At 53.1% G+C, this 120,025-nt stretch overlaps 4 protein-coding genes across 8 annotated transcripts; 2 read left to right on the forward strand and 2 right to left on the reverse strand.

Moving 5' to 3' along the window:
- Positions 1-8,512: 8,512 nt before the first annotated feature.
- On the forward strand, positions 8,513-47,806 carry TNRC18 (trinucleotide repeat containing 18). Its single transcript, XM_086472822.1, has 29 exons — positions 8,513-8,638; positions 9,864-9,945; positions 10,437-10,562; positions 10,997-12,799; positions 16,018-16,120; positions 16,547-16,752; positions 16,962-17,108; positions 17,610-17,794; positions 18,574-18,997; positions 19,494-20,441; positions 21,082-21,257; positions 22,018-22,154; positions 22,619-22,747; positions 24,634-24,808; positions 25,864-26,230; positions 28,867-29,142; positions 36,154-36,393; positions 38,741-39,183; positions 40,018-40,182; positions 41,038-41,179; positions 41,645-41,762; positions 42,033-42,108; positions 42,500-42,608; positions 43,536-43,652; positions 43,933-44,097; positions 44,649-45,943; positions 46,264-46,500; positions 46,952-47,026; positions 47,600-47,806. The coding sequence occupies exons 1-29, from the start codon at positions 8,513-8,515 to the stop codon at positions 47,804-47,806; spliced, it is 8,799 nt and encodes a 2,932-aa protein (XP_086328948.1).
- A 3,814-nt stretch (positions 47,807-51,620) lies between these two features.
- Positions 51,621-55,635, reverse strand: SLC29A4 (solute carrier family 29 member 4). Of its 3 annotated transcripts, none has more exons than XM_009957851.2 (10): positions 55,476-55,635; positions 54,673-54,804; positions 54,439-54,552; positions 54,228-54,356; positions 53,662-53,736; positions 53,002-53,267; positions 52,776-52,911; positions 52,348-52,535; positions 51,838-52,078; positions 51,621-51,763 (listed from the first exon to the last, which is right to left on the reverse strand). In XM_009957851.2, the coding sequence occupies exons 1-10, from the start codon at positions 55,633-55,635 to the stop codon at positions 51,621-51,623; spliced, it is 1,584 nt and encodes a 527-aa protein (XP_009956153.2). The 3 variants fall into 3 exon arrangements, with proteins under 3 accessions (XP_009956153.2, XP_086329261.1, XP_086329260.1); XM_086473135.1 differs by having other exon boundaries at positions 55,425-55,635; XM_086473134.1 differs by having other exon boundaries at positions 52,776-53,267.
- A 17,335-nt stretch (positions 55,636-72,970) lies between these two features.
- WIPI2 (WD repeat domain, phosphoinositide interacting 2) lies at positions 72,971-96,102 on the reverse strand. Of its 3 annotated transcripts, none has more exons than XM_086472964.1 (12): positions 95,961-96,102; positions 87,078-87,160; positions 82,346-82,515; positions 81,013-81,109; positions 80,323-80,420; positions 79,789-79,881; positions 78,916-78,986; positions 77,867-77,974; positions 76,924-77,088; positions 75,827-75,934; positions 74,542-74,639; positions 72,971-73,691 (listed from the first exon to the last, which is right to left on the reverse strand). In XM_086472964.1, the coding sequence occupies exons 1-12, from the start codon at positions 96,032-96,034 to the stop codon at positions 73,579-73,581; spliced, it is 1,278 nt and encodes a 425-aa protein (XP_086329090.1). In that variant the 5' UTR covers positions 96,035-96,102; the 3' UTR covers positions 72,971-73,578. The 3 variants fall into 3 exon arrangements, with proteins under 3 accessions (XP_086329090.1, XP_086329089.1, XP_086329092.1); XM_086472963.1 differs by having other exon boundaries at positions 74,509-74,639; XM_086472966.1 differs by lacking the exon at positions 87,078-87,160 and having other exon boundaries at positions 74,509-74,639; positions 95,961-96,015.
- A 3,889-nt stretch (positions 96,103-99,991) lies between these two features.
- On the forward strand, positions 99,992-115,197 carry MMD2 (monocyte to macrophage differentiation associated 2). The gene is made up of 7 exons (XM_086472823.1): positions 99,992-100,038; positions 112,460-112,541; positions 113,204-113,364; positions 113,461-113,535; positions 113,843-113,944; positions 114,518-114,587; positions 114,994-115,197. The coding sequence occupies exons 1-7, from the start codon at positions 99,992-99,994 to the stop codon at positions 115,195-115,197; spliced, it is 741 nt and encodes a 246-aa protein (XP_086328949.1).
- The last annotated feature ends 4,828 nt before the right edge of the window (positions 115,198-120,025 follow it).

Genomic DNA, 120,025 nt, shown 5'->3' on the forward strand with positions numbered 1-120,025 from the left:
AATTTAAAAAAAAAAAAAAAAAAAAAATTTGAAATGGCCAGCGTGCTGGGGAGGAAGGGTTTTGAAGGGATTCAGCTCTTTGCTGCTTGCAGGCAGTGCCGGTAGCGGTGTGTGAATGAAATAGCCCCGGTGTTATCGCCGCGCAGTGTGTGTTAATTGTGGTGTTTTGAGTCCTGATCTGCTGGGTGGGGAGGCATCCCGCATGCCATGTCACACACGAGCCAAGCAGATAATACTCCAGTGAGTAAAGATCTAGGCAGGTGAGTAAAGATGGGTGCTGGCAGCTTCCCGGGGTGCCGGTGAAAGCCCGGCGCACCTTTCCGCTGGCTCTGCTGCCGGGCAGGCACGCTGCACCGCGCCGGGCTCCCGGTGTGCGCAGCGTGCCGGGGTTTCCCTTTGCAATCCTAGCGCTACAGCGGGGCTTTCTCCCTAATGAGATTAGTGACACAAAGCAGCGATTCTTCTGCTGCTTTTAATGGATGTTCGGGGTTTGTGTGGGATCGGAAATTCCTACTTTCATCAGATGAGCCCTCTCTGTGACTATTTTGTGGACAGATCTTCCTTTCCTTGGCTTCAGGGATGACATTCATATTGGCACAAAGCGTTTCAGGCTTTCCCCTCCCACCCCCCTCTTTGCCTTCCCTCCTTCCCAACCCCAGCCATGGTGAATTTTATCTTCTTTCCTGCTTCGAATCTCAGCGTCAACCCAAGCCGCTTCCATCTTGTGGAGGACACGAAAGCTTGGTGGCCTTCCCCGGCCAGGCTAAACGGAGCTGGGAGGAAGGAGGAACACACAAAACACTCTTGGATTGTTTTTGCAGGTGCTCTTTGGTATCACTAGTTGAGATGTGCAAACACAGGTGTGTGTGTGTATATGTACATATATAGGGCATCCATCTAGTGCTTCACCTGACGAAGGGGTGGCTGTCCCTGCCTGGTGACATCATGGCCAGGTTGGCAATTTGTCAAGAGCCCAAGAGATGTGCTTCAATTTGAATATGGATTTGCATAATTCATCAGGAATTAAACCGCACCGCCATAATATTTGCTTCTGCGTTTATCTCCTGTTATCAGCAGCGGGGAGGTACGTGGTGTTGGGTGTCTGCCCTCCGCAGAGACCCCTTTGCTTTGTGTTTAGGTGTTTTTTCAGTGCAGAGAAGGTGGTGTGGGCCAATGTCCAGGAGGATGTGGGGAGGGCAGGAGCCTCTGGAAGGAAAAAGGGCCGAACATGGTGTCAGGAGGAGAGGCTGGGCACAGGCTGAGCTTTTGAGCCCGGTTTGCTGTTGGAAAGAGGCTTACAGGATCGTGCTCTGTCTGCGGATCTTAATTCTTCCACTCCCAGATGTCTGCAGCCTGTTGCCAAATTTCTCCTGCGGTGGTTTTGGTCCCACAGATGCTGTGGAGGTCAGCGCTAGGCTCTGGGAGACGGATGTGTTTGCCCCCGTGGCACGCAGAGCAGTACATGTGGGTGCCTCCGGCTTCACCTCATGCTTACCCCATCCTGGCCATGCCGTATCCAAGTGGGAGTCATGAAGCTGGAGCCAGTCGAAACGCAGTTGGGTCATCAGCGATGTCCGCACTCCAGCCTTGGGGTGTTTCTTGGAGCCAGTCCCCTCTCACTGCCGGGACCCCCATGTCTTGTGGGTGGTTGCTGGCTGTTTGCTGAGCGTGCACGCATTGGCGTTGCGGTGTTCAGGTCTGATTGGGGTGCTGTGCTGCTCTGTGCCTCAGTTTCCCCTTGCAGTGCCACTCCCTTTTGCAAGGCGCTCCGAGAGGCGCTGAGCCACGGCAGCTGCTTTGCAAACAGGAGGGTTTAAAATAAGCAGCGATGGAGGCCGCATCTCCCGGGGCTTTGAGTCATCCCGGCTCGTGCTGACTGCGCCTGGCAGGGGCCTGGGAGGCAAAACAAACCCACGTCCAGCTGCCGCCTCCCAGCCAGATGTTAGTGGTGGGGTGACCGGTTGGGTTTCAGTGGTGGACCTGCCGGCAGAGCAGACTGGGGAGATGCCGCCTCTCTGGTGGCCCTGGTGCAACCGATGGCTTGGGACAGTCCCCAGCTTGGGGACTTGCAGTCGGGCCACCTGATTTCTGGAGGAAGGGGCAAGATGAGCAGCCCTGGTCTGGCACCATGTGGGCTTGACTTTGCGGAATGGGGCATGCTGAGGTTTCTTCCAGGGCTTGGGCATGGTAGGGACCGTCCTAGCTGCCGCTCCTCACCGTGCTGGACAGGAGGACAGGCAGGGACAAACCTGGGGGTGATCCCCCAGTGGCTCCTTACCCACCATGCCACGCAGAGGGGAGGCAGCCAGGGCAGCGGGTGGCCACGCCTGGCTATGGGAGGCTGAGGAGAGGAGAGGACAGGTGGCATTTACCTTTCGGTGGCGCCCCGGCGTGCGTCGGTCGGGCTGGCTGCTGCCCATCGCGCAGCGGTGTTTAATTTCTCAATGGGAGGGCAGGGAGATAATGCTGCACAGTCCCATTTAACCTGCTGGTGACCTGGTCTTAAGTCATTGTGGCTGAAAATAGACTGTGTTCCCTCCAGGGCATGGCTAATGGCGCTGGGAAAGCTGGGATCTCTCTTTGAAGGCTGATTTAATTGCTGCTGGCAGGCATTCGGTGCAGGTGATGTGGGGACCAGCACCCGTGCCATCCCACAATAACCTCCCCCCACCGAGCCTGTAGCTCTCCCGGCTCTGGCAGCGAAGGGTAACGAGCTCTTTTCTAACGAAGGCACGGGAGAGTGGCTCAGAGCTGGCGCATGGGTGTTGCTGGGTTAATTGCACAGGCAGGGCTCAGCCTACAGGGAGCGGGGGCTCGATTGTTTGCGTTGCATCTTCTGCACCGAGTTTGGGTGATATTTGAAACAAAAAAAGGGTGTGGGTTAAATTCTGTGCTTAGGAAGGAGGGGAAGTACCTGCAGCGAAGGTGTATACCCAGTGCTGGGAGCAGAGTCAGCCTGAGTGCCCCTGTGCCAGCTGCCTGCCTGGAGGGTCTTCACCGTGATGAAGCATGGACCAGCAGAAAGACATTTTGGTACTGTCCTAGAAAATCATGAGAGGGAGGTGAGACTACAATCTAGCAACCAGGTTCTGCGTTCCTGGGGATTCTGCTAATCAGTTTGAGAGTGAAAATTACTATTTTTTCATTTCCGTACAGCATCTTAGTAAATGTGGAGCTGAAGACCCCACCGCGTTGCTCCTTGCTGTTCGAAGAAAGGTGTGTGGTTGTGTGGTGAGAGCCTGGAGGTTTTGGTGGACCCCAGTTGGGGTGTCAGCTGTAATTACACCAGTGGGAAAGGAGACACATCCAGCATGGTGGGGGATTTCAGGCTGGACACAGAGAGGAGAAGCTTCTGCTGTAGCAGCCGACAGTGACCCAGGAGCATTGACACTGGTTTGAGTGTTTGTGTGTCAGGATTAATGTGGGACTGGGTCGGTGCTTCCCAGACTGTGTGTTTCATGCTGTGCAGACCGGCTGCGTATCATGTCAAGGGTCCCACTGGGGTGATTTCCATCCTGGCCCCTTCAGTGGGGGGAAAAGCCACCTTCCCTCTGCCAGACAGATTTGTGTCCTCATCTGGATGGCTTCTGGCCACCCCCCCCCCCATGAAGACGCTGTCAGGAGGGAGCTGGTGGGTGACCTTGCAGGAGATCTTCAGGGCACCTCATCGGTGTCCTTCTCCTGTGGCCCCAAGCCCTGAAGCGTTGATACACCTTGGATTGCGTTTGCTTTGCTGCACAGTAGAAACTGAGCCTGCAGGACGCCGGGGGCAGAGCTGGGGCGTGCGTGCTGATCCCTTGGGCCCTTGCAGCCACTTCTTCCCATTTTCTCCTCCTCCGCCATCTCCAGGGCGCTGGGGCTGTTCCAGCTCCCGGGTGAGGAGGAGGTGAGCGGTAGAGCTCAGCCTGGTGATACTTATTTCCATGGAGGCAGGGAACCCCCCCATGCCGCGTGCGTGCACCGTGCCCTTTGGTGTGCCTTGGCTACGGGAGGCCCAGCACCACGGTGATTCCCGGTGAGGGTAGCACGGCAGTAGAATCATGGCACGGCATCGGCACGGGGTAATGGCTGCGGGAGGGCTCGTCGGAAACCCGGCGGGAGTGCGCGGCGTTCCTGTGCTGACGCAGCTGCGAGCAATAGTAAATATTGAGCAAGAGCCACTTAAAAATAAAGCAGCCTGGACACAGATTCCCATGTGGAATAAAATAAAATAAAATTAAAAGAAACAATAGAGAGCTGTGCTGAGCTGGGGGGGGAGCTCGCCTTGGCTTTTTAAGGTAGTGATTTTTGCAGCTGAAGGAAAGCGGTGTGGCAGTGTTCGCGTTGGCAAGGGCTGTGAGTGCAGATCCCCCCGCCGGAGGATGCTGTCTCTGAGCTCACCGGGGCCCTTAGAAGATTAAATGGGGAGTTAAATTGATCTGACTGGTCTGGATCTGGGGGATGAGATCGAAGGCCTTCAGGGGACACGGAGAATCGAGGCTGTAAATTAAGGCTTTGAAGCAACTGCCAGCCCAGTGGCACGGGGTGTAAATACAGCAGGGCTGGGGTGGTGGGTGGTGGGTTGGCGACAGCAGCAGCAGCTTGGAGCTGCAGGGGTAGGGACGGGGACCGTCTGCCGCTGCGGCCCAGACACGTCTGAGCCGGGGGCTTTGGGTTCAGGCTGGTGTGTTTGGGGGCTCACATCGCTGGTCTCACGTGCGTGGCACGGAGTCGGGGCAGCTCCGGTGCCTCGGGTGTCCCTAGAGCTGCCCTGGCAGACAAGGGAGGAGGCAGCAAAGATTTACACTGTCAGCACTCCTGGCTCTCAGCTGTTTGCAGCATAAATGTGTGCATGAGAAATAGCTGCCGCCCTGCCTCACTGTGCTGCATGCCCGTGCCACGGGGCAGAGATGGGGAGGTGTGTGCTGGAGGGGGGGGAGGGGGGGGGCTAAAAAAAAAAGGCCCAGGAGGCTGCTGCTTCTGTAGGGAGAGGATCAGGGATGCATTGATGATGGCGAGCATGGGCAGCTGGTGCTGGTACGGTGGCTGTCCCGCCGGCAGTGGGAGGGGGCCCCACGGGTGCTGGCGTCCGGCGGGTACTCGCTGTGCTTGGACTTCTCCTGGTTCCCCTCCCTCCCCTGCCGGGGAAAGGGGACTCACGAGAATGTAAGCGTTTATCCATCTGTTTGTGGCGTGGACTGGTGTCCCAGTTGGCTGCCTGCGAGGCAGTGCGAGCTGGACTGGGGAAGAGGTGACTGTGCTCCTGGCCAAGGGCGGCTGCGGCTCCTGCTCCGTGCCAGAGCCCCAGCAGCCAGCTAAGAGCCCGGCTGCAACAGGGCTGCAGATCTCCCTCGAGTGCCCAGAGTTGAAAACATCCCATGGAAATAAACCCAAAGCTTCGCCACTGTGTTTCCCAGCCTCTCTGGGCTCGGACTGGAGGGACCATGGGCCAGGCTTTTTGCCTGAGACCCCTCTGTGGCCACAGCCCCTTGCACAGTGCTGCGTGGTGCCAGCCTGCTTCCTGGCAGTGTGTCCGTCCATCACAGCCCCGGGGAGGATGGGGCGAGATGCTGGCGGTTGGAAATATTTCATAAGTGGCAGAAACCTGTAACAGGCAGATGGGGCCGATGGGGGAGAGTTACTTCACTTCTCCCAGGGCGCCAGAGGCTGCCAGTCTTCCAGTAACGGTGCTGTGTGGCTTCTCCGACAAAGATGGCTTGTGCCCGGGGCTCGGCTTCGGGGGGTGCTTTGCAGCTGGCATCGCACGTGGCTGCCTACTTGCCCATCCAGGCCACCAGGGCTGTCACGCAGCTGCGTCCTGTTGTGTGATTCCCTTTGAGGTGACGGCAGGGACCGGAGAGCCATCCCGGGGCATGAGCAGAGGCTTTGTGGATGCTCCTTCTCCCTGGTGCATCGGTGCTGCCGGCTGGTTTGGGAAACACAGAGCCGGACCAGGAGAGTGAATTCCCCATTGAGCGGTGTCTCTGTGTCGCTCCCGCTTGCTGTCCTTGACCCTTCCTGGGTGCCCAGGTGAGCTGTCACCTCTGTGCCGGGTCGGCAGCCAGCATGGGGATGCTGTGAAGGTGCCAGCCGGTCGCCTGCAGCCGGGCTGGGGCGGAGCAGCTTCCCCAGTGCTGGCACACACACACATCAGGCGTGTAGGCTGGCTCATCGGCCGGAGCCGTGTCCGCGGGGGAGATGGCGATCAGCTCCAGCGTGTCCCCTCGAGCATGTCCCCCTCCCGCCTGGCTCTTTCACAACCCAGGCTTGGCCAACTCATCCAGCTGAGGCTGAATTTCAGGCCTGGGGGCCGAGATGGAGAGAGCCCGCAGGTTAAAAACTGGGTGACCAGCGGCATGCAGCAGCCCACTTTGCTGCGGGCACGTCCACACGCCTTTGCCACCTCGGCCAGGTGATGTTTTCTGGTGGCTCCCTCCTCCCGGGGAGCTTTGGGCAAACCCCGAGCGGGCTGAGCACGTGGGGCCCGTTTCCCTCCTGCTTCCCCCAGCGCGACCTCCGGCCTCCAGACGTTTGGTGTGCGGTTTATGCGGTTGCTGGTATCTCATCTCCCCATCAGTCACATCCCCTCTCGGTGGTGAGTCACCCGGCCATACCTCTTCCCCTGCCCCGCCCCATGCCATTTTGGAGGGCTGAGCGAAGATGAAGATGTTTTCAACTGGGTTGACACATCTGCAGCCGCCAAGTTCCTCTAATAACAGCCCTTAGTGATTTATGTCTCAATCGTGCAGAGCAGGTACGTTTTATCATCTTGGAGCTGGGAAGGAGGGGGATGGGTGTGCATCCCCCCTCCATGCCCATCCACTACACCCGCTGGAGCATCACAGGGGGAGCTGAGCAGGGATGCGCATTTTGGCTGCTGGCTGTCATCTTCCTGCAGGGCTGCAGGGTTAAGGTGGCTTGAGGGACGATCCCTGTGCCCCTTAAACCCTTTTACCCTCCGAGTCGGGCTGCTTTGCATTGTGCCCATGCTGGCCAAGCGCTCCCGTGAGATTCCTGTTGGTGGTACTTTTCCCAGGCGGCCAGAGGCCGTAGCGATGGGCACGCGCGTTTGGCGTGGTGTGGTGGGGAAGGGAAGGTGCGGCAGAGCTGGCCTGGTGCTGGCAGCGCTGCCAACTCGCACCTCCCTGCCTACGCAGTGGTGCCAGCCCGCCTCTGGGCCAGCAGTCGGCTGGAGGAGCGTGGCTCAGCCTGCTGAGACCTGTCGGCGTGTCCCTGGGCGAAGCGGATCTTGCGCTGGTTCAGCAAACGCTCTGGCCCCGGGCAGATGGAGATGGTTGTGGTTTCCCCCTTTCCCCTCCCTTTCTCCTGGCAGAAGCCCATGGTTGGGGTGAGCTGTGCGTTGCTCACTGCGGTAGAGTTTCTCCCCTTGGCATCGCTTTCTGGCACGCAGATCCAAGGAAGGGAGCGACTTGCCCGCGGCTGCCTCCTGCAAATGCAGCTACTTAGTGCACGGAGGAGCAGCTTCACCTCCAGGTCCTGCCTGGGGGAGCAGGGCAGGAAGTTTTGGACTGCCTGTGAGTCCTACACCAGCCCGTCGGCGTTGCTGCTGGAGGGCTGTACGGAGGACGGAATGCTCTGGCAGTGCCTTGAGGTTGGGTTTGCATCGGGTTCATACCCAGGAAGGCTGTGGCTCGGATCCCTCCTCCCTGCCCTGGCTGTAGTTCCTGGCAGGGAACAGACCAGGTAAATACAGGCTGGGCAGCTTCTCTGGGCACTTGGCAAGGGAAATCAGTGTCGCTGGTAAACCTGAGGCTGGGGTTCAGGCGACTCTCTGGTTTTGCTGCTGGTCAGCTGGGTGACGCAGGCAAGTCTTTGCATCTGCCCGTGCCTCAGTTTCTCTACCTGCAAAGTGTTGGGATGTGCCTTGAGCCCCCGTGCTGGACTTATGCCTCTCTCAGGAGCAGTGCTGCTGCCGTGGCTCACGGGAGGCACTGGGGAGGGTTGCCCGGTGCGAGGTGGCTTTGGGGCCTCGCTGATGGCATCAGCCAGGTGACACTGCCCTGCAGCGTCCTGAACCTGTCCCCACCTCGGACTGGAGTGAGGCCACTTGTTGCCACTCTGCTTCAGCACAGTGCCTAGAAAACCTCTGTGACGGCTTGTCTTATATGCTGGGCGGTTGGAGGGGATTTCATCTGCCCTTCGGCCACCGTCATCCCACAGTTCCTCATCCTGTCGTTCTTTCGGCCGACCTTCCCACTCCTCCTCCTGCAGCCCCAGGCTGAGGCTGGATCCCTGTGGCGGGGTGTGATGATGCTGATTGCAGAGGAAGCCCCAGAGCATGTAGGGCTGGAGCTGACCCTGTGTTATCGTTGGGTAGGATAAGACATGGCAGGCAGGGAGCTGCCCCAGTAGGACCAGGAATGTAACTGGTACCAATATGCCTCTTTGAGTACCAGTAGCTTAAGCTGTGTGCAGGTGTCCCTGTGCTGGATGGCAGGGCTGGATCGTATCCCCTTTCTGGAGCTCTGCAGGTGGCTTCATGTCTTTGCACCACGTGCAAGTGGGACTTGCCATGGGCATCTTCACATGGCAGCGTCTGCAGCGTGGGATGTGTGTCGCTGTGAACTCCATGCTGGTACTCTCGCCTGCTGGAGCGGCTGCAGTGGGGATCGAGGTCTGGCTGGAAGGAGGGGCTCACGTGGGGATGTGTGGGGCTGGGGCTGCCAGGCTGGTGTGTCAGGGGGTGCTCCAGGGGGTTTGCCGTGCTGCAACCATATGCTCTGCCAGATGGGACTCTCGTTCCCTCGGAAAGGTGTCGCTCCTGCTCCCGACGCTGGCTCGTCACCAGCCAAGCCCGTCACCAGCCCAGCCGTGCCGGAGCAGCGCAGTGGAGGTGGCATGGCTGAGGCAACCATGCTGTGGAGTGGAGCTGCTCACAGCTAAGCCAGGGTTGGTGCTGCTGGGTGCTACCCAGCGCTCTCCAGCCCTGGAATAAGAAAATATGTTTGGAAATGCTCTAATGTGAAGGTTTTGGGGTTCCCAGGGAGAGGTGTGAATGTATGTGTGTGCTCAGTGCCTTTACAGCACCCTGCACAGGATTAAATAGCAAGGTTTACCTGCTGGGAATGGGCTCTGCGTTGAACTTCATGGGCACAGCAGCTCCCCTGGTCCTGCCGCTGGAAGGTTGGCGTGTGCGGGTGATGCCGCTGGGAGCTGTCGGGTGATGGACCTGGGCCAGGAGCTGTGCGGAGCACCGCGTCGGTGAAGCACATATGCCGGGATGCAAACATGTATGCGAAAGAGATCCTGGCTGTCTAAATAATGTGAAATATTGACTAGCTCTCGCAGATGGTGCTCCACGTGCAGCTCCGGGGACTGAACCTCTCTGGCTCCTCTTGGGTGTTGCTGTGATGTTGTTTTGATCCACTTGGATGCTGGACTTTAGACAAACTTGTTGCTTGGTTGCTTTCAGTGGGATCGTTGGAATTTTGGGGAAGTTGGTGGCTAGCGGGGTCTGAGGGGAAGGGAGGAGGGTTGCAGAGGGCTTGACTGGCTCCTTCAGACTCTCCCGATGGCTTTTACTCATTTTTTTAAACGATGGCACCAACGGGGATGCTGGTTCTCGCAGAGCGTTGGGGTTTGTAGTATTGCACGGGTGCCGTTTGGTGGCAGTGTTGTAGAGGAATTGCCGCCTGTAGCTGAGAGCTTGTGTCACTACCACTGTTATGGTGATCATATTCACTGGTGAAACGCTGATGATGATTATTTACATGAGGACATTGCTGGGGGGCCCACTCCTGGAGGAAGCCCCAGCGTCCAGGACATAATCCAGACCGCTGGCAGCGGGGCCTTGGGGCCACATTGCTTTTGTATCAGCTCGTGGATGGGTGGCAGGTTTTCTGCTCCGTTTTGCCTTCCTCCAGGATAAGGTGCTGGTTTTGGATACGTGGAACTATGCTTTGTGTAAGCTGCCGTGGAAGGTGCTCTCACGTTTTCCCAAAGCCCGTACCTGGTGCTGAGCAGCTGCAGCGGGGACGGGCTGTGTTGGCAAAGCTGTGCTGGCAAAGAGGGCCTTATCGCTGCTCGGGAAGCGTTTTGGGGAGTGCCCTCACCCACAGGTCACCGTACTTGTGATAAAACAGCTTATCGGCCAGGTGGTTTGGTTGTTTAGCTTGCAGATGGAAGGCTCTGCTCAGAAGGCAGCACGCTCCCTTTGCGGCCCGCCGGCTGCGAAGTCGGAGCCCCACAGAGGTGCAAGGAGCCAGCTGGGGGGACCCGCAGTGGGGGGACAGTACCCGAAGCGGGGGCCCCGAGCAGCGCTCCCCACCGTGGGCTGTATGTGGTGTGTGTTGCCGCGTGCGTCCTCGCAAGCCGCCGCTCTTGGCGCGTGAAGGACCGACAGCCACAACAGTCTGTGCTCCTGCGGGGCTCATTCCAAGGCGGCGTGCCGCTTGGGCTGAAACATGTTTCCCTCTTCTGTTTCCCATTTTCTGCAGGCTTTTCCCATCTGCCTAACGGCCTCTACCCGTCGTACATTCCCCTGAGCCACCTCGAGCCACCCAGCGCCGGCAGTCCCCTCCTGGCCCAGCTGGGTCAGCACAGCCTCTTTGAGTCACAGAAAGGTGAGTCTGGCTCCCCGCGCACCCTTCCCCTTGGTCACCCCTGGGTGCTCGTCCTGTCTTTGGGGTTTGCTTGGCTGCTGGATGCTGAGATGTGGAGGGTGAAGAGCAGGAAATCCCTGGGGTTATTATCCAGGGACGTTTCCTAGTCTTAGCAGTACCAAGGTCTTGGATGTGGCTGTGCTGTAGGGAGCCTGGCCAGGTCCCTCCTTGAAGCCCCCATGCGCTGCCGCATCGCCAGGCTCAGTGTGCTGTCCTGCATCCCGCCTGGGCCACGTGGAGGTACCTGCCTGGTCTCCTCTGCCCCAGTTCTTCCTGGCCGTGTCTGAGACACCCTTGCAACCTGTTCCCTCCCGGTTTGCCACCTCTTGCTTGTCTCTGTGTAGGACTGAAGGGATTGGAGGCCCAAGGTAATTTTGTTTGCTTTTGCTCTGCAGATGGGTTCTACCTGTCCGGCCATGCAGGCCAGTCCGCTTTGCACCCACAGCCTCCCCTCTCGAGGACCGCAGGCAACCACACGTCGAGCACTTTGCTCCGGGAGAAGGACCTTGGGCAGCTGCACAAGAGCTCGAAAGAAGGCCTGAAAGACCCCAGCGGGAAGGAGAGGGCATGCCGGAGCGATCTGTCCCTGCCCTTTGCCAAGAAGGAGGGCAAACCGAAGGAGGAGCCCCGGCCCCGCAGCGTGGTAGACCTCACGCAGGACACCAAGCCCGACAGCGACCGGAAAGTGAGCGTGGTGGAGAAGGCGGTGAAGGTCGGCGAGCGTCTCTCGCCGTTCCTGGCTGAGCACATGCCAAATCGGGGCACGAGCAGCGGGGAACCCAAGTCCAAGAACCCCCTGCAGAGCTCTTCGCTCAGCAACTGCAACGGTGGCGGGGACCCGATGCTGAAGGTCCTGGGTGCTGAGCAGGACCGTTGTGCCAAGGATCCCGCTCGGCACGATGAGAACATGAGGCCTTCTGCGCACGCCCACGCCGAGCGGCTGAAGCGGGGGGAGCCCCTCCTGCCCTCTGTGGGTGCTTTGCACGTCTCCTGCAGCTGCCCGTCCCCGCATCCCTCGCAGCCGGGGAAGATGGCGCCGGCCACGACATTCCCTCCGCAGCCCGTCCATTCCAGCATGTACACCATCTTCCCACCGGCCAAGGAGCTGGGGAGGGAGCACAAAGTCATCGCCCCCACCTTCGTGCCTTCGGTCGAAGCCTACGACGAGAGGAGCGGGCCCATCCAAATCGCCTCGCAGGCCCGCGACAACAAGGTGAAGGACAAGGACCTCGGCAAGGTGGGGGTGCTGCAGTCGCCCACGGAACGGTGCCTCACGGACACCTCCCGCACGCTCTTGTCCCAGGACTTTTCTTGCCACAGCGATGCCAAAAGGATGGAGGCTCTGAGGGAGAAAGGCTCGGTGATCAGGGCCAACTCCATGGCGCTGAAGAGACAGGTCACTTCGGAGCCCTTCCTCAACAGGCCGGGGCTGGGCTCTCCGGAGAGCAGGGAGTTCCTGGCCTCCAAAGACTTGCTGAAGCCGAGTCCGGAGGCAGAGCATCGCCCCTGTGAGCGGGAACGCTTCCAGCGATCCAGCTCCAAAGAAGCGGCGAAGGTCTATGGCACTTTGGACTCCTCCCGGCAGCACCTGGACCATGGTCAGCTGAAACCACCTGAGCAGAAGTGGAAACCCTTTGAGATGGGCAACTTTGCCACCACGCAGATGGCGGTGCTGGCTGCGCAGCACAACCACGTCACCCGGGTGGAGGAGGAAGCCAAGAAGGTCTATCTTGACCCCAGTGGCTTGCCACGGTCCTCGGTGGTGGGCTCGCGGGGCGCTGCGGACGTCCTCCACCCCGCCTCCCACGGCGAAGGGTCGGCCATGCAGAGCCTCATCAAGTACAGCGGCAGCTTTGCCAAGGAGACCACGTCCCGGCAGAGCTGCGGCAAGAAGAGCCCCTTCGGTGGCTTGGGCAACGTGAAGTTGGACTCTTCGCAGCTGGGTGCCTCCAAAGTGCAGCAGCTGCTGTTGCAGCAGCCAGCGAAGCAGCTGAAGAGGGACCCCGAGAGACCTGAGAGTGCCAAATCCTTTGGCCGTGAGAGCATCGGCTCCCAAGGCGAGGTGGAGGTGAGGCACTTGCCCGTCGGCATTGCTGTGGCTGTGGCCCGGCAGAAGGACAACAGCAGCAGCAGCAGCAGCAAACTGGGGCCCAGCTTGGCAGACCGGGATCGCTCGCTGTCTCTCAGCAGCATCAAAGGTAGGTTCTCCAGACCTGTCTCAGGAGATCCCTGCAGGATCTGTTCCCTGGGAAGAGCAGCCACCCAGTGTAGGCTATGTGGCGTGAGCTAAGTTTGGCATCCTCAGCTCCCCTTGCCCCTCCTTCCCAGCCAAGGGCACATTGGAAACCACAGTGGGGAGCAAGAGGGAGTCCCCTTTCCCTCCTACGGTCCCCTCTTTCCAACTCTGAGGACAACTCCTCTCCGTGTGTTTGATCCCCGTTAGCAAAGGGAGTGACAGAGAAACCCCTTAATCCACCTTTGTGCTGGTGTTTTTATCTCATGGTTTTGATGTAAGCCATGGTGCTGGCAGGAGGGGGATGGCTCCAGCGGATTTTTTGGTGCTCTGCTTGGCGTGCGTAGCAAGATAACGCCTGCGGGCTGCTCAGCACAGCGAGAGCTTGGCTCTGGCATGCCAAGGAGCGATGCCAAAGCAAGCGGCCAGCGAGGAATGGTTGCCTTTCCATTTTTAGCCTTCGCCTTTCCCATTTTTCTGCCTTTGCCCCCCTCTTCCAGACCTCAGCAGCGAGGGGCAGTTTCTCTCAACCAGCAGCCCTTCTCCCTGTTCCCATCACCTCCCATCGCCCTCCCCACGGCCGGGCGGGAGCCGACCAAGGACCTCGTGGGCAGCACAGGGAGCTGTTTGTTCAGCCGTTCAGTCGTCCCAGACCCTCCCAGCTTGCGTTAAATGTAATTTACTGAGCCGAACTAAAAGGATGCAAACAAGGGTTGAATTCTGGCAGGCCTCCGGGCTCGTTGCTAAGTGATGCAGTTGGCTTTCAGACAGAAAACAAGACTGCTTTTCTCCTCCTCACGCCCCCCAAATGCTGCCCCCCCTTTGTGTGCCAGGAGATATTCGTCTAATAACATTAGCTTGCTTGCGCTGAGTGGACGGTGCTTGAATGTTTAGACCTTTTAAGAAGGAGAAAGCAGGCTTTAGTTGGCTAATCTGTAGTATTTGGCAAGTAAAATGCAAGTATTTAGTGCTGGGCATTGGTTGTCAAGGAAACGGACCTAAGCCTTTCCTCCATGCATAACTGATTGAATTTTTCTATGCGGTCCGTGCGTCATGTTCATATATATAGACAAAATGATCATTCACTGTCTGGACAATCATCGGTCTGTACAGAAAAGGGACCGTCCTGTCGGCAGGGTGGGGGCTAGGCAGGAGTTAGAGGAATAAGAAAGTGCGTGTGTTTGGGTGAGGGATGAGAAGAAGATGATAAGCCCATCTATAAATAGCGAAGCGCAAGTAACGTAGATGGGAGAGGGAGGAGCAGAGATAAAATAACAAAATAATATGTTTCTAATAAAAGGCTGGGGGTGGGTGTCAGCTCACCTTGTGCCAAGGAAGGGAGGCAGGTTGCAAGTTAACCCAGGGCTTGCTCCGAATTGCTGACACCAAAGAGGCAGTTAGGCATTGATTGGGGAAAATAAAGAGGAAAAGGGACTCCAAGGGGGGGAAAACCTGGGCTAGGGGGTGGAAGGGGATTTGTGGGCGAGTGGGGATGCTGGTGGAGAGGCAGGGAGGGGTGCTGGGACTCTGGAGGGATTCGTGAGCCCCTGTGCCTCGTGCCGTGGAGGCTGGGTAGTAAAACTGAGCAATGGAGGCTGCGGGGGGCATCGTTCAGTGAGTCGAGGAGGGGCCGACTGGGGACAGCCACTGCACGTGGTGTCCTGGCGGGCTGCAAGGGCAATGTGGTGACCCTGGGAAGTCCTCCGGGAGGGAGAGGTATGTGCCTGGTTTTAAAGCATCTTTGCTTTCTGCCTGAAGCCCATGGAAGGAGCCTTGGGAGCCAGGAGAGATGTTGTCTTGTTCCTGGATTCCTTCTGACAGTAAAAGCTGAGGGAACTGGAGACTTGACAGCAAAAAACCCATGGGCTGTCCAGGTTTGTGGAAATACACAGTGGAGCCCTCCTTGAAGAGACTGCCTGTCAGCAGAATAGACTTGATGTTCCGAGATGCTTGCCTGTGTGCCAAACCTTATCGAGACGGAGAGGGAGGACCTTGGGAAGGGCTGCTGGGGAGCCAGGGTGCAGCCATGCGAGGCCGTGCTGCGCCGCTGAGCCCTGTGGGGTGCAGAGCATCGCCCAGGCACGGGATGTGCTGGCAGGGGGCACTAAGAGCTGGGGGGGGGGGGGGGGGAAGCAAACACCTTCTTCTTGGCCCTGTTAGACCGTCCAGCTGCTCGCTGCAAGCAGGGCTGGGATATGGGAGCGGATCATATCGCCAAAGCTTAACATGGAGAGAGGCAACAGGGAGTTGGGGAAAAAGTGCATATGCAAGAAAGAAGCTAGGGAAAAAAACAGGGAAAAGCAAGCTTAAAATCAGGCAGCTGGGGTGGAGGCCTTGGATAAAGTAAGGGAAGGTGTCCCCAGTACCTGGTTCTGGCAGGGCCTAGTGAGGCGCTGCCGTTCGCTCCCTAACCTCTCGCAGACGTGGCTGCTACCGTGCCAGGCTGTATTTGCGAGATCTGTTCTGATTTTGGACAAGCTGTTTCTCCAGCCAAACATCCAGCCCCTCTTTTTGGACTCTTGCCCTCATCTACCATATGTGTCCCTGCCTTGCCAGCCCCTTTCATGTTGCATGGCTCGGGTGGGGGGATGCCGGTTCCCGCTAATGGGTTGAATTGCAGAGCGGAGCATGCTGGTTTTGTGAGGGTCCGTAGTGTTGGTTCAGCCTGTTGCAGAAGGGCAGGGATTCGGAGCACACCTAGTGCTCCCAGCTTGGTTTACAAGAGCAGAAGGTGCAGAGATAAAATCCCCCACCTGCAAGATGTGCTAAGCAGGACTGTGTGGTTTGATGCAAGGATTTAGCTGGGCCTCATCTCCTTTTGAGATGGGAAATCTGCCACTGTTCTTCAGCAAAAATGGCCCTGTTGGTCCTGTTCCTCCCAGGCTGGTGGCTGTCCTGTCCTGGGAGACTGGCCTGGCCTGGCGAGTGGGTCCCTTGATGGCTTGGAGACACGAGCCTCAAACCACGTACACCTGAGTGCTACTAAGAGTTGCCTTAGTGAGACTATCTTCATCTCATTGACAGTCTTGCCCAAACTTTTAGGACTTGAACCTGATACAGTCTTGGGGACAGTGGCCTTTGGGTGTGCTGGCTCCCAGGGTACTGCCTCTCCACACCCACCAGAGAGGGGACAGCTTTCCCCAAAGTGTTTCTCGTGTCTGATGGTGCTGGGTTGTCTCTTAGGGCACGGACGGTCAGAAGATGATTGTGGGGACGAGAGGAGCCGCCACCGGGACAGCCACCTCCTGGCAGGGCGCTTGGAACGGGATCAGGAGAAGCTGCTCAGGTGAGGGTTGGAGGGAGATGGGGTCTCTTGCCACAGTGCCACAGGCTGTGCTTGGGGACAGCCTGTCCAGAGAGGGGACAGGGTTGCATTCATCCAGCTGTAGCTGCTGGCACCAGCCTTGCTGGTGTGGTGAGGAGCGCTGGGTGGGGTACCGTGGGGTTATAGACAGATCCTGAATCTGCAGCAGAGCAATCCTGATAGACTGCTGCCAACCCATGCCTGCTCCAAAGGGGTGGGGAGGCGGGATGTTTTGTTCTGGACTTGATGTTAACTACACCCATCACAGCTCTACCTGGGTGTCTGACCCTGGTTGGCGAACACACTCGTTCTGCAGACTAGTCCCTACCCCTGGGCTCCTCCAGCTGCGCAGTAACCTGCAGCACTCAGACCCTCTCTCACTCTCTCTCTTGCTTCCTCCATCACCAGAGAGAGCAAGGAGCTGGCAGATTTTGCCCGGATACACCCGTCCGGCTGTGCCACGAACGGTTTGAACTCCAACCTCATGGTGACGGGAGGCCCAGCCTTGACGGGCTCCGGGCGCTGGTCTGCAGACCCGGCTTCGCACTTGGCTGCCCACCCCTGGCTCCCCAGGACGGGGAGCCCCTCCATGTGGCTGGCTGGCCACCCCTATGGTGAGTGCCCCGGGAGGGAGCAATGTCCGTGGGGTGTCCACACCAATGCAGTCCAGGGAGAGGCGTCGCTCAGTGCCGGCGAGGCTGCTGTCTGATCACAGGGGAAAAGGAAGGTGGTATTTTGGAGCAGTCAAAGGGTAGATGACTTCTCACGTGGGTAGGAGCTGCTTGAATAGTCTGAGTTGTGACTGTGGTATTTCTTCTTCCAGGACTTGGTCACCCTTCCCTGCACCAAGGCATGACTCCAGGCTTCCCCCCTGCCATGGGGGGAGCTCTCCCTTCCGCCTACCAGTTTGCCAGAGACCCACAGTCGGGGCAGCTTGTGGTGATCCCCAGCGAGCACTTGCCACACTTCGGTAAGGATGTGAGCAGGTCCCTGAGGAGCGTGCTTTGACAGCTGTGGAGGAAGCAGGCTTTGGAGAGAGCTAGATAGGAGTGTACACACCCGTGGGGACCAGCAGCCCCAGCTCTAGGGTGGGCCTGAGCTGGCCTCTTGTTAGGTGTGTTTCGGAGATGGAAACGTGTAATCTTTAGCAGTGGCTCTTCATCCCCTGCAGGAGCCCACAGTCCTTGGTTAGGAGAATCTACTCGTGGGCTCAGCCAGGAACAGTCAAACCAAGAGTGTCTAGAGAGCAAAGCAAGTCAGACAGCCCCAGGACTCCTGGGGCGGTGGGAGTGGGGCTGACGAGGGGAAGACGGCATGCCTTCCCCTCTGCATTTCTGGTTGTGTTTCTGCATAGCCCGGTGTTTGGCATCCCCCAGGCTCTGGGACTGAGGCACTTGCCCTGAGCAATCCTGAATCCTCTAGCCATTCCCATCCTCCTGCCTCCCTGACTGCATCTCTGCTCGTTCCCCAGCGGAGTTAATGGACCGGGCACCCCCACTGTGGCCTGCCATGTACCCCCCGACCAGGAGCTCCCTCCAGCACGCTCACCAGCTCCAGCTCCTCTCTCATCAGCAGCTGCTACGGCAGCACGAGCTGTACATCCTGCAGCAGCAAGCGGCCCACGCCATGGAGCTACAGAGGAGTGCCCAGCTTGTGGTATGTTTTCAAGAGCTTCTTGCTTGCTTGGGTGTGAAGTGAGCCTGAAGTTGCAATGTCTGCGGGAAAAAAGCAGCTGTGCCTGTGCTGCAAGTGTGTCTCAAAGGTATGGATGCATTGAGTGATCCTGCCCTGGTCCCTGGGATATGAGGCGTTCAGTGCACCCTGCACAGTTAGGGTGGGTTTTGGAGGGGTTTGGTGTAGAGCCGTTGAGCAGTGCTGTCAGCAGAGCTGCCCAGCAGCAGCGCGACCTTGATTCCTTCCCTAGGGATGTCTCTCCTTAGTTGGGTGGTTTCACCTCTGATTACCACCAAACAGACCTCCTGAGTGGCTCAGAGAAGCAGCTGCAGTATTGGCAGCAGTCACACTGGGTCCTGGAGCCAGCTCCCATTCACCAAACATTTTGGAAGTCGTGAGCTTTCATTTGGGTGTTTTACATCCATTTAATTTTTACAGTGGTCATCTGGTTTTCAGCCTTTGCTTTACATGTGTGCTTGCTAGGCTAGAGGCTTAGAAGTAGGAATGGTTTGCTTTGGTTGCAAGTGGAAGCTGAAAAACCCTTCACGTGACTCCTGGAGCTGGGAATTTGTAAAGAAAGCTGTCACAGATCAGTGTCACCGTACATCAAACTGGTCTTAAAATGGTGTTGCACTGGGTGTGTTTTTTTCCAGTGCATATTGCATAAGACCATGTTTTGGTCTTTCCTAGTGGTAGGTCTGTGCTGCTTTCCAGGAGCAGGTAGAGATGTTGTGCTGAGTTTTGCTCTGTTCTTGGTGCAGGAGAGGTTGAAGGCGAACGAGCAGCGTGCGGATATGGAAGAGAAGGTGACGAAACGGAGCTTGGACAGTGCCAAATCAGGCCTTTCCTCCTCTGCCTCAGGACTGGTGCACCGAAAACCACCTGTGCTGTCTCCCAGCGCCTCCACGTCCTACAGCAAGGCTGTGAGTCCACCTCCCCTCTCTCCCAGGGCCTCACCCGTGTCTGTGCTCAAAGCTGAGGTGATCCAAAAGATGGAGGAGCCACCTTCGCAGCCAGCCTACTCCTACCCCGCCACCCCCAGCTCCCATCCTTCCAGCCCGCCCCCTGCCTCTCCACCCCCTGCCCCTGCCATCCCTCCAAAGGAAGAGGCGCCCGAGACTGTGGAGAAGAAAGAGCTGGAGCTGGAAAAAGAGGCTGCCGGTCCCTACCAGGCCTTGTTCCCAGGTAAGAGAGCCCTGCTTTGGCAGAGTCCCGTTGTGTTTGTGCCTGCCTCCCTTTTTCTCCTTGGCTCTTTCCTGCTTTCATCCCTTCCCCTGGAGAAAACCACGTAGCTCCTCTAAAAGTCAGGGGAGAGGCAAGGACCAGGGGTGGTGTGATGGACTGGGATCGATACCTGGGTCATAGGGGTACCTGGGGCTATAGGCTGTCTTCTTCCCTTGGGTCAAGCCTGGGTTGGTTCCTCCACGGCTGAAGTCTTGGTGGCAGAAGGGTGCAAGAGGTAGATCTCTCTCCAGTTGCAGGAGAGTGCCTCAGGGGTGCAGAAGGGACCTCTGGGGTGCAGCTTGACCGGGAGAGAGGTGCCCAAAGGAGCTACTGCTTAAGAGTAAGAAGAGATGAGAGATGATGGAAGCAAAGGGAACCCATCTCTGTGCCTTAGTGAGAAAGAAGGTGCTTTGGAGGCCCAGCTATTACACAGCCTGTCTCCTCTGATATCTTGCAGAGATCCCCCCAGGATATCCGTTCCAGTCCCTCCCTCCCTCCTTTGGAAGACACTATCCCTACCTCCTCCAGCCCACTGCAGCATCTGATGCAGATGGCCTGGCTCCTGACGTCCCGCTGCCTGCTGAAGGCTCTGAGCACATGGAGCTTTCCCCAGAGGTCAAGCCCATCCACCTGTCTCCGTCCAAAATGCTAGAGCCCATCCAAGCAACAGCAGAAGAGGAGTCCTTGGAAGAGAGGGTGAAGTCAGAGGTGCAGATGGAGGAAAGCCAAGAAGGCATCTGTGAGCAGGACATGGGGGCTCTGAACATCACCACCTCTGCAGCCGTCCCAGTGCAGAACGTGGACAGTTGCAATCTCCTTCTGCATCAAGGCGAAGCCCTGGGTGCTATGGAGCAGGACCAGGAAGACCTCCAGAGCTGCCCACCTCCTTACCAGGTTGTGGCCTGCCCTGCAGAAGCAGAGGCTCCAGCAGAGACTGGGAGTGGAGCGGAAACCTGCTCCATGCACATGGACTATGACGGTTCGCTTGTGCACGCGGAGAACGAGCCGCCTGAGATGGACTTGACGCCCCAGCGGGAGGAGGCCTCTGTAGCCATGGATCTGCAGAGTGCCGATGTGCCCCGGGGGAGGGAGTTTCCCAACCTGCCACCTGAGGAGGGGGAGCAGGGGCCAGAGGTCCCTTCCTACACGGAAGAGGCAATCTCTTGCCAAATCCCAGCTCTGGACATCAAGCCAGGCGACCCGCTGGCTGGGATGAATGCTTTGGTGGCTGCCACAGAAATGCCTCAAGCTTGTTCCTTGTTGACTACGACCAGTGTCACTCCATCCCAGATGAAGGTGGAGGTGTTACCTGACCAGGCCTTGGAGCACTCCTTCCTGCAAGGGATCACTTTGCTGAGCGAAATTGCAGAGATGGAGCTGGAGAAACGGAAGCAAGAAATGCAAAGTAAGTCGTGAATGTGGAGCCTGGCCAGCCTTGGGGCAGGTTGGGTCTCCCTGCGTGTGGTTCCTGCACTCTCTGTGCAGGCAGGGGAGCAGAGGCACAGGTGGGATCTCTTGCAATCTCAGCCAGGCAGCAAGGAGAGCATTGCCCTGGGTTGCAGGAGCGGCTGGTACTTTGGATGGGGTTGGAGCAGGGTTTTTCTTGCAGTAGGCTGAGCTACGTGTGGCTTTTGTACTGGCTCCCCTTCCAAAGGCCCTTGCCATGTCTAGACGGTTCGTGGTATGAGTAGCGGAAACAGAGCCCCACTTGCTGAGGGCTGCCAGGGTAACACCCTTCTGGCAGGCACTGAGTCTACAGTCTGTCGGGGTTTGGCACAAGAGGCCCCAGTAGCTCCAGATGATGCTTTCCAAGAGCTTGGCAGGTCCTGAAAAGATCTCACCTTCCAGTAACTTCCTAAGGCGAGACGTGATGGGAACTGCCAGTTGCACCATGGCTGGGTACAACAGGAGATCTCAAGAGGGTGGCTGGGCGGCTCCTTGAGCTGTCATGGGCCAGAAAGGGACATCAGCCTCTCCTTGTGCCTGCTGGAGGAGCAGGCTTGGAATGTGAACCTCTGTAGCTTTTTTTTTTCTGTCCTTCCCAGCAGGTCCAGAGAGTTTCCCTGTTCGGCCAACGCTGGAGAGTTTGCTGGCTGCCAGCACCCACATGCTCATGGAAGTACTTTCCACCCCCTTTATGGAAAGTCTGAAAACCATCCGGCTGCCTCGAGAGCTGAATCCCAACAAAAAGTACAGCTGGATGCAGAAGAAAGATGAACCCGTAAGTAGCTCTTAGCGTGCCTGAGCCCAAAAAGCCGCAGCGCATCCCCTCACCGCAGCTTGCTCTTCCAGCCCCAGTTTCCACCCGGCTTGTGCTGCCCTTCTGCGTTCCGCAGAGCGAGCCAGTGCTTCCCTCACGTCGCGTACGTAGCTGGGCAGGAGTCAGTGTGGTGCGATTTGGCTCCCTCCCTTGTTGGTGAATCAACACCGTTGAATTGAGCAGGACCCTCGGCAGCCCTAGAAGTGCTGTTCGTAATACAAAGCCAGTAGGAACTCGTATGTTCCTGCTTTGGTGGGGGGGTTTAAATAAATAAAGATATTGGCAGGAGGGTTTTTCTTCGTTCTTTTTTCTTTGCTGGCTCTTCCCCGTGGGAGAGACTGACAAATTATTTTGTACCTAGCAAGTTAAGTGTTCCAAGACAGGGAATATTTTGATCTGTCTGTTTAAATAATGGAAAAGAGACTCCATAGGTGTATTTTATCCTGCAGGTTCTTTCCTGGGGTTGCTCTCCCTCAAAGCTAGTACCATCCCATGCATGAGCCACAGAACATCTTTGCTTGGCTGGTTTGGCTTGGGAACCGCTCCAGAGCTGTGCATGTTGTGGGCAAGGGTGCTCTGCTCCGCTGTAAGCATGGAGGGCTTCCGTGCCAGGCTGCAGATCTTGGCCATTGCAAGGGCACCCCAGTGTGCAGCACCCCAGCCTAGGTGAGGGCCTGGACATGTCCTGACCTTCTTGCCCCCTCTTGCCTCCCCACCCTAGATGTACTCCATCAAGTCGGCCATCGAGAACATGGATGCGATGGAGCTGGACTACAGGATGAGGCTGGCGGAGCTGCAGCGGCGATACAAGGAGAAGCAGCGGGAGCTGGTGAAGCTGCAGCGCCGCAGGGACTCCGAGTAAGTTGCAGGCTGCTCACTCGGTCTTTTTTTTTTTTTCCAGCTGGGCACTTTCACTGCCTCTCGGTCTGGGAGAGAAAACAGCCCTCCATCCCTCCCTGTCCTCTCCTCCTGGTACGGCCCGCCAGAGCTTTGCACAGAGCACTCCTAGGCTATGTGACATGACAACCTGATCACTGGTGAATGCAGCTGGGAGACCGTATTAGAGACAACCTTGGCTTCAGCAGCTCAGTTTAGCAGTTTGGTGACAGGCGAAGGTTCTGGGTTGGCTCCCGTTCTTGCTTGCTTTCTTTTAATTTTTTCCCCTTTTTCTTCTTTTTGGATTTATTTGCTTTATTTTTTTTTTTCCTGTTTGTTTTGCTTTTTGGTTGCAAAATTTGCTTTTGCTTTTTTTTTTTTTCTTTGCCTTTTTTTTTTTTTTTTTGTTGCCTTGGTTAACAGTGAAGCGTGTGGTTTTTTTAAAGGGAAAAGCATGACGAGAAAAGTAGAAGCTTGGCGAGAAGAGGCCCTGGAAGGCCCAGGAAGAGGAAACTTGGATCAAGCGCTCTGTCACCCATTAAGGAGAGAGGGAAGAGTGACAGCAAGAGTGGAAAGTAAGGCTGGAATTTGGGGAAGACGGGAAAATGGCAGGGTCGCTACACCAGGGTCTTACTTGGGGAGAGCATCTCGGATGCAGCGGGGGCTCGCCGTGGCGTTGTGTCGGCAGGCCGGTCCCTGGCAGCAGTGGTGTTGCGGAAGCGTGTGCATTTAACGTGAGTGTGTCCTTACAGTGGGAATACGGTGCCAGGGTCCTCCCTCCCCACTGGTAGAGCACGGGTCTGTAGTGTTGGGTGCAAGCAGGACAGGCTGAGTTGAGCCGTGGTGAGGTGATACGGAGCAGCCAGCTGGGCAGGGACCTGTAGGTGAGCTCTTGGCGTCGGGGAGCGCGTCCTCGTGCGTTTTCAGGAGAGCGGACGGTGCAAGCTGGTGCTGTAGAGCTAGTTGGAGGGATGTTGATGGCAAAAACTGGAAGGACAGGGCTACTCCAGGTTATCTACTTTGCAGGGCCTTTCTGCTGTGTTTCTGCTGTCTTCATCTCTGTTCCCTTAATCAGTGGGAGTTGGTTTCACCTGACCTCTCTCTTTCAAGTGTCTGGATCATCCTCTCTTCTACTTTTTTCTCTTTGGCAAGTCCAGCTGCTCTTGTTTGGATGGCTGGATCTCACCACCGTTGGCCATCTAACCATGCATGGATGGCCAAGTCTCTCCGATGGGAAGGCACCTCCCAGCTGCCTCCCTACGTGCTATGTATTTTTGCAAATATCCTTTCAAGACTACAAATTAGATGCAGGTGCCCAGCTCCCACTGACCATGCGCTTCTGAAAATCTGTCCTCTTGGTGGCTCTGGTTTTGATTGTCACGTTTGGATGGCTGGACAGGCTGGAGGTATCCAGAGGTGGCTGGAGATGCGCATGTGTGCATGCATGGTCGTGTTGCATGTCCCCGCATTACAGGAATGCTTGAGCAGCCCGGTGTGGGAGATGGAGATGCACCCTGAGCCAACGTCCAGGGCTTGAGGTGGTGGTTTAGCTGTGTGTGGAGGTCAGCAGAGAGGATGGAGGGGAGGGGAAATGCCTAAGCTGAAGAGGGTGCCCCGGGTCGGTGGCTTTGTGGTGGTGGTACGACCTGGGCCAGCAGGCTTAGCGTGAAGGAGGCGGCATATTAGAGCTTTTAGTGGAGGCTTGGTGGAGGTCTTGAGGTGTTGACTGATTATCCATCAGGTAGTTACTGGAGACAGCTGGGGAGCAGTGAAAGATGGGCTTATAGTCTCACCTACTTTTTTTTTATTTATTTATTATTACTTATTTAACCTTTCCTTTCCCCCCAAATCCCAAAGCGAGACTGAAGACGTAGATCACAAATGCCTCTCGCAGAGGGGCCAGGCTTGTAAAGCAGATTGCCTGACCTTTGAGCGAGCCAGTCCCTGCAGTGCCCTCGTCGCTGTGTGTCACCTTGTGTGGCGGTTCCTTACCACCTCCTTGCTCATAACCCGAGCAAGTGTCTGAGCAGTGAGGCACCTCCCTGGGTCTCAGGAATCTCTCTCCGCACCTACAGAGTCCATGAAAAGTAGAGGTGGGAAAAGACCTACAGGGCCAGGTCTGCTGTCTGTCCTTTCCTCTGCTGCTCTGTACCAAATCAGGCACTTTTCGGTGGCTGTTACTTGAGACACCAAATACTTTCTTTCAGAGACCACCTTGCAGGTCTTTGATTCACCCACCCTCATCTGTGCTGGTGGCCAGGAGTGTGCAAGAAGGGCTCCTTGGCTCTCCTGTTTGGTGGAAAAACTTGCCCAAACCGCTGTCACTTCCCAGTGGACTTGACTCCTCCTCCAGCTGAGGATCCCCACTGTCCTAGGAGGCATTTAACCTTACTTTTGAGCTTGGTGTGGATCACAGGGAGGAAAGCGCCCCACCTTGACGCGTCCTGTGCTTGGCTTGCAGACTGAGCAAGTCCTTGCTGCTCTCCGAAGACTCTGAGACTGGCGAGGGCATGAAGAAGAGGCACAAAGGGGCCCTCCCGGAGGAGGACGAGGATGTGGAGAGCGGCAGTGGCAAGATGAAAGGGAGGAACCAGAGCTGGGAAGAGCACGATGTGGCTCCCAGCTTCTCAAATGAGGTCAGTGCCCTCATGGGGAACATGGAGCCATGGGCCAAAAGCACATCTCTTTCCTGCTTTGCTAGTGTTGGCTTGCACTGGATGACTCCTGATCTTAGAGGGTCTGCTCTCAGTTCACGTGGGTTTAGAGGCTCTTGATGAGAGGACTCTCTGTGCAGCAGAGGGGTGTTCCCAAAGGCTAACGTTGGCTGAGGAGGTTGGACCTCTCTGGTCGGCAGCAGAGAGGCAAGTGCCTTCAAGCCAGCCGGAGCGTTGCAGCGTTGCACTAGCTCTGAATCCAGAGCGGTGCTTGTCTGCACTTTTTGCTTGTCGAGACAGTGGAGTGGAATGGACTTCCCAAAGCGAGGGAGGAAAGGGAGCGCAACCTCGCTATTTTAAATGCTCCTGTTGAGGCAATGAGATATTTACTGGAGCTTTAAGCTGCTGATGAAATCCAAAATACATCCAGGCAGAGGACTGAGTTACAGCTGCTGTTATCTAGCTGTAGCACATGTAAAGTATATTTACTTATTTCAAGAAGCAAGGAAGTGCTGAAAAGGATGTAACAGTGCTGGCTGTAATGCAGTGGTGCTGATGCGCTTGCTGAGAGGTATTTGGGTCTTTTTGGCATCCCAGCCGCTGGGGCTGGTTGATATGTGGAAATCCGTATTTATTTGGCTGGGGTTTTGGGTAAAGAAGATTTTTAATCCTTGTGATTTAGAGAAAAGCTTGTAAAACCAACCCAAACATATCCAAAAAACCAGAAGGTGTTGAGAAAAAAGAAGTCCAAAACATGTTCTGTGAACAGATTTCTTTTGGAAGAAAATTCAATATTTCTAAGTTAATCTTGCGATTTTGTAGCGCTCGATAAGGGTAAAGCTGTGCTGTTTGCTGACATCTTCCTCTTCTTCCTCCCTAGCAGCATGGTGGGTTATGGCAACTGGACCTTAAGACCGTGATTTTGAGGCCTTATTAACTAGTGTGTATGAGAGACTGTTAACAAGGGCTAGTAAAATCCCTCAGGTCTGGCATGATACCTGCTCTGTATTCACCTGTGTCTCTTCCTTTCACCTTAGCAGTTAAAGCTCAAAAAGAAGAAGGTGCCATCGGATCAGGAGCAGCTGGCCAGCAAGCTTGACAAGGCCCTGTCGCTCACCAAACAAGACAAGCTCAAATCCCCCTTCAAGTTTGCCGACAGCTCTGGGGGAAAGCCGAAAACTAGTGGAGGTGGCAGCAGGTACCTCCCACCCCACGAGGCTCTGCCAAGCAAGGAGGAGAAGAAGAGCCTGGCTAAGAACCTGGGACTGTCACTGAAAAACACCAAGGAAGGTAAAAACAAAGTGGCTGCCAAAGTGAAGAAGATGGAGGTGGGGTTAAAAGTCAAAAATCAGCTCAAGGTTTCCCATTCACCAGCAATATCTGAAGTTAGCAGCTACTCCTATAGTAAGTAACCCCTCATTTATCTCTTCTTACAGTGTAAATCTCTCGTGGGGGCTTGTGGTGGGGGTTTCTGGCTTCTTGGAAGGGGTCTTGGAGATGGGTCTGGTTTTGCTCATGACTGAAAGGTGAGATCCTCCTTGGCTCATCAATGCTGCTGCATCTTTGGGGTCAGCATGAGTTGTCTGCCCAACGTGCTGTCCAAGAGGTAGCCGATATCAGTGCGTCTCTTCCTGGCCTCTGTTGCACCGATTATCAATGGGGAAAAATGCTTTAAAAAAGAAGTTGACCCACATTCTTGCTTTCGGTGGGAGTAGACACTCTCCTGTCAGATGAGTACTCACAGCCTCTGCTCCAGGAGGTGGTTAACGGTTGACTTTTGGAGTCCTTTTTGGGTTGGGTGGGATTGACTTTAGGATTATGCCATCAGGTTAGTTGGAGAAGGCAAAGCCTGCCAGGGGGCAGTGATGTTTGTGAGCATCCTCGTGCCCTTCTGTGTCATGGCTTGGTTCCTGGCTGACTGTGCTCAGCCTTCCCATCTGTCTCATTAGTATGCAAGTCCACCCCGGCATCCTGTGTGCCGATTGCCATTTCTGAACCCAAAGTGCATCTGAGGCAAAGGTTCCTGCACCCAGGCAGAGCTAGGGACCCCTGTTCCAGGAGGAAAAATGTGAATTGCAGATAGTGTTGGGAAGACAGTAGAACCAGAGGTAAGAGTCTTTAACAGTTCAGGCAGACAATGGGGCGGAGAGCATGTGAGGGCCTTGGAGTTTATGGTCTGAGGCCTGGTTTTGTAATTGTCTTAGCTCGCTTGCAGACACGTCTTTTCCTTTGCTTGCAGCTATTTAAGTCGCATGTTAAAACCCTTATGGGGTGTTTGTATGCATAACAAATACATCTCTCGGTGCAACACCGGTTTAGAAATTTCGCTAATGGGGAAGATGATGAGCTAGTGATTCTCCAACGGAACAAATGTTTGGCATGGAATTAGCCATTTACATGGCAAAATAGGAGCCATTGTGTCCACTGGACTCGAACACAGCCTTTTGGCTGATTGTGCTGTACACACAACCCAGCAGTTCTATTCTTGAATGTGCTTCGCTCCCAAGGACAGACACATGGCTTTTAAACTGGGAACTCTGGAGCTAATGGGGAGAGGAGGCATGGGCTGTTGCTGGCGCTGAAAGCCTTGGCTCGTGACAGAGGGAACTTTTGCAGTGCCCTTGCGCTTGGTACTGTGATTTCATGAACAAAAACTCCCTCCCAGACCTAAGGGAAGCTTCTACCTGACCCAGCAGGTCTCCTGGTGTAGGAACGTGCCCCTTTACCACACAAATCTCAGCTCAGGAGGACTGTTGTCACTGAGGAACCGATTCTGAAGTGGCTCAGCTTTGGTGCGTGGTTGTTCAGCTGTGTGCAGGTTCAAGGAAAGGGCTTTAGCCTGTCATCACTCAAGCGTAATGGATTCGGGAAGGCAGGTCGAGCATATGGCAGCACCTCCCAGGACTGGTGGGCTGCTCGTGTGGAGGAGGAGAAGCAGGACCCGTGCCGAGTCCTTCTGCCTCCTAACCTCCTGATTTTCTAGCTGGAGTCCTGAAAACCTTGGGCATAGATCCAAAGGGCGAGTTGAGCATCCTGTTCCCACAGATTTTAACAGAAGTCAGATGCGCAGAATCATTTGGGTGTTTGGGCTTTGGGCCCTCCTAAACTTGCTAGCCCTTGTTTCTTCCTCTCCACAACCAGTGCAATGGAGGTGGGGAGTGATGCCCGACCTGGGCTGACGCTGGAGAGCATCTGCTGCTACTCACAGGCTGGAACGGTCCCCACCGCAATGTCTGTAGTGTTGTGGAGCTGATGGTGTGTTCATAAGCAGGGAGGTGACAGTTCATACCCGCTTTTATCGTGTCCAGGAGTACCGTATGCTTTATGTTCCACTCATCAGATGTCAGAGGGGACCGCTGGGTAACTTCTCACCACTTGCAGGGCTTGGCAGCTTTGTAAAGCCGTGGTTCACAGACTGAGGAGCAGCTTGGTCCCTGCTCTGTTCTGGTGTGCTTCATATTGCACGCCACAGAGTGTTTGGAGTTGGACATTGGGAGTTAGATGTGTTGCCCGCTTGGCAGCTGGACTTGCTCTGGCTGCCCATGTTGAAAACCCTCGGGGAGACTTGGTTCATGTAGAAAAGGAGATTTAGATCAGAGTGTCGAACATAGCCGTGGTTAAGACTAATTCAGGTCGATGGCCAAGTTGTTGGCATTGCTGCACCTTCTGTGAACATCTTCATAGCAGAAATGTCTACCTCAGTTCTCTGCTCCTGAGCTAGAAACACTCCTTGAATGTTGTCTTAAGGGAGGACGGGATTTGTTTGGCCGAGGTGGAGAGTGTCTATTTCTGACCGAAAGAAGGAAATACATATTTCTGTGTTTATTCAGCTCCCACTTGCTGAGCCTGAGACTTGGGATGGAGGGACCTGGCAGGGCTGCAAAATGGTGGCACACAGCCCCTCCTGCAGCCACTTTTCCCTCCTGGTTTACATCCTCTTCACAAAGAAACACAGCAAAGCATCCCCCTGAAAAACCACCCGAAAACCCCCAAACCCCCATTCTCTGATGTAACGCTCTTCCCACCCGCTTTGACCACAGATACGGACTCGGAGGAGGAGGAATCCCTGAGGGATGAGTGGCCGGCACAGCCCCCGTCGGCCCCCAAGCCGCGGCCGCCCGGTCTCTACAGTGTGGCGGCCAGGAAAGGTGGCCGGGTGGCCGGTGGCCCCAAGGTGGCTCCCCGCAGCACGGCGGCCGGGCGGCCGCTGAAGCCAAAGGCGGCGGCGGGCCAGAAGCAGCCCTTCTGCCTGCTGCTGCGGGAGGCCGAGGCGGGATCTTCCTTCAGTGACTCCTCGGAGGACTCGTTCGATCAAGGTTACTAGCTTATAGCAAACGCGACCCCAAACGCACCCCTCTGCCATGTCTGTGTGGGAGCGGGCGGGGCAGGGGGCGAGGGCAAGCGAGGGGCCTGGCGGGCTGGGGTCAGCCATTTTGATGGTCGGAGCCGGGGTGGCCATCTTTGTTCTTGGCAGCGTAGCCTGCTTTATCAGCCTGACGTTTATTTTTTATCCTTTTTGTACCTGTATCATTGTGATATTATTACTGGCTGGCTCTTTTAGAGCTTTTCTATCAACTGGGTTTTAGTGTCCACCTCTCCCTGCTTTCCTGTTCCCTTCCTCCCTTCAGTTTTTCCCTCACTTTCTTCCTTGCTGCCACCACCACCATTATATTATTATTATATTATTATTATTTTATTTCTTATTCTTTTATTTTGGCATGAGCCTTGTAGAGGTTTGGAAGGAGCTTTTTTTTTTTTTAATTACTTTCCTTTTTTTCCTTTTCTCTTTTCTTTTTCTTTTTTTTTTTTTTTTTTTTTAATACCGGGATACTGTTGTGTGGCCGTGTGACTTGATGTTTGTACTGCGATTTGGTATACCAAGCTTTATTAAACATATCGAGTTCATTTTTAACTAAACCTGTGTACCTTGTCTCTCTTGCTGTGTCTCTTAGCAGGCGATTAGGTTGCCGCTTCACTTCATCCTGCTCTGCATCCCCCTCCTGCTCCCACTCCCCATGAGTAGAACTGGAATTAACCTAGTCTGGGGTACTCTCTATTATTCAAATATCCCTGCTGCCTTTGTCCAGATAAAGCCTAGGCCTTTCCGCCCCCAACCCCTTTTAATTTAATTTTTTTTTTCCACCCAGTTTTGTTTTTTTCTTTTTCAGTTTGTTTCCTCTGTTGATAGGCTTTCTCGAGGCGGGCAGGTAAAACATGGAGGCACTTGGTCCATGTTGCCGCTGCAGGAGTGTGCCGGGTGTAAGGTCCCCGTTATTTAACAGCCAGAAATTTTTCTTTTTCGCTTTTTAAAATGTGTACAGCAAGTTTTTGCATCTCTTTTTGGGTGGTAATTTTTTTCAGATGCCCAGACGTAACCCACGGTGTTCAAGGATGTGGCAATTACCGCATTAAATTTGGCTCTGCAGTTTCCCTCCCTCACCCTCAACCCCAGATTTTTTCTTGCAGCTTTTTTTTGTCAGCCTGTCATTAGTACTTCAGTGGGAAAAGAGATTACTTGAGACTTCGCCTCCAGAGACACAAGGGGTTTCTGTTTTAGAGCGCACTCATTAAATAATAATCATGGGGAAAGGTCATTTTAATGAGCCCTCAGCTCTCAAAAGAAAGTAGCTCGTCTGGGCTGAATGCTAAGCGAGAGCATCCCCAGTTGTTATCATCTAAGTTACAAGGCAGATCTGGATGTAGCACAGCAAAAGCTTTTTAGTATTTCACACTGCTCAGACGGCTGTTAATTGAAAACGGGGCTGGGTAGTTTTGCATTTGTTTTGTTTTTTCTTAGTTTTTTGATGTTAATTTCCTCCATGCACCTGTTTGTTTTTTCTTCCCTTCAAACCCAACCTCCAAAGATACATCATTTAAGCTAAAAGAAATTTACCAAACACAGCAGGAAGATACAGAATGCTGATTTGGTTTGATGTGGCTTTGGGCTGGACCCACCAATCCATTTCAAAGAAAACCCAAAAGAGAGAAATACATGCTTCAAAAAAAAAAAAAAAATCTTTATAGAGAACCCATAAAGTTCTGGGGATAGTGGATTTTATGTAAGGGTGAGATCGCCACATTTCCATGAAGAGTCTGCGTTAACTTCCATTCTTCCTGTATCCTCCCTGTTCCTTCCTGCATCTTTTCTGTGTTTATTTTGCTGCTGTTGGAAATTTTGAGGATATCAATCCCTTTTAGGTGCTAAGTTCTTGGGGTTTTTTTGGGTTTGGTTTTTGGTTTTGCTCCAGGTAAGCAGATAGGTAACTTGTCCCTAATTGGCTTTGTCTATTTTTCAAGTAACCTGTCTGCTTCAAAAAAAAAAAAGAAAAAAACCCCCAGTTTTATGGGATAAAGTCTGGAGAGGGGAGGGGATACGGGAGGAGGTTGGGGAATCTGGAACAAATGGGGAAATGCATTGTAAATCCCTCTGGTTCGTTTAATGGTGGGAAAACCAAAGATGCAAAACCTCCTGGGGTGGGAGGTGGGCATGGAGGGGGAGGAGGGGAGGGATTATTTGTTACAGTTTTGGTTTTTTTCCGCAAATGATTTTTTTCTTTCGGTTGTTCTTTCTCAGAAGCATTACTTGAAGGGATATTTGGGTAATAGGGTTTCTAATGGCTTTCCCTGATACTAAACCGATTAATAACCTCAGCTTTTCTAGAAGTGCTCGCTTTCTCCTTGCAGCTGCTTGACCAACCCTTTCACCCCTGCCCCTATCCATGATGCTTTGAATGTCTGTGTCGGTCTCTTGCATTTGCTCTCACGCTGCACTAAAGAAGCAAAGTGGTTGGCTGGTTGTAGGGCAGACACTTCTCAGCGAGGGTCACTAGCCATGAACCTGAACCTTGACCATTGTTATGTAGGTAGGCAAAATAACTTTTCTTTATGTCATCTGTCAGCCTCAGATGTTTCGATGTTACCTCCGTGAATAATGACACGTAGCTCTTTGCATTCTCTTGGTTATTTTAATTTTGAAGATGATTGCTGTCCACTTTTGACTTTCCTCTGTCCATGAAGAGTCTTGCATGGAAGGTTTGCTTGTGTGTATGTGTTTGAGGACTCCAGAAATGCTTTACTTCTTTTGGAGAACCCCTTAACCCAGCAAAGGGAAGGATTTGCAGATGGGTCCAAGATGAGAAGCTACGGCACTGCCTGCAAAAAGGCTCTGCCGCCGTCCTTAAGGGTTTCTGGGCCACGATGCAGACTGTGCTACTATCAGGGTAATTGCCTGGCCATGGCCCTGCCAATATCATGTCAGAGGTAGGAGTAGCTGCAGGAAGACCTGTTTTCATCTGGTTTGAGGTAGAAGAGGTACGGACCTGCTGCTTTCTTACAAACCAAACACCACGTTGCCATTCTGATAACAGGCAAAGCTGGTAGTCTTTCATCCAGTGGCCGTGGAGGGGAAACTGCTAACGTGGGCTAAAGCCACGTGGGACTTTGGAAAACTATCAGATAGGTAGTACCTTGAGCTTTCTGAGACCAAAGACCCATACTTCCTCCTCCTCTACACTCTGTTTTCCTTAAGAAATTAGAACCTTCTTCCCTGCTCTCCTTTCCCTGACTTAGAGGATGATTTTACCCCAGTGAAATAAAAAAAAAACAACTAGAGAGGGATAACCGGTTCCCTACACAGTCACTCCCACATGGCAGTTGTAGTATTTTTAATTTTTTATAAGTACTTCTGGAGTCAGCAGCACAGCACATATGGGGGGAAAAAAATATTCCAATGATGTAAATTGGCTTGTTGGGTAAAAAAAAAAAGGTATAATCTTAAATTAAGCGTTCAAAAAATAAGTGACCTCCAGAATTTGGACAGATCACGCAGATCAGATGTCAATGACCCAGTAGCTGTCTAAAGTCTGCCTGTACTTAGCCTGCTTTGTATGCTGTAGGCCTGCTTGGTGTTATGAGAAAATCATGCTGTTTTTTTTACAATGTGAAATGACTCTTTTTAAGTGTGTGTTTTTACTCCCCCCCTTCCCCAGCCTTTCCTCTCACACCCCCCTCAATCTGTCTTGTTACATCAGTCTTTAAAAAAACAAATTGCTTAACCAATTTCTGTTCATCATTAACAAATCTTCATTTACTGCTCTCCTACAGTAAAATACCACGGCAGCTTAGCTGTTAAAAGCAATGAGAATATTTAGTATTTTAAATTTGGTTTGGTTTTTAATTTAATGCAGGTAAAAATTTTAGGAAAAAAAATTATCTTCTTTGGCTGCAGTTTATCTGGCATCAGTAGCATTTAAATATGAATTTGTTGTTTGTTTTGGCTGTAGAGTTGTATGTACACGTGTGGTTGCGTGTGTGGGTATATACACACATATACATGCTCTTAGAAATGTCAAATAGAAAAGATATTTTAAACTTGGACTATTTTTTCCCTCAGCCGTGCTCAGTGTTAACAGAGCTGCTGTTGAAGAAGAAAAAAGATTTTTAAAAGTCTCTTTTTTTCCCATTATTAACTAAAAGCCTCCCTTTTGGGAGAAAGAATTGAGGCTTCAGTTGTGTGAAGGCATCTGTGCATGCTTCATTTTAAGCCCACACATAGTTTGGGTACAGTAGGAGTAAAACTCCTGCTGCACATTAAATACAGGCACCATGAGTCTCTCCAAGAAGCCGTGCAGATGGCCATAGAGCACCAGCAGCTTGTTTGCCACCGTGACCGTAAATTTGGGGACTTAGTTTAGAAGCATGTGGGTTTGGAGCAGAGCCCGAAATGTGTTCTTTTTGTTTCGTTTGTTAGTTTTTGTCCCTTGGAAAAACCAGGAGGAAGAGGAGCAGGGATTGTGCTATGCGTGTGGAGTGGAGTTAGCAAGATCTGCCCTCACCATGAGAGGTGGAGGAGGAGAGATCTGTGCTGTGAATGTGTTAAAATGTGTTTATTTCCAGGCTGAAAATCTTGTGCGGATAAAAATACAAGTGTTTTGGTAAAAATGCTGACAAGAGACTATCTTCAGTTGTCTTTCCATAGTGTGACACCATATATTTGAAAGAGGTTAGAATAACTGCCAGGTACGTTACTGTGTCGTACGTTTTCTGTAGTGTGAGTAATAGCCGCTGTCAGCCCGGCTTTTAAATCTGTTTTACCTTGCTGCACTTGAAGCACTGTAGCTGCTGGGCACCCTTCTGCCCTCGCACGTGCCGGGTCTGTAAGTGCCGAAGGAGCGGTGCCGCCCGTGCTCGGCGCAGCCCCCGGGCGGTCGATGCGGCTGAGCCAAGGGTGCTGTGCGCGGGATTCACGCAAGACGGGTCGTGGCGGGATTTTCCTGCAGACTTTCCCCTGGTTTTGCCTGTTTTCCCCCCCCCCCGGCTTGCTCAGCGAGCCACTCTCGGCTCGGCCGACTCTCTAGGTCTGGCGTGAGGGGCTGTACGGGTTGATTTTTTTCAATTTTTTTTTTCTGGTTTTGCTGAGAATGGTTGAATTTCGGAGCCAAATGGGATGTGTGGAGGCGGTCTCCGTACCCCGTGGTGTGTCATTAAACTCGGGCATGGTTTTGCTGCTTTTCAGGCAGGTGGTTTCCACGTCTCAGAATAGCCGAGTTCATCTGGGTTTGTTTTCTTTTTGGCAAAATCTGGTAGGAAAACAGCAGTTGTGCCCCCTTTTCTGGTAAAGGAAGGAAACTGATCCTAATTTGCTGCGGATATTTTTTTTTTTGCATGTGCTTTTTATGCAAGGAGTGAGCAGAGCTGTGGATTTCTTGGTATTTACTGCAGGATTGTAGGTTTAGCAGCAGTTGTACATCACAAGGAGCCAGCCTGAGCAACTGAAATGGGGAAGGGATTTTTATGCAGTTAAAAATTAGTATTCTGTGACTGTCTGATGTATGCTACAGAGATAAGTTCTCCTTGTTAAAGAAAAACCCAACTGTCTATTTAGTTGATAAAATGCGAGGACAAGAACACTGTTTTCTCATATTCCTATTATTTCTAATGTCATGGAAAAATAATCCAAAGTGGAAAAATAACACTTGTGTTATTGTATTTTTTTTTTTTTTTTAACAACCAAGTGTTGAGGACGTTTTTATCTATCCCAGAGGGCATACGTGAAAAGAAAAGGATTTTCATGTTCATTCCAGCTCATTTTGAAGGGATCTGGTTTCTCATTTGGCTGGCTTTCAGACGCAGGGATAGCGGCTGGCGGGGAGCTGGCGAGTGAGCTCAGGCGGGGAGAGGCAGGGCTCCTGCTAGCGGTGGAAATCTTCCAGCAACCTTGATGATCCTACTTAAGCCCTCAATTTCGAGAGAAATGAAATATCTTCTCCAGACCCACTTTTTGCAGTTCAATATATATATATTTATAGGTACATATGCTCATATATGTGTGTGTATATGTATGTGTGTGGTATACGTGCATTTGTGTAGTGACTCTTGCTCACCAGCACTAACTGGATGAGATGCTGTTAAATTAATTGCCTCTGAGCTGTTGACAGACTCTTGGGAAGTGCTGTAGAAAGGGGGAAGTGCCACTCTCAGAGCATCTACCCCCAAAATACCTGCTGTGTATATACACCGTAAGGGAAAACCCCAGCCCACTGCTCTCTGCGGGTGTCAGCCGAGGCAGGCAGCAGGGCTGATTTCTTTGCCAGATTTAGATTTTGGCTGTGGGCAGCTCTTCCTGCCTGTGCTGAGCTGGGCTTCCCTAGCCTGAGCTGTAGAGAAGGAAATCAAAGGCACGGAGAGTTTCGAGGCAGAGCGTTTAACTTGTCTCCCACACTACCTACACTTTCCCCCCTTACGCATTCCAAATCCATTACTTTCAAATTATTACTTCCCTCCCCGCCTTTGCATTTTTGCCTCCTGCCCCTTCTCCTCCCTGTGTCCTCCTTGCCTCCCGCCATGGCGCAGGCTGATCTCTGGTATTCCCCTTCCATGCTGATCTCTGATTCTGACTACGCTAACGGATTTTGTTATGGAGGAAGAGATGGTGGGCGGGAGGGGAATCCCACAGCTCTGGGGTTGGGATTTTCAAAGGAACTGAGCTTTTAATTCCTCCTGAAAGCTGCGGGGAAGGGGTGCATGGCATCCTTTTCAGATCTCTGCCAACACCCTGCTCTTCCCTCCCTCGCCTTGAGTGGGTCCTCTTTGCTGTACCCTGTACTGCTGTGTCCTTCAAGGGTGGTGGCAGGCAGGGTGATACCGGCTATATGGCTGCAAGGACACGTGTGTGTCCTTGGCCAACATCTTCTGGCTCAGCTCATGGGTGGCTCAGTGCTACTTAGGTGAGCACAGAGCGGCAGGAGAGTTACCGGTTTGGGGTGGAAATGTGGCTGATAAACAACTCGATGAGATCTGTAATGGGCTCCCTCTTTTCTGCGTGCTAGATTCTAGCTCAGAGGAGGAGGAAGAGGAGGAGGAAGAGGAAGAGGAGGAAGCAGAGGACTATGGGACGGACGGCACCGACAGGCTTTCGTCACCTGCCCTTGACGAGAGCGGCCTGGGCCTTCTAGCAAGGTTTGCTGCCAGCGCGATGCCCAGCCCCATCGTTCCCCCTCCGCTTTCCATCATCCAGCTGGAGGCCAAGCAGAAGGCGAAGAAGAAGGAGGAGCGTCAGAGCCTGATGGGTGAGTTTCATGGTTAGGGTTGGTGCCATGGGGGGCGAGGTGGAAGGTCCAGGAGGTCCCAGCTGTGCTGCAAGAGAGCAGGATGTTACCCAGGCACTGTCTTGCCCTTGCTTTGCTTGTGGGTGCTTGGTCCTGATGCTGAGGGCAGGGGGAATCGTCTGGCAAGAAGACGAGAGCCGGTCACGGGTATGGTGGGTTTAGCAGCTACAGCCATGGCTTCCCCAGGGGCACTTGCCTGTGGCTTTCTCAAAGTTTCCTCTTTTCCTACCTGGCGAATCCTTAGCAGTCATGCTACAAAAGCAAGCCATGGGATACTGCGTCCCCTTGGACAGGGTGCTGAAGGCAGTGAAGTGCTGTCACATTTTAGGGAAGGAAGCATGTGCTAGATACCCAAGAGAAGCAGCGACACCCAAGCAGAAGACAACACCCTTCCATCAGCCCATCCCATTGGCTTCCTCACAGAAACCACCCAGTGAGACCTGAAACAAGCATTCCTTCCTCTGCTTGTTTTTGCAGTGCCAGACCCTGTGTTTCTGTCCCCGTCTCCGTCTCAGTTTCAGTGCATTGCCCATAATTGGGAGTTTAATTTGTTCCCCTCCCCGTGCCCGGCTGCACAAGGGCCCATTGGTGACATTGTTCCCTGTCAGACAGATCTATATGGGCTTCATTTATAAATTCTCTATTAATATTTATTAAGTGATAATGGAATTTATAGCGTGCTTCAGAATGGAAAATGATGTCTTCCTTGGGAGCTTGGATTGTTTTAGCACTGTTTCCATGCTATATTAGGCTTTTGCCAACTTGTTCCAATAGCCTCCGTTAAGAATTTATCGCCTTGTAACCTGCCCTCCTTGAAACTGGAAGCAGCTAGAAATTGCCTCATGCAGCAGTGAGAGTGGAGAAGGAGCGTTGTCGTTTCCAGTGGGTTTTGCGTTCTGAGCCTTTCCAGCTTTGATTTTGACAGGCTTGCTCTTTCCCTGCTCGTGCTGGGGCTGTCTCAGGGGGAAGAGGTTTGGGTAGAAGATGAGAGCAGGTTCCTTCAGACTGCGTTTACTCAGGAAAGCGAGCGTATTTGAGAGAGAAGAACTGAGAGAAGATGCTTTCCATGCTCGTGTCTTGTATGTTTTCATTTTCCCACGTGAATGTTGTTCGGTCCCTCGTGTCCTTTCTCAAGGGTCTCCTGCACACAGTGGTTGTCACAGCAGGGGCCGTTCACTGTTGGGCTTGAGAAGAGTTTCTGCCAACCTCCATGGCCAGAAGCGAGGCCTGATTTCAGACCTTGCTGGTTTGAAGGCAGAGTCATGCGGGTGTGTATGCAGAGAGGGCAGATCCACACCAGGTTGGAGGAGGATACAAGAAAGCGCTTCGACTGATGCTCTGTCTTTGGACAGGGAGAGCCAGGTTCTGCTGATGTTTGTGCCACCCCATGAGGTCCAGTGCCCTGGGAAATCAATGAATTTAGAAAGTCTGGGCTCAGTCCCTTGTTCCAACGTAGAGTTACTGCATGACCTTGGGCAATTTTCTTCCAGTCTGGCTGTATCCCTTTAATGGCACGGCGCCTGTGCAGCCATAGTGCCTTGCCTGTGTTACTGGGTTTCTCAGTGCTGCCTCAGTTTCCCTTCTGCCCCTGGAAATGTGTAGTCTTGCTCTCCTTTGTCAGGTTCTGGGGAACACACAGAAGGTGGTGAACATCTTGGCATGACTACCGTATTTCAGGCCTCTGGGTACTGCTGTGCCCGTGATGCTGAGCAAGGGCCAATGTGAGGGGATTTCCATTTGCCACAGACAAAGATCGTTTACCTCTCTTGACTTTAAGGTGATTACCTAAGCCAATGAAAAGATCTGTGGTGTCTCTTGGCCAATGGGAAAAAATAAGCTTGAAATATGGGTTTATTCAGTTCGGTAAAGAGATTGTTCTTCTGAAACGAAAGTGAGACTGGAGAGGACTCTCACTGGGAGGAAGGCTCAGCTTGTGGGGTTTGTGCTTTGCTTCAGCTGAGCAACAACTTCTTGTGGAGGGGCAAATGTTAAGAGTATCTTTTCTCTTAAGAGCTTCCCTGGAGGGTTTTGGCTGTGGGAGAAGGGAGGAAATGGAGGCAGGGAACATACTGAATCACACTGACTGAATGGGTGGGCTCTGGTTTGGGGCAGAGGAGGCTTATTTTCAGGGAAATCAGTGTTTTATGGGGCGGAAATGCAGATCTGAGGGATGTGGGGATTGGAAAGGCGGACAAGTAAGGGGTCTGTTGAACAGGCATCTCCCATGGAGCCCAAAAGCCTCCAGTGGGATGTGGCCCCTCGTGGCTCAGCCAGGGCTTTGACTGATGGTTAAATCCTTTGCACCTAGGGACAGAGTTTGAATACACTGACTCGGAGAGTGAGATCAAGATCAGGAAGAAGTCTCCTTCAGCGCTGCTGCGGGGAAAGAAGGGGCCGCTGGAGGCTAGCAGCATCCCGCCAAGCCAGGCCCCCAGCAGCCTTGACTCCGGATCTGGAAGCACTGACAAGGCCAAGCTTGGGTCTGAGAAAGGCCGCAAGCTGAAGAAATTCAAGTCCCCCAAGGACCTGAGCTTTGAGTTTGGGCTGGAGGCCAGCGATGATGACCTGTGGAACCGGCGCCGGAGCGAGCGGATCTTCCTCCACGACGCCACCACGTCCTCGGCCATGCTGACCCCCGCGGCGCCTGCCAGCTCCACTCCTGTCTCCAAGCCTGGGCGCTGTGGCAAGGGGGCACCCATGAGCCCCAAAAAGGAGGGCAGTAAGGGGAAGGAGAGGAAGGAGCTAAGCAAGGTGAGGAATGCACTGGTAGAATTGGTGTGGGACCCTTGGGAGCTGAGGGTGAGGGGAGGGCGATTAACTCCACCAGGGCAGAGGGGAGTTGAGTCCTATCTTGGCAGTTGCTCCGATGCTGTTTGGATGCCCTGTGTCACCCCTGCCTGCCCCATGTACGCCCGGAGGAGCTGCCAGGCTTGGATCTGACTCACAAGGAGTAAAAGCCTATTGTGTTTGACCAGGGCAGGTTACTTGTGTCACCCTCCCTGTCCCAAATCCATCCTGTTTGGATTGGCCAGAGAGGACAATCCTGCCTTAAAACATCTGTGAAATCTCTCTCCCGCTCCCTGCACAACCTTATCCTCTTGCTGAGCTCTGTCCCCTACACCAGCCTTTAAGGCTGTTCACCTTTTATATGGTGTCTTCTCAGGGCTGTCCCTGGCTGGTGGTGGCAGTGATCTCTGGCTTGCTGGCTCTTCATCTTGGTGAAAGTTCAGCTCCCTCCAGCTTAGGTTCAGTTCATGGCAGTGTTATGGAGGAGCATTGATTGTGGGGTGAATTAGACAAGTTAGTTGTGACTGAGGCCAGCTGGGGTCTTCTTGGAGCCATTTGGGGGAAGATTTGATGGGCAGGAGTTGCTCTCTAGGGTAGTGAAAAGCTCTTCCCAAAATGTGTGAAACCTGAAAGCAGAGCTGGGAGATAGAGGACGTGGTGCGGTCAGTGAACTAACCGCTGGCTGAGCATCACGCTAACTGTGCACAGCCTGCTTTGCTCCACCTTTCCCCTCTCCCTGGGCCCAGATCTTTACCAATCTTCTCTTTACTGATGGGAGTGTTTTCTTTTTATTTTTAGCAGCGGAAGAAGGGTAAGGAAACACCCTGCTGCTCCTCCTCCTCGTCCATGTCTCCTCCTGGCATCCCCAGCTCCCCATCTGATGTTCGTGTCAGCCTGGCGAATGCCCTGAGCTCCACCAAGAAGAGCAAAACCAAGGTGAAAGCCAAGGAGGTGAAAAAAGAGGTGAGGGGGCTTGTTCTAGTCCGGGTGAACTGGAGGGTGGCTGGCAGAGCCCTACTGTTTTACTGGGCTGTTGCAGTGCAAGGGAGGGAAGACAGACAGGCAGGTTTTGCTGGGTGTGTTACAGGCAAAATGCTGGTTTGAGCTTTCAAAGCCCAAAATCCAAGGAATACTGTCAGGTAGTACCTGCTGCTACCATCTGGTGTTCGTTTGCTTTCATCCCCCAAATGAATAAGCAGGTAGGATTTTCGATTAAGGTCACCATGGGGTGGAGGGGAGAGCCTTCATGGATAGCAAGGACCAAGGAGATGGTGATGGGAGTTGCCTTGCTCAGCACTGGATGAGCCAGGTCCCAGCTGGTTTCTGCTCCATTGCTGTAGCCTGTCTTCTCTCATAAAATACATTACTGCATCTTCTCACATGATTTCACATGGTCTGTGTGTAACAGCAAGAAACGGATCATGGGGCTTTGAGAAGAAATAGGAACAGAGCCTCCTGCCTGTTTAGTCAAGACAGGCGCTCAGGAACAATGTGCAGAGAGGTGGTGAGTGCAGAGCAACGCTACAGCTGTCTGCTCCACGGCATCTCTTCTAACCTCCAGGAGTGAGACGTGGCTAGGATGTGTGAAACACCTTTTGGTGATTTGGCTGTCAGTGATAAACCCAGGAAAACAAAGGTCTTTGTTCAATCAAAAAGCAAGTTTGGGTACACGCACTTAACTCCGTGTGATTAATGTTGCTGAGGATGAAGACAAGTTTGTCCCAGTATCCTCAGGTTATTTGTTGCTGGAGGATGGTGAAATGGGATCAGACTGTGGCCTGTTGTCATCTGTCTGACGTGCTGCTTGCTCTCCTGCAGAACCGAGGGAAAGGAGGAGCTGTCAGCAAGCTCATGGAGAGCATGGCAGCAGAGGAGGATTTTGAACCCAATCAAGACAGCAGCTTCTCAGAGGATGAGAACATCCCACTGAGCATGCTGGTGGAGCGACCGCCCACACCAGGTGAGGGCAGGAGTGGCCAGGGGGCTAATTGTACTGGTAGAGGAGCTGGGCAAGTTTCCCAGGGCTGCTCAGAGGAGGACTGTGCTGCTTTCACACATTCCTCATCCAAAGCCATGAGTCCTTGGGGTGGAGATAGCGCTTTTCCTGTCGATTTGGCTTGCCAAGAACAAAGCCTTATCTGCGTGGCCCACTGTGACATCTAGATGAAGCCCAGTCTCTGAGCTGCCCTGGTTTCTTTTACTGGTATATATTTATTACCAAGAGGGGGGACTTTTTATTATTACCAAGAGGGCAAAATTTTCCTCTGCCAGGAGCTAGCCAGAGAGTGAGCCCTTTCTGCGAAGGGCTTACTGCCCTTTTCCTAGGGGAGGGCGACACTGGGAGTATGAGGTTTCCTTCTCCCTTTGCCGTCACTTTTTCATGTATGATGCTCTCTAATCCCCATCTTGCTCCGACACCCCACAGCTCCCCGCTCCTGCATAATTGACAAGGATGAGCTGAAAGACGGTCTGCGTGTCCTCATCCCCATGGATGACAAGCTGCTCTACGCTGGGCATGTCAAGACGGTGCATTCACCAGACATGTGAGTTGAGGGACTACGATGTCCACCTGCGTTCTGCCAGTGAATGGGGGTGTAGCTGATGCAGGGATCGATTTTGGGGGTTGTGCAGAGCTGGCTGGAGACAGACTGACAGAGTCTGGAAGGAGAGTTCACTCTGGTTTATCAGTGCTGAGGAAAATCCAATTACCTCTCATTAAATGCTCTCAAATAAAGCAGGGGGAGGTGTTAGGTGTTAGCTGATCAGGGTGATGTCTCCCATGTGCCCTGTCTGACTGGGCCTTTGTGTTTCAGATACCGTGTGGTGGTGGAAGGCGAGAGGGGAAACCGTCCCCACATTTACTGCCTGGAGCAGCTCTTGCAGGAAGCGGTATGTGAGGCCAAAGGGTGCCTGTCCTTGGTGCCTGAGCTCTGTTTTGGGGTGGAGGAGGCTAGCTGGAAGCTGGGGGAGCAGTCGCTGGACGTTTTCAGTTTCGGAGCTGAGCTGCAGGGATGTCCTGGTCCTGCCTCCGTGGCCAGTCTGGGCAGAGCTCCCCTTGGTGTGGGTCGCTGCCCCGTGGCTGAGCTCCCCCACTGGCAGCGGGCACTAGGCCTATATGCAGGGCTAGTCCTTCACGCTGTCCTGCGAGCAGACAGGAGGCCACTTCCCAGCAGGGAAACTGTCCCTTGCCTTCTCCAGAGCTGCTTTGCTACACACCAAGTATGATGTTCTGTGCTGGTGCCAAGAACATCAGTAATTGCTTTCCCCTTGCCCCAAGCAGATCATTGATGTGAAACCACCTTCAGTGCGATTCCTGCCTGAGGGCACGAGGATTGCAGCCTACTGGAGCCAGCAGTACCGCTGCCTCTACCCAGGGACAGTTGTCCGAGGTAAGGCCACCCCTGGCTGTGCTGCGCTGTGAACCAGGGATATCTCAGTCCTACGTGTCCTGAGGGATGTGAGACTTGTCTGGGGAAACCCTGAGTGTCTTCGAGTTCAGAGCTTGGCCCATTCCTCCTCTCGTCTGGGTCATACCCAGCTCAGTCATGATGCTGGTTTAGTAACATCCTGTTGATGCAGGAGATGTGCTCTTCCTCTGTAGGAAGAGGTCTGAGCAATTTAGGAGCTTAAAATATCAGAGAAATCCGACACACTTCAAAAAGTCAGAATTAACTCCAGGCACTAAAGATTTCTGAGGTTGCGGAGGTTTCTCAATCACCTGCACACTCATAACTTTGCCTCTGACCCATCAACTTCCCCCATCTGGTCCAATTAAAAAGCCAGTGAAGAGCCCTGGATGATTCTACCGTGGCTGGTCTTGCTTTTGGGCTCTTGGTTATACTACATGTGTGTCAGGGAAGAATTACTTAGGAGTTACAGACCAGCGATGCTGATGCAAGAAGAAGGGGTGGGAGCACAGCTCATTTCCCTTGGAGAGAAGGTGAAAAGCAGAGTAGTTTCAAAATGCAGGTCAAAACCAAAAAGATACAGCAGTGAAAACAGAAGTGAATTTCTGCAAGAATAGAGGGAAATAGGGGAAAGGGGTGGGAAGTCAAACTGGAATGGCTGTTGTGTTCTGGAGCAGTGCTGCTGACTGGGGAATTTTACACTGGGTGGGCTGGTTTAGTGTCATCAGGGACTTTCCATTGCAGAGCAAGTGTTCTGTGCTCTCCCTGCACAGCCCAGGAAAGCTGGGGATGGGATGCTTTGGAGCTGGGGCAGGATCCCTGTCTTCTCCTACATGCCCACTTCCCTGACAAGGGGTTTGCACACTGAAGTTTGTACCTAATCCTGTCTTCTGCTCCCCCAACCCACAGGAGCCCTGGATCTGGAGGAAGACGGTGATCTCATCACCGTAGAGTTTGATGATGGGGACACGGGTCGTATCCCGCTGTCTCACATTCGGCTTCTCCCACCTGACTACAAGATCCAGTGTGAGTCTTGCTGTTCAGTTTTTTGCATGACGCTTCCCACTATGAAATGTAGGGAGTTTTGGGCCACCTGCCTCTCAGATTTTGGGGTGAATTCACAGACTTTCAAGCACAAAGATTGCACCAACAGTTATGGCCAGGAAGAGCTGGGGTGGGATATGACCAACAGGGAAGAAGGCCCAGTCCCTATTGCAGAATCGGTAGGGATATATTCCCTGTACCGCTGTGTTTCTGTTTTCTGTGTTATTTCACTGCATTTGATCATCTCTTTGACCTGTTCCAGGTGCTGAGCCTTCCCCGGCCCTTTTGGTGCCCAGCACCAAGCGCCGTAGCCGTAAATCCAGCAAAGACACTGGAGAAGGGAAAGAGGGAGCTGCGCTGGGGTCAGAGGAGCCTGTGTCAAAGGGCAAAGGGCGAGGGAGAAAGCCAAGCATCAAGGCGAAAGCTGGTAAGTTGTCACCGCTGCCGGACCTGGAGTTGAGAGAGTCCTTGCACAGGCCCCTCCCTGCTCTCCCCAGGTTAGAGCTGTTGCCTGGGGCAAGATGTGGAGGGGAATGGATGCGCTGCTTGAGCGCAGAACACCTACACATCAGCTCGCTCTGCTGGGGCGACAGTTTGCAGGAGGCTATCTCAGAAGCTGGCCTGTGCTGCAAGAACCTCCTCCTGTCAGTCGAGGCTGCAGAGCAGCGGCTCTTTTTCAGCTGAGCGTCTCAGCAGCCATCAGTAGGGCCAAAGGTGCAGGAGATCCGCAGTTTGGTTCCCCTGCGGTTGAAGCAGCATCGCTGGGCTTTGCCCATCAGCTGCTCACAGGCGCTGGCTGCTTGGTTAAGGCTGTTCAGTGAGCACTGGGGACCTGTGCCTCTTCGGGGATACCTCAGCAGTCAGGAACAAGCCACCCTTGGCCAGAGACCAGTCAGCGCTGGTGTCTGGTTGTGTCTGAGCTAATAAAGCCCGTCTGGATAGATACCATCACGCCTTTGTGTTTCCTCCCCTCTGCAGAAGAAGCTGCCTTGCCAGAAGAGAAGGATCAGGTTGAATCTTCACCTGTTACCTCTTCAGTCCCGGAGAAGCCAGCCTGCTTGGGCAAGCCAAGCATGAAGGGGTCGCGAAAATCGCAACCGCTGCCGACTGGAGGCTCTCCTGTCCCGACAGAGGAAAAGCGGTCGAAAGCCGGCAAAATGAAGATCTCCACTAAGCTGCATAGCCCCCCGCAACCCACCTACCAGCCTGCTGTGTTCGGCAGCATCCTCGGCACGGAACCCTACAGCGACCTCCCGGGGACGCTGACGGCCTTCGGCTCCAGCGATGCTTCGGCCTCGAAAGCCAAGGCCAAGAAAGGGCGGCCCGCAGAAGAGACGCAGGAGTTTGGCACCATGGTCAAGGCTCAGAGGAAGCACGACAACGAGATCCTGATCAAGCTGGACCATGAGGGCGTGATGTCTCCAAAGACAAAGAAGATGAAGGAGGCCATGAGGATGCTGGAGGACTCGAACCTGGCCGGTCGCAGAGATGGCAAGAGTCTCTTGGGGCTGGGTTATTCCCCTGCGGTAGGTGCGGAGGGCAAGCAGAAATCTTCCCGAGCCAAAGCAGCTGAGGGAGACCCTTCCCCTGCCAGCTTCGGAGGAAAGTTCGATGGCTCAGCAGAGAGCCTCGCTGCTGCAAAGGACCAGGAGGAAAAGGCAGCAGCTCCAGCCGCCGTGGAGGAGTCCGAGAGCAACAGCAGCGACAGCAGCTCAGAGTCGGAGGGGGAAGAGGAGACTGAGAAGAACCGAGGGGAAGCCCAGGACAGCAGCTCAGCCAGCTCAAGAGCATCCACCCCTCTCTCTTCCTCCAACTCTTCCTCCTCTTCCTCTTCTAGCAGCAGCTCCTCTTCATCCTCTTCTTCCTCCTCTTCCTCGGCCTCATCGACCTCTTCTTCATCGAGCTCCAGCTCTTCTTCCTCCTCCACTACGGATGAAGACTCCTCCTGTAGCTCTGATGACGAAGTAGCTGAGGCCCAGCCAAGTTCCTCGGTGCAGCAAACCCTCCCGCCCAAGCAAACCAAGCAGGCAGGGAAATCCCGCGCGTCCTCCCACCCCCAGAGCCAGAAGCAGCCGGCGCAGCAGCCGGTGCAACAGCCGGCACCGCAGCAGAGCAGCAACAAGAGCAGGCCCAAAAAGCGCGAGGGCATCCACCTGCCCACCACCAAGGAGCTGGCCAAGCGCCAGCGGCTGCCCTCGGTGGAGAACAGGCCCAAGATTGCTGCTTTCCTCCCCGCACGGCAGCTGTGGAAGTGGTTTGGGAAACCCACGCAGGTAAACGGGGCCTCTCCCGCCGCTCCGTCGTGCTCAGCGCGGGTGTTTGCCTTGTGCTGCCTCTTACCCGTGCCCTTTCCTTTCTCCTGGAAACTCTGCCAAGGCCTCCAGTTCGCAAGGAGGTTGGAGTTGGCCTTTGCCATGTCTGGGGGAGCCGTCCTGCGTGGTGTGTCCCTCTGCCCCGTTTCCCGTGGGAATGCCTGTGGACGCTGTGGCTCTGCCGACAGTGAAGGGTGGGATGCGGGGCAGGGCAAGCAGTGGTGGGTGGGGAAAATGTGGGTGATTCCTGGCTGCTCACCTGCACCATCCTCTTGTGGCAGAGACGAGGAATGAAAGGGAAGGCCAGGAAGCTCTTCTACAAGGCCATCGTCCGGGGCAAGGAGATAATCCGTATCGGAGACTGCGCGGTCTTCCTCTCAGCCGGCCGCCCCAACCTGCCCTACATCGGCCGGATCCAGAGCATGTGGGAGTCGTGGGGGAACAACATGGTGGTCCGAGTCAAATGGTTTTATCACCCAGAAGAAACCAACCCTGGGAAGAAACTCAACGAAGGCAAGGTGGGCTGGTCTCCTTTGCCGAGAGGGCTGCAGAGCTGCTTGTTCCCTTTTGTTTCCAAGGTGACTGGTACCGTCATGGGGGTGACCCCGCTGTTCCATGTTGTGGGGGCTGCCTGTGGTGTGGACATGCCTGGTGTTTACCCCTGGAGCAGGGAAAGGTGGGGTTTGTCATAGGAAATACGAGGCTTTTGTGTTGGTCCAAAAAGCGTGGAGCCAGATCAAGCCTTTTTTACAGCGTAAGAACAACTGGCCTGGTGCTCGGAGACACTGCACTGCGCACACGTGTGCCGTGTGGTTTGCACTAGGCTCTTGGCAGTTACTGCCAGTGGCTGTGGACAGGGGTTGAGGTTGTAAAGGCACGTGTGGTGGGCAGGAGGTGATACCATGGAAAACCAAGTGATGAATCTGCTCTTCATTTCTGTCTTCTCTTTTCTCTTCCTCTCGGGCACAGCGCTGGGATCAGAAATCGGGCAGGAGTCTGTCCGCAGCTTTGCAGGCATCCAACCAGAGAAAGGACTTTATGGAGGTTGGTGTGGTTGGGGGAGGGCTGGGAGGGGATGCTGGGGACTCCATAACAAGTGCTCCTGGGGAGATGCCCTCCGAGCCTCTCCCGTTGTTGCTTTTTGCCTCGGCTGCTGAGTCTGCCCTGCCCCCAACTGTGGATGGGTGTTTCTGGGAGGGTGGGAGTAGCTGCAGGGGACTGGTATCCAGCACCCATCTTTGCTTTTGCATTGTTGAAGCGAGGGTGACAAAATCCTGGCCTCCGTATTCCCCTGTCCGTGTCCTCAGCAGCCGATTCCCATCGGTGGGAGCTGAGTGAAAGCGAGGGCTCGGGTTTAGGGCGCTGGGCGGATTGTGTCCACGCTGCCCGTGGGCCCGTGCACATTCCCAGTGTCCCTCCCCTGGGCTGGCGATGGGGATGAGTGGGGAGCTCTGCTTGAGCGTGAGCTGGCAGCTGTGGAAGTGGTTTGGGAAACCCACTGGCCCTGGCCAGTTGCGATGGGCGTTTTTCCTGCCTGTTGAAGATGTTGCTGTAAATGCTGTGAGATCTAACTGCCCCTTTTCTTTCCGTCTCCCTCCTTCCCTTCCCGCCACGCAGCGAGCCCTCTACCAGTCCTCTCACGTGGATGAGAACGATGTCCAGACCATCTCGCACAAGTGTCTTGTTGTTGGTCTGGATCAATATGAGCAGATGCTAAAGACGAAGAAATACCAAGACAGTGAGGACCTCTACTACCTTGCAGGGACCTACGAGCCCACCACGGGCATGATCTTCAACACCGACGGGGTCCCTGTCATCTGCTGACCGCCCGGGGGACACGTGCCACCCCCTGGGAAGGGACGGGACAAACCTGAGGACGTGCCTGTTCAGACGACATGATTGTTTCTTTCAATGCTCATGACTTCTGTGTCACACTACAGACAGGAGAGCACGAGAGACACGAGGAGGAAGGAGAGGGCTGAAGAAAGGGGTTGGGGAAACAGTTACAGGACTTGAGGAAGATGCCGTTGCGGGGTGGTGGTGGTGCTTGAACCCCAAGGCTCTTCTGGAAGTGGCTTTAAGTAAGGTGACACTCGACCAACTTCTCTCCCTTCCTCCTTTTGGTCCAGGAAAGCACATGGGTCTCGTGATCATTTCACCAGCGGGACCCCCCGGCAGGAGGGATCCCTTTTGTGTCATTTGCCCCCATCAGTAACTTGGAAGCCGCCTGTACGTGGAAGGACACCCGCTAGCCTTCTGTGTACACTCCTCTCCGTCCTTATATTCCCTTTCCTGCTTAGTTTCGCATGACCCTTTAGGAAGGACAGGGTGAAAGAGAAAGATGAGTCTCTCTTCAGCGCCTCGTCTCGATCCTCTCAGCGCCTTTTTGCGGTTCCCTTTCCCTGGAGGCCCCCAGCCGGCAGCGTGGAGCACCAAGGAGCGGAGCTGGCCACCAGCATGGAGATGGCAGAAGAGGTCCTCCGGGCGGGGAGGAGCCAGGTGGAAGATGAACCAACATCCAGTCTGGGATGGTGCCTCCGCGCTGCCTCGAACAAACAGTCTGAACCCACTTTTACCGTCGCTCTGCGTCCCTCCTGCCCTGGAAAGGTGCTGGGGGGAGCAGGCGCATGGTGAGGGGGTGACGCTGGGCGAACAAAGTACTCACCTTGGAGCGTGCAGCGAAGGGGGACAAGGAGGTGACGGGGAGAAGCTGCTGCTCGGTGCTCGGAGCAGAGGAGACCGCAGGCCGTTGGATTTTGGCTTTACCCACCATGCCTTGCCTGAGCGGAGACGTGGAGCTGCTGGGGAGCCCTTACCCATCAGCTGAGGGCAATGGAGCTGGAGTGGGAAGCCCGGCCGTGCCAGCCTGCGGCGTTCCCACAGCCAGAGCCCCGCTGCCACCTTGGGCTCGGGGAGGGGACCGTGACGCTTGTTCCACCCGGCCGGCCCGCCGCCACCATCGCCTCCTCCCTCCCTCTGTGGAGCTGACCCGCCGTCTCGCTCCCGCTGGGCACCCGCCGGACCCGTGGCATCACCGCTGCCGCACCAGGGTCGCACTTGGCCGGAGGGGACGCCGGAGGAGAACCACGCAACGATGCAACATCCTTGCACTTAAACACAAAACCACCTCCAAGAGACGCACTGATCTTTGCAACGACCGACTCGCACTACAGATCGCTAGGACGCGGAGCGGGGCCCGGCTCGGCCGGCAGCGGCGGCCCAGGCTCCGGTGGGGAGACGCTTAAGACAAGGACAGATTGGAAACTATCCGCCCTGGTACCGGCTGCGGAGCAGAGGCTGGAGGCCGGGGCTCAGGGGAGAGGGACGCCCCTGCGAAGTTACCCCTCGTCCTTTAAACGAACCACATGGTGCTGAGCTCGTACCATCTCCACCCCGGGCCACCGGCGCCTCGGCGCGGCGGATAGTGACGGTTCTAGCCTGTACAGTTTTAATGTACCAAAAGACTCTTTAGCCCTCCTGTATTATAAGTCTTTAAATGGATTCAACTTTTTAATTATAAATATAAATATAAATATATATATATAAATATAAACTTTTTAAAACTGTGAAAAAAATTATGAAATTATAAAAAAAAAAAAAAGAAAAAAACAACGACAGAAATGAACACAGTCTGACGTTTAGAATATTATTTTTTATTTCCTGTTGGATTGTGATTGTAAATGATCTGGGAACAGGCACACCCCCCCCACGCTCAAAGTGTACTGTACTTCTAGAAGCAAATTGTGTGAGCATATTTTAAAGAGCGAGAGAGAGAGCGCGCGAGAGAGATTTTATGCTAATGTTAAATAGAAAGCACTTAAAACCCACTGCCTTCTATGGAACACAAGGATATTTCAGACAATCGAGAGGAAAGGAGAGCCAGGTTTTTGTCTTTTTTTTTTTGTTTTGTTTTGTTTATGTTTTGTTTAAAACAATTTTTTTGGCATTCTGTTTGTTGGAGAACTCCGTGTGATCTTTTTTCATAAAAAAAAAAAAAAAAAAGTAATTGAAAAAAAAGCAACCCAACGCAGCATCTTTCTTTGTCGCGCTTGTCCTGACTGCGGGGTTTTTCTCCCCTTGGTGGCAAACGATCACTTTTTGGCTCTGCCTCGTGTTTGGGGAAGGACCCAGCCCAGGCGCCGTGTGGCTCTTCGGAGAGGTCCCGTCCATCCGACAGCCCCCCTGTGGGATGGCGCTGGTGGACGGGGTGGGACCCTGGAGCAGAGTCTCTGCTCGCTGGGGCCGGTGGGGCAGGAGGTGCGAGTCCCTCCCCTGCCCCCACGCTCATGGCAGCTCCCCCCTGAGCCCCGCAGGGACCATGTGTTGAGGAGGAAACGCTGGATTTGCTCGTTTTGGTGTGACCTGTGCTTCAACCAGCTGGAGGCTTGGCGTGGCGAGACCCTCCGGTGCTGGTGGGGCTGGGTCGGTGGTGCCAAGCCTGGCGCTGGCTGCCTCCTGCTCCAGCCACCTCCAGCCCTTGGGCTCCGCTCCCCGGGGAGGTGGCACCCTCTGACTCGTGGCACAGCGAGGTGCAGCCGGGCGCAAAAAGCGGCGGCCTCTGGTGCTGGCACCTTCTCCAGATGGTTTCTGCTCCGCTCGGCCCATTCCCTCTCCTGCTTGCTGCAGGCTGGCAGGGGGTTTGATGGGACCCAGTGACAAGTCCAGCCCTGGGGCGACCCTGGAGATGGGGAGCAGCACAAGGGGCACCCCGAGACCCCACAGGACAGGCAGCAGCATCACCCTGAGTGTGTTTGCCAGCCCAGCCCATCACCAGCAGTGCCAGGGGCACAGCGAAGACATCGAATCTGACATCAGCTTCATTTATGTCCCTTGCAATAAATCCTGAAGCTCAGCAGTGGCCCATGGGTGGCATCTGCAGGGCTGTGGCCTTGAGACGCGCCCCCCCCCCCCCCCCCCCCGCCCCTGCACCATTGCTATAGGGCAGACCTGCAGCGTGGGGTGGGGGAAGGCAAGACCCCGCCTCTCTCGCAATTTGGGGAGGGACAAAAGCCAAAAGACACAACCAAAAAAAAGATGATTATTTTTTTCCAACCAGCAGAAGTGAATTGGGTCTTTCACACAGCAATTGGCGTATTTGGGGAGGGATCACGATTCCAAGCCTTTCTTGGTGAAAACCTGCGGCACCATCAAATGAAAGCCAAGACCCACCTTCCCAGAGCCACCGGGGACTGATGGAGCGTTTCCTTCCTCTCTTGATCCTCCTCTTCCTCACCAGCCCTCCATCACCCTCCTCCCCAGCGCTGGTCCTATTCCCTTTGGGATTTGGCAGTATTTTCTTCCTCCTGGCAATGGCTTAGCTCGAACAGGAGAAGACACCCCCCCGCCCCCTTGCTGCCTCCACTGGAGAGCTGCCCGTTGCTGATGGGGAGCTCCCCAAGAGCAACAGGACCGTCCCCAGGGGTGGGAGGAATGTCACCCCGAGAAGTGGCCCTTGCGCAGCGCCTGGCTGGGCAGCACGGGCCGCCCCCATGCCAACGAGATGCCAGTCCCTGTCCGCCCTAGGGCAGCTTTCTGGCTCCAGGCTCCCTCCCGCGAGGAGGGACATGGGCCAAGCGGGGCGGTGGGGACCATGGTGGGAAGCAGGTCCCATCTCGTCCCCGTCGCCCCGCCCTGGGGCTCAGTACCCCAGTGTAAAGGAGCCATTGGAGGTTTCGGTGTAGAAACAGGTACTGTGGGACGTACTGGTGAGGCTGTAGGCAAAATACGCCACAGCTGAGCCCAGCGTCAAGCCTGTCATGTAGGACACGGTCATGGTGTTCCCTGTGAGAAGGGACGTGGCGTGTCAGGGTGCTCTGGCCACCCCACGTGGGATTCCCGGGAGGGTTCAGTCCTACCTGCCAGCTCCCGCTGCTCGGGGCTCACTTTGCCGGCAGCCAGGATCATGGGGACGCTGCCGAAGTAGCCATTGGTGATGCCCATGAGGAGCGAGAAGATGCAAGGCCAGGCAGGGTGGCCAAAGGTGGGCCTCCCGTTGGGGTAGACGCACATGATGAAGAGGGGGATGAAGACCACGCGGAGGCAGGAGTAGACGAGGAGGTGGGTCCCTCTCCAATCATAGGGCAGGGCAGCCAGGATCTGCAGCGAGGGGCAGAGACCATGCTGGGTGCGGGGAGGGGGGACAAGGAGGCTGGGGAGGGCCACATGGTGCCCAAAATGGGGCAGCAAGGAAGAGATCAGATGGTGGAAAGACCAACTGCTGCAGGAGCCCAACCTTGGCCATGCCAGTGAGCAACCTCGTGCTGGTTAGCTACCCATGGGGTGGAGATGACCCTCGGTGGAGCCAAGCAGCTTTGAAAGAGGACACAAAAAAGGAGGCAGGCCCTCGCTGTTGGCCTCTCTCCTACCTTGCCCACGAAGTCGGAAAGGTTGAAGATGGCCATGATCAGGATGGGGAGCCATTCCCCCAGTGTGCAGTTGTGGATCTCCGACTCCAGCCCGGGAAAGAGGCACAGCGTGATGAAGTAGGTCATGGCGATGGAGAGCATGTAGGCCCAGATGAGCCGGGACACGACGTAGCGGTGGAGCAGCATGTCTGGCAGGGACAAGCAGCACAGCTCAGCCAAAACCTGCAGCCCTCCCTTGGCTCAGCCTGAAAGTCTTGCCTGTACCTCAAGGGCGGCTTCCAAAGGTGCAATCGCCCCATGTTTTTGGGTGCATTGAGAAAGGGATGACCCTTCCCCAAAGCCCTGGGCCACCACTCGCTCATTCTGCCCTGCAAAATGCTGCAAAACCACCCCGTTGGCATGGCTTGCTCCCTGAGGCCACCACCCACCTCTGAAGCTGGGCCAGCTCCTCTTGATTTTGGGCCGAGGGACATCGAAGCGCATGTAGGTGCCGCTGCCAGCCAGCTCAGCTTCGGGGCCCGGGCTGCCCTGGGGGGAGCTCGGCTGTCCCCGCTGTCGGTTCTCCTGGGTGTGGGGGGAGAGGGGACCCCAGTGCTGAGCTCCGGTGGTGAGAAAAAGCCCAGGGGCCAGCAAGGAAACCCACCCTTGGCTTACAAATCGGACATCCTCAGCGGTGACATCGTGGTGGACACGGTAGCCCGTCCCGCAGTCACCGGCCCCCCGGGTCTCAGGGAGACCCTTGCGGGAGCAGGTCGTGTAGTAGCGGACAAAGCGGGTGCGCTTCACCAGGAGGTGGAGGATGAAGCACGTCAGCTCCATGCCGATGGAGATGAAGAAGAAGATGACCGTGTTCTCCCTCTCGTCTGACAGAAGCAGCTTGGTGAAGATACGGCTGAGTGAGATGATGACCCCGGCGGTGCCTGGTGGCATGGGAGAGCTGTCGGCACCGGGTCCCGCTGAGCCCTGTGGCTCAGGGACCCCTGTCAGCCTCCCACTGCATGGGTGTGATGCTTCTAGGCGTGGAGGAGCTACCAGTGGTGATTTTGGGGGTGATGAAGCTGGCTCCTGGCAGACACCCCCACCCCCAGCTTGGCGTGGCAGCGCAGTGGGTCTTGCAAGTGATTTAGAAACCATTAAACACCCCGGTTTGCCGGGGAGCACCCTGGGGTGTCCCTGGTCTGCTGGCAACCTGGCTAGGCTGTTGTGGGGAGAGCGGGTGACTCACTGGGGCCCCAGGAGAAGGTGCAGGAGGGTCCCCCCCGAGCAAGCCCACGTGGTCGGACGTGGACGCGGGCGGCGGACGCGGGTACTTACTCTCGCCCGTCATCACTCCCTGCGTGTAGCGCTTGGGCAGCAGCCCCGTGTAGCCGTAGAAGCTGGATTGCTGCACTTCAGGAGAGATGTGCCGAAGGGAGAAGGAGGGATTATTGCTGCAGCCGAAACGCCGGGTAGGGGGAAGAAACCCCGGTGGGAGCCCGTGTGCCATCCGGGAGCTGCATCCTTCCTGAACAGCCACTGCAGCTCCTGAAGCCTCCTTGCCCCAACAGCAGGGGGGGAGGGGTCTTTTTGCCCTCCCTGGGTGCCCCACCACATCTTGTTCCCACCAAGAGTGGCCCCCAGGTAGAGGGGCTTGGAAAGCCACCGTGATGGCCCAGATAGCAAAGCTATGGTGGTGGCCCAGCTGGGTGGTGATGCCCCTGGCCAGTCCCGCAGTGCTTGGACCGAGGTGGAGGGGATGGAGCAGGGACGCGAGGGTCACCTTACAGCCATCAAAGCGAGAGGTTGTCCCCAGGAGACCACGGCTTTTGGGGACGGGGCTGTCTTCCCACCCCTGTCTGAAGGGCTGTGCTCGCCCCAGCGCCAGCCGCTGCCCCGCATACCTGTGCAGCCAAAGGCCACCACCCCGACAGCGACCAGGTTGATGGCGTAGGCTTGCCGGCGGGTGAAGAGCTCCAGCCAGACGTCGCAGATGCTGACGAAGAGCAGGGGCCCCAGGGCGAAGAGATAGCCTGCGGGTGGGAGATGGAGGTGGACGGTGGGATGACAGCATGGGGCCGGCATGGCTGAGGGGCGCGGGGACCCCCCACTCACCCACGGAGATCCGGGTGTGTAAGCTCAGCAGCTCCACCAACGCGTTGTTGAGGATGACAGCCACCAAGGCCACCAGGATGTAGGTGAGGCTCATGTCGAAGACGATGGAGGTCCCTGCAGAGAGGCAGGTGGTGGTGGTGGGGTGGTGGCAAGGGTCTGGCTCCTTCGGAAGCAGGGCTGAGCTCTCCCCAGGTTTGGGGTGGTTGGGAAGCACTGCAGCTGCTGGAGACCTACCTGGGTATTTATGGTGCAGGTAGTCCACATCGGTGATAAAGCTGTTGTACGGCAGGAGAAATCCCACCCCGGCCAGCAGCATGGCAAAGTAAATCCCATGGTATCGATCCTGGGGCTCGGGATCCTCAGAAACTGCCCCAAAAGGGGAAAGAAAGAGCAAAAGACATGACAGTGGCACTGCTGCACCCATGGGGTGACAAATAGTGCTTCCACATCCTTTATGGCAAATGAAGGGGGGGGGGGGGATCCCACCCACGGCAAGCAGCCCAGTAGATTTCACAAATAAACGGCTCCAGCCCTGAGAAACTCCTTCCCTAAATAAAAGCATTTCAAGGAGAGATCCAGGAGGCAGCAAAACACCCGTGTTTCGAGGCTGATGAGTTTCAGTTGCAGTCAAATAACCTGAGAGCTTTGGTAACAGCCAAAGTCAAGGTGCAGGAGGGGTTGAGGGGGGTGTGAAGGTGGACACGGCTGCTCTGGGATGTGGAGCAGGGCTGGGATAGATCCCAGGAGCAACCCTGAGCCCTGCACGGGGAAGGATGAAGCTATAGGCTGGGGGTGAGCCAGGCAGGAGAGCCAGGGCATGAATCCTCAGCTGCTTGCCAACCTGCAGAACCCACTGCCGTGGGATGCTGTGGTGACTCACATGGGTACAACAGGTCTGAAAAAAACGCATTAGGCAATTTAATGGGCTTTCAGGCCGTTTGTGGCTGTTAAACCCATCGCAGGAAGCTCCTAAATGGGTGGGAAACCAGCAGGGAACCTGGCTTCTGGCTGCAGGTCAAGCCCGTGCCTGTCCTCACCTGACTCCATGAAGGTGAGGACACCCTTGGCCTGGCTGCCCCGCTGCAGCTCGTCCTCCTCCAGCTGGTAGCTGTCGAAGCTGAAGCTCATCACCACGTTGCCCTCCGGCGTCCCCACGGGACTCAGCTCCTTGAAGCGCTCTGCTCCCACCGACCCCATCGTGGCTGACCTGGGAGGGAGAGCGGTGACACCCCTGGGGTGCGCAGGTGGGTCGTGGCTCCTGTGTTTCCCCCCCCCCCGGGGATCATCACCCCAGGTGATGCCAGGGGTCTGCAAGGGACGGATGGCGTGTGGGTGGCCCTGAGCTTTCACCATCCCCCCCGTATCGCTGTGGCTCCTGTTTTTTTGCACGTGGAAAATGCTTTCCCAGAGGGGAGCGGGGTCCCTCAACCCACTGGGCAGGAGTTTGGATTTTGGGGTGGTGAGCGGTGGTTGGGGGGGATCCACGTGAGCCACCCCTGAGGCACAGCGCTCACCCCAGCCCGGCTCAGCCCCTCGCTGGGATGCTGCCGAATGCTGCTGTGATTTCCAAAAGCGATTAGAGAAATTAATGGGTGAAAACCACTCGTAGAGGGTGGCTGGCGGGGAAGATCCCGGCTGCCTCGGGAAGCCCGTGCTCTTACACCAGTTTATGCCCTTTTTCAGCATCTCTGCTGCCTGGGGCTGGGGCAGAGCCACCGGCCTGGCCAGACACACTCCTGCAGCTTTTTCAGGGAAGAATGAGATGCAACCCGGCTTTTAAGGCGAGCATTTTGGATCTGCTTCTGCGAGGGACCATGGCACAGCAGGGAGATGCTCAGAGAGCTGCCAGAGAGACCCCCGCAGCTGCCCGAGAGGGTCCGCACCGAACGCATCCCAAAATGAGCTCCCAAAGCACCTGGCATCCTCCAGCGACCCTACTAGAGCCACCCAAAACGTGGTTCATCCCCCCGAGGCCAGGCCAGCCCAGGCCCTGGGGAGCAGCCTGGGGCAGGGGGGGGCCCGCTCTGTACTACCGGAGCCAGTCGCTAGATGCCAGCCTGCCTCCGCGCCCGCAGACCACCCAGCCAGCCGGGGGGGAGTGGGGGGGGGGGTAAAAAAATAAATAAATCTCCTCCAAGGCAGCAGGTTGAGGCAGGCGAGGGAGGAAAAATCAATGCCAGTGATTTCTCTGGTCTCCCTGCCAGACGTGGCGATTTTTCAGGAGCAGAGAGGTTTTCCTGCATCTCCCTGGCTGCCAAAAGATGGGTCTGGTCGGATGCTGGGGGGGCACTGGGGTGGGTGGCAAAAGTGGTGCCCGCAGACCCCTGCGAGCACAAGCCTAGAGCTTAAAATGCATCTGCTGGCTGCAGGGACTGGGGGCACAGAGCAGCGCTGCCAAAGCCGTGCGGAGGCCTGGAAGGGGCCAGGCTGGGGTCCCCACCCTGCACCGCGCCGGCGTGGGCCCCAAGACCCCCCCCATCCCGGAGCATCACGGGCAGAACAACCCAACGGGGCACGTTTTGGCTGGGGACACCCCTCCATCGCATCGCTCACAGAGGAGCTGGCTGCGATCCCCTCCACCGAGCATCCTCCTGTGCCTGATGCTACCCCAGGCAACAAGACCCGGTGGGAGGCATCTCCGGGATGCCGGGAAAGCCTGTTGCAGGGTTTTTCCACACCAGAGATCCCAGCTGGAGAACACACCGGCTTGGAAACACCCCGTACCTACTGTGGCCCAAACTTCTTGGGGCTGGGAGCGGAGCGGGGATGCGCTGCACAGCCACGGTGCTGGACCAGCGCTCGCTCCGAGCATCCCTGGGCCACTGTAAATTGGATTTTTCCCCTCCCTTTGGGTTCAGACCCATCTACAGGGGAGGGGGCTTGGGCCCTGCCGCCCTTCTGGACCCGAGGTGGCAGGGGAGGGGGTCCTCCATCGCAGCCAGGGGTGGGAGGTCTCACCCAGGGACAGGGAGGAGTGGGGGACCCCAGCCCCGCTGCACCCCCAGTGCTGGGGGACCCCCGGGCACCGCAGTCGTGTCCCCCCCCGTCCTCCCGCCCCATCAGGGCAGACAAATGATTTTTTTTTTTTTTTTTTTTGCTCTGGCCAAAGGGTCCTCCGACATCTTGCAAGCAGCGAAGTTGCCATAAACAGGGGGGGATTCAATAAATCCCCGTCCTCGGGCTGGAGGAGGGAGCGGGGGGGGGGGGGAGAGGGAGGAAACCCGGCCCCGGCCGCGCCCGGGGGAGGATGCTCGGGAGCCGGGGCGGGCAGGGGGCTCGGGGGGAGGCGTCTCCCCGCACCTCTCCCCCGCTCCCCGCACGCAGGCGGTCCCCCCCCGTCCCCCCCAGGTCGGCGGCGGCTCTTACCTCCCTCTTCCGCGGCCGTTCTGCGGCATCGGCGGCTTCTCCCTTCCCCGCTCAGCACCGGCGGCCGCCGGCCCCCGGCCCCGCCATACCGGAGCCTCCTCCCGCAGGCGGGGGGGGTGGGGGGTGGGGTGGGGGGGTGGGGGTTGGGGGGGGAGAGGGGGAGGCGGGGGGAGGCCGGCAGCGAGTGCGGCGGCTGCGAGCGAGGAGCAGAGGCGGCCCCGGCCCTGCCTCCCGCCCCCCCCGGTCCCGCATCCTCCCGCCTCCCCATCACTCCTCCTTCGCTCCCCGCCGGGGGCGCGGACCGGGAGCTGGGGCACCCCGATACCCCCCCCCCCTCCCCCTCCGCCCTCCGCCAGACCCGGCCGAGGGCCGGGTGAACCCCGGGGGCCGCAGGAAAGGTTTTTCCCATGCACAGAGCACGTTCGTACCCCGGTCTATAGGTACTGCCTATAGGCACTGCCTGGAGGTGCTTTAGGGGGATTTTCGGAGGCTCATGGCGAAGAGATTAACCGGGAAGAAAGTCCCGGCAGTTTCGTTTAGGACATGAGCTTTGCAGGGACAGGGTCCTTCCCACCCTGCAAGTGTTTTTGGCATAAGAGGAGTTGACAGGGTCAGCATGAGCTGTCCTGTAGCTGGATGGATGTACAGACTGGATGGGTGGATGGATGGAAGAATAGATGGATGGTCAGAAGGATGGATGGATGCATGGATGGACAGATAGATGGTCAGAAGGATGGTCAGAAGGATGGATGGATGAATGGATGGATGGATGGATGGTCAGAAGGATGGATGGATGAATAGATGGATGGTCGGAAGGATGGATGGATGAATAGATGGATGGATGGATGGATGAATCGATGGACAAATGGAAGGATGGATGGACGGACGGATGGCAGCTTTGGCTAGCAGAACACAGTGATCCCCCAGCTTTTTGGGGAAGCAAGTGGGGGGGTCTCTGCTCCCCAGCATAACCAGGGACTAGAAGCTGAGGAGGAAGGGAAGCAACAGCTTGGGGTGGTGGGGACATCTCTCCAGCAAGAGGCTGTGTGTCCCCAAGGAGGGTGCTCCAAGCAGGGACACCACAGGTGGCCCCCAGCCCTCCTGAGCTGGGTGGGCTGGCCAAGGCTGCAGGCAGCATCATGGGGATTTGATGCCATTGTTTTTTTTTCCTTGCAGAAGCAGCAAGGCATGAGGAGGGGGACATGACATACAGCAAGTTCCCCCTCCCACCGAGCTGGGTGAGAGCCCTGGGAGACCAGCCCTTACTGGGCTCTCCCCACCCAGAGTGTGGGAGCTGGCGGCAGTGGGAAGGAGGAGAGGTACCACAGCACCATCCCTGCTCAGACACCATGGCTGCAACGTGCTGGGCTGTGCATTACAATCTTCTCGCAGTCAATAAACGCTGCGCCGTATAAATCAGCACGCGGGGCTGGCGGGATGCGCTGCTGCTGCTCACGCCGGAGGAAATTAGAGACAAAACCGGCTGCGCCTCCTCAGCCACCCTTCTGCCAGGAGCAGGGCTGAGCAGAGTGTCTCCTGCAAATTCATCCCAGGAAGGAAAACAGGCCAGGTGGAAATTTCCATCTTTTCTCCTTGGCTGAAATAGCCGGAGTTTGGCTCGGAGCAAACCAGACGGCTGCGCCGAGCTCTGCCCGGAGCCAGGGGCTCAGCTTTCCCTGCTCCCCACCTTGGCTGAGCACCTGCACAGCTCAGTGCTCTGGTGCGAGGCAGGATTTCTCAGGCTGCTTGTTTCGGATGCGTTTGTTCCGCTCTGATTTGATAGTGCCGTTGTAAAAGATCTCAAAGCACCTCACTCCTCTTGGGGTATGGCCCCTTGCCCTACACCAGACCCCATCACCCCCTGGCATATACCCTGGAGATGTAAGAAAAGAGGGTGACTGTGGTGGGGGTCCCCTGGCTGTGCCTGCTGCTGGTTGGCACCCAGGCGGTGCGAGTGCTCTACAAAAAGAGCAGGACGAGCTGAACCATATGTGCGCTCGCCTTTTCGCGGCTCGCCGGCGAAGCCCGGCTGCCTCAGCGCTCGCCAGGCAGCGTTACTCACCGCCTTCTGCAGGGATTCTCCCCATGAGCTGGTTTTCCCCATCCCGAAACCCCAGGTATGGAGCTGGGTGGGCGTGGGGGTGCCCTTTAAAGTGACCAAGCTCAGGGGAGCATCTCAGCTCCCAAATGCACTGGGTGCTCTTTGAGCTGTGGGGAGATGCTGTGACCAAACACCTTGTGGCAAAGAACAAGCCCCTGACTTAGACCTTTCTGTCTAAACCCACACGACCTCTTGATCCCTGTTTCTAGGGACAACAGGGTCCCCTTTCTGCTATTTCTGCTACAGGTGCGATGGGGCCATGCTAGGTATGTGTTTGGAGGGCTATGGGGGACCACAGGGAGATGAATCCATCAGGGTGAACTCCTCTGGGTGCTTTCTCCCTCCTTTCCCCATCCCCAAGGGCAGCGTTAGACCCAAACCACCCTGTCCACCCTCCCAAAGTGCCCAAGGTACCCCCCCGGAGCACGGGCAGGCTGAGCCGCCTCTGCCTGACGGGGGCAGTCCCTTGAGCTGGGCTCTCCCGGAGTTTTGAGCTGGGCTCTTCAATTTTTCAAGCTGGCCCTGAATAATTCAGCTTTGATGTAGCTGGCTTGAGGTTGGTGAGCTCGGATGCTCCTTGGGTTTCCGCTTGACCCACTTTAACAGCCAGGAAAACCTGCCAGGCACGATGCTTCATGGGCAATGGGGCGAAGCTGGCCCCGACACCCTGGTCCCCATGGCAGGAGGGACATCCCACACACCCTCCCCACCTCCCAGGGTCTCCCCCTGTGCCCTCACATCCAACAACATGGACCACACAACATCCCTCACCCAAACCACAGCTTTTTAGAGGTATTTTTGCCTTCTCCCCTTTCCCTGCCTCTCCCCGCCATCCCACAGCTCTCGGCACGAGCGGGTGCACCCCGGCAGTTTGCTGGATTACGAGGAGGGCTTTGCTCGGCTCCGTGAACCAGCCAACACCCTGCGGCTGCCTCGCCACAGCTCCTTGCTATTCAGAGCCTCACCTCACTTGCCTGGAGCCTGCTCGATCGCTGATTAATCCCACCAGGCGGAATAAGACTCTGCTGATTCATTTGGCTGGGAGACTTCGGATTAGGACGGTCTCCAGAAAGCCCCTGTATTGCAGTTTTTTTCCTTCCCCTTCCAGTGGAGTCAGGCTTTATTAATCATTGCTGGTGCAGAGGTGAGAGAAAGGAAAGACCTTTCGGGTCTCTGCATCCCACTGCATCACCAAAAAGCTCAAGCCACGGCTTTAAACCCCTGGGGAGCGCAGGAAGCGGCTGTCCCTGCTGCCCCCATCCCTGCCGGCCCAGCCACGAGCCATCCCCTTGGTTAAGGAGACCCAAAAACCTGGCTCCTTAACCAAGCCGTGCTCACCCTACCGGGGTGCCCTGGGTGTTCCCTGCCCAATGCCACATCCCCGCCGCACCAGCCGGGATGGGTGACGCTGTACATGTGATTGCTGAGCAGGGGGGGGGACACCAGGCAAAGGGATGAAACATCTGAGCCCCCCTCCCCTTCAAACGCTCTGTGCTCCCAAGAGCTCTGCGCATCCGTCTCTTCTGCTTCATGGGAAGGCGAGGCTGTTCCTGAGCCTGCAAGCCCCTCTTGGAACATCTCCTTTAAATAGCACCGCAGCCTTCACAGCCTTCCTTCCCCGGGGTCTGCTCCCAGCGCTGGCCCAGCGCGCCGTGCCGGCACCAGGAGCATCCTCGGCAGCGCCGGCTTTGCACGGAGACGGCGGAGATTAACCAGGGATGTTGTCTCTTGGCCGGAGTCACACTTGGGGGATTATCAGGGCCTGAGAGAAGCGGGGAGTAGCCAGGGAATTTGTTCAGTGCAAGTGGAGGGGTTTGTCGCAATCCGATTGCAGGCGAACAGAAATCCCCAGTGCTGGCGGGAGCTCGGCACTGGAGGCCACAGGGATTAACTGGGTTTTCCCCAAGCTTTGCAACAGGGCTGGGGTGGGAGGAGGAGTCGCTCTAAGCTCAAAGCACCGGGTTTAAATGCTCGAGGGAGACGCAAGGGCTGAGCTGAGCATCAGCTTTGGGGCACCCAGCCCTCCTCCCAAGGCCAAGGACCAACTTCTTCCACGCGGATGCTCCGATCCTCCGCCAAGGGGTTACTCTGTGCATCCCTCCAGCCCCCAAATCAGCTAAACCAGCCTGGGAGAGCTGGAGAAACCCAGAGAGGATACCCACAGCCTTTGTATTTCGCACAACCCCCCCTCCCCGCCACCCCCAGCTTCTTTGTTGGAAAAGATTTGCATCCATCACTAATTAATCCAAGATGAGCTGCTAATTCAGCTCCTTGATTGCAACTTTGCATAATTGCTGCACGCACAGGCAGAGCTGCAGGATGGGATAAAAAAAGGAGACAATCAGTGACAGGCGTAGAGGAAACAACGGCCGGGAAGGGGCGGTTGGGCTCTCTCCCACTCACCGGCCTATTTAAAGACCCAGGTTGAGAGAAGAGGTTTTTCTCTGGCAGGAGAAAATGGTGGCAGCCACCCTCCGATGGAGATTTTCCCCCATGCCGGGCTCACGAAGGGCCTCGCCAGCAGCCACAAAGCCTTGAGCCACTCTTGGCGATGGGGAAACCGTGAGTTACAGGCAATACAGCCCCTTTGGCTGTTCCCAGCGTGCTACCACATGCTGCCCTCCTGCCCGTGCTTCCCTTTTTCCAGTGTCCAAGCGGCTGTCTGTAGGTTTCAGAGTGAACGCCCCACCAAGGTGAGCAGGGCAGATGCATCCTCCAGAGCCAGTCCTCCAGGCTTCTCCCCCACCCACCAGGTACATTAGACCCCTGTGGCCACGAAGGCTGTTAACCCCTCCCCAAAACAAGACCCGGAGGGCAGCAAGCCGGGCCCACCGGCAAGGCGCTACCTCCTTGGAAAGCAACCCAGTGGCGCCAGGGCGGCCGGGCAGCGATGCCCAACACCGTGGTGATGGGCAGAGCCACCGGCTGAGCTGACCTAAACCTGCGGGGCCAAAATGAGCGGGGGAAAAAAATCTGCTTTTCTTGCCAGCGATGCGCAAAGCCGTTCCCACGTGGGTGGGCACCCAGGGGCGCCGCACCTTGCGCCGCACGGGTGGGTGATGTGCAAGAACATTGATGCTGATATCGGCCTGTGGGTTATTTTGCCACATTCTTCTTCCTCCTCCGCTCGCATCCCGCCCACTGATACTTCCCCCAACAGTTGAACACCTCCACGCACCCCCCCGCACCCCAAAAGCTGAGCGACAGGGCAGCAAACAGCAGCAGACAGGTCAGCCCCGCACTCCCTATTCACGTTTTGCCCCGCCAAAGAAAAGAGCTACTTTCAGCTCTAGCCTTTTCTCTAGAAAAATGCAGCTCCCAGCCCAGGAGGCCCCTTCCCTGGCCCCATAGCAAGGGCTGAAAGGGGGCTCGGGCAGCCAGGCTGGCCCCACCGCCCCTCTTAATCAGCCGGGGCATGCATGAAGCCTAATGCTGTCGCGAAGATTTCGGCACTATTGACACACACGGCGCATTAAACGCCTTACGGGGGATTTGCATAAGCTTGGGGAGGGAGGAAGAGCGCCGAGAAAAGTGTCGACAATGGGAAAGTAAATGCATTAAAGTGCTTAGGGTAAAAAAAAAAAAAATCTGATAAAGGAATAAACCAGTTAAGGGAATATATTACTCTTAGCTCAGTTATTCAAATCCTGCCTTATAGGAAATCCTCTTAAAGCGATCACCTGATTGTGTGTTAAATTCCTAATTGAATAATAAAAGAATTATGTATTTCTTCCCTAAAGGCACGAAGATGGAGGTTCGCTTGGGGGGAGAAGCTGGTGGCAGAGGAGACGCAGGGAGAGGGGTCCTGGGGCAGGAGCAGCACCACCCATGAGGGATGCGATGGGAGATGTGGGGGCCAAGGGAGGGCGCTGGGAGGGATGCCTGGGGAAGGGGCAGGCTGCAGCGCCGAGAGCCTTTGAGGAGAGCAGAGGGAAGCTTTGCTGGGATGGGTTGAGGAGTGATGGGGCCCAGGGGGAGGAGAAGGACCCGATGGAACTCCAGGGCTCCTCCAGCCCTGGTTGGGGCAACAGCGTGGGGCTCACAAGGGATGAAAACACACCAAACGTGACTCCCGCCCCGGAGCTGCGGGGAGCAACTGCAGCCACCCAGGATTCGGGCAAATGGGACTTTGGGGGTGTGTGTGTGTGTGTGTGTGTGTGTGTTGCAGCAGCCCCTGAAGCTGCTGAGGAGCAAAAGGGGGGACCCATGTCCGGCTCTAGGGTAACCCCACTGCTGACACAGGTCCTGCAGCAGAGGCATGGCCCCCCCTACCAGCTTGCCCCCCAGTTTTCCCAGCCGGGGCTAAGGGTGATGCCTGCACAGCTTCTCCTGCCTGATGCTGCCCTTCCCCCTGCCTCCACGCTATAAATAAGATGCAAAAAAAAAAAACCACAAACACAAACCCAAAAAGTTACAAAAGCACATCACCTGGCACTCAAGAGGTGAGAGAGAACAGTGGGACTGCGATGCACCAAACCCACAGCCTGGAAGGGGGGCGGGGGGGGGGGGCAAACAAAAGAGCTAAAAATAACCCTGGGAGCCGCTTTCTTCCCGGAGATCATTTTTCTACCAGGCTGTTTCATTTCATAAACAGGATTATTTATTTATTTCTCCCTCTCTTTACTCCACTTTTTTTTTTTCGTTCCACGCCACCACTTTACCCATCCCCACGTCTCTTTTAAAAGCAAGTTAAAAAAATAAAACAACCAACAACACCCAAAACGAAGGAAAAAAAAACCAAACCCCAACCCGCTTGATTGCTCCAGCAAAAGCTTGCATCGCTCCAGCTCTTTATAGGTAATTGAATATCCCAGAGTGCATCTGCTAATGCAAACTCCAATATAAATAAGCGGCAGCGGTGAGCTCGGGGAGGGCAGAGACAGCAGCTGAGAAAACAAAGCGAGCAGCGCCCAGCAAACCCCGGCCAAGCTCGGGGCTGCCAGAGGCTTTTTATTAGACAGAATTTGATTGCCAGGGCCACGCTGAGGTCTCACTCCTGAGCGAGCACAGGAGCTGGCAGCAAGCAGGGAGACGGGGTCTGCAGGGAGAGGTTATTGAGTTATCCTCGCCGCAGAGCCCTTCCTAGAGCCAAGCTTGTGCGTGGCAGCGGGGTGCCAAGGCCCTTGAGTCCCTGTCCTCTCGCTCAGCCCAGCAGGTCCCCCCACAGCTGGGGGTTTTTGCACCATTTGCAGCTTCAGCAGTGCCCGTACCTCCTTGCTTCTGCATCCTCCAGCAGCAGCCGGGGAAATCAGGGCTGACAGGAGCAGTTTGTTTCAGCCTGCCGAGGCCATCTTTCCGTGCGCACATTGTTTTGTTTCCAAATAGACTTTTAATAAGTCATTTCAGATGGTAAAAAAGAAATAGCTACGTCCTAACCTCTTGAAATGTAAATTGCCTTTCACCCTGGGAGAGATGAAATGCTGTTTCCTATCCGAAACGTTAAAAAGGAGCGAGATAAGGTCTCCCGGCTCTGCCTCCGTGCTTTCATTTTCAAAATCGTTTTCGGGTGAGGAGAGAAGAGATGTTCTCTACGATTTCATCGTGCTCGGTGCCCATACAGAGCAAGCACAGGGTGCTGAAGGGCTGGGGGGGCCCCAGGAGGCACCTGTACCCCGACAGTACCTAGGGAGGGGTCACAGCACGGGGTTTGGATCTCCCTACAAACCAGACCTGCTCCAGACAACAGCAGAGGTTGGGGGGCCAGGTGGAGCCCGGAGCTTTGCCCCCTCCTGCCAGGACTCGATTTTTGGGCCCGACTTCAAAAGCTGCAGAACAATTTGTTCAGGAAAACAGGGCAGAGTAGTGGTACAGTCGGTGGCTTAAAGACACAGCTAAAACCACAACAGCTCTGCTACAGCCTGGCCCCACCACAGTCCCCCCAGCCCAGCACGGCCACAGATAAGCTCCTTCTCCAGCCTCCCAGCAGCTTTCCCACGCAGGAGGCTTGTGGCATGCCCATAACAGCAGCCAAGAGCCCTCTGTCTCCCCAAGCAGCTTTGGCTCAGCGGCTGGGTGAGGGCAAACACAGACATTTATTTTTTATTCTATCTTGTTCTGCTCTGAGTCACGGAGCAGCAGTGCAGAGAAGGGGCCCCGAGCAGGTACTGAAGGTGCTGCAGAGCTCTGCTGCACAATAGGGCAGAGGGATGCTCCGGAAAGGAATAAGGGAAGGAACACGGATGCACTGGGGAGTAAAGGTTGGGATGGTGCCAGGGAAGGAGCAGGGATGCTCTGTGAGGTGGGCAGGAAAAGGCTGGGATGCTGCCGGAGAAGGTGCAGGGATGCTCTGGAGACAGAAGGCTGGGATGCTCCTGGGGAAGGGAGAAAAGGACAGGGATGCTGCCGGGGCAGAAGGCTGGGATGCTGCCGGGAAGGAAAAGGACAGGGATGCCCCCGGGCCAGAAGGCTGGGATGCTGCCGGGAAGGAGGAAAAGGACAGGGATGCTCCCGGGCCAGAAGGCTGGGATGCTGCCGGGAAGGAGGAAAAGGACAGGGATGCTCCCGGGCCAGAAGGCTGGGATGCTGCCGGGAAGGAGGAAAAGGACAGGGATGCTCCCGGGCCAGAAGGCTGGGATGCTGCCGGGAAGGAGCAGGGATGCTCCCGGGCCAGAAGGCTGGGATGCTGCCGGGAAGGAGCAGGGCCACCCGCATCACCATCTAGTGGCTGCGCGGCAGCAGAGCGCGGCCCCCCCGGCCCCCCCCAGCCCCCTCGCCTTCACCAGCAGGAGGCTCAGGCTCCGAGAGCCCAGCCCAGATAAAAATATCAGCCCTGATGCGGAGCTGCCGAGGAAGCGGCTGGTGAAGCGCCAGGAAGGGTTTTGCAAGCCCTGCTCGCCTGCCCCGAGCAGGCAGGAGGGGAAGGCAGCGACAAGGGAGATGCTGAGCGGGTACACGCCCCGCTGGCACCCAAAGGGGACAGGCTGGAGCCAGGGCCTGGACAAGGTGGATCTATTGGCTTGTGTCACAGCCCCCCCTGGGACCTGTGCAAATAAAGCCCCCCCTCTCCCAGGGCCTTCCTTGTCCCTGCAAAATAGCATCCAGAACATCAAAATACTGTCAAAATGCTCTAGCTTATTTTATGGATTTACCTGGACCAAATGATCTCCCAATCCTTTATTACAACCTGTAGCTTAATAGAACTCACTGCTAAAAAAAAATAACCAAACCCTAACAAGGTGCTGGAAGAGGAGGCACCAGTTTTCCTCAACTCCAGCAGCCTGGGCAGCAAGCCCTCGTTAGCTCCCCTTGCACCATTAATTAGCTGAAGTCTCTGACAAGGGCCTGGCCAAGACTCATCGGGGCCAGGTTAGATGTGGGACGTGCTCGGGGATGGGTGAGCGTTCAGCCAGGAGCGGGGGCTGCAGAAGGACAAGCTGCTCCCAAAGCAGGGCAGGATCAGAGCGGCGCCGGTGCTCGCCTCTGCCTGGTGCTCCCCCAGCACCTGCTTTCTACCCGCTTGCCCTAAAACCCAGTGCTGCTGCAGTTTGTTGGGAACCAGCAAGGCTGAGGGGGGTGCGAGCCCGCCAGAGCCGTTCTGCCCCGCACCTCCGCTCCCGGCGGCGGCCACGGCCCATGAAGTCGGGCTGTTTACACCTCAGTTGTGATCTTGCTCCGAGTTATTTCATCTTGGGACTCGAGTCTGGCGTAGCAAAGGGTCTCCGTGCCTGACCGCTCGGTAGACCAGCGCAGCACAGCTAAACCCAAGAGCCTGCTCGCCACCAAGGGAAAGCACGCGGGGAAGGAACACAGGCACGGATCCAGGTCTACCCTTGTAATAAGATAAATAATTGGAGATGAGATTTCTCAGTCCCTTCCCAGGGAATTCACGCTTAACGGGCCAGACTCGCTAACAGCAGACAGACGTGACACTGCCAAGCTGAACGCAACCACGGCTGCCTAGCTCAGGGCTGGGCTTGACCCGTTACTTACAATTTTTCGCAAGCTCATGGGAGAACATTCTGCTTTGCTCTCCTAGGGCAGGAGCAGAGGGGCGGCTGGACTTCCCGAAACATCAGCAGGTCTCGATGCCCACATCCATCCGGGCTGCTGGGGACAGAGGAGCTGTTGGCATCGCCACCGCGGCTGGAAATTGCTGCCACTTACTGAACCCACCGGCAGCTCCCGAGATCTTCAGTTTGCTCCAGGCAGGAGATGGGAAACATCACAAGCAGCTGAACGGACAGTTTAGAAACACCCACCTGAGCCAAGGCAGCCCGTTTTGCCTGGAGCAAGTAGACGGCCACAAACAGCAGCGACAGGGCAGCATTGCCCTCCAGAGCCAGATCGGGAGAGGAGACGCCTGCAGCTTCACCGCTGAGGCCCCGCTATGAAACAGTCACGCAGGAGGACGAGGAGAGTCCCATCACCGCACGCCCCACCACCGCCAGCAGGAGCAGAAAAGGCTTTTTCTCTTCTCACCCATCCTGACCAAAGTGGTTGTGGCGGCTTTGCAAGAGGAAGGATACTCAGGGAAGGAGGAGACGCCTCCTCGCCCACCCGCAGGGGCTCACTCCTGATCTTCCTCCTGGGCTCGAAGGCGAGGAGCCACAAGCCTGGTGTGACAGCACAGCGGGCCCGCTGCGTGTCTGAAAGCGCTGCTTCAGCTGCAACCCACGGAAGAAAGAATAAAGGAAATTTCTAAACTCACCTGAGGAGCAGGAGAAAGACGCACGAGCACAAGTCCCGAGAAGAGCTTTAAGAACAAGAGGGAAAGTCACATTTGCCAGCAAAATGTGCCAGGAGAAACTCAGCTTGTCCTTTCCCAGTCCCTGCAAAACGCAAGCTGACAGTGGCTTTCGAGAGAGCGGCTACAAAGCACAGCTGGGACCCAGGGCTTCTTCCTGCTGGCGTTTGGTTTGGGCCACAGAGTACAGAACACACGTAGCGTCACCCTGATCTTATCCGGCCCCATCTCCAAGCAGCAAACAAAAGGAAGGAGACACAGAATACTTATCACAACACAGATTTAATTTCTTAGGCAGTTATAAAATTACAAAGAGCGAAGGGCCAGCAGTGAGAGCCAGACACTTGGTGAGGTGGAATGTTAGACAGATTTTTCCACTTATCGACACAGATACCGAGTAAGCGAGCACTGCAGGGCGCAGGGTTTTTTTTTTCCCAGGTGAGGAAGCAAGTGCAAGAGTAAATAGATCCAGGTAGACAAAGGGTTGAGCCAACACCCCATAGAAACCCAGAGCTACAGGTTTGGGACCAACTCCCCACGCCTGAGAAACGAGTCAGCCACATGCAAAGGCAGCGCAGGGGGAGTCAGCGCCCGGGCCGCGGCAGCCGCAGGGTGGAAGCCGCAGCGCCCAGACACCTGCCGCGAGCAGAGCTGCGGCTGTTCGCAAGCCAGCATGACAACTTCTCGCCCGTTATTCTCGAGGCAGCGTGAGATGAGATTCACCAATTGCAAGAGTGTTAAAATGAAGGGATGTCATGGTTCGGAAAACAGGGATCTGCCGAATTCCTTTGGTTGCGCAAGTGGAATCGGAAAGGATTTAGTTAGAACCACGCTTTCTTCACGGCAAGCCTTTCACGGCGCAGATTCCAGAAAAAAAAAAAAAGGCCTGCTCTGCACATGTGGAGAAGATGCTGCCTTGCTCCCAGATGTTAGCAGGATAAATCAAGGCGACCCTTAGCCAGGACCGCTGGAGCACAGAACAAAAAACTTCCCAACCCTCAGCAGCGATTAATCCCCAGCAACGCTCCGGGCAACGGCTCCCGCTGCTCCGCAAACGGCGGTGGAGCACCCGCACGCACAAGGGGTTAACACCGACTCGCTCAGCGACCCCCAAGGAAAGAAACGCCACCGTCTCACTGCAGTTACCGGAGCCAAGAAGGGACGTAACCCGCAGAGCGCTCTGCTGGCCGGCTCCTCGGGGCTCTGTGCCAACCCACCGGCCGAGCTGGTGGCTCTTCAGTCCGTTCCTCCCTTTTTACTATTGCCCAGAGGTCAGACGGACGTTTCTGTCACTGCCTTGAGTCTTCTCCTACATCTTTGCGCTCAGAGAGACTCGAAAAGCCACCACCTCTACCCCCACCCTCTGTGGAACACCGGCCCGAGACGCCCGCTGGCAGGCCCCGAAGCAGCGAGGACCACGCGCCCCTCTGACCCCCGAGGGACCGCGCGCACGGACGCCTGGCTGAACCGCGCTGCCAAAGAAAGAGCTTTCACCAACTTCTTTATGCTCTGTATTTCCTCCCCCTCCTCTGCAGGCCCAGCCTCTCAATGGTGAGATTTGTATCTACCACTGGTGTTTTGGAAACAGCGACATGAGAAGAGAGCAGAGCAGATAAACCCCTTCTGCCTCAGAACTCGACACACAAAGTGGGGTAAACAGGGAGATGTCGAGACAGCAGCCGAGCGTGGACACTCGCTACCTATTTGCACATCAAAAGCAACAGCTCCTTCCCTACGGTGCTCCCTGGGAACGGACCCCACTGCACCCTAACACCTGAGTGGAGGATTCCACGTTTGTAAGCGTTCCCCCTCTCCCCAGCTTTGGTTGTTTCAACTGTCTCTCTCTGCCCCAACCCTCTACTGAGCTAAAAAGCTATCAAGAAGTGCAGCTGTATCCAGAGAGACACACACTGTCACAGAACAAACACTGTCCTTCCAAGGAAGGTCAGCCTGAAACGAGAGGGGCTGTCCAGGTGTCCCCGTACCGCACGACCAGAAGGCCACGGCCACAGCCTCCCTGGCGCACCCTGGGGGTCCAGGGCTGTTAGACCACCAGAACAGAAACGGTCAGACACCACCTGATGCACAGAGCGCCACAGCGCAAACGTGCGCCCCGTACTTGGTGGCTGCAGGCAGCACGTTTAAGGAAAAAACCAACAAAACAAAACACATCTTCGTGTCATTGGGATGAAAGCCCAACCGGAAAGGCTTCTAACTTTGGTAGCACACCACAGCAGGGTGGTTACTGAGGGCCCAGGGCCATCAGAGGGAAATATTAGTCATATTTTATCTGAGAAAAAGTCTGTATCCTCATGCAATGAATTTAAGACAGACTACTGTCACCACAAATCCACTGTCAGTGGGGACCAGCAACCACCTACTCCACCCTACTGGCTCCATGCTGGTCACTAACGCCAGAATATTAATACTTTTGCTCTCTGAAGAGATTTTTTCCAGTTACAACAACAAGATAAAGATACTTTAACTGGCTTCCAGCTTCTACTGAAGAGCGAACACGCAGAGCACAGCAACTCAACAGTCAGTGCGTGGCGCAGGAGCGTACTACAGCAAACGGAAGACACAAATACAGTGACCGTGGGATCTCCAACTCACCTGTGGAGGGTAAGGTGTGAAAGTTAAGAAGGGGTAAAATTCATACAAGGTATGTTCTCAGTTTTTAGCAGTAGAAGTCAGCAGTTACACGAAGGGGGTGTATCTTACTATGTAACACGCCCTTCGTTACACTCAGGAGTTGCAAAACTCCTGTGCTAAGGAGACCTGAGTTGCTCAAGCATGTTTACTGCTAACCTACTCGTGGAGGTTACGCCAAGCCTCCAAGTATGTTACCAGGAATGTCACCAGCTTTAGTCTGGAGTGAGCAGACATCTGACAGCTCCTGGGCGGTTCAGTTCGCCAGCAAAGCTCGCTGAGCTTGTATTTACTTCAAGATTCGTATTTTACTCTGCAGTTACGAGCCCCACAGCAAAGCTGATAGCACTTGCAGTAAAAAAAAAGCCCCCAAATTAATTCCAGACCATGGAATTTAGTTGCCAGCCAGAGCTTAAAGTCAACAGACTACGTGGTATTTCAGCACGGCTCAGTGGTTTGCTTTGAACGAGCTGGGTTCTGGAGAGGACACCGCAGGCCGCTCCAGCCAGCTCCTTTGGTCAGCCAAGGGTTTTCCGTGAATAAACAGGCGTGAGCCCTTCTCTCCCACGCGCGCTCGTGTAAGAACATCGTCCACTGACAGGGACTAACAGCAGCCTCGCTGACACAGGCAGAGGCCACCACCACCTTCTGCACTTCTAGAGGAAGGGGAAGCCCACCTGCCCCCACGGGGCTTCGGGGACAAAGACCACCCCCTGCTATTGCTGGAGAGGAGACTTGTTAACCAAACCCCAAAAGCACATCGCTGTCTAGTTGGGGAAGGGAGCTCACGCGTAGCTTCTGCCCTCCTCTCAAGATCCACCATTTCCTTGTCTGTTTTTATTTTTATTTCCTTGGAAGCAGCCAGCAGAGGGAAAGGAAGCAACCCACATTGCTACACAAAAGGCAAACCAGGCTCATTTTGGCAAAGGAAAAGTAACACTCACCAAGTACTCCGCTAATCGCTTGCTCCCTAACTGTTATCCAGGACTCAAGAGAAGGCACATTACAACCCTAAAAATAGTCTGCAGCACTGCTCAGCCTTGGAAAGCCCTAGCTAGGGTCAGGGCAGTTAAGGATTTATTCCAAAACTGCCAAAGAGACAACCAGTCCTTGGAGTATATCACAAGAGGTACTCTGATGAAAGGGAAAATAATTAAAACAAACAACAACAAAGCATTGTCATCCAGCAGAAGAGAACCCAGCAGAAAATCAATCTTTCAAAATCATTTCTATTTACATCTGTGTCTGGCAAAAAAACGCCTGAACCATCACTATTGGAGCAGTACACTCAGCCCCAGCCTGAAGAGAATCAAGAACTGCGAGCTATGCCTTCCACCTGAAAACCTTAAGGCTGTTTAAGGGTGGGGCTGCCATACTCCACAGGGACTTCCCGCCAGCCTGACAGAATCCTTGCTTTGGATAATGTAAAAACAGTATAAAAAAAAGTTATTGCTACTCTGCAAAGGAAACAGGACAATCTAGAGGAGAGAAGGAAAGGGCATTCCAAGCCTTCTCTAAAAAAAAAAACCCACAAGCTGATCAGCCACTATGGGCTACAGACACCCGAGGACTGAAGGTGTACAAACAAGAGCCTCTAGCAATTCCCCTTCATTCTAGCTTTCTTCCTGCAGCAATTCCTTTTCTCCCCTGTAAAGGCACTTTCTATATTCTATATCCTTGCACAGGGAAACCCTTCTGGTTTTCCATCCCAACAAACAGAACAGTCCCACAAATACACAACATTCAGAAGGAATTTTAATTAACAAAATGGTCCAGGAAAGGGGAGGGAGAACCCCCAAAAAAAAAAAAAAACCCAAACCAGGCCATTGCATTTGAAAGGTTGCATGTCAGTCACTAGGTATGCCTGCAAGCCCATGCACAGGAAACCATTTGGACCTTTGTCAGTGCAGAACCAGTCTCAGCTTCCAGAACCACTTCTCTACTCCTTCCTCATATAAGCTAAATATTATATACATATATAAAAAAAATACAAACTTGGGTTTGTTATAAAGTGGCTTCTCTCTCTCCCCCTCCTATGCTTGCTTGGCACATGAACGCATGCAAAGCTAGTAGGCTCTGAGGGCTGCACGAACAGCAGGTTTTGGCAACAAAAAAAATAAACACAGCTAAAATAGATAAGCAAGATTAAAAGCCACTGAATTGAAAACCATATATTTTTCCAATTGTATAGAATTAGAACTACAGCTACGACTTAAAACTGTAAGAGTCTGTTATCCTCTCTCCCAACTCATGTCAAAGTTCATAGCAGCATAGCACGAGATTCCTCAAGAAACATCAAGCCAGTGTTCTCTGCTTCAGGAGTGAGTTCACAGGTCAGAGTTTAGTCTGTCCGAAGGATCATGGGAGGATGCTCGCTGTCCTCGTCCAATCTAAGGGAGTTGGTTTCGTCTTCCAGGCAAGCTCCACCCACAGCACCCAGGTCATCTGTATAGGCTGGAGAGAAAGGAACGAGTCAGCGGGGGATCAGCAGCACCCACTAACCCTCGGGTTCCAAGAGAACGATTAGAGCTGCAGGACCAGACGTTACTTGCAGCAGTGCCACTGCCACCCCATGTCTGCTTTTGTCATGACCGTGTTTCTCCAAGCCAAGAGCAGTTTATGATCAAAATTAAACTACTCCGCGTGTGCACTATGTATGCTTGTGCTTTGGGCAGGCTGATGTTTGTCTTTATCTCCACTGTACGACGCTGTACACGCAGCCTGTCCATCCTCTGCAGCTGAAGCACTGACCCGAGTGCCATACAAAGATGGCAGAAGCTCTACTCAGAGCTGCAGCATTAACCAAATTCTCATCCTCTCGATTTAACTGAGCAGCACATCAGGCTAAAAGGTCACTGTTCCCATAAAGGAACCACAGGAGCACTTAGCAACCTTGTTAAAATAAAAAAAAATTAATTAAAAAAACGGGCTGCAAGTCAGATGCTTTGCACGAGGCTTGGATGCAGAACTCCTGTTTGAAACAACTGCGTTAGGGCACCTCGGGAACCATTTTGGCAAGTGCTGCAACTATCACTACCGTGATCAAGCACAACTCGAGACACAGTTCTAGGCAGAAAGCAGCAAGGATGGCGATCCATCTAGAGGCGGCTACTGTACGTCACAAGTGCTCTTTTCCTACTGCTCACCCATGCTCCACCTCACACCCGCGGTTAGGAAGAGCTCAGTGTTGAAGGAGACGAGCTCAGGCAGCCGTCTAGAAGGAAGCAATACGCAGCAGTGCTCTCTGCCCCGTTTCCAGCCTTCTCCTTACCATGCCTGGTGGGTGAGGAAGGCACGTATGTACCTTTAGTCACAGCGGCACTGTACGTCTGCGCTACCAACGGCCGGTCGTGGGATGCAGACTCGAGAATTTCGTTGGCCGGCTCCATGCTGCCATCGAGCCTGCCAAGCAGAGAAAGGTCAGCTGGAGAGGCGATGTACCTGGCCAGAACGCAGCTTTAGCTGGCAGCTACAAAGGAATCTCTCATTAGACGTGCGAGAATAATACATATAAAGATGGCACAGGAGGAACTCGGTCCCTCCGCTCCAGAGGGCTGCCAAGGTGGCACCTGACAACACTCCATATTGAACGCTGAAGGCTCATCAGCGCCATGCTTGCCTCTGACAGGGCAGCAGGATCTAAATCCTAGTAGCTCATGCTAGGGGAAAAAAATAAAAAATACTCTAAACAAGAATGCGCGATTGAAAAAATAATCACCATTCCCACTGACAACGTTACGGATTGTTTCCATCTCTGCACAACAGAAGTGGTTGCTTCATACACATATACTAGAAAACCCTCTAGTGAAGGTACTGCAGCATTTCAGAGATTAAGAACTTGGTAAAAACATCCCTCTGAGACTTCACTTCATCTACAAGTGAAACCAGAGGTCATATCCTAAAATGTTAAGGTAAAGGTTTGATTTTCGACCAGTATTATAGACTGACCTAAGCTGCAAACCTCAATTACCACAGTGAGTTATGGGCTTTAATTCTATGACTGATCACGTAAGTAACCTGACTCTATGACCCTAGCTTTTCCTGCCAAACCTTACTAGAAACCAACAATGCCTTGTCATAGTTTCCTTAAGTGTTCTACAGCACTGGCACAGAACACTAGCTGGCTGTCAAGGCACCTTAGTAAGGACACCAGTAGAGAGAGGATACAGAAAATTTCATAGGCCGGATTCCCCTCTGAAGTCAGAGCAACATCTCTTCCTCATCTCTGTATTTGTTTATTGATGAAGAGGCTGCTGTCAGACGTTTCAAGTAACTCAAGTTTAAGTAACTCAGCTCAAACTGCCCCGTAAGAGGAGACAGGACCATAGAGCCTGGAGCAATGGATCCTCCCCTGCGATCGGACAGCGTCAGGTTTCTGCTGGTGAAGCGGCGCTTAGCGCAGCAGATACTAAGGGGAAGGTGCAGGGGGATCCTGAAGTTACTCATTCATGTCAGAGAGCTGGAAAAAGAGGAGTTTAAAGAAACGCACTGTTCTAAGTGCGACTTCCGCAGAACAGAACTACGTGGAGTAACAAACTGGATTTTGTGAGAGAATGAAACGCAACAGCCCTCAGCTAACGCGGACTTACTTGTGCTGCTTCATGAGCGTGCACTCTCCTCCTTCCTGGGGGTCTAGGTTGTACATGTAGAGATATCCATCAGCAGCTCCCACCAATAAACGAGGGATCTTCTGGATTCTAGAAAGGTTCAGGGGAGAGCAACAGATTAACAAGAACTTCAGTTTCATATCAGCACACTCTCCTCCCGTCCCACGGTTTTAACTCTCCTCCCATGGTTTTAAGCCATTGTCTTCCACATGCTTGCTTCTGGACAGAAAACATTAACAGTGAGACAGAGCACCTAGGAAAGGATTGTGCATAAAAAAAAAAAAAAAGACAGACATAACCACATTTTGGGGCTGATGGAATGCCACAGGAATCAAGCAACTTTTATACAACCCAGTAAAACAGGCTGAGAAGTTACCATCCTGTTATCAAGCTTTGTGCAACTCCAGAGATAAATATTCTAACGGGAAGTATTTAATTGTTTCAGAAACGTTACAAGGCTTAATTATTGCTTAGAGGGTGCTTCGAGATCAGAAGTCAGAGTACAGACATGAGCTCAATTTAGCATAAAAACTATAAAAGCCCCACAAAATAAGTTTACTACCGCTCAGCTTATTGCTGTGGTAGCTGTGCCAAATGGGACCTGCCTTTGGTGAAGACAGAATAAAGATCAGATTTAGTCCTCAAAATTCACTTTAATGAATGCTCTGCTGCTTTAGAGACAAGAATAATACGAACTTGCTTTCTTTAATGGTTAGTCTGGATTGCCTGACTGCAATTCACTAACACAACACACAGTATCACTCCCCAATGGAAGCAAATGCCATAAGCCTGGGGATCTGTTCTCAACATTCTTCTTTCAAAATGAAAAGGCATCTTTAAACAACACTTCAAAACAGTCTATTCTCATCAAAATACGCTGCCTTTTCCTCCTCCCCTCACAGGACTGTGAGGTGTTCACTCTAACACGTTGCTCAAACGGGAAGAGGCTTTGGCATGATTACAGGTGACCCATCGCTCTGCGGGCCACCTGCCCTGCTGGAGATGAGGTTTATGTTCTACAGTCTCAGCCCCTCCGTAGCCCGACTCCGCAGGGCAGGGAACGCAGTTTCTTTACTCACGTGGCGAGTGCACAGATGTTTTTGTGCCCGCAGAAGGGCAGGCGGACTGTAGCAAAGGCTCTACCCTGGTTGAACATTTCTGTTACTTGAGAGGGCAGATAGCTCGTGGAGGCCATCAGCACTTTTCCAAAGTAACCTGTCCAGGTCGTAGGCTCTTCCTGAGGTCTGCAAGTCAGAAGAAAGAAGTGACTGACTTTGCCTTCACATTAAAAAGGTGTGTGAACAGTCTGAAACAGCTTTTTATTTTTAAAGATATTGAGCAGCTATTTGTTTCTCTTCAGAAATAACTAACACCCTTAAGAACTCTAATGCACTCTATTCGTGCTACAGGGCACAATGTGTCCTACAATACCCTCAGCCTGTTATTTAAGCAGGTTTGGTTGTAAACTGATACTTCTGCTTATAAAACTGCATTTCGTAAGGGTCATTATACAAGAGCAAGATCTACCGGAAAGCGCTACACTGCAACATTTTATTCACCTGTTTATCACTAAGCAAATCGTTGTTTCCAACAACTTCCATGGAAAGGTAAGCAAGACTGTCCTCTCAAATCATAAACAGGAACATTTTATAACTTGCTGCCTTTTATAGCCCTATAGGCAGCTGGAAGGCACTGCCAAGATTGTTCTTCCCATATGGATGTCAGAAGAGATGAAACAAGTGTAACCAAAAACGTTAAAACTGCTCCACATTCCTCTGCCAGGGATGGCCAATTTCCCTTCAGCAGAAATACCTTTTCTATTCAGTGGAAGAACAGCATGCAGCTCAGCTACAGCTGCCGGTTCCTAAGTCACTTCTTACGCCCTTTACTTTACAGAAGTGTTCAAAAAGTCTGCCCACACTTCTCAACTACTCAACACACCCTGTTGAGTATAATCAATTTTAAAGCCCTTTCCTTGGGGGAAAAAAAAAAAAATAAATCTAAGGCACCTCTAAAACCTACTTTTCTTTCACAGTCTCAAGTTTGAAGATATGCACCGTCTCTGTGTTACTGGATGCAGACAGAAACATGCCATCCATGCTGAAAGCCAACGAACAGATGCTCACGCACCTGGGTGGGAAAAAAAAAGTAAAAACAGTGAAGCATTATTTTTGACATTCTGGTACCGTACCAATTGGTGTAAGAAGAAAGCTCGTGTTAACTAACGCATGGGGATTGACTTCAATGAGAATATTACTTCTCTATTTTGGTAGGGAGGAGCCTTTCTGCACATTCACCACCAAGGAGCTCCATAATGTTCACGTGAGCTGTACTGTGAGAGCTGGGAGGAACTGCAGCTGCATGGTAGAGACTCACCTGCTGCTCTTCTCCTGCCAGTGATTGCAGGTGACTCACAATTAAGCCAAAGTATTTGGCTTAATTAATAATTAAGCAGATTTCTCAGTCACCACTGCTTCACAAAGAAGAAAAAAAGAACATTTCCATAATAAGCATTCTGAATTCTCTGAGACCTTCTTAAAGCACTTCAAGAACAAGAGCCCCAATTAACGACGGTGAACACCAATGTACACCAGACGCAGGGGTCAATTTGTAACAATCTGAACTCAGTCTTAGCTCTGTATGAAGTACAGCAGAACTACAGAGTTAACTACTACCACAAATCATAGTACCATTTCACAATGGCTATCAGTGATCACAGCACTGGAAGGATTTAGAAAAAAAGAGCAAAAAAATACTAGATGCACTGCCTCCAATTGCCACAAGAACACACTGAGTCTCACAAGAGGTGACTCTCTTTAACCGAGCTCCCTCACCAATAAATTTTTTAAGAGGCAAGAGGGAGTACAATTGTGACAGGATCGATTTGTAGAACAGTCAAATCCAAAGGAGTGAAGTTGGAAGACTTTCAAGCTGAAACAGTTATCAGCATACAGGCAGGGATGAGTGAAGATGAAGACAGGCAAAAACCAGGATGGCAGCTCAGTTGCAGAAAATACTGGAGATCGAGCGTAAGGAATGAGCTTCAGATAATTAGCCCAGTTGATCCTTACCTCTTCACTCCCCTTCGGAATTCAAAGAGTTTCTGCCCCTCTGGAATGGAAAACACTCTTATTACTGTACCCTGTAAAAACAAACAAACAAACAAACAAACATTTTTCATTTCAAGTTCATTCACTGTGTATTAGCCCTAGCGAGCAAAGTACAATTACAAGCACCAAACCATTTTGCTGTTAAGTTATCGCTGTTGATGCACACCACATACTAGCATGAAATATTTATGGAGCTTGTTCGTAGGATGTGTTTGAAGAGCAGAGAAACAAGAGGTGGGAGCTACTAACATAAGAGAACAAGCTGTGCCTCAAGAACAGCCCTTCTTACCTTATCAGATCACAAAAATGACCACAGTAGACAAGTACCACAAGTCACCTGGATGTCTCTGTGCCCCTAGATGCAAGCAGTTACACCTCTATATTCTAAGCTCACTAGTCAAAGAGCAGAAGCTTCAGACTTTCTAATTTATACAATTTAGATGGACAATTTGTCATCGTGCGCCAAAGACTGGCAAGATACTTCTCTCTATTCTGACTTTAACTGTCCTATTTCCATCAGGAAGACAGCATCAAACCAAGACGACCAGCTTCTAAAAAGCAACCTGCACTAAAGGGAGAAACAGTTCCAGGACTGTCCCAATTACAGCGAGATTAAAATGCATGTATTGAAATACCCTTATTATCCAACATTTCACAGCACGGAAATTGTGTCAAATGCCATTAACAGTTCTTAACTTAGATTTGCCATTGTAAGTGTAAGCCTTCTTTTTTGGCACTTGTGCATGGAATTGTGTGCGCTTAAACTTCCTGAAAATGCTTAGAAACAAATTGGACTTTTATCCCTGTCAGCAAGTCAACAAAAAGCCGCCTTACCTTTTCTGAGGCGGTGGCAAGTTTAGTACCACTTGCGTCAAACGCCAAAGCAGCCAAGGGACTATCATGAGCTGGGATCATATTGGCAGCTCTCTGCAGGAGTGAGTCAGTAAAATATAATGTTAGTACAGGATAGGTTAAAAGCTACATGTTTGCAGCCTAAGACTGCATATTTAAGAGCATTCGAGGCAAACATAGGTTTTGCTTTATGGACAACGGCTTCAATATTTGTTTCAGTAACTGCTAAGTACATAATATTATCACTGAAGCATGTGCAAAGAGAGTACAAGCAGTAGGATACTTAAAAGACAATTCAGCTAGAAATTACTTTACTTTGCTCCACTCATTTGCCCAACTAATATTGGTGCCTTCGTTTTCTTTGCCAGGTTTCTGTGAAGCCCAGCTCCGACAGACACCGCAAACGGACGCAGAGGAACAGAACCGAGCGTCCAGCAATTTCCCTCTCAGCCAGTGAGGTCTTTTCCAAAAAACTGCATCTTTAGAATCGGAAAGAGCAGTCACGAAGATCCTTACCAGATTGATGGTGTCAAAGACTTGTACTTCTCCAATAGTTGCGCTTCCTGGGTAGGCCAGGTAACAGTTATCGTTGTTTATTGATAAAGCACACAACCCTAGAAGGGATGCAGAAACAGAATTAGAAAGAGAAATTCTAAGGCTTATGCAGCAAAACTTTCTGATTCTGCATTTGAATAATACAAGATAACTCAAGTTACCCTCACAAGCTATCAACAGAAACAGAACAAGGATGAGCAGTCTCAGAGTCAACCTGCAATAATATTCAACTATTTAAATGAGTTTAATATAAAGCAGAAAACAAAGGAGACCAATAGAGCTACAATAACTGATTAAGCAGTAAAATTTCCCATGTATGCCGTGACTCCTAAAGCATTAGCCTGACAAAGCCTTAACTAGATCAAGTGCTGGCAAAATCCAGTTTGTTTGTCTACTACATCTTTCCAACACCGCAACACTTCCACTCTAGGAGACTAAAATACCGGGAAGATGCTGTTTAAGGCAGAGTCTGCTATTTGCTCTCAAAAACCTCACCTGGATTAAATGGGCAGGCTTTAAGACAACACTCATGTATTTAATCGTTACTTTTATTCAAAAGTGGAATTAACAACGCTGCAGTTCCCTGTAGGAAACGTCACAGCGACACAGAATGCCCCTTTCAGTTATAGCACCTTCTCACAACACACTTACCTGCAGGATTGGGAGGCGTCTCCCTGATTGTATGTAATACCTTCATGTCTCGTATGTTGTGTATATAAAGAGACTCTTCCAGACACACTATCAGCCTCTAGACAAGGGAAAGAGGACAAAATGCTGGTATTAAACTGGAGTTTATATTAATTTATCAATCCTAAAAAAAAAAAATTGTATCCAAAGATGCAGTAGGTACCTTCCAATAGAGAAAAGGTTGTACCCACCTGATGGGAAGAAATAAGAGTCTGATAGAAGATACACAAGATACACCTCTTGACAAGGCTTCAACAGCGCAATACTACACTCGGCCACTTGAACTGACCAGTGCACTTGACTCCTCTCAACCACGCTAGTGCAAATTGATTTAAACGAAAATTATTTACATTACCAGTTCAAGTCAGCAAGGCAGAAACTTCATTTAAAGCTATTTGATTCTTATTCTGTACCTGCCCTTATGTATTTCACCCCCTCAAGAGGCCAATTCACACGTGGAAACAATTTTCTGCTTTGGCTAAAGAGAAAAAACATACAAGACTTTTTTTAACCATTTATAGAGCCTATTACTTACTCATAACCATTTGTGAGGGGCTTTTTTTAAACTTTAAGTTCTTCAACATCTCATTTACACTTTTGTAGACTACATCTGGGTGACTAACGAGCTGTTACTCATTTAATGCTATCTCACTATGCCAGAAACCAAATTAGCCACCTTTTTCCTTATGATTGTAAGCAGGAATCCCACCCTCCCACACCTGATTTCTGGGGTCAGGGATGGACATTAAGAAGATTTTCCCCTTCAGATGCCATTCTCTCTACTTTGAATGAACTGGCTGAAGACAAAGAAGTCTGTATTTACAGAAGAGCCCACTCATGATTTAGTAATACAGCACACTATGGTTCCAGGTACTTAAAAATTTCACCAGTTCAGTGTTGTTTTTTTTTTTTTATTATTCCACAAACTGTATTTAAAAACATAAAAAGTGAAAAGATCAACAACTTCAGTTTAGGCCTGAACAGAAATTGTTTCACATACTTTCACCTTTAGGATCACAGGATGATTTATCCTGGGAGGGACCTCAGGAGGTCTCAACTTCCTACTCAAGCATGCCCACCTTACTGAGGGCATTTTTCCTAATACATAAAGACAGAACCAAAAATACTTAACCAAATATAAGTACCGAGATGCCACACAGAAGCTACAGTTCGAAAAGCACAAGTTAACTTCAAATATCAATTCTGTCAAGGAACAGACATCAACCAGCTGAGTCAGTGCCAGAAAAAGATCCACAACCCCTTCCTGTGTTTTCACCTAGTCAAAATTACTACTCACCTGCCTATTGAGTTTGACAGCCAAGATGGTGTTGGAGTAACTGTAGTTGCAAATCTCTGTCCCCTTCTTAAAGTGACAAACTTTCAGCTTGCGTGGAGCTTTAAGGCTAACTATGGCCACCAGGCTACTGGAGAACAGCCTCTCCACAATGCACACATCTTCTGTGTCAGCTGTATGAGGGAATAATGAGGGACAAATACAGAGGGAGATTTCAGGGAAGAAGAATGATACACATCTACAGGAAATACTGCCTAAGAAAATAACAGTCTAACACCACAAGTATTCTGCCACAACAGCTCAGAGTCAAGGTGGGATGCAGGACAGGTTTTCAAAGCAGAAAAACCCACACACTGAATGGTGATTTAAAAATGTCTGGCCCCCCAAGGTGTCAGGCAGGTTTATACTTCAGAACACAGCATCCCTTGCCCAAGATCCAACAGAAAAAACACCCCAAAGATACAAAAAAACAGCAAACTAAAATCCCAGAATTTTACAATCTTCTCTTATTTCTGCAGAAATCTAGGAAAGCAAATTTTTTGGGGGGTTTGTGTGGGTTTTGTTTTGTTTTTAAAGCTATACTTTGCATGGAAGGGTTTCTGATCACCAAAAACCTTGGAGTTTCTGCACACCTCTCCATCAAGAAAGAATGGTTATTGTACTCAAAGAAGCTGGCAAACTCATTTGTTATAAGACTGCTTCAGCCGCTGATTAGTATTCTTTACACATACCATCTTTTACCTGACAGTCCCTAAAAACAATTGGTACAGGAATCACTGAAGCCCAGCACGTACACACAGCCATAAAGCAGCGTTACTTTTGTCAAATGTTCTACTGTGGAAGCACTAGAGGCAAAGGAGGAACACAAGTCACCATTCAAAATGTGGGGAAGACAGCAGGAGGGAGGAGAGCCCATGATCTCTGGCAAGGAAGCACTTTCAGAGCATTTGATTACAGCAAAGTATTGGACCAAGCTGGCAGGAATCCAAGTCCCACCACCAGTTACCCTGGCATGTCTGCTTCTCCTCCCCATCCCCTAAAGCCCCCCTCCAAAAGCCCCAGAGACACAGTGGACATAGTTTGCACAGCAGGAGAAAGCTGCAAAGAGTCCTCCCACTCTCTGCAGCTCTCCCACAGCTACTGGCTACACCTGCCCTTCCAGTACAGAACTGAATCAAGACAAGCGACTTGAGCCTTTGGCCTTGATCCATCAAAACAACCAAATTTTTCAGAAGTCAGTAGCTGCATTAGCTCACTGTTTAACACATTCCAAATAATAAAGCTGCCAGTAAAAAAAGGCTTATTTCTGAAGGCTTCTGTTTTGGCCAAAAGGCACATTAAATAATTTATTGGCACTGTTCTCATCACCAGTGACAGGAATTCCCTGAAAAAAGTTCTGTCCAACATTCTCAGCATATGACAATGTCATCACTGTGTGACATGTCTGCTTTGAAAGTCCTTTTTCCTCAAGAAAAAAGAGCAGAAAATATTTAATGCTCCACATTGAGAGAGAGAGAGAGAAATAGCCTCCTTACAGAAAAGGAGGTTTATGCTAAGCATTTTCAGTATTCTATGCAACATAATTGACTTTTATCTAAATCTCATATTTAACATGGTACTTTTCCAGAGAAGACAAAAGAGCTCATAGAGGCTTTGGAAATTCAGTTTCCTCATGCAACAGAGATAAAGCATTTTAGCAATCACTGTTTTCAATGAATTATTCTCCATTTTCCTGACGCCACACACCACAAATGGAAAAGAAATACAAAAATTGGCTTCAACAAATTTATGCATAGACTTTCAAATGCAGAGGTCCACGTTCCTTGAATCAGAGGAGCAACAAAAGAGTCTCAAATATTTCACAGTATGTGTTATCAGCTTTCCATCTAAGCCTGGAGTCCTTCATAACAATGGCATCCCTCTTACAGGAGTCAGAAGGACCAGCACACAGAGACCCAAAAACCACAGCCTGACTGCTCCCTGTTCCTGGGCAAGCACAGCTTCTTTCTCCACTCATGGGCAACTGTGCTAAGACACAGCTTCTGGGATTTGTTACTAGTCCAGGCAGGCGGGAGAACTGGTATTTCAGAGGAGGAACAGCTCCAGAGACACTGACGGAAGAAGGGCTGTCCTGCGCTGCACTGACGGGAAGCGCAGGTAGCAGGGAAGGCACACAGGGCAGAGCACTATCAAGAACCAAGCAGTCACAGATGGAAGAAGATACTTGCAACAAAGGAAAATGCTTAAAAGTTACAGACAACGCTTCAGTCTCACCGGAAGAAGACTTACTGTAATACAAATAGTTACCTTTAGAGAAAGGCTTTGTGATGGGCTTTTAATTAAATTCAGTTTAAGAACACAGGACGCACCTCTGTTCCTTTGTCTTCCCCTAACAGGAAGAAGTGATAAAATCTCTTCACATCTGCCAAGTCATGTATGCTTCCTAACAAGCAACTCAAGTGAGTACCAGGCTGTACTGCGCACCCTACATCCAGCTGACCTGAAGTAACCGTATGTTTAGAAGCACTAGTTAAGTCCCACAGCAATGCTGTTCATCACAGGGTTTTTTTTCTATTTGTATTTTCTCCTTTACACTACACAAGCGAGCACTGCCAGAAACTCAGACTCAAAATACAGCAAGAATAAAAAGAACTGCAAAATGATTTAAGTATCAGCAGTGAGGGGAGAACAGGCAAATACATAACAAGATTCAGTTTCATAAACACAAGCGTGTAGCATCACAGACAAGAGCTGGTTAGAACCAGCCAGATTACGATCAGCTGTGCTGTTATTCCATCTTTAATCCAAGAACATGAAGCACATTATAACCATTCATTAAGCCTTAAAGCACCCTCCAATCTAATACTTACTTTTACAGGGGGATCAACCCAGCAGGGAGTTAGGACATGAGTACAGTCACAGTAGTCAGTGATGGGAGCAAAGAAACCTCCCATCCTTTTCAGTTGTTCTCTCAAACACAAGACAGCTTGGGCACATTCTGTAGCTTACTTTAGACACCTACACAAGAACTGCCAGATCAATCTTACAGAAGAGAGGTAGGGGTCCTTAAAAGTGCTCACTCAGAACAACACAAAGTCTTTGGGAGGCAGGAGGCATGTGTCTGGAGGCCTCAAGATACCTTTCCTTGCAGGAAGGAGGTACGCAATACACAGGAAGCCCTCTGCTCCCGTACCAAGTTTTAAACAGGCATGGTTTGCAAGCCCGAGACTGAAAATTATTTAACTGCACACCAAAAAGGAAGAGGTCAAATACCTAGATCTGCTGCAGACATTGCATGCCCTATGAGCAAAGGTCAAGGCAGGCTGGCTTTCACAGGTCACACCATCAAATTTTCTGCTAAATCTTACCTCACACTGCGCTCTGTATTTATGGACTTAACACTCATGGAAGAAAACTTACAATATCAAAGAGGTTAAGCCCATACAGGCATCTCAGAACAGTCTGAAGACTGAAATCAGCAGGTCTAAATTCCAATCCCAGCGGCTTTATCAGTTTATTGCAAGATTTTGAACACGGCACTTTATCCAACCTGTACTACTTCCTTCAAGGACTACTTCGAAGCAGCAGTCCTGCAAAGTTCAGTTCAGTCTCTCTCAGGATGTTTATGAAGCGTCTCGTGTAACAGGAGTCATCTTCACTGAGTCTCCTGGGGTGATACCAGGCCAGATACTGTAAGTGCCTGACATACTGCAGAGGTCAGGTACCTAAACCCAATGGCATAAAATGGAATTCAAGCCACCGATTAACCAGTACAACCAGACCGTGACTCAAACAGGCAGATGTAGCTGCAACACCATTTAACCTGACCACAGGTGCCTAATTTGAACCTCACAATTACTGCTCTCCATCGACTGTATACAGCATCAGGCTGTCACCACAGACAATAGGTGATCTGAATCACCCACCATTTTCAAACTTAAGATGCCACAGGGTCAGGTCACTTAGGGAATAGAGTCTGAAGACAAGTCTGTTGGGTGGCATGGTACATCAGGATCCTCCTGTAAATGCTGACATCATAGCTATGGGTACCATCTGTCCACATCGAGTTTACAAGAAAGCAAGGATACTCATGCATAGCTTTCATAGTTTGCTCACTAGCACCTCAAAAACGGGAAGTCTAAGAGCTGCTGGCAAAACAGGGGATACCAGTTCTCCCCCCATTTCAACTCACACCCTACTCAACTGTGATCAGTACTGAGAAGTTACAGGAATATGGATTATTCGCCTTTTGGATGAGTAAACCGACAGCTATCATGTGAAAAAGTATTTTTCTAATAGCAAATACTAGGAGTAAAGAAGAATATAATCAAGGCTTTGTCTTTTTATTTGATAAAGCTACACTAGTGGCTGCCTGCCCCAACAGCTAGCATAAAGACCCAAAAGACACACTCTCACACCAATTCTTTTTTTTTTTTTTTTTTTAATGTCCACCTGCTATATAACCTGACTACTGGACATAAAATTAGAAAAGCCAAGAGTTCTCCCCATAGCTATTACCAAATTTCACAACATACCAGGTAAATTTAAATTCAGAACACTGATAAATAGTTTTACCCTGCCAGCAATCAATTGTTTTGTATTTGTGTGATATTTCATCATACACTTAAGGTTCCTCTTACATCAATTTTAAACAACCCGGGAAAAAAATGAAACACATCTTACTCCTCCCACATTAAGCCAACTGATGGGATAAGAAAAAAAAAAAGATACTCACTGCATTCATAGATCTGCTCTAATTTGTCCACAGAAGAAAGAGAGAAGAATTTGTAGCCTGATTTACTGCCAACTGCAAGGGATCTGAAAAAGAAACAAGCCAGTCAGGAACAAACTAAATCAGCTGTGATTACCCTTGGACAGATTCTTACCCTATTCTAAAACTCCAGTTGGGTTAGCTCAATAAGAAAAGCCACAAAAAGCTTGCAGAAGTCATGATAGACACAGACAGCTTCCTCAGCTCTGGAAAGGCCAAATAGCTTCAGAATTACCCCAGGCGTGGAACCCTGCTTCACGTTTTATGAAGTGAGAGTTCACAGCCCTACTGCTCAATTCCTACCGGTGATTTCTCCATGCAAACTAAAAGCTTTAGTGTAGAGGAAAGATGATGACTTGAATAATGTAATGCAAACCAATTACATCATTGCCTCATCATTAGAGGTGACCTCCAAGACCATTTAAACTGAGCTGTCTGGGGATTTTTTTTTTTTTTTTGCTCTTTACACTGTAACCTTCCCCAACCACCCCAAAAGAGCTTTCATATTAAAAAAAAGAATAAGAAGGAATTAAAGACTGCCAACTCTAATTTTCCCCGGTTTTATTTGATGGTTCTCTAGCACCTCCAAAGAACATTGTTAGGTCTCAGTCTTACAAATATTCATGCCGAACCTTTGATCAGAGACGCCCTCTTAAAAACGCCAGTCACTGATGTTAAACAGACTTTAACAATAGTACAACATTAAAAAGCTGTCTACAAACCCTTCTTTCCTCCATTACTCAATTTTCACACTTAGCTCACGGACCATTTAATTGCTTTTCCAGTCAGAGTCTAAGACAGGTCTTAAATTCTAAGCTAGAAAAACCTTTAGGCTTGTCTTGCAGGTCTTTACACATCAAGGCAGCAGACAATGGCACATTCTTATTTTCCCCTCCCCAGGAGAAGAATGATTTTATGCCACAGAAAAAGAAAATGAACAGTCAATACAGTTGTGCAGAAGTGTAGTAGTATGCTTATAATTCATATATTTCTTACTGCCAGGACACAGGGAGAAAAACTAATTAAATTCCAATAAAACATGTTTCGATATGCCAAGCTGTGGCAAGTCATTCAATACAAGGCTCAAACCCAAGCCTGCCAGTCAGCCTGCCAAAATGCCCTTCTGAACTCAGCCAGATGATTCTCTGTAATTCAGATGCACTGATTAGTTCTGCATTTAGAATACAATATAGATTCCTAGATTTCTTGCTCTGTCTGTATTTTCCTCTCATGGCTCCGAAGAGAGCCCTTTTCAAACTTCCAGGTACCCAAGAGATTAAAAATTGTTCCTGAAACAGCTTGCCCTCTGAAATTAAGATCCCAAGCTATAAAGCCAACTTCTGTATGATGGTATGACCTTCTCTTCTAGAAGAAAAACCACAACTGACACAGTCTGGTTAAGAAATTATATTTGAGAAGGTTTAAACCTTCAAATTAAAATATGCACCATCCAGGCAAGAGAGGTAAGCCTCCCCAGATCCAATAACCAAGATATTAAAAAAGCGTATTAGGCTTAGAGACAGAGAAGCAACTACAGAACAAAATTCTGTTGCTGCTCCTCTACGTCACCTTAGAAACACTGAATTTAATTTTACTTCAGACAAAATCGGTACGTTCAGCAGACTGCATCTGATCAGTCGCCAAAGACGCTTCAGTGTTTTTCCTCAACTGCTCTTGTACAACTCAATGAAAATCCAAATTCTGTAAAAAAATATGAAATGTAGTTTAAAAAAAAAGTCATGAGTTAGGTTTTCTTAAGTCACCTACTGCTTCCCTCAAAAGAGAGTTTAACAAAGAATGACACGAGAACTGTCACTTCACAAAGGTAAACAAGCACTTAACGGTGTTAAAAATACACGGAGTCACAAGACTCCTCGCCACGTAAATGATCTACAAAAGACACGGGACGCTTTCCTCACGGAGAATCCTGCAGAGCAGCTATTGGCGAGCGTCCTCCTAGGCAGAACTGATGCCTGTATTGTACTTGCAGCTTTAAATACAGAATATGGCTGTATCGCTCTTTTACTGACAGTATCACTGAAACCAGTGAGGAAACCCATTTTTCTTGTCCTACCGACTACCTACACCTCATTTCAATAAGCTTTAGACAACGGCAAAAGCGAGCTGTGCACATGATAAAAATCATTAGACTGAGTGGAAGCCAAAATGAAGAAGCACAGAAGGGACATTTCCATCCATGGCAACTGCTTTTTGTTATTTCTTTCAGGATCAAGGTGACGAAGTCACAAATCCGTTTGTTTACACAGAGCAGTTCGAGTCAGCATAATTAAACAGATTTCGCTATAGAAGCATAACTGCAAAACAACCCGTTTTTCTTCTAGAATAGCATTCTTGGGTTTGGAGGGTTTGGGTTTGTTTTTTTTTTTTTTTTTAAATGTACTCTCAAATTACTTCTTACAAAACTATTGAAAAAAGGCTTTTTATATGTAATAAGAGAACTCACTAGGCTGAGCTATACCAGCATAATCATAATAATTTAAATCCCCCATCTTCCCCCGCACCGATATTACAGTTAAGCCCTTAAGACACCCGATAGCTATCTAAATGACCAAATCCACAAAACAAGTATCTAGCCAAAATTACCCCACCTCCGAAAAAATGTGCAACCGTATGGGGAAGAAATATGATCAACATTGCTCAAACAGACAGTGGCCAACGAGAAGCTACTGTAGTTTGTCAGAAGCTCCTTTTACAACACTGGTGTTATGCTTTATTATGACCAATTTTCAGAAGCTGATGAGAGGCTGAAATTGAAAATAAAATCAATATCCAAAAAACCCTGCCTTTTTTCTTTGAACATTATGCTACACGCAGGTGGTTTTTTAGCTCTATTATGTGTAGCCTCTATTACACACCTCAGATTGTAGGCTTTCAGCTATTTCATCATCAAGGTTGTCTACTCAGTACAAAATTACCAATACAGCTGTGATTTATGAAACTGTGTTTACCCACTTTTTTCAAAGATAATACTGTAGTCTGATCCAAGACTACATAAATCTTGAGAGTATTTTCGAGAGCGGCTGTCAAAGAATTAAAACTAACCTCATCAAACGAACAGCGTTATGAGATATTGCACACGTTCGTCTCAAGATGCTGACATTCACTGTAAGTGCCCTCACCTAGAGTGGGAAAGCAGCTGGTTCAATCTCTCTGGCTCTTTAGAAACAAGTTTTTTCAGATGGGTTAGAACTGTACAGGTTTTCTTTTGCTTCTTTAATAGACACACAGCAGGAAGAAAACCAGTTTCTCCCTTTCTGTATCACAGAGGACCTTAACTGTTAATCAGAAATATTCTACATTAATCAGAAAGATCCTACTAAGGGCAACTCTCTCAAAGATTAAAATCAATTGCCACCACAGTAAAAACACAACTCCAGAAGTCATTACTATTTGAAATAAGTGGTTAATTAAACCTCCTTTCATTATGATACAGTCTCATTATACTAATGCTCCACCTCATTTCAAAACCAATGTAACTTTCCAAGGACAAAACATTTTGCGAACAAAGGCTTATGATGAAGAGGGGAAAAATAATAAAAGAAAAATCAATGAAGTAACATAAGAAGAAAAGAATTACTAAGGAAACTTAACTTTGCTTTATTGTCCCCTCCCAAATGCCTGCTGAAACCAAAGCCATAACATCTTACAGACATGTCTTAATAGAAAGGTCAAGGACGTCATTATTTTGGACAAGAGCTAGATACAGAAACTCACATGTTCAACAGATTTGTCAGCAACACTCTGACAACCCACAGGAGATTTTCCCATTGTTCTTACATTAAAAGAAAACCAACACAAACTCCAATGTGCTGCAGCAAAAGGAGACCACACTTGCTCAGCACTTAACACGCAGCAACAGCCTGGGACAACAGAAAGCTCATGATCCGAGTAAACGTCACTACTCTCAGGCCAAATTCCCATCCAAATGGTTACACACTTGCTCCTCTGGCAAGCCCACCTCAGCTGCTACCCCCGCGGCAACAATGGCAAGTAACACAACATACAGTTGCTGCTCTCAGCTGTCTTCCCTGAGCATGAGCTACATGATCACTCCTTCCTTCCTTTTTTTGTGTTATGTTTAGCTTTAAAGCCTCCTCAGAAAAGAGTTCTGCTGTCCTCAAGGACCAAGGGTGAATGACACCTGAACCTGGGAGAAACAAAGGCAGAGGGGTGAATGCTCAGCACGTAACCCTTGTTCCCCTCACCACTACAGAGATCCAAACATCCCATAGTGAGTGAACCACAACATGAAGGATGCTACACAACTTTGGAGCCATAAGCATTTGCTCGGAATATAGAATGAAACCAATTTATTTGGGGGGAAAAAAGGGCAGAATTAAATCGGAAAGAGCAGATATGGACTGTTACCTGTCACATGTGAACTCCACACACACAAACACACGCAGAGCCTAAAGACGACCTTGCAGTTAAGACCTACACCAGTGTTTTCATCAGAGGTCCAAACGCAAGGCTTCCTTTTGTCCTTTCCTCAGGAGTCTGGTTTTGAAACTACAGCAACTATTTTGTCTCCAAGTGCCCTCATGTGATTACTTATTTTTAAAAATAAGACAACTAAAACTTCCCTACAGTCTGTCAACTTGCATTATTTCACAAGCAGGTTCTCTGGGTTTTCTTTTTTGAATGGCTGGGGTTTTTTGTAAATTGAATCTGAACACCACATAAGTTAATTTTTAAGTTCTTCTAAAGGCATTTCTCCGGGAATATTTGTGTAGCAATTTAAAGACTGAAAGTTTTACCTATTTTATAGATAAGCTTTGAGATCTTGAAGTTTCACTTCGCTTACGAAGTCACAAATTTCTCTACCGTGACACGTTTCCCTAACGGGTTTTAAAGCTTGTATGAGTTTGAGAGGCAAGTTTAATTTTTCATAAACGTATCTGTTCTCAGTTTTAGTAGTCCTCCCAGAAGTACAAAGAGCACTCAGGTTTAAGCAGTACTCCTCACCAAATACCAATCGTTAATGATTTCCAACTGCTAAAATATACGTGGCATCAGAGATCACGCACAAGCTTCTACTGCACAGCTTTGCTAGGATACCTGAATTCTGATCGGTTACTTCACTTTCATCTGCAAGCTGGAGCTTCTGCCTCTCAATCACAGAATGCCAGTCATGCTGAGTTGTGCAACGATTGATTCACTGGGGAAAAGGGCTAGGTCCAAAACAAACACACTAACATCTTCTGAAAATTACCTTCTCCATGTTTTTCCTTAATGAAAACATATTATATCAAAGGGAAGCCACAAACCAACTGCTTCTGCTGCATTATAGGTGGAGTGTTTTCAGGCAGAGTTCCAGTCCCAGCCAATAATCCAAAACTCTCATGTAAATAAAGCTTAGGGCAATATGGAATAAAGAGGCAAGACAACACTTGCAATAACACAGATACTAATCCAAGAGACAATGTCACTACATACAGTATCCATGAATGAACGTTAAAAAAAGTCTGGGAAAAACAAACAACTAAAAGCAAGACAGAGGATAGCTGCTTCAGTCACCAGGGACTGCAACAGCTGGGAAAAGCAACTGCAACTTCTAGGTTGACAACGTTCTTCTCACTACCAGCAATCCAATTTCCCAAGACAACAAACCACCACGAAGCTCACCTCCTTCCTACAGGAGGCAATAATTAATTACCAACCCTTCATAAAGCCTAGGAAAAGTTAGCTTGATACCTATTTTTATCAGCAACAAGTACCATCTTTTCCTAATGCTGTCCAGGTAAGCAAGACACATTTGAGCACGAGTGGAACTGGGACCTTGTTAAGCTGAAGGTAAAAGCTTTAAACGTAACAACAACGCACCAGTCTCATTTATTTTCTAGTTTTGTTTGTCAGCAATCTTTCTGATGACTGAAGCACACCTAAAAACATGATGCGGGCTTTACTGACTAGGAAGACGTAAACAAAGCTTGTCTTTCATATACTGGCTGAAAGAACACACATTTGTTTACCTTGCATGTCTGGAGAGGGACTCCAGTTACTTGTAATGCAAGATGAAAGTAAGCTTTCTGAGGCCCAGCATGGGAAAGCACAATTCATTCCTAATAAGTTCTTTTCAGCTCTTCTCACCTGGTAAACTGTGATCTTCTAGATATATAGAATAGTATACTAATAAACCCAGAGAGTTCACTACTTCTTTCTCTACCAAAACAAGAAACTAAGAGAGACCATGGGCGGGGAAAAAGAAAAAAAATTCAATTAAACTTCAGTTTAAAGAACTTACACAAGTTACACTCTTAAACTGAGTAGAACTTAGTGGTAAGTGTAAGAACCAGAATGCAACTCGGTTACTTGGGTCACTTACCACATCAGACAAGTGTTTTAGTAAGAGGCTGCTCGCAAAGGCGCCTGCAAGACTGGTTTTATACTTACTACTTTTCTCAGAAAGATTTCTTCAAGACGCTATTAGAAAGAAGGGATACTTATTCGACATCATCCAAGAATCTCATTTGTCTCAAAGTAAGGGGCCTTTTAAATTATCGTCATAATTTTGAGACAAAAATATGAACAGGAGCCTTTTTACATTCATGTTGCTTCTATAACGGATATCCAAAAATGCAAAAATATCCAAAAATGACACAAAAGACACAGCATCCCAAGACTTTGAATTGCAAGGATATACGGGCCAGGTCTGGAGCAATAAAAAGATATATCACCGAAATTCTCATCAGCGAATCTCAAGGTGCTTTACACATATAAATAATATTAAAAAAAAAAATCTGTCTGCACAATGGAAATTAGAATGCTGAATACCAAAAAAATCAGCTATAGCACAGAAATCGAATACTTTTTGGATATTTACAGAAATGACATAGGAAGAGTAGTGAAATAGCACACACAGTTGAGGAAACAAATCATTAGCCAGTTGTCCTTTTTCCCACCCCCTCATAAATAAAAATTAAACAAGTTAAAAAGGAATCACACTTTACTCTTCCTTGAAGAAAGGGCAACTAAATCAAAGATTTCAAGGTGTAGAAGCCAAAGATGACCTAGGGAAGCTGATATTACATTTACTTTCTTTTTACTTCTGTCTTGGGTTTGTTCTCAAGTCAAGCCTGCAGCTCTCTTGTTCAAAAGAAGGGTTTTTTTGTTACAACTCACACACACACACAGAGGTCTACACAAACTAAGGCACAAGTGAAAACAGGCAGTTGCTTTAAGAAAGGAGAAATATTAACGCTTTTAGACCACCACACTGGACAGCTCAGTTTAAAAACTTACATAATGACCTTTATAAACTGCAAAGGAGAAGAGGCAACGCTTCCTAGTTATTATGACTTGTTTTATCTAGTAATAGGTAAAAAATGGATGGTATCTGAACAAAACATGCGCACGTTTTATATGCACATTGACAGAGCAAGCTGAAAAAAATGTGAAAATAGTTGCAAAAGTCTTTGGCTTCAATCAATATATGGATAATGATTTACTTACAAATACATAGAAGACTATTGCCCCCCCCCCCCCATCATTTATTGTAAGTTAGTCTCTTGTCTCAAGTCTACCCAGCTCCACTTGTTCATTTCTTCCCCCCCAACAAAACCTACAAAAGCAGAGTATTTCCTTCTGAGATGTGACTTTTCTCCTCATTCTTGGCAACAACCATACAGAATCTCCTCGCCTTCACAATCCCCATATGCTACAGTACATGCTGACAAGACAGTCAAAGATCTCTCCCGTGAGGACAAGATATCGTTGCTTGTAAAACAAACAAGCTGTTAAAAGAAAACACCACCACCACACACGTGGATTATGCTCTGTGATGCCAACCTGAGATCATTTCCTCTTACTCACTTCCTAAAACAAAACTCCTCCTTTCTCAAGTACAAGTTCTTTCGGTTATTGTACCCAGTTTCATCTCTTAGGTATTTAAGACAGTCAAATCCTTCTTTAAAGGATCTTTAGTGCTCCAATTCCAACTATTACAGATTTCTTCCATTGAAAAATATTGCTTTTCTAATACTCCATATAAAAATCAATATGCATTAATTAATCTAAAGACGCTGCAACAGTTAAATAATTTGCAAGATGTGCAGCATGAACTACCTGACCATTTCCAGAACTGAAACACAAATAAATGCAATTTCAAGGACTACACGAGAAATGCCTCTTTTTCAAAACCAAAAGAAGCATATGCCCATAAAAATACCTGTAGGCCTAAGGCACACTGCTTCAACACAGGCAGCAAATGAAAATAAAAAAAGCTGTATGAAAAAAGAACTACGATGAGCTTTTGGATGAAGTCTTTGCACCTCCTGGGAGACCTGGGTCTTCATGTTACCTCAGGCCCTTCTAAAAGCTGGACATCATCAAGGAGGACAAACAGCGCTCTTTTTCCCAAACCCACACCGAGCAATGCCTCGCAAGTGCAAGAAGGAAAAGCTCCCCAGGGCAACAACGGCGGGGAGGGAGAAGGCGATACGCCGCAACCGCTGCTCAAGCAGCCCATTAGCCCTCCGCTGCGCGGCCCTACGGGAGCGGCCTCATCCCCCGCAGCTCCCCACAGAAGCCGAGGGGAGAAGGGGGTTGGTCCCACCCCTTCTCGCTGCAGCGATGAGGGGGGACCCCAGCCCCACACTGTGGCAGGAAGAGCAGAGGCTGCAGCGGGGCGCCCTGCCATGGGAAGAGGTGGCACCAGGGCTGGGGGGGGTGGGGCGGACCCCGCCACGCCCCCCCCCCCCACCAGCCAGGCCCCCTCAGCGTCCCCCAGCCCCGGCCCTGTCAGGCGCCCCCTCCCCTCGGCCGGGCCTCAGGCCGAGCTTGGCCTCAGGCCGAGCTTCCCCTCAGGCCGGGCGCCGCCCCCCTTACGTGTTGTCCTGGTTGAAGTTGGCGAAGAGCAGATGGCCGCTGCCGGCGTCGCCGCTCTGACTGGCCAAGTTCATGGCGGGACGACCCTCAGCCACCCCCGTCCGGCGGGGGGGGAACGCCTCCAGCAGGCAGAGCACCTCAGCCCCGGCGGCCCCGGCCCCCGCCGCGCACCCGCGGCCTCCTCATCCCCGCCGGCCCCTTGTTTACGCTGCGGGCGGCGGAGCGGCCCCGCGCCTGCGCCGCCCCGCCCCAGCCCCGTCGGTCCCCGCTGCCCGCACGCCTCCCGGCCACCGTACTGCCGCCGCGCATGCGCCCGCCCGGCCTGGCGGGAGGAGTGGCGCATGCGCTCGGAGAGTGGCGCCGAACTTGGTTGGGGAAGGGGGCGGGGGTTGAGCGGGAGAGCGGCGGCGTTCCAAAGCTAAGCAGGGACCGCAGCGGTCGGCGGCTGGATGGGAGACGCAGAGGCCCGCCGGCGGTCGCCACCTCAGGCGCGTCCCCTCTGTCCCCAGCCTGGACCGCGGCCGCCGCGTTATTGTCGCGGTCCCTACAGACCCCGCAGGGTCAAACCCTGCACGGTCCCCGCCCGCCGGCACCTCTGCAGTTCTGCTTCGTACCACCGGAGGTCCCCAAGGCTCAGCAGATGGGCCGGCTCCTGGGCACGGCCTGTGACAGGGAGCTCACAACGGCGTGCAACGGCCTTGGGGTGGCCAAGGGGTGCATCTCTTTGGGGGGTCCCCAGCTTGCAGGACAGCCAGGCGTGGGCAGGAGACAATTTCGGAGCAAGGGGAGTCACGGGCTGCCATATCCAGGGGAGCGGCTTGTCGGGAGATCGTGTGAACCGCAGGCAGAAACAAAAAAAAAAAGGGCAACTAAACTAGGAATGGCTGGAAACTGGATCGAAATCAAAGGCTTGGTCCTGAAAAAAGAGTTAATCTCGTCGAAATGAGCCCTGCTGGGGAGTGCAGGGTGTTGGGGAGGGTTTGTGGGTGATGCACGGGCAGCGGTGGGCGGTGATGGAGCCACCTCCTTCACCAGCCCGGTGGCCTCCCGCTGTGTAAGGGACCTTCTGGGCTCCCTCACATTTAACCACCCTCCATCTGCTGCCAAGGAGACTCCTCCAAATGGCTTAAACCCAGCGGTGCTGCCCCAGCACCCCGCTGCTGTGTCCACCCTGCCACGGCCCACGGCCACCCCCCAGCTTGTCCTGACCCCCCACACCTGCCTCTGCCTTCACTACAGCTGCTGCCAACCCATCCACGTGTCCTGTAACTCCTTCTACCCATCCAAAGTTTCTTCTCTTGTGGGGAGGATTTTCCCTGCTAAGAGATGGCAAATTTTAATCTCAAATTGTCTCTTTTCTTACCTGCTGGCTCCAGCAGCTTCATGTGCAGGAAAACCTCCCTCCCTGGGAAAATGTGATTACAGTGTGCGCTGCCAGGAGAGCCCAACGCCACCATCGCAGCAATCAAAGGGGCTGATATTCCCAGCCTTCACAGCTGGGATCCTGCTGGGACCCATCATCGGGAGTAGGGGACAACACAGAGGTGTCTCCAGCTATGGAACTCCTGCAGGGTTTAGGACTTTGCATATTTTGGGGGGGAAGCAGCCCTGGGCTTCATGACCTATTCCTCCTCTAAAGGAAAACTCTGCAAGACGCACACAAACACACCCGTTTTGGTGACATGACAAAAATGTCACTGCATTCAGGGTGCCCTGAACCTTGGAAACTCTCTGTAGCATCATTACAGTTACTCAAATCTTTGCACCAGGAATGAGGGAGGAAAGAAAAAACAAGGCGGTCTCGTGGCATATGGATATGTGAGGGGAACTGCCATAAAGGGAGGGGACGTGTCCCGGCAGGGTATGGGCGGTGTGGCAGTGGACATCTCCATATCCCACCATCAAACTGCTCTGCCTGTGATTCTCCGGCTGCCGGGTTTGGAGGCAGCGGCTCGGGCTGGAGCCATTCCCCAGCACGATGCGTGAGGCTCTGGTTGCCATAACAACTGGATTCAGGCTTCAAAAATAGTAACTTATTTTTCATTCAATTTGCCTTTTGCCCTCTGAGACAGATCTATTTTGGGATGGATGGTTCACTTCAGGTGTCCCTTGCCAGCATCCCCAGCTGGGGGCTGGGGGCTTTGGGGATGGGGGTTATTCTGGTAACTGTGGTTTACTGCTGTTTTCCCTCCCTCCCCCATTCAGGCCCAGAGAAAAGGTAAAGCAGGGCACAGGCACCATGAAATAGCCTTTGCCAAAGCCTCATCATCTGGAAGGCTGGGGAAGGAACTTGAAAAAAATCTTCCAGGCCAAGTGGCAGAGCGTGGGAGAGGTTTTCAGAGATGATCTCACTCTACATCTCAGCTTGGACCTGCTGCTCTCAGCCAGGGCATGGCTGTCCCAGATATGCTGGGAAGGTCCTACCAAAGATGGGCCTTATTTTGCTCCCCCTGCACCTGCTGGATCCCACTGTCACCAGCCTCGTCCCCAACGGCATCTTCCATCCGTGATGGAAAATGTGCAAGAAGGCTGACCCCGCTGCCAGCTCCCACCATCTGGGAATTGGGGTGCTTCTTGTGTGTGTTGAGGACGTTCCACAACGAAGCATGCACCTGGAGCATCACCCCTTTTGCATCCCCTGGGCGGATGAGCCGCTTTTGGAAGGGGTTGCAGAGGGTGCCAGGATTAATTCATGCCTTGAATTAAGGGATCCCTTAATTTTTGTCTGTTTTCGCATGTGGAAGAGGTGTGTGTGTGTGATTTCCCACTGAATTGGCCATAAAAGCATAACCCTTCACGTCAAGATGTCATCAGCTGTTCCATCTTCCTCCCACCAACATTATTACAGCATCAGCAAGGAGGGGTTGCACTGGAGGGACCAGGGCTCTCATCTTCCAGTTGCTGCCTCATATCACCTTTCTTGTCCCTTAGCTGCTGGCCTGAAGGTACCTGCAGCCTGTGGCACAGAGCGGGCATGGATGATGCCCACAAGCCCCCATCACCCTTTACATCCCCTCTCTGAGCTGCCCAACCTCAGTCATAACGTTAGCATCTCACCTCCCGCGAGAGCCTCCCCGGGTGATGTAGAGGATGGAGGCATGAAGGCTTAGGATGGAGATGAGGTGAGGATCCTGGGGTCTCCAGTCCTTGCCTTGCTGTCGTGCTGCTTTCTCCCCCTTCTCCGAAGCAGGGAGGGATGGTGGGATGCTGGTGGGAGTCATGTCCCCACCCACGGGCACCCCACAGCCATGGGGCTGGGGCTGAGCCGCCCACCTTTGCCAGAGCCCCTGGAAAATAACGGGGGGGGGGGGGGGGGGGGGGAAATATCATTAAAATCCAATAAATAAAAGCAAAGCCAAACAAAGCGACTCCCTGGGGATGCCGGGGCGGGCTGGCCCTGCCCTGGGGCAGGCAGCGATGTCTCCGTGCCCCTCCCGGAGGACCCGGCGGTGGGCAGCGTGGCCGGGGGAGCAGGCAGGCTGCCTGCACTCGCCGCTCCCTCCCTCCTTCCCTCCCTCCCCCGATGCTTTAATCACATTCTCGATTCAAATCTGCTGCTATTTGATCCTCCGGGGGTGGCGGTGGGGAGGGGGAATATTTTTAGCTGTGCTTAAAGCCGCCGGGGCGGCTGAGGGAGATCGCGCAGGTTGCTGTGGCCGGGCAGAGTTGGACGGGATCCCCCCTCCCTCCCTTTTTTCTTCCTCCTCCTCCTCCTCCTCCTCCTCCTCCTCTTTGCACATCTAAGGGCGGCAGCAGGGCTGGCTTTCCCCCCTCCCGGAGGTCGCCTTTGTTTTCTCCGTGTCGCTCTTCCCGAGCAGCCCGAGGAGGGGGGGGGGGTGCTGGAGGGGGCCGGGACCGGGCTAGGCTGGGCTGAACCGGGCTGGGCGAGGCTGGCCCGGCCACCTCTTCTCCTCCTCTCCCCGCCGGAGCCCGCGGAGTTGGTGCGGTTCCCCCGGGCGGCACTTTCCCCCCCAGCCCCGGGGCTGAGCAGCAGCCGCCGCCCCCCCAGGGACCCCCATGGCACCGCCGCGATGTTCGTGTCCCGGGTCCTGGATTTCCAGAAGACGCGCTACGCCAGGTAAAGCCGTCGGTGCGGCGGTCCCCAACCCCCGGGAACCCCAGGGCAGCTCCAACCTCTGCCCGGGCTTGGCTCTGGTGGGGATGGAGCCTGAAGGGACCTTCAGAAGCTGCTGAGTGCCCCAAAACCCGGGGCAGGTGCTTTTGGGAGAAGGCTACCTGCTTTTCTGCAGCCCTAAGGGATTCTGAGCATCTTTGGGAGCGCTCGCTGCCTTTGGCTGGGTTGAACTTCACCGTTGTTCTCCCGCTGCTGGGGGACCAGGAGCCCGGCTCCCTGCGGGGACAGACCCCACCGCTGGCTGTGAACCCTCCACGGAGGGACCAATGTTGCCCAGGGTCCTGCTGCGCTCAGGTGAAGCCCCCTCGGGGTGGCTCTCGCAGCCTGGACCTGGGGGTCCACGGGGCTCCCATGGGATTCACCGGTGGCAGATCCTTCTGCCTCCTCATGAAATACCCAGGGAGGTTTTTCAGCAGCAGCAGGGGCTTGTTTTAAAAGCTCAGGTGCGTTAGGAAACCTCACGGTGTTGCCTGCACAGGGGGAAACCTGAGGACTGCTGGCCGTGGGTCAGAGGGCACTCGGCCACACATGCTGCTGTGGGATCAGATGCGGCCTTTCGCAGGGAGCCGGTGGGTGACATGGGGACAGCAGCCGCCTGCAGCCCTCTGGCACGCTGGGTGGCCGAGGATGAGTCAGATCACACAACACTGGGCACTGCGTGGCCAGACAGGGCTCAGGGGGGTGCTGGGGGTGTTCAGTTTTGCACCGAGGACAGGCTTTGCTCCCAGCTCCCTATGACCATGGCGGGGATGTTTTCATGGCTGCGGAGAGTCCCCTGGGCTGGCGCGGTTCCTGGGGATGCTCAGCTCTGCTGCTGCCACTGCCAGACTCCCAGTGGTCCTGGTAGAGGCAGACACCAGGGAAAAAACTTGCTTGGAAAGAAGCTGTGATGGTGTTTCTTGCCTGCTCCAGGCAGGAGCACCCCTGAGGGATGTATGTTTGTGCTGGGTAAGGGCAGGAGACTTCCCTCCCAAGCCACCAGCTCCTCTCCTTCCAGGTGTCCCACAGTGAAAAGCCATGCTTGCACCTCTAAAAGATGCCTGAAACACATGGGCACCTGCTCAAAGACCATTTTGATGCTGCAGCTGCCTCCTAATAACCTTTGCTTGGAGGAGATGCAGGAGATACCCAGCAGGTCTGCACAACGTGTCTGGTACAAAGCCCCTTGTGAAAATAGAGAATTCAAAACTTTTTTTTTCCCAGCTGGCATGCAGAGGACAGGGCCAGCGGGAAATGGAGCCAAGTGAAGCTCTGTACCCCCAGAGCAGGAGGAAAACCGTACCCTTGCCCCACAGCAGTGGTGCAGAGGCTCTTTGCGAGCTGGGCAGCAGAGCAGGGGCTGCCCCTCCACCTCAGTTCTCCCCAGCAGAACCCATCTGCCAACCTGTTGCTTGATTTATCCAAAGTCAGCATGCTCAAATCTTGTCATGGTCTTTTCTGGAGACAGCTTGTTAAACGGGGATGAGGTGTTACGGAGTGCTTCGCAGGGATAGAGCCTGTGTGCAGGGCAGGGGCTGCAGGGCACGGGAAGGTCGGGTCCGCAGGGCACCCTCCACCTCTCACTGGGTGTCAGGGCTGGACAGGCAGCAGGAGGAGATGGGTGTTCCTGTGGCTTTCACCCCAAGATTGTCGCCAACATGTGATGCTAACTCAGAGCTTCCTACATCACTGCAGAGATCCTCTTAGCCTAGTGCTTAAAAATAACAGTTGGCTAATCCCCGTCCTCCACACACACCAGCTCTCCTCTCTGCAGAAATGCTCTGCTGTGGCATATCCCGAAAGAAACCCTAAAAGCAGCAAATTTACTTGTCCTGGGGATGCTTTCAGCTTCCCTGATCTGCAAGTAACAGGGACCAGGCTTTGCGATGGGGACTGGCATGAGCAGGAGCCACGAGGCACATGCCTTTCAAGGCATCAGAAGCATCTTTTCAGAGGATGAGAACCTCTTGATTGTGCCCTTCCTTGAAAAAAAAAAAACACATAGCAGAAAGTTTTCCTTGTGGTAGAAAAGCCTGGAACAGCTTAATTTTTAATGTTGTTTTATCTAATTTTGACTGAGGACCAAGAAAGGAGGAACTTGGCCATTGATACACCCGCCAAAAGGAATAAATAAAATACATCGTGGTGATGAAAGTCCTGTAGTGTGAAAGCTGCAGTGAAGACACCAGGCTTTGAACAAAGAGATGAAAGGCAGCGATCAATGTGGGAGTGTTTTCTAAAATGCTAGGAGAAAGCTCAAGGCTGGAGGGGCATGGGGGTGCCCCTAGATCCGGCTGAGCTTTGGAGACAGAGCGTCATGGCTGGGGCAGAGAGGAAGAAAGCAAAGGGAGGGGGCTGTCACTGTGGTGGCAATATGGATGCACGGCAATGCCGTTTGAGAAGGCTGTGGTTACAAATGAGGCTCTCTGTGGTTTCTGCCGTGCTGTGGGGTCCAGGAGGCTCTTCCATCATCTGCCACCATGGGAAAAGGGAGCTAAAACTTGCCGTTGCTGCAAGGCTTTCCCTGTCACTCACAGCCTGCACTGTGGCAAGGGATATCCATCTGCTGGCCAACAGGCCAAATTCAGCCACGACACGGGTAGCAGCACACAATGGCGGGGTGCAAGCAGATGTGATGCTTCCTGCTTTATTCAACCAGCAGATAGTTATTCCCCCACCTCCCTTCCACCCTTTCCTTTCCTCCTCTCTTCTTCCCAGCTCACCAAAGTGGTGCTGGTTTCTTCCCAGAACAACAGATCAGTGCAAGTCACATCTTCATCACTCAAACTCGTCAGCCAGGTTACACCAAGCTGGTAGCTGATCCCTCCCCTCCACATCACTGATGGCTTTGACCCCACTTTTTCCTCTGGACTCAGACGTGGTCCAGTGTCTGCTCCCCACATAGCTGCTGTGGGGCTGCAGCTCAGCCCCAATTTCCCTGCATGGACACAAAATGCTTCCCGGACTTTGGCCATCCAGAGCTGTAATTGAAAGGAAACGTGATTAAGCAGGGAGCTTCTGTATCTGGCTGGCTTCAGCAGCTCTGGAGCAGCCGATGGAGAGGGTTTGCTGGGAGCTGCAGGCTGCACAGGGCACTGAATCAACCTAATAAACTGATAGCAGTTCACGATTTGATTTGTTCATGTGAAAGGCTCTAAGTCTTAGTGCATTTGCTTGTCTTGCCCTGCGCAGAGTAACACAGAGAGGAAAAATCCACGTTAATTTCTCAGCCCAGAAGCAGGAGATTAGGGAAAGCAGGGGCCTCAGCAGGTGCATGGTCCAGGCTTGTCCTCACCTGTCCACAATGTAGAAACTGCCACCTCCTCACCGGCACAAGGGCATGGAGAGCTGAGCTCTACACTTGCTGAAAAGCAAATCTTCTGAGCATGGGGAAAGGCAGCTAGGAAAACCTTCCTTGTTGCTCCCTGCAGCTATAATTACCAAGCAAGGAGACGTTCACTGACTCCTCCAGCATCTCCAGGCAAGAGACCGAGAGGAGAACCAGCAGGAATAGGAGGGAGAGAAAACATTGGGGTGCTCAGATTCCAAACATGAGAAAAACAATGCCAGGCTGACAGCCTGAGCAGAGCTACCGCATTGGGAAGATCTGGTCCCTGTTTGCTTAGCAAAGAAAGCGCGAGCAGCCAGCCCTCGCCTGCTCCCACACACGTCGAGATGCTTTCCAAGAGCTCTGCTTCCCCCACATGGGATGAAGCAGGGAGAAGGGAAATGCTTTCAGCATGGATGTCGTAGCTCAGAGCTGCTCAAGAGGCAGGGGCTCCTCACCATGCAAGCACCAGCCCCGTCCCACCATCCCCAGCAAGACCTGCCAGGCTGCCCCCAGCTGAGCAGATCCCCTTGCTGCAAAAGCCCCTGCTCCAAGAGATGGGGAGGCCCCCATAATACCCAGGAAAAAACAGGATCACCTGATATCGCTGTCAAATTCCATATTGGTTGCTCTGTGGGACCAGGTTGACCCAGGTACCCTCTTAAGATAGGACTGGTAAGATTCATCTCATGTAGGTTTGGATGCCCAGGGTGCAGTTATCGTTGGAACCAGGTATTTGGAAGGCAAGAAGTACTTGGAGCATCATTTGTGATGGGGTATTCCCTCAAACTGCCTCTTTCCCTCCTTTGGGAGTGTTGGGGGACCCAGCAGGACAGGCTCAGATGGGGATCGTGGCCCTAGAGATATGCAGCAGTGGGCAAGCCAAGTGTGCTTTGTGCTTCTGGGGGAAGGACAGTCTCTTGGCTGCCTGGGAAGCAGATGCACGATGGTCTTTTCCATCCTTCAGCTGGTGTTGGATATCAGCCTGATGTGATTCTTTGGCACAGCTCGCTATGGCCAGCTTCACGAGGTAGCAGCCAACACGATGCATGGGAAATTCAAGCCACTGCCCAGCACAGCAGGTCAGTGAATGTGAGAAATGGGGCTCTGCCAAGACTGCTCCCAGGCTTGCCTTCCCCCCCTCCTCCCTTCCCACACCTCCAGCTCCACAGCAAGACAAAGCAATACAAGCCACCTACAACTCCAACGCAAAGGAAGGGAAAAGGGCACGGCTGCTACTGCAGTTCATCGCTCTTGGGGGGTTCTTGGCTGCAGCTGCAAGAGAAGGTTGCTTGAGTACCCAGAGAGATGCTGCAAAGGGTTGGATGGTCAGAGCAGGGGCTGAGCAAGGCAGAGGAGACGTGACCAAACACAGAGAGCTCAGGCCTCCCTTTGGGCTTCTCCAGGCATAATTAGACCTCAACATTTTCGTGCAGGGAAAATCCAGAGTCCGATGGGCTCACTGCAGCGCTCTCCACGGCAACTTCTCGTGATAACACGATACCACAAGCATCATATTCCTGATATTTGCTTCAGATGCAAATTAGTTGAGCCGAGCAGTGCTGACCTTCAGGAGAGTTTGGATCCAAGTCTGTGCTCCTGTTTGAGTTTATAGTGCAGGCTTGCTGCTGCCGAGGAAACTATTTAATGCAGGGAGAGATCAGCAGGTCAGGGGCAAGGAGTTACCTCCTGTGCTGTGCCGAGTAGCACTGGCTGGTACCACAGCAGCAGACACAGCCCTGCTCTCTCTTGCAAATAATACTAACATAAATCCTAGTATCTGCTTGCCTGGCTTGTGAAATACACGATTCTCCTTCTGTGCCTTCCTTGTCCAGAGGCATTTCCTGAATAATTTATAGATATAATTTGTACTTGAGTAGCATCCAGGAATCCCCAATGAGAGGCTGGCCCTGTCTCTTGCGGGATGCTGTGGAGAGACCTTACGGACCAAAGAAACCGTGACCTGCCCATGTAATTTCACAGTCACTGTGGCAGCCAGGGATAGAGGCTGGGAAGGCTCCAGCCCCCAAACTGTCCAAATCTTCTGCCAGCAGGCAGAGGGGCCAGTGGTCACACTCGCTCCTGCCTACCTTGGGCTGTTGCAGAGTTTAGGCAGGCAGAGCCAGCTCAGGATTTGTGCCACTAACTTCTGTGCTCAGGGCAATGCAGGCAAGGAAGCAAGGAACACGTACAATGACTTTTCAAACAAACAAATAGTGAATAATAGAGAATTTTCGGTTCTGGCAACAGTTCGCCTAACATTCACGAAACACCTGGGACATCAGAGTCATTTTGTGACTAATCAGCTGTTGTTGGAGGTCTCACGAGTACCAAATGAAACAAGAAGTCCCAGCTCAGAAAGTAATTTGGGAAACAGTCACCAATCCCATCTGCTGTGAATAAACAAACAGCTCTGCTGTAGTTGCAGGGTCATGAATTGCTTGGGAAGAATTAGAGATACCATCTACTTAAAGAGCAGAAAGCCTGCTGGAGAGAAAGATAAAGATCCCTGCACAGAGGATGGGAATATGGACAGTTATGACAGTGCTGGGAATTATCTACTGAGTTTCCACCCACCAGCCAAGCCTTGCAAGATATATGTGGGCCCTCACAGGTACAGAAATGGTCTATACCTGCATCCAGCCTGGCTTGGAGTCTCCCATGCTTGTCTCTGCTAGGGTGAGGAGCAAGGAACAGGAATTGTGTACACTCTTGGTGTGGTCCCTGGTGTGTTCAGGGAATAGCAGCATATTCACTCCTGCCAGCCTCAGCCCCTTGGGTCCTCGCTGCTGCGGCAGCAGGATGTGCTGCAGGGGGATTGTCTTCCCTGTCCCTTCATGGGGGACATCTGTGCCAGGTTCAGAGCCAGGTACAGCGCAGACACAGCTGAGCACATGGGCCCTGTCGGGGAGCATCTCTGAGGTGGCAAGCAGACTTGTTCAGCACATCTCACAGCACACAGGCTATACAGTGCCAGGGGATGGTCTACAGCCAGCCCAGGGTGTTGCCACATGTCAGAGTGCTGGGAACAAGCAAAATTGGGATGAGGGTAATCAGAGGTGATGAATGATGATTCAATCTGCAGTTCGTTCTGACTTGGTTTGTGGAAGCAAGGCTTGCACCAGGGACACCTGGGCAGGTTACTCCAGAAATCTGGTGATCTGCTAATTTACCCATAAGAAAGATGGAGAAATGCTGCTTTAGATGAAAAGCCTTTCATTTTCTGCTCCCTACCCAAGCTGCCAGCTCTTTGCACAATGCCAGGAAGCAGTGCAAAAGAAAAGGCAGTGTCTTGCTCTGTCAGCCCTCCTTCCCCTTCTCATGTGGGATGGGCTGGAGTCAAAGGAGTAGCCCATGGAGCAGGCTTGTCCCAGCTGCCACTTCTCCCCCAGCCCAGGGAGCAAACCTGCAAGCTTACAACATGCACAGCTCAGCTTTCCAAACCAGGAGCACCATATGTTTGCGTAGGAGCATGCAAAGCACTAAGGAGTGGGCATGGAAAGAGAGGTTTCAGGTCTTAATGGGGTGCCACACCGCCGTGCACATGCCCACGTGGGTGGCTCTGCAGATGGCAATGCTGGGCAGCATCAGCCTGAGCTTTTGCATTTCTGTTTCCCAGGGGCAAATGCTCCCATGTCAATGGGTAGGAAGGAAAAGCAGGATTTCTTGAGTGCTCCTGGGCTGGATAAAGCAGCTTTGTGGTACTGCAGAGTCTGACAGCTCTACACTAGGAGCTGCAGACAGGTGGGGAGAGGGAAGAGCTGCTGAGCCTTTCCCACATCACAGAGTTGCAGAATTGATGTCCTGGACTTGGGGGGGGGGGGGGCAGAGCTGAGCACATCCCTGCTGTCCTACTCTGTCTCCTGCATCCTGGGACCATGGCCTGTGCATAAGCAGCACTCGGAGCTGTACACCATACCATCACACTCAGCTCCCCAGGGTTGAGCTAGTTACAAACCACAGAGGAGCTCAAGGGGATGATGAAGCCTCCACCAGAACCTGCAGCTGGAGCATTACAGGTCAGAAGCAGAGCACACGCCAAACCCCAGCTGACAAGGATGCCATCACAGCAGCTCACACCTAAGCACGAGCCTGAGGATCAAGCCCCAGCATCTGCACTGGTTGCGCAGCCTCTGGGGTCATTAGGGTAAACCCAGACTATGCACTGAAGAGGGGTCTGGGGCCAGTCTGCCCTACAGGGGTGTATCTGCTCCATCACCGTCACTTCAGGCTTGCTCTACCAAGGGACAACCCGAAGGGCCCAAGCAGGACTTACCACGACTGCCCATCGGCATCCAGCAAATGCTTTCTCCATCCTTTCTCTCTAAGAAGATACCACCATCAGGATACAATCCTCCTCTGATACTCTAAAAGCAGGTGCAATACACAGTCACAAGGAGAAATCACCTTGATTTCCAGTCAAATCCCCAAGAGCTGCCCAGCAGGGAACACAGCCTGGAAACACCCCAGCTCCTTGGGCAGGAGGGCAGATGCACAACAAACCAGCATCCCACCTCTAAAGGCGTTAGGCCAGATCCCAAGCAAGCCCAGCCCTTTTATGAGCCGTTTGCAGGTGAAACCTGTAGACATTAGCTGGTCTGGGGAGATTCACATCACCTGGGAGCAACCTTGGACGTGCTGGCTGCTTCTTTGTCCCCGTGGCACCCTGCCCACAGAGCAACACACAGCTCTGGCATTTTAGTGCTTCACGGGTTGTGAAGGGGATGTGTTGGCTCTTCAGGTGTCACGGCCACGGCCTCAGCAATGTGCAGGGGGAACCCAGCTCCTCGGTGCGTAGATACACAGCCGCATGTCACGTATACAGCCTGACGTATAGCAGGGTTGGGGTTGTTGGGTGTTGGACCAGCTTCCTGCAAGAGCAGGGATGAGCTGCTCAATGGGAGCAGAGGCAACCCCCAGCTCAAACCTCCCCATCTGGATCTTAGTGGTGATTTTACACCCTCCTCACAGTATCCTTCCACCAGCCCGCCTGAAGGATGTCAAAATTGATTATCCTCACTTGGAGAGGGGGAAAGCGGGGTGAGAGGGAAATGAAGTGATGTGGCAGAAGTCATCCAGAGAGTCAGTGTCGAAGGCAGGACTAAACCCCGTCTCTCCTAAATCGCAGCCTGGCCTGGGTCTCCATCAGGGCCATTCTCTGCCGTGCATGTAGGGGACAGCTTTCCTGCAAAGTGTCCCATGGCTCTGCCCACGTGAGTGCGTGGTGCCCATGAAGTGGCTGATGCAGGTTGTCTTGGTGTCCCCAGGAGAGCTCAGATGCTCAAATGCTCACACATGAGCCACCTCGAGGAATAATTTAATTGAATCCCCTCTTTACCTTCTTCTCCTCCATCCTGGCAAAACAAGAGCCAGGCAGGTCCGCATCATTTTTGAGGTCAGAACTTTGCTCTTGGATAAAAGTTTTTTAAAGACTCAAAACTCAACCCTGCCCCTCCCGAAGCCACACAAAAAATGGAGTGGAAGAAAGAGAAAGAGAAAGGAACAAGCCTGGGAAGCCGGCTCTGCACTTTGCTCCGGCTGTCTGGGACAAGGGGCTCTTTGTTTCCCCGGCTGGAGCCTGCTGCACTGGCCCTTTTCAGTCTCCCCTCCTGGGAAAGGGGCCAGAGGGAAGCAGACACAAGCAGGGCAGGCAAAAATCCCGGGCCTGCAGTGAATAACCCCTGCTCAGACTCCCACCAGGCCCCCCATCTTCATATAGCCAGTCCATATAGCATCTGCCAGAAACAGCGCTGGGAGAAAAAGGTGCCCGGGAGTCCCTCGGGTCTTTGCTTCCCACGCACCATCCTTGAAAATGAACACGCTCATGTTCCTGCTGTATAGGAGGTTTTAAACTTCTCTGTGGCTTTTGGACTTTGCAACCCTAAAGCACCTGCTAAAATGCACCGAAGCCCCCAGCTGGTGTGTCATCACCTGCCCGGGGCTTCCCGGACCTGCCATCTCAAGCGAGCCACATTGCTGCGGCTTTGCTGGGTCCCCAGGCAGGTGGCAGCGTAGGCTGGAGGCTGTTTGGGACAAGTTGCTTGCGTCTCCTCCCACCCTAGGGACACAGCCAGGGTGTCCTCAAGCGTACGGGCACAATGACACGGAGCTGGCAATGATCGTGGATTAAGCCAGCTGGGCAGGAGACTTGCAGCAGGGATCAGATCTGTGTTTTGGAGAGGTGTTTCTCTTCTTCTCCTTATTTTCCTGCATTGAAAAACCCCGGAGCTCTGCCTGGCTGCCAGCAATTCCCTTTCTCCTAAGGCCACGGTCACACAGAGCTGGGGCTGGGAAACACACAACAGCCTCCCCCTGGGGCTCTCGCCTGCTCTGGGCTTTCGCCAGCTCCAAGGAGAGTCACAGGTGCCCTCTCCAAGAGTGTCCATCCATCTGTCTGGGCTGGAGCTCAGGTTTGAGGCTGGTTTTACACACCAGCACAGCAACTTTCTGCAGGCTGGGAGTGACGCGGGGCTCCTCGCATCCATGCCAGCATGCACAAGGATGACACGAGCTGTATGGACACTTGGCATCCCAGGATGGTCTGGGAGGTAGATAAAGTCCCAGGAGAGAAGGCAAGGAAATGACCTCTGCCACCCCGGGGGGCGAGGTGCTGCAGGGCAGCCAGGGACTCATCCTACCCTGCCAGGAGATGTGCAAACACCGGCTGTTCCCATGCTTGTTTGCACAGCTCTGCTCCTGAGCACGGAAGGCGATGAAAATGTGCCCAACTAGCCCCAAAACGCGATGCTGGCTGCTCCAGGAGGGCCTCGCTGTACCCAGGCTGGCCCAGCACTTTGCAGCCAGGTCCCACATTTGTGATGCTCTGTTTCCCATCCTTCACAGAATGATGCTTATTAGAAAGCAGGGCAGGAAAACAAGAGCAGTCTCTCCTCAGGTCAAAACAAACTTCCTCCTCAAGGCTGTTTCTCTCTCCGGGAAAAGCAGGCATTTGCTGCCCCAGCATGGCTTTGGGCTTCAGGGACACACATGCTGTTCGACCTCATCCCATGGGGACAGCCAGGATGACTCTCCCCAACCTCTCCATCCCTGTACCAGAGCTAAGGAGGATATTTGCACCCCAGGGATCCCTTCCCAAAGGGTCTGGCTGCCCCTTGGCCCTGGGGGTGGGGGCTGTGGGAACCAGCCCCGCTGCTGCTCCCCGTTCCTGCTCGGTACAGCGACTGCCAGAATGGAGGGGAGATGGTGTGGAGCTTTGTTAAAACAAATAAATTCAAGGAAAAGGCTTCGAATGTGTTTCCTCAGCAACTGCGACGTCACGTGGGATGTCTGGCCTTCCCCCGCCCCCGCCTTCTTATTATTAAAAGGGAAAAGAAAAGGCAGCAAAACCCGAAGGGGAGCTGGGGACAGTCTCTTGGCAACGTTCTGCTGCCAGGGGGACGTGGCTCCAGCGTAGGGAGCCTGGCCAGCCCTCGTGGCCAGAGTGGCGGGATGGGGAGGGCATCCCTGGTGTCTCCTGGGACGGAGGTGACAGCACGCTGGGCACGACCGTGTCCCCAGGGGTGCCTGGCTGCTTCCCAGCCACAGCAGCCTTGCTAAGCCCTGCTTTACCCAGCGTGGGTCCTCAATTTGCAGAGCAGTGGGAGCTCAGCCTCTCTATTTCCCCCTCTTACTTCAAGACATTTTTTGGTGACAATGACCACGCACCTTCCTGCAGTGCCGGGGTCTGGCAGCAGGCAGGGCAAGCGCTTGGGACAGGGTCCCCACGGGGTGTCCCTGCCACGAGCCGGGGAGCACTTTGCACACCCAGACCTGCTGTGGCCACACTCCCCCCTACACTCAAACCCTTGTCATTTGAGCTATTTAATCCACCCTGGGTCACTTTTAATGGGCAGCAGTGAGAGGCTGAGGCGGTGGGGCTGAGCAGGCAGGCGACGGCAGAGGAGTCTGCCCGGGTGTGGGTGGCTCAGGGACGGAGAGAGGGGACTTTTACTGTCTTTCGCAGTGCCCCAGACCGAGGGGTCACCCTGCGCCCAGCAGCAAGGTCCTGCCAGCCCCCAGGCTCCCTCGCTGGGCACAGCTCAGCTGTGAAACACGCCGCAGATGGTGCCGGGGCCGAGAGCAAGCCGGGTCAGAAAGCAATGAGCCCAGGTCCTGCAGGGCAGCCCCACCAGCGCCCACTCAGCTCAGCCGTCCTGACCTAAGCCCAGCAGAAAAAGTCTTTAAACCCCTCGTTACTGGGAGCAGCCAGGGCAGGATCACTCTCTATTGGCCTGTTTCTTATTCCCTTTCACTAAGCTTCCACTGCTGTCCCCTGCCAGCAGAGGACACTGAGCAAGGCAGCACTTTGCTCCGACCTGTTATCATGGGTGCATGTTTATCTTGCCTCTCGATACAGCGTTATGTACCTAGCAATGGACTAGCCGAGCCCGACACTATTTTTTCTCGCTGTGTGTTGATCCAACGGGGAAATCGATATATTCTTCTGAACGCCAAGAGCAAGCTGATACCTCAGACCAAGAGAAACAGAAATAGAGATACAGGTTTCTGAGGGACCGTGGTGGGTTTCCCCCTTGTGGCAATCTGTGTTGGGACGTGCAGCCACCTCGGGGAGGAGATAGATGCAGGTGGTACCCAGAAACCAAAGGCATCGTGGGGATCCCCTCACCGGAGCCAGGCACGCTGCCATGACGTGAAGGTGTCCCCACCGGCTGGGTCAGGGACCCGCAGCAGGTCCCCCCACTACCTCGTGTGCCCTCTTTGCTGCTGGGGCTCTTCCCACCACTGTCATTGTCTGGCCTCTCCTGCCTGCACCAGCAGGAAGAGCTGGCTCCTGCCTTCTGCTCTCCAAGCCATGGCAGCTACTGGGAATTGCTTCGGCCTGAGCTGTAGCTGGACAAGACCTGAGGTCCTGGCATTTGGGGCCAGCCAGATGGACAAGCTGTGCCCAGTGTCGGGGTCACTTCTGCAGGGCAGCTAGAGCAAATCTGAGCTGAGGTGGGGCTCCAGGTTGGGGGACTGGTGGGTGTCCCTGCTCAGACCCCTCCAAAAGGGCTTTCTCCCAAATCCCATCCCTTGAGCGTGTTTCTGTCCCTGCAGGTTCATGAATCACCGCGTCCCGTCCAACCGCAGGTACCAGCCAACGGAGTACGAGCATGCAGCGAACTGTGCCACCCACGCAGTGAGTCCCTGTCCCCGTTCCAGGGTGAGGGAGGATGGTGCTCAGCTCTCCAGGGATCTCCTGAGGAACCTCAAGGAGCACCTAAAGATGTCTGTGTTCAGCCCTGGAGCAGCTGCTGAGGGTCTCGGGGCTGTTTGGAGGCAGATGTGCCCCGGGTGCTCCTGGGGAGCAGGGCTGCTCTCCCTCCTTCTGCCCAGGGAAGCTGGTGTGCATCTCTCTTGCTCTCACCCACCATGGCCCCATGTTCCTGGGGAAGCTGGCTGTGGGCTTAGTGGAGCAGGAGTATTTTGCAAAGCTCCCTGAAAATGGAGTGGTTTTCTCAGTAGGAAAGGTGACAGGCACCCCATGGGGCTGCCTACATGGCAGTAGGAGTGAGCACTTCCCACATCAGGGTTTCCCTTGGGAGGTGGCAGCTCCCACTCCAAGCTCTGGGAGATGACTCAGAAGTAGCCATCCTCCTCGTGCCTTCCTCCTCCTCCCTACCTCCACCTGGAGAAGCTATTTTGGAGCTGAACCACTCAGGGAGAGACCCTGCCTGGCCCTTGTGGGTGGTGGCTTTGACCAGAAACAAAAGAAACACCTAAAAGGAAAAGCAGAGACTGTATTGTAGCGGCTCAAGGGAAACACAGAGAGTCAACCACGGGTTTGCTTCTCCCTCCCAGTTCTGGATCCTGCCCAGCATCCTTGGCAGCTCCATCCTCTACATCCTTTCTGATGACCAGTGGGAAACTATCTCAGCCTGGATCTATGGCTTTGGTTTGTCCAGCCTCTTCATTGTCTCCACCATCTTCCACACCATCTCCTGGAAGAAGAGGCATCTCAGGTACCAGCCCTGGTTGCCTGGGGCTCAGGAATGGGGAGAGGGTCCAGAAGCCCCCAGTGCCACAGGCTGTGACCCATCTGTCTGTCCGTCCCGCAGGACTGTGGAGCACTGCTTGCACATGTTCGACAGGATGGTGATCTACTTCTTCATCGCGGCGTCGTACGCTCCCTGGTGAGTTGCCAGTGGCTGTGGGCCATCGCTTGGCCCCACTGGAGGGCAGAAAACCAGCCCAGCTCCAACAAATAGGGTTTCCCTCTCCAGCTTTAGCTCTGCTCAAGGCTGTACCCTCCCCCTTTCCACAAAACCTTCCTATCCTGTAGATTCCAACCCCTTTAAGTTGAAGTTACAAGTTGGGAAGACCCTTTGGTGGGACAGCCATGGCAGGGGGGAGGGTAGCATTTCCCTGGCATCTCGCTGCCTGCAGCCTGGACCAGGGTGCTGCCCTAGACCTGTCTCAACACAGACCTGGGTCTTGCAGGCTGAACCTGAGGGAGTTGGGTCCCTGGGCCTCCCACATGCGCTGGATCATCTGGATCATGGCGTCTATCGGGACCGTCTATGTTTTCTTCTTCCATGAGCGGTGAGTGCCTTCACCTGGCCCCGTGCTGGTGGCTATCTCAGAGCCCAGCTCAGCTCTGCCAGCCCCTCTTAATGCCCCGATGGTAGTCAAGCTGCAGGGAAGAGCAAGAGGGATGGAGATAGACAGACAGACAGACAGACAGATAGGTACGGGGTCCCGGGGCAGCCTCCTGGTCAACTGGCATTGGAGAGCTTCCTTGGACCACGTCCTTCCCCACCCACGCGCTGGTTTTAGGATCTTCCACGGCAGGGATGTGGGAGCAGGGATGTGCTGCCGTGAGTGGCTTCTTCCACATGGTGGCACCAAACAGAAAGCAAAAAGCCCCAGATGTCTCCCCAAAGCCTCAAGCCCCTGGCCCTGAGCTGGCAGCTCCCAAGCCAGGGTGGGAGGTCCATCACCCCCCCGAGCAGGGTGCCTGCCCCGCCGCGGTGGTGTGGCTCACACCTGAGGTCATGGGATCTGCTGTGGTGGCGCTTCCACCCCTTTTCCGATGGCGTGGGAGTGGACATCGCAAGCGTAAAACTCGACGCTCCGTCTGCACCTGCCTCCAAGCAGCTTCTCTGTCGGTCGCAGGTACAAGCTGGTGGAGCTGGTGTGCTACGTTATCATGGGCTTCTTCCCCGCCTTGGTCATCCTCTCCATGGTAAGCCGCTGCTGGGAAGCACACGGGCTCAGCGCGAGGGACAAATCCCAGCGGGGCCGGGTTGTCTCTGGTGGGTTGGCGTGGTCCAGGCTATGTGATGGATAAAGCCATCCCCAAATACGATGTGGCCTGGCTCGGTTTTGCAACTGCTTTGGGTGCCCAGCAGGTACCTTGTGCATCTCCAGTGGACCTCCCGCTTCAGCTCCATCGCGCTGAAATCCTCCCAGCAAAACCAGGCTGCTGGGTCCCCGCTGCCTTGCTGGAGGGGAGGGTGTAGCAGAAGGCAGAGCGAGGGTCTTGGCTGTACTGTGCAGCTGGGGCCACGCTTCTGGTCTTGATGGAGCGGTGGGGAAAGTGCAGACGCGCCACGGCCATCACTGAGCCTTGCCTCCCCGCTTGCTCCCAGCCCAACAGGGATGGCCTCCCAGAGCTGGTGGCTGGTGGACTCTCCTACTGCCTGGGCATGGTCTTCTTCAAAAGCGACGGCCGCATCCCCTTCGCCCACGCCATCTGGCACCTCTTCGTGGCCATTGGAGCTGGCATCCACTACTACGCCATTTGGAGGTACCTCTACCGGCCTAGCGTGCTGGAGGCTAAAACATCCCGGTAAATGCCTTAAAAGACATCATTTGTGCCAACCAGCACATGGGGGCATGGAGGGGAGCAGGGAGGCAGCCTGTGCCCTGGCCTCACCCCCAGCCACCCGCTCGCCCTGTGGGCAGCAGCCGCCGGTGCCCTTCCCGCACAAACAGGAGAGCCTGGAGGTTGCTTTTAAACAGATTTTTTTCTTTTTTAACCTCGGTAACTGTTTATTCTTTTAGGCAAAGGTTTCATAACATGGTGCCCGGCCAATGGGCTGCAGGTCTAGGGGAGCGACCACTTGCCGGGGGCTTGAGGCGACCTCGCTCAACTGCCTGACCCTGAGCACCCTGAAGGAGCAGGGACCCTGGCCCCACGTGCCCCTGGCTAGTGACACCCTGGGTCTGGCTACCAGAGCCCTTAGCGTGGGCCACCTGGGGGGTTGGATGTATCATGGTGGGCAGAGAGACCCGTCCCTTTTCTCCTGGGGTGCCTGGGTGTGTGGCTGCCCCGGCTGGGAGGGGGCGCTTTGGCACCCCTGCACCACCCGTGCTCGGCTCCTAGATGGTCTGGGTCATGCTGGCATTAACTACCCCCTCCCAAGTTCTTGACCAGAAGGTCCAGAGTCAACAAAGCCTTACATAGGATTGAAACTTGAATCTCTTCCAGGGCTCCCTGGAGTCCAGAAAACACTTTCTCTAAGCCAGTATTAAGTGCACAACTTGGTGCATCCCCACTTTGAACCCCCCCCAGACATTTTCTCCATGGGGTGCCGGTGGCAGCCCCAAAGCACAGTCCCGCTCCCAGGTGGGGAGCAGAAAGGGGATCTGGCTCCTGGCATCCACCCGGCTGGGGTCAGCCCACCCGCATCAGGGGATTTTCTTTCTCCTCAAGGGAGGGAAGCAAACCTCCTTGGATTGGGATTGTGGGGCTGCCTGACTTCTCTGCTCTCATTTTGATGATGAGCCTGTTGCTTATCATCAGATTTAATTCCACTTTTGGGAGCATTTCCCACAATACCAGGAATGCCTCAGGGAAGGGACGCGTGCGTGTGATGCTCAGAGGTGAGCTGTGATGGAGAGGTCCTAGTGATGCTTGGTTTTCAAACCCCTAACCACGGCTACCCAGTGCTCTCCAAGGCAGGAGAACAGGACATGGAGCACCTGTCCAGCCATCAGGATCAGCCCCGATGCCTGTGGAATGGGAAAACCACACCTGGTCCTGCTCCCCAAACACACCAGCAGAGCTGCTGGAGCTGGCAGGGTCTGGTGCCAGGCTCTGGTGTGTGCTGGGCTCTGGTGCGTGCCGGGAGCCAGCTGGCAGAGCAGCGCTGCTCTCAGCCCTGTCTACACCTTCCCCAGGAGCCCCTGAAGGCATCGATTTCCCATCATCTCTCTTTGGCCTCTTGATTAATCGCAAATGCAGCAGTCTGGGCCTGATGTGGCAAGGGAAGGAGATTTATGGCCACTGTCCTGAATCTCCCGTTTCTCCAGCAGCGTGCCGAGGAGCTGAGCTCCTGGCTCTGCCCCGTCTCCTGCAGAGCTTAGGGTCCCCCCAGCCTGCAGCACCCCAGGACCAGCTCTCCAGGGCCGTGCCATTTTGCAGCAAATTACCAAAGACAAAGCATCCGGATACTCATCCCTGCCTGACGTGGTGGCTGTGGTCATGAGGCTGGCCAAAAAAATCTGGTGGATTTTCACTTCCATAGGCAGAAAGTTCCTACAAGGGGCTCTGGGTGCTGTGCCCGGCACCCCAGCCTGGCAAGGGTGCTGGGGGGGGTCTCTGCCTGTGGTACCTCAAAGCAGCCTTTGGGCTGAGGTGCCTCTTGGGGTAATGGGTCTTAGGGACAGGGGGCAAATGACCCAGTATGAGCCCAGTCTCTGCTGCTGCCTCTCCCAGGTCCCAGCACTTGCTCTGTCACCTACTGCAGATGGAGGGGTGGAGAAGGACGAGCTGTGAGTAATCAGCAGTTATTGGAGCATGTCTGGGGTTGGAATAGTGGGATATATGGTCCCAGAATGGGAGGTACAATTTTTTCTGTCTGGCAAGTCATTACCCTTCTCCGTGCCTCAGTTTCCCCATCTGTAAAATGGGGGTGAAGACACTGACCTACCTCACAGGGCTCATGTGAGGACCCCGTTGAAGCACTAGGAGGATGACTAGTGCTTTACAAACTTCAATTATTACTGAGTCTGGGGGGCTGGATTCCCAGAGCTACCACAGGGCACGGTGACAACTGCAGCTCAGCGTGCCCGGATCTCCTCCTCCTCCACCACTACATCCCACAGGGGAACCACCCTGGGGACAGACCGTGCACACAGCAGTCCCAGATGCTGGGCAAATGTCCCCTGGCAGGGGCTGAGGATGCCAAGGGACCACCATAATGTTTTGTCCATGGGCCTCATCCCATAGGATTTATCTCAGAAGCCATTTCACCACTGGGGGCTTTTGGCCCTAAATCCATCCCGGGGGCTCCCAAGGCACAAGGAGGTGACAGAAGGACCTGTCCAAGGCCAATTCATCTCAGCCTCCTGCTGAAAACTCAAGGCAGGGCAGATGCCCGAGTGGGGCATCACCACCCTGCCTTGAGCCTGGATTTGCCGAGTGGGCTTCTCTATAACTGAGAAGTCTCCCTCCTTCTCCTCCTTCCTAAATCCTTCCCTTGCAAAGCAGGGTGGGGGTGCACAGAGCCAACTGTCCTCCTATTTTATACTAATTTTAAATGACTTGTAACATTCAGGATGTCTGTGGAGGAGGGTTTGAGGGATCTTTTTAGCATCTCGTGTTTTTCACCGTCCATTCTTGTTCAATCAGTATTTTATATTTAACACAGTATTGGGTCAAATAAAAACAAATGTAAGGAAGATAACACTAGCAAATATTGTTTCCTGTGGAGTAGGATTGAAATAAAAACCCAAGATACCTCACTATTGTCTGCTTGTTAAATCAAAATCAGTTTCCCTGCAGCATCTGGAAATAAACCCGTTTTCTATCTGACTTGTCCCACATGGCGCCGCTCCCCAGTGAGGAGACGAGCCACTCCACCAGCTGCAGCGAGGCCCCGCTCACGGCGATGGAGCGCTGAGCACCGGCTCACCTCGGTGCATGGATGGCATTGCCATCTGCTGGCTCAGCTTGCCAGGGGGGCCAGCGCCGCTTCGCCCTTCCCACCATCTGCACGGGGAAATTCCGGAGGTTGGGGACGGGTTGAGGTCCAAGCTGCAGAGTTTCCTTTAAAAAACAATAAATCAGTGTGTTTGCTGACGGTGGCCCTGTTCTCAGCGGTGCTGGCTGAAGGGCTTGCCAGCATCTCACCAAAGTGGTTTCGGCGTGAAGCCCTGCACGCCTGCCCTGGCCCTGTCATTTCCCCTCTTGACAGTCTGCGGTTGACGTGTGTCAAGCCCCGGGGCTGCCACCGCAGGGGGAGGAAGGATGCCAGGTCCAGGGAGGAGGAAAACCTGTGGCAGACTGGGCAGAGGGTAAGCATTGCTCGCTGCGGACCCCAAAGGGGAAACACCCCCCCCTCACCATCACCCACCAGCCTCTCCCATGGCCACTGGCTCCTCTTGAAGAGGGAGAATTTGCCGCCATCCAGGGAGCCTGCCGGCCAGCGCTGCCTGCCCTGGGCTCTGCACATCCACTGCTCGCAGCTCCCTTCCACCTCTCCATCGTAATTACGCCGGGGCTGGATCCTCCGCAGGCTGCGACGCTCAGCAGCTTTCCCAGAGAGCCCGGGAGGGTTCCCTGCTTCCAGGGGCAGCTGAACTCACCCCAAAACCTGACCCACAACTTCCACCTCGCCCATAAGTTTTTTTGCTGCTGGCGATGGGGCTCGACTGGGAGGCCTCCTGGCTTTGCTTTGCTTTTATGCTGTCATTTCCAGAGGATGTCTGGGCGGCAGACCCACCTTCCCAACCAAAGCGTAACCCCTGCGCCACCGGGCAGGGAAACGCGCCTTTAACTGGAATATCTATAAATAAAGGGCGGGTGTCAAGAGGATGGGGACAGACTCTTTTCAGTGGTGCCCAGTGACAGGACAAGAGGCAACAGGCACAAACTGGAGCACACGAAGTTCAGCTCAAACATGAGGAAAAATTTCCTTACTCTGAGGGTGGCAGAGCCCTGGAACAGGCTGCCCAGGGAGGTGGTGGGGTCTCCTTCCCTGGGGATATTCAAAACCCACCTGGATGCGATCCTATGCGACCTGCTCCAGGCGACCCTGCTTCAGCAGGGGGTTGGACTGGATAATCTCCAGAGGTCCCTTCCAGCCACCACCGTTCTGTGACTCTGTGAGAATCTTTAACCGGGGGAGGCAAAGCATCAGCGACCACCTCGTCCCGAACAACTCCCCGGCGCAGCCCCGATCCGCCCCTTCCCAATTTCAGCCGCCAGCCCGTCCGCACCCACAGAGGTCTCCAGGGCGACTTTGGAGCCGGGCACCGTCGCGCCGTGGCCGCTTTATAACGCCGTGGCCGGAGAAAAGCGCAGCCCCTTCCTCCCGTTCCCCCCCCCGCTGGCACCTCCCGGGGTGCTCGGCGCGGCGCCGGCGGCGGGCAGTGGCGGCGGGCGGCCGCGGGGGGGCGCCGCGGTGCCGCTCCGCTCCGCTCCGCCGCGCTCCGCCCCGGCGGCGGGACCAGCCGCGCCGCCCCGGCGGCTCCGGGCGCTGCAGCCGCCGGGGGCCGCGCCGAGGCTGCCCCGCCGAGCCCCGCACGGTGAGTACCGCGGGCGGGGGGCGCGCACTGCTGGGCCGGGCGAAGGCAGACCCTACCTGAGGTACCCCCCCCTTTTTTTTTTTTTTTTTTTTTTTTGTTTTTTTTTGGGGGGGTAGAGGTCGTTCCCCCCCTGGAGCATCCCCGAGA

This window comes from Leptosomus discolor, chromosome 14 (assembly GCF_034619465.1).
Source record: "Leptosomus discolor isolate bLepDis1 chromosome 14, bLepDis1.hap2, whole genome shotgun sequence".
Taxonomy (NCBI): domain Eukaryota; kingdom Metazoa; phylum Chordata; class Aves; order Leptosomiformes; family Leptosomidae; genus Leptosomus; species Leptosomus discolor.

Coding starts and splice junctions, on each gene's coding strand:
- SLC29A4 (XM_086473134.1), bottom strand. CDS start 55,635: ATGGGGTCGGTGGGAGCAGAGCGCTTCAAGGAGCTGAGTCCCGTGGGG. Junction 52,536..52,775: donor GAGCTGGCCCAGCTTCAGAG/GTGGGTGGTGGC, acceptor TGTCCCTGCCAG/ACATGCTGCTCCACCGCTAC. Junction 51,764..51,837: donor CGAGCAGCGGGAGCTGGCAG/GTAGGACTGAAC, acceptor CCCTTCTCACAG/GGAACACCATGACCGTGTCC.
- WIPI2 (XM_086472963.1), bottom strand. CDS start 96,034: ATGAACTTGGCCAGTCAGAGCGGCGACGCCGGCAGCGGCCATCTGCTC. Junction 79,882..80,322: donor TCTTTGACACCATCAATCTG/GTAAGGATCTTC, acceptor TCACTCCTGCAG/AGAGCTGCCAATATGATCCC. Junction 78,987..79,788: donor TTGCCACCGCCTCAGAAAAG/GTAAGGCGGCTT, acceptor TTGTTTTTACAG/GGTACAGTAATAAGAGTGTT.
- TNRC18 (XM_086472822.1), top strand. CDS start 8,513: ATGGGCATCTTCACATGGCAGCGTCTGCAGCGTGGGATGTGTGTCGCT. Junction 29,143..36,153: donor GGAGGACTCGTTCGATCAAG/GTTACTAGCTTA, acceptor TCTGCGTGCTAG/ATTCTAGCTCAGAGGAGGAG. Junction 43,653..43,932: donor ACCTGACTACAAGATCCAGT/GTGAGTCTTGCT, acceptor GACCTGTTCCAG/GTGCTGAGCCTTCCCCGGCC.
- MMD2 (XM_086472823.1), top strand. CDS start 99,992: ATGTTCGTGTCCCGGGTCCTGGATTTCCAGAAGACGCGCTACGCCAG. Junction 113,365..113,460: donor TGGAAGAAGAGGCATCTCAG/GTACCAGCCCTG, acceptor TCCGTCCCGCAG/GACTGTGGAGCACTGCTTGC. Junction 114,588..114,993: donor CCTTGGTCATCCTCTCCATG/GTAAGCCGCTGC, acceptor GCTTGCTCCCAG/CCCAACAGGGATGGCCTCCC.